We start from the raw sequence: 139,956 nt of genomic DNA, 5'->3' as shown, positions 1-139,956 counted from the left end.
TTTTAAGATATCCCCATCTAAGGTGTTGATTGTCTGCAGAAAGTACTCCAGACATTCCTTCTCCTCTGGGTTTAGCCCATAGAAAAAATCTTCAGAAATCTGTTAGGATGGGTGACAGATAATGTCTCACAGTCCAATGCATGCACATAAGTACTTCTCCAAGGAATTAGCAAGTCCAGAGTTTGAAATAGTGTGTGTTTGTTTTTTTGAGGGGGAGACTATAACATAGGATCTTCATCTTTTGAAAGGGGACTACAACTCAGAACCCAGAATTCCCCATTCACCATGGTCACTGGTTGGGGGATTATGAGAGTTGTAGTCCAAATGTAACTTTTTCCAAGCCCTGAAAAAACAAGACAGTTTTGTATAGGAAAGAAAACATGAGAAATGATGTATCTTGGATTTAACTAACATTAAGTTAATATATACTGTTATGGTATTTTATGTATCAAATGAGAATATCAATGTGATGAGACGAGAAGACTTTGTAAGTGTGTGTGTGTGTGTGTGTGTCTGTGTGTGAATTAACTAATATTGAACCAGAGTTAATTGGTTAGAACAAAGTCCCAATTCAGTACAGGGTGGGTGGTGATGTAGCCTTGTTGTTGTTTCTATTGGCCCTCTGCTAAAATCTAAAGTTCACTAATTTGCTAACTTCAGTGGCACTTTCTTCCAACTAAATGGATTCAGGGTTGCAGCCAGGGCTCACTCAAAACATTTTGCTGCCAGTGGCAAAAAACAACAAAACCAAGATGGTTTTCCCCTCCATTCCATGTACAAAAACTAGACAGGCAAGTTGGATCTTTCCTCAACACTTTCTTCAACACTCTAAAACAGCAACCTCTATGGTACCTGAAAAGTGCTGTCTAGCTTTGGAGAAATGCCTTGGGCAATTGGGCATAGCAGAAGAAAGAGGCTCCTCCCTCCCTAGCTGTCATCTTTCGGCCTCTGAGGGAGAGAGAAGGCTGGCCCAGTTCCATCAGGGGCTAGCCTGAAGAAGGAGGCTCCTCCCTCCCTGTCATCTTTCGGCCTCTGAGGGAGAGAGAAGGCTGGCCCCGTACCATCAGGGGCTAGCCTGAAGAAGAAGAGCCCTCCCTCCGGTCCATCTGCCTTGGTCCAGGCCTCAGAGGGAGAGAAGAATGCTGGACCTGATTCCCTCCCCCCCTCACCATTCCCTTCTCCTTTTGTGTCGTGTCTTTTAGATTGTAAGCCTGTGGGCAGGGAACTGTCTGTTATCCCCTCTATTGTAAACCGCTCGGATTCCCAGTGATTGGGCGGTATATAAATAAAACCTATTATTATTATGGATTGGTAATTGGTTGATTGGCCAAACCCAAAGGGTGCTCAACAATGGCTCCTTTCCTCCTGGAGAGAAGTGACCAGTGGCATCCCATAGGGCTCTGTCCTGGGCCCAGTACTGTTCAACATCTTTATCAATGAGTTGGATGACAGAATTGGGAGCATAATTATCAAATTTGCAGATGACAGCAAATTAGGAGAAATAGCTAATACTCCAGAGGACAGGATCAAAATTCAAAATGACCTTAATAGATTAGAAAGCTGGGCCAAAGCTAACAAAATGAAATTCAACACGGAGAAATGTAAGGTACTGCACTTAAGGTGGAAAAATGAAATGAACAGATATAGGATGGGTGACACCTGGCTGAATGAGACTACATGTGAAAGGGATTTAGGAGTCCAAGTAGACCACAAGTTGAACATGAGTCAACAGTGTGATGCAGCAGCTAACAAGGCCAATGGAATTTAAGATGCATCAATAAATGTATAGTGTCTAGATCAAGAGAAGTTATAGTGCCACTCTATTCTGCTCTGGTCAGGCCCCACCTGGAATATTCTGGGCACCACAATTTAAAAAGAATGTGGAGAAACTGGAGCGTGTCCAAAGGAGGGCGACTAAAATGGTGAAGAGCCTGGAAACCCTGTCCTATGAGGAATGACTCAGGGAGCTGGGGATGTTTAGCCTGGAGAAGAGGAGGTTGAGAGGCCTTGTTTAAATATTTGAAGGGATGTCATATTGGGGAGGGAACAAACTTGTTTTCTGCTGCTCCAGAGACTAGGACCCGGAACAATGGATGGAAGCTACAGGAAAAGAGATTCCAGCTCAACATTAGGAGGAACTTCCTGATAGTAAAGGCTGTTTGACAGTGGAACAAACTCCCTCAGAGTGTAGTGGAGTCTCCTTCCTTAGAGGTCTTCAAACAGAGGCTGGATGGCCATCTGTTGGGGATGCTTTGATTTAGATTTCCTGCATGGCAGAATGGGGTTGGACTGGATGGCCCTTGCGGTCTTTTCCAATTCTATGATTCTATGATTCTGTATAGTGTAGTGATTTGAGTATTGGACTAGGACTTGAGAAGACCAAGGTTCAAATCCCTGCTCAGCCATGGAAACTAACTTTCAGCCTAAGAGAAAGGGAGTAGCAACCCCGTTCTGAATAAACCATATGAAAGGGCCATTATAAGACACTTGGAGGTCCCAGGGTTGTAGTCCAACGCTCAAACTACTACACAACGCTGACATTCACAGTACCTATAGGGAGAGTTAATGCAAGTTTTCGGGTTTTAATGGGTCCTTCTGCCAAGTTGCTGAGTACTGTTTAATACAATACAGCAGTCTGCCCCAGATCCCAAGGTGCTTGTAGTATATACATCTCTCTTTACACTCAGTAGGAGTGGATGATTCATATTGCTTTTGTGACTGTGATACAGAGCTCGACGACTGCTTCTCTCTCTCCACACCTCTTGTGTGATTGTTTGAAATATGATGTTTGCCCACTGAAAGCACTCTCGCACAGATGTTCCTAATATTCAGTCCACGTGGAGCACTAATAAAACAGGGTTTTGATAAATGGAAGGAAAGTAAGAATTTTACTTGCTTCTACCTCAGACAGAGCTTCCTTGTTCACATGCCCATCTTTGAGCTGGTCTCTTGTAACATCCTCAGTGGTCTCCATTTCCAGGCTACACCAAAGATACTTAATTAAATCTACAAGTTAAATGAAATTAATAATTAACAATCATGTAGCTGAGATGAAACTGTACCTGGAACAGAGGATCTTGCTTTTCAGAGTTTTCAAAAATTACTTTTTGGGTTGATTGAACTCCCAGAATCCCCCTGTCAATATGTGGATTTGGGGAGCTTATTACAAAAGGGCAACTTTTTCAAGGATACTGCCACACTGTAGGATTAATACAGTTTGACACCAATTTAACTGTCATCAGTCCATCCTATGGAATCCTGGGATTTGTAATTATTGTGACACCAGATCTCTCTGACAGAGAAGATTAAATATCTCCAAACTACAAATCCCAGAATTCCATAGCAGCGGTGTCAAACTACATTAATTCTGCAGGTGTCAAACTACAGTATATTAATTCTGCAGTGTAGATGCAGCTCAGGCTCTGTCTCTTACAAAGGGGGAAGTGGTGATGAGCTTGGGGAATTATACAGCTGTCATTCTTTTACTTGGGTCCAAGAAAGGTTATGTTTAGCTACTGCATGGAAACCAATGATTTATTTTTTGTTTTAAATCCAAGTCTCACAACAAAGAACTCCAGTTGTTTCTCAGGCAGGAAACTCAGATACCATGACTAAGAGGCATTAGGCAAATTACAGCTGCTATGCAAATCTGTTTGTTTTTGCAAGATTGTAGCTGTAGAATGGGGTGGGAATCTTGTTGCTTTCAAGGGCCTTATTCCATTGGACAACTTTGAGGGGGGGGAATCTAGTTATAAATATCAAACCAATTATAACGATTTCCTTGTTGTCCAGTAAGGAAGCCATCACTATCTTGCATTAGAATTATAACTTCTAGAAGAATAACAAACATAACCAGAGGTAGCGGTTTTGGCCTGGCAGCAAAGTACAATAGGATCGAAAATCCACAAAACAGTGATACCTTTTATCAGGCCAACCAAAATGTATAAAATATATGTTGTAAGCTTTTGCAGCTCCACTGGCTTCTTCATCAGGCAAAGGTTAAAAATCATATAGGAGGAAAAAAACTGATGATGTTAGTCACTAACCTGCATTTGATCATGATCTTGGTGGTTTTGTTCTGAGTATGAAGGGATATCTATGCAGTCTGATCAGAAGGAGGAGTGCCTGAGAAATGGAACTGTAGCAGAAGGGACCTATTGCACAAAGGCAGTAATGGAACGGCAGTGAGACTGGGAGCCTCTTGATGGGTTTTGCTCATTAGTGAAAGGTGCACTACAGTAATGAATGGAATGCAAGGCAGCAGCGAGATGAACACTGCATTCTGTGATAAGTACCAGCAAAAGACACTTTTATCCAGTTAAAACTTTGCTAGTGATAGTCCTATGACTCTGGAGACCATGATTAAAATCCCTGCTTGGCCATGGAAACCTATTAGACGACCTTGGCTTGTCAAATACTCTCAGCCTTAGAAAACCTATTTGTCATACATTGGAAATGACTTGAAGACACACAACAACAAAATGTCTGCAGCTAGACTGTTACCTAAGAACTATGTAAATTGTAATTTTTTTAAAAATGACACTTTCCAAACTCTGTTCTGTGTGGGTATTATGTCAGGAGCTTGCCTGCCTGCCAATAATGGAGAGAACAGAAGCCAAGTGACAGTCATAAGTCACAAGCCATCACTTTTGTTGTTGTTGTCCTTCCTCCATATCCTTTCAGGGAGCATGTGAGTGCTGTTGTCAGAGGTGAGGAGTGATTGCTTGTAGAGCATTTTGGGGGAAAACTAGGTATTTTAACATGGTGGCCCTGATCCATTACTGCAGGCCTCCAGACACACTGAAGGGTCATTCAGACATTGGTGCACTACAGACCGGCAATTTATGCCAGCCTGACCATGTTTAAGGCTGGACATCCCCCTATTTTTAAATTAGGTTCTACCAATTTATTAAGAAAATAGTAAATTGCTATCATTTACTAAGAAACTGCACTATATTCTGACTGGAAGTAGACCCAATGTACATAAACAGGGAGAATTTGTAACTGCCCCATCTATTTTCTCCTCGTTTTCCATTTCTCACACCCCAGAATTTATTTTTTTAAAGGTAGCAATGAGAAATTCACTGGTGCCAACAGACATTCTTATCTTTTTATAGCCTGTAGCGGTCAATAGAAGAAGGCAGTCTGCTGGGTGGGAAGTTTAAACCCCATGGTGGTGGCCCTGATCCATCACTGCAGGCCTTCAGACATACTGAAGGGTCATTCAGACATTGGTGCAGTACAGACCATCAGTTTATGCTGGCCTGACTGCATACTAGGGCTGGGCGTCCACATGCTCCTAGTCCTAGTTCCACCGCCCTGCCACCATCATAGTGTGCACCCGTCCACATGGCATGTGGCATGATGACACATGCCAGGTGCAGTGCCCAAACAGTGCTGGCCGGAAGGGGCGTCATCATGGCGCGCAAGTGAACCTGTGACACCCCTTCCAGGAAGCTGTCCAGAGCTGCTTCTTTTGGGGTGCAGATTGGTGCCACAGCATGCAGCTGCTGTGGCACTGATCCAGGGCTGTACTGCCCCATTGTTTTTTTTAGTGCGACAATGCAAATAATCTCACTCGCGCATTCTTGGTTTGTTGTTCACACTATGGAACTGCATCTGTGCTAGTTCAGGTGCTCACACATGGCAGCACTCAAATAAAGATAGAGTTGACTGTGAAAATGTATTTGAAACATGCTCAAGTCATACAGAGTTTTATCCCAGTTTATCCTAGGTCTATTCACATCAGTTATTCACACTGCCGATGATGTGAATCTTGAAAAAAAAAAACCTCAGGGGGGAAAACCCGATATCGATTATCACGGGGTAAGTGGGTTTTTTGCCAGCTCTCCAAAAAACTTAATCAGATGCATTCAAAATGTATGTGAACAACAAAGATTCAACCCAGATTATTTTTACCTTCAAAATAACCCCTGAGTGGTCATTTCACAGTTTGCAGGGATGACACAGTGAATGGTGAGCTGTTATTTTTCCTTGAGTTTGTTTGTGGGGGACTGCATTGTTTTGGCTGGCCTCTGGAAGTTAGACATTCAGGAGGTTGGGTACTTGCTTTGTGTTTTGTGTGTGTGTCTGTGTGTGGTGGATGTTGAAACTTCAGACTTCACCCAGGTCAGTCAGCAAAGTGAGATCCCTGTTACTCCTCAGGCATTTGGCTGGAGTTCATCTCATACAGTACTTACTTGTGAGTTGTGAATGATCTGCCTTGGCCCTTTGAAATTAGGCTGTGGGCCTCAGGTTGTCTGTTTGTGTTATGGAAGTGTGGTTAATTTTGTGAAACACTACACTATGAAACAGGGTAGGGATTCATGGACAAAACACCTTCCCACTGAAGGTACCTGACATTTGAAGAAGTGAAGCCTTTTGGCTGAAAACGTTTGAAAGGAAAAAAACAGTAAGTTGTGGCTGCAAAATCTAGACATTGAATGATAACATGGATATATTGCCAAAAAATGGTCAAGCAGTGCAGTGCCAGCCCTTCCTTACAAAGATTGTCCTTCTACTAAGATGTTCCATCTCTTCACGCTCCATAAAGACCCTTTCAATCAACCTTTTGTCTCCTGGCTGGGACTTTTTGTTAGGAGAAATACATTCGCATATTCCATCAACTCTTCTAAAACAGACATCCATAATAGCTAATGGAACTCTTCCAAAACTGTTTACAGCTCTCTCTAAGTAAGAGCCAGTGATCTGAGTATTGGACTAAGACTCTGGGGAACAAGTGTTATAAATCCCAAAGGTAAAGGTAGTCTCTTGACATGAATGTCTAGTCGTAACTGAGTGTAAGGGATGGGCTCAATCCTCCGTTACTAAGCCAATAGCCCAGCATTGTCCAAGGACTACCTGGTGGTCATGTGGCCAGCATGACTGCACCGAACGCTATTACCTTTCCCACCGAATGTTGATTAATATCAAACTCATGATTAATTGGGAATCGCTTGACTCAAAGTCAGGCGACTAAAGGCCATGCTGGTTGAGACGATAGGGATTGAACTCCAATAATCAGTAGGCTACTACATATCCTTCAATGGCCCAATTGGAATAGATAAGGTGATTAATCTTCTGTTGTCCCACTTTTGCAGCTTTTAAAAAATGTTTCTGTGTTTCCCTCCTCCTTTCAGTTTTCCTTTTTGTTCCCAACGTACTTCAGTTGCTACAAACTGAGCGGAAAGTGTGAAACGTAGTGTGTGCCTCATTTAAATCAGCAGAAGGAAGAGAAAAACAGGGGAGGATCTTCCCTTCCCACCGACCTCGGCCCAAGCAAACTGCTGCAGCTGCTACTAGCTAGCGTGTTCTTCCTCATTTACCATCCTGACTCTGATGTTGCTTGGCCATACTTGTCCTAGCTTTCATCTATGAAATGCCACAGGGTATGCTGCTGCAGATCAACACAAAGGCACAAGAAGCCTCCCTTTGGCATGTGGCTGATGATGGTGAGGGTCCCTGGGAGAGAAAGAATGAATTGTCTTTGTTGCAGGATAGTTACCTGTGATCTGCTGCCCCACAGAAACCTTTACTCTGCCTCTGTGCCCTCGAACCTTTTCTTGATAGCTGCTGCCTAGTTTAACAGCTCAGGGCCAATCCAGGTCAACTTCAGTTTTTGAGTCTTACCAATCTTGTTCCTGTCAGCTGGTGGCATCTGGTGATAATTTGTTTCCTTCTCACAACACTCCACATGTTTCCCACCTGTTTTCCAAGCAGTCCCAGGATTCCCAACAGATACAATGGGTACATCTACACTGTATTAACAATGCTGTTTGACACCATTTTAAGTGCTGTAGCTCCATCGTATGGGACACTGGGATTGGTGGTTTTACAAGGTCTTTAGCCTTCTCTGTCAAAGAGTGCTAGTGTTACATCAAACTACACATCCCAGGATCCTGTAGGATGGAGCCATGGCAATTAAAGTGGTGTCAAACTGCATTATTTCTACAGTATAGATGCACCCGTTGTATCTGGTGGGTGTTATCTCTAAGGAGTTGGTAAGACTGGAGTATGGAGACAGGTCCTGTTGGGACCAATATTTCTGAAACAATGACAACTATATTTATCTTAGTGGCTTAACATTTCCAACCAATTGTATTTTTAGAAAAGGTAACCACCATACCCCAAAAGTGAAAGCATATATAAAGTAGGAATATTTGAAATAGAAATATAATCAGTACTATAAAATAGGGTAGTGGCCTGGTTATATAAATATTGACCAATTAATCATATGGCTCAGAAACCCTGCTAAGGCAGCAGAATACAAAATAAACAACTGCTGTGAAAAACAGGCAAGAAGAATAACTTCCTATCTATTTCCACAGTTCTCTCTCCATTCTCTTCCTCCCCCACCCTCAAATTCTTTATTATTTCTCCAACGTATTCTAATCTTGTAGCTGTGTGAAGGGGGCCTTCCTTCCCCTGTAGCTCTAAGAGAAATTGGAAGACCAGACCTGGTGAATCAAGGATCAGTTTTTTTAGCGAAAGAATTGCATTTCTGTGTCTCGTCCTGAAACAAGACCAGAATCTGAGGAGTATGAAAGCCCTGAGCCAAGAGCATTTTCATTCTAACCTAGTTTTTCAAGGTTCCCAAGTCATTACTGCGAGGTTCATGAGCTGCAAAAATTCCTAACAAATTTGACAGAGGTCAAGACTTTTAGGTGTCAGTTATGTATAACATCTTATTATGTAGACAACAATTCTCTAGCTGTTGCTACTTAACCCATTCCCCAATTTCTTGGCATCATAAAGAACAAACTATACTATGTAACCTTCACAGCATCAGCTTGTTATTTTGCAAGAATTTCCATAGCACCAGGATACACAAATATCTGGGGGGGGGGGGTTAGCACATGCAAGGCCATTTTTGTTCCTCCTTCATTGCCCCCTGTTTCAGTTCAAAGAACTGAATTCTAGTCTATCCCTGTCTTAACTAATTTATTTCATTCTTAATTTCGTGTGTTTTTGCTACATGTGTTTTTACCACAATTTTCTGCCTTTTTGTAAGCTGCTTTGAGTCCCAGTCTAGGAGAAAGGCTGGATATGAATATAATGGTGAATGGATGGATAGACTGTTTCATTTTGCCCAATGACAGGGCTGGCCCTGGCCAGATTGTGTTGCTTCTTATAGTGTATACCTGTGGCTACCACTTCCCTTTGGTTGCAAAGTCTTTCCTATCCTCGGTAGTTCTTGAACCTTATTCCATATGGTATGCTGTCTACAGATCTCCCAGTCAGAAAGCTTGTTGGAGCTTTTCTTCCTTCTCTTTCTGGAGAGTGATTTAAAGTAGTGGTTGTGAGGAACAGAAGGAAATTCAAACTCCCATGTACAAAGGTGGATGAGGATTGGTGCTGGCAAAGATGTTGATGGGTGAGACACTGGGGCCTAAGGCAATGGGAACACTGTGCCATTGTGCCAACAAAAAAGCTTCCCCCAAGGATTTGCTGCTTGAAACTGCTACTTTACTCTGCTAAATAAATAGGGCTAGCCCTATCATTTCTTCTATGTGAGAGGAAGCAGAAAATACCTTTTCAAATGTGTTACTCATCACTGGTAGGTTAAAAGAGATCTTGTATTATAAATTTAAAAATCTGCTATCCAGTTAAGCAGGGACATATTTTTAGTCAATTATGTATTTGTAAATTGGTTGATTGATTAGACACTGCAGCCCTACTGAAAACCTAATTTCCAAGAGTCCAAGTTATGAAAAGTGAATTGATTAAGAGAGTTTTTAATATTGTTTTTAACAAACTTCAGCAATGTACTGCTGGGGGTAAAGTGAAACATTCCTCAAGAATGTAGCTCAAGCCCTTTTTATAAATCAGGAAGAATCATCCAAGAAGAGGCACTCAATAGGCACAGTCAGATGATATAAGCACCCCAAGATCCCACACATCATGCACATCATTGGTTTGAACAGAAATCTATAGCATAGTAGCACTGTATAGTATAACAGAAATTCAAAGCTAATATTCTCTTCTTGGTTACCTGTCTGATCCTGAAACCCCTGCACCTTTTCATAGATGCTGTCTTCATTAAACTCTGGTGTAAAGAGGTTGTGGGAAGTAGTTTGTTAGGCTATCTCTCGGGAGATAAGCCTGTCAGGGGCTGATCTGGACTGACGTGAGCAATTGGAGGGCACTGTATTGTTTGTTGGGACTGTCACGAAAATGCAAATAAAAATCATTTCCTTATGGCATCCAAGGGCTGTATCAACAACAAATGCAAGTGCCTTGCCCTCCAGTCAAGGTCTTTACTTGAAGGCTAAATGCCCCAGAACAAGCACTTCAGCCAATCTGAAATAGAGTTGTAGTACAGCCTTCCAAAATCTGTTACCCTCATAGGTCAGCAACTCCTATCATCCCCAACTGATCACACCTCTGGCACAGAGCACTGTTATATTTACATAAGCTATAACAGTGCTTTGTGTTTCTTTCTGCATTATGGTATTAGATGTAAGTATGGTTAAGAGTGTGCATTAAGATTGAATGACAGGTGTCAGATGTTGAGTTGAGTGTACAGTGGACCCTTGTTATATGCTGGGGTTTGGTTCCAAGATCCCCCGTGTATAACAAAATCCATCTATGTTCAAGTCCCATTAAATATAATGACATAGCAAAATGGTGTCCCTTATAAAAATGGAAAATCAAGGTTTTATATTTGAAATTTATACTTTTTTTGAACATTTTAAAACCGTGGATGCTTGAATCTGTATAAAAATATTAAAAATCCATATATAAGAAGGGCCGTCTGTATTTCCATATGGATGGTAACTGGCTGAGATACGGATTGTGGGTGTTGGTGTTAGAAGTCAGAATGGAACTATCAGATAGGATTAACATGGTGAAGAGAGCTGTGGAGCATTTCATTCTCAAGTGAGAGGCAAAATCATGATCTAGTTTGCATTGCAGATTTAACGCAGTTCAACACCACTTGAACTGCTAAACGTTCCATCCTATGGAATCCTGCGATTTATCGTTTGTTGTGGTACCAGAGCTCCCTGACAGAGATGACTAAATATCTCACCAAGCTACAAATCCCAGAATCCCATAGCACTGAGCCATGGCACTTAAAGTGGTGTCAAACTTCATTATTTCTGTAGTGCAGATTAGACTCATGTGAAGAAAGATTGTTGTTGTAATCGGCTTGTAGAATAGTAGATATAAAGGGACATTTCATCCAAGTGTTCATATACTAGAGGATAATAAGGACAGAAATATATATTTAGATATTTAAACCATTTATTTATCTCTTCTCAGCCCACCAGGGCCCCTGATGCCACTTAGAGCAGATAAGAATATTTAAAACATTAGATATAAACAGATATAAAACAATTACAGTACTTTAAAAATGAATTTAAAACCATATGATTAAAACATCCAAAGCAGCCATCTGTGGTTTTAAGGACTGAAGGCCATATGAAATAATACAGTGTTAAAAACTCTGAAAGGATGAAGCCAGACTGACTTCCCTGGAGAAGGGATTCCACCATCATGATGTGTCAGGATCTGAGTTCTTCAGTTTGCATGCCAAAGTTAATAGAGATCCACTTTGCTCAGTTTCAACATATTATACAGTATTATAATCATACAGGATGATGATACAGGATGATGTGGTGTGTAGTTATAAGTTAATTGCTAAGGCTGTTGTCCACATTCCTTTGATGGTTAATGAGCAGATGTGAGGAGAGGTTGTGTTGGGATTTTTAAGGTCAGTCTAATGAGAATGGATGATAAGAGTTGGAAAGAAGGGCAACCCTGGAAAAGACAGAAAATGAGTGTGTTCAGTTTCACAGGTGAAAGAGGTGTCTACCTGCTTGAAATCTGAGTTACTGTGTTCTTTAATTATACTATGTTAATGTTGGCTTCTCAGTCCTGACAACATACCTGTATGATGAAAATCTTTAGTTTCTGAATAAAGTGTTCTTGATTGCTACTGAGGCTTGGATTCCTGAACTGAAGTAATCCTGTACATAACAGAGTGGCACTACATAGACAGCTGTATTTTAAGTTGCATTGGGCTAAATGTAAACATTTTCCCTTGACATGAATGTCTAGTCGTAACCGACTGTAGGGGTGGGTGCTCATCTCCGTTACTAAGTCGAAGACCCAGCGTTGTCCGAGGACTACTCTGATGGCCAGCAAGACTGTGGCCATGTGGCCACCAAGACTGCACCGAACGCTGTTACCTTCCCACTGAAGTGGTACCAATTTATCTACTTGTATTTGCATGCTTTTGAACTGCTAGGCTGGCAGAAGCTGGGACTAGTGACAGGAGCTCACCCCATCTTGCAGCACTGTACACTGTGCAACAGATTGCGCTGTGATGCCACCCGCCATGCAGTGGAGCACGCAGCATCATGCCAGTATGGAGGTGGAGTTGGGGTGTGCGTAGTGCAGACACCATGCCGCACTCCGCCCCCATGCTGGCCTTTGATGCTGGTCTGTACAGCATATGTGCATGAACCTGGGTAAAATTAAAAGGAAATTCACTGCTGCTCAACCCAGATAATATTACACAATCAATATACAATAGAAACAAGTACAGAATATAATCCACAGAGGATAAGTGACTAATGAGACTGACAATGCACTTCCACTCAACAGAAGGATTCCAAATACTTTATTTCATAGGCCCATGAAAGGGGTACCGCTCCTGAAGCTGCGAGATAGCTTGTCTCTTGTCTGTTCATTTACTTTGATTTTGCAAAACCAAATAAAATTTGTTCCTGTTTTGAAATCTTCTGGCTTCTTGCTCACTTTTTTGGCTAATACACTGGGCAGGAAGAGATATGTGCTTTTGCAGCCCATTAACACTAACTTTCAGGTCTAAAAGGTCTGACATTCTGAAAGGGACCTTGATGCTTAAGGAACTTGTTCCACACACGTATCATGCCACTCGAAATCCATTATGTTCCAAGATTTACTTTTTTGTTCCTTTCTATTCTTTTATTGTTAGTCTTTTCTTGCTACTGTGAGCTGGACTCAAAAAGTTATCTCTCTCTCCCTTTATCTTTCTTTGCCTGCATCAGCACTACAGAAATAATGCAGTTTGACACCACTTTAACTGCCACGGATCAATGCTATGGAATTCTGGGATTTGTAGTTTGGTGGGGCATCCAAGCTCTCTGATAGGGAAGGCTAAATATCTCACAAAACTACAAAGCTCAAAATTCTATTGCATTGAGTCATGGCAGTTAATGTGGTATCAAATTGCATTATTTCTGCAATTCAGACAATGCCTTTGTTTCACATGCTCTCTCGCTCTTCCCTCTTATCTTCCTATCTAATAACAAAGCCATGTGGCATATTTCCTCCAGCTTTAATCATTCAGAAGGCCTCCTTGTTTGAATCTGGGAAAAGGAGAGGCATCTACCCTACCAAATTCAAACTCGTTCTAATTCACTAAAGCTGTACTACTTGAAGTGGTCCATGGGCTAGTGCCAGTCCATGATTTTTTGTCTGCCAGTCCCTGGAAAGTTTCCAGAATGGAAAAGAAATGGGCACAAAAAGGGTGCCGGTCCCTCATATGTGCCAGTTGTCCCCATCACAAAGTTTAAGAAGAAGTGCACTAAAGACAAGTACATTTTAAGTTCAACATCTACAACAGAATTTAGTGAATTAGAGGAAATGGTTAGAAAAATCCAACAAATTAATAACTTAATGAGGTAATTAGTTAGCTAGTTATTTTCAACCTCTGGAATCCCCTCTGGTTGTAGTTAGTGATATGGTCATCACAATGAGATCATCACAAGCACAATGGGAAGGTTGGTGAGAAGCAGGTGTAATGTCTGGAGCTGCATCATGCATCTTGCCTATCATGGATTTAAGTGTTAATCTAGAATGAAACAGTCGCACTGTGAGATGTAACTGGGGTTTATGTGCTACCATACTGAAGGGAAATGATAGGACCTTTGTGCTGGAAGAGCTGAGAGAAGGGATTTGTGTTTGGATTGAGACTGCCTAAGGTCATTTTCCAGAGAACACAGACAGAAGAAATAAGGGGAGGCAGGGTATGGTAACTGAGAGGAATCATGTTGAAGTCTAAAGCTTTCATGGCCGGCATCCATATTTTTTGTGGGTTTTTTGGGCTATGTGGCCATGTTCTAGAAGAGTTTCTTCCTGACGTTTCACCAGCATCTGTGGCTGGCATCTTCAGAGAGGCCACATAGCCCAAAAAACCCCACAAAAAACTAGGAATCAGGTTGTTTTGCTTTTTTAAAAAACAAATTAGAAAATAACCCACCAAGGATTTGAAATTATGTGTGGTTTAATTATGCTTTTGCTAATGGTTGCTGTTTAGTTCTAACAACAAACATCTCTGGTGTAGATGTCAAGTTACTGAATAAAAGTTTTCTGAGTTTTACTACCAAAGCCTGGATTTCTGAACTAAGAGAGCCACTGTACTTGACACCTACTGATTGCAAATACCAGTACCTTAGGTACCAGATAATGAAAACAGAGGAAATCTTGGTTACTGTGGAAACAACATGATCCTTCATGTCTTTATGGAACAGCTATCTCAGATTAGGATTAATAGTTCAAATATCTTATAAAGACTAAGCCCAAATGTCACAGTTTAGTGAGTGCTGGTAAGGCAGGGAGCACAGTTAATTTTCCTGCCCTGATTCCTCCTTCTTCTCCTCCTCTTCTTCTTCAGTGCAGGAAACAGTACTTTCCACCAAGCAAAAGCAGTCAGACAACCCAAGTTGTTGCTAATGTTGTTGCTTTAGATCCCATATAGCTCCTGAGTACATCCTATGACTTCTGATACATCTTCGGAGACGTGGCTTTCCATTTTCTCTCTTTCTCCAGAATTTGTACCTTTCACAACTGCACATCTGGCTGAACTTTCATAAGTGTAGTTTTTTAAATGTATGTGGATGGCTTAGCCTGGAGAATCAGTATAGAATCATAGAATCATGGAGTCCTGTCCATTACACTGCAAAAGAACCAAAAATGTGGAGGCAAATGCTGTAAGCTCTTCTGACTCATTGCAGGCCTGAAGAAACCTGCCTCCAGATGTTTTGGATCTCAGTTTCTCTCAGCTATGCTAGCATGTCCAGTGATAAGAAGCTGAAATCCAAAACATCTGGATAACCACAACTACTCCATGCCTCATTATCAAGTAGGCTACTTCAAGCTGGCTGAGACTTTTTCAGGGGTGTCACTAGGGGAGTGTAGGCAGTACAAACCACACCTTTCAAAAGCCCAGAACAGGAGTGAACACCTGGTAGGGCGGACATTCGTCATCCATCATCCCACCACCACCAGCAGCAGCAGTCAGGGTGCCTCTGCAAAAAGGGGAGGATGCCCGCATTGCAGAGTGCTGCCCTGTTCTTCCTTCTCTTCTGGGAGGGGAAGGCAGGGCACAGCAGGACTTGCTCATCACCCATCCATCCATCCACATCTTTCTGGGTCTGACCAGCTGGGATAAACAGTGGGAGGAAAGGGAAACAGGGATCTCTGCTGCCTTGCCCACTTGTCCAACTGTCCAGGTCCTTCTGGTTCTGGCTGGGTGGGCAGGCAAGCCAGAGAGAGGGAAGGGGGTTGGGGCTGTCTGCTGCCTTGCCCACCTATCCATCCAGCTACGTGGATCTTTCTGTGGCTGGGCAGACAAGTGGGTGAAGCAGAGAGAGGTAAGGGGGTGAGGTTGCCCACTGCCTCACCAGTTGCCCAGCTGCATAGAGGGAGGAAACAGGGCATTCACTGCTGCCAGCACCACCACACAATGGGTGACACCAACCCTAGCAATGCCACTGGACTTTGCAGCCAGCCTAATTGGCCTCTACTTCTGTCTTCATCTATTGCTCTCAGTGGGTAAACTGTGGACATCAGTAGTTTACCTCCCTTGAACTGTTTAAAAAGAGACTTAAAACCTTTCTCTTTAACCAAGCATTCCCCCATGTACACTGAAGTTATGTTCGATCCCCTTTCTCCCTCTCACTTACCTATGAATTGGATTTTAATTGTATATTGTAATTAATGTAATGTGGTTTTAATTTTATGTTGTTTTAATAATTTTACTATGTACACCACTTTGATCACAGCGGGAAAGCGGTATAGAAATAAATTTTATTATTATCATTATTGTTATTATTATTATTGTGGGTTTTTTGGGCTATGTGGCCATGTTCTACAAGAGTTTATTCCTGATGTTTCACCTGCATCTGTGGCTGACAAAGAAGATAGCCCAAAAAACCCACAAAAAACTATGGATGCCAGCCATGAAAGCCTTTGACTTCACTGTGGACATCAGCTTTTCTCCTGATATTGTAAATGCACACTGTAATAAGGGAATATTGTGAAACATCAGTTGTTAGTAGGAGAGATATGGAACAATTAATGGACAATGAGCTGCCACTGATAGGGATTATGAGTAAGTGCTCCCCTTCCTATTCTTTTGCTTTTTAAAAAACAGTACAGTTTGTTTTATTTTTTGCCTTGTGCAATTAACTTTTTTTCTCACAGACACAAGTGAAATTGGTTTTCTTTGTAAAATATACATGCTTATTAAAAGAACATAAAAGGCAAAAGGTCTTCAGTTAATGGGTGCCATATTGTCTCATAAACTGGGCATTGCTCCAGTTTCCAAGCAAATGAAACTGTTTGCTCCTGTTTATGAAAGTAAAATTTCTTTTATTTTTCTGGCTTTCAGTAAATCATTTAAAGTAGAATAATAAATATAAAGTATTAGTAAAACCATTAACAATCTGTAGAAAATTTAGATTGCAGTTCTATACCCACATACCCAAAAGCATGCATTGCTATGAAATTGGACCTACGCTGAATAAGTTGTCTCATGGTCTGTCCAAAGTATGACAGCTTCAATTTAGCCATCTTCACTTCTAATAAGAGTTCAGACTTGATTTGCTCTGGAACTCATTTATTTGTCTTGTTGGCAGGTCATGGTATCTGTGGAACTCTTCTCCAGCATCATATTTCAAATGAACTGATTTTCTTTCTACCAGAGCTGCATTCACACTGGAGAAATAACCCGGTTTGGCACCGCTTTAACTGCCCTGGCTGAAGGCTATGGAATTCTGGGAGTTGGAGTTTGTTGTGGGCCCAGAGCAGAGCAGAATTCCATAGCCTTCAGAATTCCATAGAATTCTATAGCTTTCTGCCAGGGGAGCTAAAGTGATGCCAAATCAGGTTATTTCTCCAGTGTGGATGCAGCCAAACTTTCTTCACAGTCCAGCATTCACAACTATACATCAAAATTAGTGTGCTCCTCAAAATTGGCTGTAAGGATGGATACCACCCTTCTTCTAAAAGGTAAAGATTTCCTCTTGACATAAATGTCTAGTAACCGATTGTAGGTGGCAGTGCTCATCTCTATTACTAGGCTGAAGAGCAAGCATTGTCAAAGATGGCTTCCTGACAATGGGCTAAGCCACTGCATCCTTTTTCTACACAACTATTAAAAGTTGCACAAACTTTGTGTAGGAGTGGGATGACGTTAGATGTTAATCCCTGAACTATTAATCCCAGATAATAGGGTAAATGTTCTAGGATTTCTGGGAATGAAAGTCCAACTAATGTTGGAGGGACATGGTGGCTTAGCTGTTAAGATGCTGATTGCAGATCGGCAATTCGAGACCCAAGCGCTGCATAACAGAGTGAGTTCCCGTCACTAGTCCCAGCTTCTGCCAGCCTAGCAGTTTGAAAGCATGTTAAAGTGCAAGTAAATAAATAGGTACCACTTTGGTGGTAAGGTAACAGTGTTCCATGCACCTTGGCATTTAGTTATGCTGGCCACATAACCACAGAGTTATCTTAAACAACGCTGGCTACCTCGGGTTAGTAACGGAGTTGAGCACCACCTCCTATAATTGGGCATGACTTGACAATCATGTCAAAGGGGAAACCTTTACCTTTAATGTTTGAGGACCAAAGTTGGGGAGCCATTGCTTTAAATATTTGGCATCTTACTACTGATCCCCATGAGCTGGAGTCATCATATCTAATGCACACCCTCCAGCATTTCACAGATGAAAACCAGGGCATGTGTGGCCAAGCAGCATCAGAGTGTGATCAAATGGGCAAAAAAATATTAATGAGGAAGAACACACAGACTAGGAGGGGTTGCAGTAGTCTGCTTTTGCCTGAGTCTACAAAGGACAAAATTCTGACTCCTTCTCTCCTTTTCCCATGCTGAGTTAACAGTACGTACTGCTTTTGCACTGCAAACTCAGTTTGCAACAATTGGAGCAAGCCAAAGACTAATGGGGACAGTGGGAGGAGGCGGCAGAAACTGGAATATTTTAAAAGCAGCTGCAAAACTGGGACAAGAGAGGATTAATAGGGCTGTCCCTGTCAAAATCAGGACATTTGGAAGGTATGCTATGATTAGTATAGCTTGGGGACATTATTTTTCTGGTCTATAACTTCTTGAATACTCCAGCCAGTATGGCTGCTTTTCCAAGCTGCGAAGTAGCCATTGACAACCTGATCCTCCATTTATTTGGCCAATCTCTGTCTGGGTCGGTGGCTATCATCACAACTGGCAGCAGCAAATTCTATCATTTAATGGTGTTCTACTATGGGCATTCACTACAAAGCCTGTCTCCTTGTGATGGTAGAATACAAAATGTTGGTGGCATTCTTAGTTTACCTCTATCATAGTGAGAACTTCTGGTGCTCTCTCTCTATATATATTAACAATTAATTTTAAAACATAGTTCAGTGACAGAAAGAAATAATGATGCGTGCTGAGCTTATGTTGTGATCAGTGTTTTGCATTTTTCTACTTTTAGATGATAAAACCATTTGTTTATATCTGGAGGATATCAATTAATATGCAAACAGACATACTGAGCATGGGAACCAGCACTGCAGGCACCCAGACAGACAGTGTCCAGTATATTCAAGCTAACAGCACGGACTTCAGAGTACCATCCCCCAGGCATCTTCTACCTACGTGACAAGCTCAGATTTCTTCTTGCTCAGCAACCATAATGCATCTCCTAGCTACTTCTTAAGTCTCCAGCCTCAGCACTGTGGCGATGCCATAGCTTCGCAGTCATCACTGCTCCTTGAAGAACCATGTTCTTGCTCTTAAAAGCCCCTCAGCACCCATCTTCATCCACCTCTAGAAACATCAGGAGACCCTAAGTGCTAATCAGTAAGCAATCCATTGACATAAAACAGTAATAGCATTTACATTTCTATATCATTTATCAGTGAACTCAGCACTCTCTAAGCAGTGTACAATCATTAAACCTGCCCCCAACAAGCTGGATACTCATTTTACTAACCAATGAAAGGATGGAAGGCTGAGTGGACCTTGGAGACCTGGGATTGAACTCTCAACATTGTGACTACATTACAGGCATTTAACCACTGCACCACTGGGGCTCCTAAAATATGATAATTGCTTTATTTCTTATTCTCTATTTAATATCAAGTCTAGTTTGGCCTATACCAACGGCTTCACAAGGGTTGACATCACTTGGTGTGTTAACTTATGACCTCACTGACCTCCTCTCATACACACCATATAGAATCCTTACAGGGACGTAGCCAGGATTTTGGGAAGGGGGGGTCCAGACTAAGTGCCACCACTATATTGGGGCTTTGGTGCGGCAGCGCAGCAGCACACACCATTCATTTTTCTAAAGGAAGGGGGGGTCCGGACCCCAAGAACCCCACCCTTGGCTACGTCCCTGATCCTTAGTAATGTGTTTTGTATTAATGTTACTCATCAATTATAATTTCCCTGTGCCACTGAAGGTAATGGCAATAGATGTGGCATAAATAGCTAGCAAAATTAAAATTATACCTTTATGATACAATATATATACACATACAGCCCTCCATATTCACAGATTTTTATCCATGGATTCAAGCACCCACGGCTTGAAAATATTCCAAGAAGGTATAAATTCCAAAAAGCAAACTCTGACTTTGGTATTTAATATGAGACACATCATTTTACAATGCCATTGTTTTTAGTGGGACTTGAGCATACACAGATTTTGTTACCCATGAGGAGTCTGGGAACCAAACCCCAGCAGATACTGAAGGCCCACTGTACAGCTTAAATGTATTTATGTATACATACTTTCAGATGGTTAAAGTGAAAATTTGGTAAGATGTGATGTTTTTAAAGAAAATTTTAAAAGAATAAAAACCCTGAACCTTCTCCTTTCTCTTCCCACTGAGCCTCGTCCCACTCATGCCATCTCTTCTGCTGAGCTCCAGTATTTTAAAGGGATGCAGACAAACACCTTGGACTGTTTCTGCCAAAAGGAGATGTTTGGGGAGCAGTGGTGTCACCCAATGAAGCCCTCACCCCTTGCATCTCCCTAGTGGACCATACAAAGCCACCTCAGACCCCTGGTTGGTTTTTCTCTATCTTTCTCATAGATAAAGAGTTGTCCATGTTTGATCTACACTGTCTGGCAGTGGTTTCCCATGGTCTCAGGCACAGATCTATGGGATTGGACTTTCTTCACAGAAAGCCCATTTGTACCACCTGAACTGTAACACTGTCATTCTGTGTTAGTTTATGCTGCTATGATCATTGAAGAGGACAGGGAGGACAAAAATTGACAAAATTAATTTAATAAAAAAATAGCAAACATGTTTTATAGCTAGAATGCCTGAAACTGAATTAGGGGAAAGGACTGTTTTTGTAATAGATAACCGAACAGGTCAGAGAGATCTTTTCATGGCTTTTTCAAGACTTTCGGGCTTGTTTATTGACAATTGGTGCCAAGATGTCTGTATTTGCCCAAAATAAGGGATGCTGGAATGCCATGCTGAGACAGTGAATGAAAACAGTCCTGATAAGGAGATTGATGGCGATGCCCCACGTGGGGCTTCAAATGTATATATATTTTTGGTAACCAATGAGTGAATGAGGAGTTCCTATGTTTAGGACCTGAACAGACTAGAAGGCTGGGCCAAAGCTAACAAAATGAAATTCAACATGGAGAAATGAAAGGTATTGCACTTAGCGTGGAAAAATGAAATGCACAGATATAGGATGGGGGACACCTGGCTTAAAGAGACAACATGTGAAAGAGGTGATATGATAGCCCTATTTAAATATTTGAAGGGATGTCATATGGAGGATGAGGGAGTAAGCTTGTTTTCTGCTGCTCCAGAGACTAGGGCCCAGAGCAATGGATGCAAGCTCCAGGAAAAGAGATTCCACCTCAACATTAGGAGGAACTTCCTGACAGTAAGGGCTGTTCAACAGTGGAACACACTCTTTCCTTGGAGTGTAGTGGAGTCTCCTTCTTTGGAGGTCTTTAAGCAGATGGACATCTGTCGGGGATGCTTTGATTGAGAGTTCTTGCATGGCAGAATGGGGTTGGACTGGATGGCCCTTGCAGTCTCTTCCAACTCTATGATTCTATGAAATTCTATGTACCAATCAATGTATCTCTCGGAAGTTCTTTGTTTGAATCCTTACAAAAGGATATGCTGACCTATGGATCAGGGCTTCAGACTTTTGGAAGATATTCCTCTGAAGCCATCTGGCTAATAAAATTTGCTGACTTTCTCGCACTTCTGGGTCTCCTTGACTTAGGGTTGCCATTTGTCAGGACCTCCAAACCAGGACAAATGTAGGACAAAAATTTCAAATGTAGGACACATTTCTTTTGTGTCCTACATTTGAATAGGAGCCTCGCTGAGGGGAGGCTTTCCCTCCTGGCCTGGGCCCCCGCCCTCGGTGGGGGCGGAGCCCAAACGGGGAGGGAATCCTCCCCTCAGCCCAGGGGCGGGGGCAATCCTGGGGGCGGGGGCAAACCAGGGCGGGACTGTGCGGACCCACCCCAAACCAGGAAAGTCCCGCCCCCAGGCAGGATATGGCAAGCCTACCTTGACTGGATTTCTTGGAATAGCTGCAATATCATGACTGATAGATGGCACATATACAGTCTGCCCTCCATATCCGCAGATTCTTTCTCCACGGATTCAAGCATCGACAGTTTGAAAATATTTAAAATATATATTAATTCTAAAAACCAATTCTTCATTTTGGCATTTTACATAAGGGACACCGTTTTAGTATCTATTGTATTTAACGGGTCTTGCGTATCCATGGATTTTGGTATCCACTGGGGATCCCTAAACAAACCCCAGCAGATGCCAAGGGCCCACTGTATAGTCTTTAAAAGAAGAGCTTCAGAGAAGATGGCATGAGTATATTCCTGGGCAGTAGCTTTCCTGATTTCCCTTCACTCTTTCAGCTGATTGGCTGTAGGAGCGCTAGGGATGAAGAATTTGCAAGAAATTATGCAAACGAGGCACACTGCCAAGAAGGTACATTTGATTTGCACAATTACCACTGATTTACCTATTATGCAAATTATGTTGGGCTGATTTTTATTTGCCATAGAGAGAGAGAGAGAGAGACTGTGTGATGTTGCAGCTCCATTCTCTGAAAGTAAGGAAAATGTGGCTATTCCAGACATGTAAAGCAGAATGGGGTACCAAACATGTGAAGAGGCCAGAGGTTGTACAACTTCAGCTTCCAAGGGTGCATCTACACCGTAGAAATAATGCAGTCCAATGCTACTTTAAGTGATGTAGCTCCATCCTATGGAATCCTGGGATTTGTAGGTTGACAAGGTCATTAGCCTTCTCTGCCAAAGAGTCCTGGTGCCTCTTGTTGTTGTGTGCATTCAGGTTGTTTCCAACTTATGGCAACCCTAAGACAAACCTCTCATAGGGTTTTCTTGGCTGAGAGAGAGTGACTTGCCCAAGGTCACCTAGTGGGCATCTATGACTGAACTGGGATTCAAACCTTGGTCTCCCAGTGTCCTAGTCAGTGCTCAAACCATTGCATCATGCTGTTTCCTCAGAAAACTACAAATCCCAGGATTCTGTAGGATGGAGACATGGCATGGTGTCCTCCTGCATTGTAGATGCACCCTTAGTGGGAGACACTTTTTTAAAATGTTACCTTCCTTTAAACAACCTCTGATAACAGATGTGTTGTAAGCCCTATATTCAATTGCTAGTCCCACCTAGGGTATACCTAGGTGGTGGAGTCTCCTTCTTTGGAGGTCTTTAAAAAGAGGATGGATGACCATATGTCAGGGATCATAGGATCGTAGTGTTGGAAGAGACACCAAGGGCCATTCAATCCAGCCCCCTTCTGCCATGCAGGAAATCTTACTCAAAGCATCCCTGACAGATGGCCATCCAGCCTCTGCTTAAAGACCTCCAAGGAAGGAGACTCCACTACACTCCGAGGTAGTTTGTTCCACTGTCCAACAGCCCTTACTGTCAGGAAGTCGCTCCTAATGTTGAGAGGAATCTCTTCTCCTGGAGCTTGCATCCATTGCTCTGGGTCCTAGTCTCTGGAGCAGCAGAAAACAAGCTTGCTCCCTCCTCAATATGACACCCCTTCAAGTATTTAAACAGGGCTATCATATCACCCCTTAACCTTCTGTTCTCCAGGCTAAACATTCCCAGCTCCCTAAGTCTTTCCTCATAGGACATGGTTTCCAGACCCTTCACCATTTTAGTTGCCCTCCTTTGGACACACTCCAGTTTCTCAATGTCCTTTTTAAATTGTGGGGCCCAAAACTGGACACAATATTCCAGGGGAGGCCTGACCAGAGCATACTTTGATTCTGTGTGTTCCTGCATGGCAGAATGGGGTTGGACTGGATGGACCCTCCAACTGCACTATGAATAACCTTGTTGGTTATTCATAGTACAGCCAAAATGCACAATGACATGTTGCAAGCTTTTGAAGTCACACTGGCTTCTTCTTCATGAGGCAAACAGGAGAAAGAAATGGAAGATGTTAGTCCTAGGTCTGCATTTCCTGTTCCTGGTCTTAGTTCAGACAGTACTACTATCTGCAGGCTGCAGAGCCCCCTTTTCTGGCCATGGGTCACTGGGGGATTTTCAAAGTCAAGGAAATGCAATGTCCATTTGGAGATTCCAGGAAGGTGTTGGGAGCAGAGAGGCGCCGCTGCCGCCAGGTGGCGCTGTGGTGGGCGCCGCCGCAGTGTCAAAAGGGAGAAGAAGCCTTCTAGCCGCCTCTGGAGCAGTTTCTCTATGGGCTTCCGGAGAAGGAGCGGAACTTGGAAGCCGGCGGTAACTTCGTAGTCTTAGCTGGTGGTCGGGGGGGGGTCTGGTTATTGGGGGGTCATCGTGGCGTAGTGGTTTGAGCGTTGGACTAGGACTCTGGAGACCAGGGTTCGATTCCCAGCTCAGCCACAAAGACCCTCTGGGTGACCTTTGGCAAGTCACACTCTCTCAGCCTCAGAGGAAGGCAAAGGCAAAAGCCCTCTGAAGAAACCTTGCCAAGAAAGCCCCAGGATAGCAGTCTCTAAGCGGTGTACACTTGTAAGCTAACAGCTGTGAAATGGCAGCTGATGGGGTCACATCTCCTTTCAGTCTGTGAAGGTTGGGTAAAATAGATAGCAGGGAGATAGGGAGAAGCAGAGGTAATGCAGGCCCCTCCTTTAGCCTTCCCTCCTTTCTTCTCCCCATTCTTCTCCCCCTTTGGATCCACACAACAGCCCTGCCAGGTAGGTCAGGTTGAGCAAAAAGGAGAGGGCAAGTGTGAGTGACTGGTCCAAATCCCCATTGGGCTCAGAGTGACCAGACGCGTCCTCCTTTTCCAGGACATGGCCCACATTTGAGCCTTCTGTCCAGGAGGAAGTCCAAAAGGTCATCCGTTAGGAGCAAGACTAGCCAGGAATTTACATTCATCAGAGAACGTTTTTAGTTTTTACTTGATAACGTCCTTTTCCTTGAATGCCCTCCATTTTGTGGTGCCTTGTCCTCCTTTGTGGTGAGGACATCTCTCTTCATGCCGCAGACCTGGGTGCCCCTACACAAGGGATTCCCATCCTCTGGCCTCCCAGATGTTTTGAACTCCAGCTCCCAAAATCCAAGACCGTTGGCCAAGGTGGAGTGGCTTTTGTATGGAGTGTGTATTGTAGTTACGGTTTGCTTTTTAGCGTATGCAGTTTTACATTGAGCCAGCCTGGCATCATGGTTTGAGTGCTGCACTACAACTCTGGAGACCAGGGTTCGATTCCCCCCTCGGACATGAAATGTCCAACACTGAAATGGCTACACCACACAGTCTCTCAAGTGCTGTGGCTCTATCCTATTGCATCCGGGGATTTGTAGTTTGTAGGAGTATAGTGTCTCGATCGAGGGAAGTGATAATGCCACTATATTCTGCTTTGGTCAGGCCTCGCCATGGCAGCTGAAGTGTTGTCAAACTGCCTTATTTTGACAGTGTAGATGCATCCCTCTTAAACACAAATTCCTCCTGGTTCTTTGACTGTCTAATCTGTCTGCTTCCAAACGTTGATGATCAGGGCCTGGGAAAGGGATGAAAAAGAGCATTAGTGTACACAGAAAATGTAGGGAGTTTAAATGCTAAGCCTGGCAACTAAGAATTAAGGGGGAATAAGCTGACAAAATGTTGTGTAGCCAAGATAAGGCTGGAGGAAACAAGATGTTTGAGAAAACTGCTTTTCGTGTAGCTTGTGGCTGACTCCACAGTTTGTGGATTTCTCAGACTCAGGAGTGATAATCTTCAGTAATACAATCATAGGCTTAAGTTAATCTTATGCATGTTTAGTCAGAGGTTTGGGTATTACACAAAACTAAATGTAGACTTTAGCTGGAAATGCAACTGTGTGCTTGCTCCTTTGAAAGTCAGTACTATTAGATATGTTAGAATTAATTTCTAGGAAACTCATGGAGGATCAGGCTATGTTTTCTTTGTTTGTTAACTGAAGGCAAATTTGTTTAAGGCCAGGAGTGTTGGCAGCTATTGAGTAGAATAGTTAGCTTTTTTGCGATTAAAGGGTTTGTTTCTTTAATGTACTATTTGAGATGTTGGTTTTGGTTTTGGTGCAAAAATAGAAGCAGACATATATATTGTTGAAAAACCGCAAATGTTGAGGGGTAGGGTCATGTTAGTTTCTTACATCACAAACAACCTGTGGCACCTAAAAGGCAAACCAATGTTATTTTGGTATAAGCTTTTGGAGGCTTTGGTCACTTGATCAGGTGTGTGGACTGTTGCCTCAGTTAGCAGATGTTTGTATGTTCCAGTGAGTGTGTAGGGCTAAGGAGCTGAAATGCACAAACATCGCTGCATTGATGACCTAGAAATACATTTGCCAGTGATGACAATAAGCACATTAACATTGCTTTTCTGGATCAGATCAAAGGTTCATATAGTCCAGGATTCTGGACACAGTACTATCATGCTGTGACTCAAGCAGTGTGGCTTTGGAAGAATGTGGATTGGGATGTGTGTGAGTAAGCCTCTTCCGCTCTTTGCACCAGCATAACAATCAGTCCTATATGTAGGAAATGCCTCTAAACCTTCCCACATAAAGAAGTTCTATATAGACATGCTGGTTCCACCGCTTACCCTTGTGTGGTCATGACTAATAGTGAGTGGTAGACCCACCTCCAATGTGTTTGACAGTGACTAATCCTTTGAAAGCACATGCCACACATACACAGTGCTCTCTTTGCTAATGCTTATCACTACATCTTGTGGCAGTAACTTGCATAAGTTCAATTATGTAACAAAATGCTTCCTTCTGTTTGTGGCTAGGTGACTGTGAAACGCCTGAGACTGTCACCTGTTATGCTTCACTTGCATGGAATAGAATAAAATCAAGTAGATAAGGAAAAAACAGATGAGAAAGGTATGTGGATTGTGTGGTTCTGAAGAGGAGCAGGATTCTGGGGAAAGGTTCAGGGAGACCTGTTTCATGGACATGCTTCTTTGCCAGCTCTACACCACTAGTTAATTTTTTGGGCCATATGTGTCAGATGAGTTAGACAGTTTTCTAAAGTGGTATCCTGTGAGGGCTGTGCCATGTAGTTTTGCTAAATGTGAATTCTTTCTTACTTGGGGTGGCTTCTGGAAGTTACATTTTTCTGCCTCCATCCTCTATCTGTAAAAAAGAAATAGTACTTTAAATTGGATGATCTCAGAAGATATTAAGGATAAAGATGATTATGTTGATGAACTAGTTACTTTGGTATTCTCCAACTTTCCTTCAAGAAGCATACAGCAGTCCTTTATTCAAACAAGAGCCTCCAGTTATTCATGATGGTTGAGAAGTAGAAATTTGTTGAAATCCATGCCATGGGCTTCACAGCTGAATGAAACTGAACTTCCCAGGTCCAAGCCCAGGATAATAAACCAGTACTATATATCACACTGAGTGTGGTAAAGGATTCACGATCACTGCTTAATTATTATTTTTTCCTCATTCATACAGTTGAGTTTCTTTCTCCTGTTTCATCCAAGCCCACGAATAACCCAACAATGGCTTTGAGAGAGAGGGATCCTACTGACAACTGGACTGTAGGTGATGATATTTCTAGCAGAGATACTGGAACTTTGAAATCCAAGCAGGCACCCTTATGCACTGAAATGGCTGTGGGACTAGTAGATTCAGAATCTGTTAACAGCCATGCCAGTTTGAGGAAAAGCAAAAGCGCTGATTCTGCGACAGATGGCCTTGGGAATGGTGTACAAAATCCTACAGATCAAGACAAAGTTTTCAAGGTCAGCTGTGCTGAAGAGCAACTTGGACAGTCTCCCCAAAGAGAAGATGATGATGTGCCTTGCCAGCATTCAGGATCCAACACCCATTTGGTTCCTCTTTATGAAGCAATCTTAAATCCTAAGAAACGGAAGCTAGTTCTGCACATTGACTTGAACAACACTATCCTAGTCTCTGATGCTGTTACCAATCAGGATCCTAGAGCTGCTTTGAACTGTTACCTGACTACTGTGACTTGGGGAAAGGTTGGTCCTTCAGGTGAGGTCCTAAAGCATTGTGATGTAACCACTGTGATTATATTAGAACAAAATAATTAGATTAAGATACTGACTACTACTAGGTCATTACAGTCACAGATAAACACTTTCAGGACTAGAATACTGAAGTTTAGGGGCTTGATAAAATGGTTTAGTAAAGAGAATTTGCATCCCAGATCTTGCTTGATGGTTTTTCATTTTGAAAAATAGCGATGCATAGCTTCCTGTTTCCGTGAAAAGGAACACTTTATCAAAATAAATGCCTCTTTCAAAACCACATTTAACCATGGTAAAGGGTAAAAGAGAGAGGGTTATGATGGGGCTGGCTGCAAAATGCCAGTGAAGTCCTCTCTTTAAACACAACTCTCCTAAGCCATTTTTCTATAATTGGGTATATTCCTAGCTTTAGCCTAAATTAGTATATTCCTATTGTTAGTCCTAAACAGAGTAGTTCTGTTGAATCAATAACATTTGTCTATATGTTGCCACACCATTCAACAATTGAATGGGAGTAACCAAAAGGATGCTGGCCTTGGAGTCCTACTGGTAGAAGTACAGAATTATTTAAATATGGCCTAAGACAGACAGGGCAGGCATAGTGTGACCCTTCAAATGTTTCTGAACTGTAGATCCCAGCTATGCTAGATAGGCTGGTGGGAGTTGTAGTCCAACATTCAGATGGTCACATTCTTTCTATACCTGGCCTATGTGTGTCTTCACAAGTGTAAATTGACATCCGGTGAAAAGGTTAGGTGCCCATTGTACTAACTATGGTCTAATGCTTACATTAGCAGTATAACACCCTTTTTTCTCATATGTAGTGCTGTCTGTTGTATTTTGTCTCTGTGTCAACAATTTGTATGCTTTTGGCTCTCTCTCAACTGCAAGGCTGGACAATGTACCCATTATTCTTCCCACAATCCAGATTTCTTTATCAATGATGTTCTTTTGTTCTGTGGGTGACTAACATGATCAAAACAGCTGTTGCATAATGTACTTCGCCAATACCTATGCACATTTAAATATTGTTGGTGGTCTCTTCAGAATTGAATAATTCAGCCTGCCAACTTTTTCTCTTTTGTGCTTGTACATAACACATACAGAATATGAATTTATATCTTGCCTTTTCCCCAAAATGGGATTCAGGGCAGCCTGTGGTTCCCCTTTCAGTTCACTGTTGAATATGTGTGGGCAGAAGGCAAGTAAAGAGAACATAGAAAGATCATTGGAATGAAGCAGCAGGGGGCCTTCAATTTAAAAACTAGGAATTTGAAGTTAACACAAAAAGTAAGTATAGTTGTATGTTGACCTGAGACAAGGGATAATGTCTTCACAAGAATGGAAGAGAGATCAGTTTTAAAACAGAGCACCTTGACATTCATGTCCTCCCTTCTTTTCTCTTGCAGGCAAGTGGCAGTGGCTCAGTGAGTCCCCTTCGTTGCTTCCTCCCTGCAAGGGTGCTGTAAGTTTTTACTCTCAGTATGGGCGAAACACCAAATTCACTGACACAGACAAAGGGCAGCAGTTCCGAGACGTTCACCAGCACCACTTGAAGCTGCTGGAATGGCAGGGCCCAGCTCACCCACTGCTCTCTATCCAAGGTGAACAAGGCAGGCACTACCACTTTGTGCTGCCTTCCTTCTTCTATCTCCTGGAGAGTCTGCACCAAGAAGGGAGGCAGTTTGCTGTCATCTTCCGCACCTTTGGCACAGACCTGCCTCGTGTCCTGCGCGTGGTGCGCTGTGCCCTGGAGGGGCAGCACCCCCACTTCCCTTCTCTGCCAGATATCTCGGTGAGTGGGCAGAAAGCATGCTGGATTTCTCTTTGTCGTAGGTTTTTCAGCCCAGCAGGCATTACCATTTGCTGAGTGAAAGACACTGTAGTGCTTTATCAGAAACCGAAACTCTGTTCCTTCCCAGTATGCTTAGTTTTTGCCCATTCTTTCAGTTGATCAGAATGTGAATGAGGCTGTATCTGCACTGCAGAAATAATCCAGTTTGACACCTCTTTGACTGCCAATGGGTCAGTGCTATGGAATTCTGGGATGTGTAGTTTTGTGAGATATTTAGCCTTCCCTGTCAGAGAGCACTGGGGCCAAAACAAACTTCAAATCCCAGGATTCTATAGGAAGGAGCTGTGAAAGTTAAAGCAGTTGTTGTTTTGCCATTTCTTTCCATTTTGGTCAGCTGCAAGACCTGGAGAGATTTCAACTGTAGGAACTTCTCTGATCTATCAGGTACATTTGGGGACCTCCATTGATCAGGGTAGAATATTTGTTGCTGTTGTTGTTGTTGAGTCCCTTCAAGTCATGTCCGACTTATGGTGACCCTATCATAGGGTTTTCTTGGCAAGTTTAATCAGAGGGAACTTGCCATTGCCATCCTCTGAGGCTGAAAGAGTGTGATGTGTCCAAAGTCACCCAGTGGTTTTCCATGGCTGAGCAGCAATTCGTACTCTGGTCTCTCAGTGTCCTAGTCTAATGCTCAAACCACTACACAATGCTGAATGTCTCAATGAGAACATAATGGTAGTGCTCACAGGAGACCATCCCATTTTATCTTACAAATAACTCCATGAGGTAAATTAGGCTAACAGTAGGTGACTAACTGAAGATGAGCTTCGTGGCTAAACCATCATTTGTACCTAGGTTTCTGAAGTCAAAGTCAATGTACTCCATCCATTTTGTTGCACACCTTCTCCATGTTACAGTCCATGCTTTGGCACAGCAGATTCCTGACTGTCAGATTCTGGGTATATACAACACATATAGGCTGGTATCTTCAGTCCTGGCCCATGACCATCCTAAAGGCATCTGGCTAACACCTGTTAGAAATAATGCTGGACTGTATAAGCTTTTGGCCTAATCCAGCAGGGACAAGTCTATGTTGCCAGGCACCCACATAATCAGTTCATATGAGTAGGCCGCTACACAAGAGACAAAAGCAGCAGAAAGTAACTTGGAAGTAGTTCTTGGGCTGGGTGATGCACCAGCAAACACCTTTCTGCTGCTTCCTTGGGGAGTGAGATTTCACATGCTGTGACAACCTTGAGTTTCTGCTCCCATTAGGAAGATCATCTCATGTGTCTGTTTCTTTCCCCTGAATAATCCTGCATCTTAAAGTCTCCTTATCTTAAGCCCCATACAGACTGCCAAAATAAAGCTGCTTTGGGTCACTTTGGAGGTATGCTGTTTAAATGATGCATTGTGTTCTAAGAGGCCAGAAGCTGTGCCAAAGCTGCGCTTCAGTCCTTAGGACTGGATTGTGGCTTTGGCACGGCTTTTGGACTCTTAGGACGCATGCATCATTTAAACAGCATACCTCCAAAATGACCTGAAGCAGCTTTATTTTGGCCTGTCTGTATGGGGCCTTAGATAGATGGTCTCTGGCTTACCGTTTTGGGCTTGTTAGGTCAGTGAAAGGCAATAGAATTTCAACTTATTTCTCTCTCCCCCCCATTTCACAATGGTAGTTGCCTGTAGACCTCAGTCCCGGAATCATACGCTGCAGCAAGCGGAAGGTAGTGTTGACTCACGGAGCAGAACGGCTATCCACTGAAGATGGTGGCAGAAAAATGTATGCCTATTTCAGCTCCAGGGAAGGCCTCTGTGGCTTCCAGGACCACTTTGATTGGTGAGAAACTTAAGAACATGGTCTTCTTCATAGTCCTTGGTGGGTGGTAGGTGCACTTTTATTGATGATGATTTCAGCAGTTTGATTTTATTAGCTGTCAAAAAGCCAATCTGACCAGTTTTATTTTTTAAATTGCCTTATTTTATAAATTGATCTCTTTAGTCTTTCCCTTTTCCTAACAATGTGTTTCAGTATTTTTAAAAAATGCTTTGTGATACTGTGTCTTCTGGTCCAGGTAAATGACCAGGTTTGTAAGAGGATTATCATTCCATTTCCTGACTTCAGCTAGGGATTCCTGTTGAGTCATGTTTACACCTTTCTTACTGAGTCCACTTCTGCTAAAATCCTTGGAAGCTGCTATTTAAAGACATAATCATGAGTTCTCATTTTAATCAGACACCACTGTGTCCTGCTGGGATTGATCCAAAGACTGAGGTTTGTGGGTTCATCTTTTTCTGTTCCCAGCACATGAGCCTTACCAGTAAATAAAAGAAAGTGTGATTTGGTGGAAATGTTGATATTTCTCTTGGGGTATAACTCAGTTGCTTTCTCCTGTTTCACTATGCAGCCTGAGCCCCCAGTAGAGACACAGTGGAGGGAAAATTGCAAGGAAGCAGATTTGGACTAAAGATATAATTAGGATTAACTTCATCATAGTTAGAGCTGTTGGAAGATGGAACAGACTGATTTGGGAAGTGGTGGGCGATCCTTTGTTGAAAGTATTCAAGCAGAGGTGTCTGTTTGCCTGGGATACTTTGGTTGTTTCATTATAGATTCTAGATTGGACAAGGGATTGGACTCAATGACCTGCAAGGTCCTGCCAGCTCTGTGAATTTTATGATTCTGTAGGCGTGTTACAAACCGCCATTTCGGACGTCCTCAGGACGTCCCAGTTTGAAAAAGGGGCGTCTCTTCCAGACGCCCCTACTCCTATTACAGACAGAGTCCGTAACAAATGGCGGCGGCCTTTCCACACGGCCGCCGCTATATTGACATAGCAGATGCTGTGCGTCCACACGTCGCACCCCAGAAGTGACACCGCGGGTGCACAACTACCGCCTCGCTACGTCTTTTCCAGGGCCCAGGAAGGAGCACGATTTCCACGCTCCTTCCTCGGAGCGTCCGGGAGCACGCGGTTTGGCCGCTGTGGCTCCCGGATGCTGCAAGCGGCAGTGGCGGGAGACTGTCGCATTTCAGTGGTCTGTAACCCGCCTATGTCTATGAGTGCTAGAAAGCCTGCTCTGCCTGAAACTTTCAGGAAGGACTGATAGTGCTTTTCTCTGAATCATCAAGAGCTAGGTTCTTTTAAGTTCTGTTTGCACAAATGAACTGGGCATAAACAGCCCCAGTTATATGCATTAATTGCACACTGAGGACAGGATTTAATTCATCCATCTTCACTTTCATTTCTCAAACATGGAATTTAATTTATAGTCATAGTATATTGAGACTCTTACTTTTAATTTTTTTTTAAAAAAAATCTCACCTTTATTATTTGTAAAAAAATGTTTTGAATTAAGTAAGCATACCTGAAAAAGGCTCAAGGATCAGAGGAAAGTTCTGGAGGCCAAGAGTTGGGTCACAAATGCTCAGCACAACATTCCAGCCATTGTGTATTAGATGCTATTTCTTGTCTGCCTGACCTTACTTGCTTTCTGTTTCTAATCTTTATTTTCTTCACTGACCGCCTTCCCCTTTATATTCTTATCCCTTACCTCCTCTCATAAAGACTCTTGAGAGTTTTCAGCTGTGTGTCTTCTTGTGTTCCAGGTGGGCCAAGAATCAGTTCTCTAGCAAGGGTGGGAAGCCCCTTTGGATTGATCCTCATGATGCAAACACCCACCACATCTTTTTTGATGACAACATTCGGCTGAATGATTCTGACACAATTGTTCATCCTCAGGTATAGTTACTGTGAAACTCTTCTATTTGCATTTTTCAAGGTATTTGATAATTTCCCTGTGCTTCTTAGCAGGCAAAACAGGTGCTCTATTTGCATCTCCACAGTACTGCTAGAAGGAAGGCTAGGCTGAGATACTGCACCTCTCCCCAAGGCTTTATGGCTGAGTAAAGTGGAACCTTTAGATTCTGTTTGTCAAACCATATGCCATCCTCAGGTAATGATGCCTGTCTCCTTGACTAAACTCCTCTGTCTAGGTTAGTGAGGGGCGTGTGATGGTACTCTTAGATAGTCCCAAAGGAGAAGAAGAGCAGGGAGTAAGCTGCCTGTCATCACCACAGGTAATTAGAGGAGAATTGTTTGCTGGTATGGAACAGCAGGTGCTTCATGCCTGTTTGGGCTGCACAGCCCCCTCTGTCCTTAGCTAGTGTGAGTCATTCCTGGTCTCCCTGTTGGAGCTCTGAGCAGCCTGAAACTCATTCACAGCACTATGTGCTGAAAGGGCAGCTTTCACACCAGAGCCTCCCCATTCTAAGACGTCAAGGGGAGAAAGAGAGGGAGGGTCTGGCCACTGTGTCAGTTCTTTGTCACTACCTAAAAGCTCTCCTTTTACAAGAGAAGGCAAACACCTGGGAGGTATTGCTTTGGGGTACAGACTGGGCTGATGGATTGAGGAACAGCTGGTCAGGGAGAGTTAATTGGATCCTGCTGGAATCCAGGCACTATAATACCTCATTAGGGTACTTTGCCTCTATGCATATAGGAAGGATTGCTATTGGTCCCAAGAGACTTTCTGGTATGGAGAGCCTGTTTATTGACCCTTAGAGCTGATCAAGCATATGTCAAGCTCTCCAAGGAAGATGCTGAGGCGGGTTACAGACCGCCATGAAAGTACGCGCAGAGCGCGTACTAGGGTTAGGAAGGGGCGGTGCTTCCGCACCCCCCCAACCCTAGTACGCGCTTTGCACATATAAAATGGCGGTGGCCATTCCACACGGCCGCTGCCATGATGGCGTGACGAACGCGCCGCCTCCAAACGAGGTGGTGCAGACATGACGCCATCGCTACTTATCTAAAGAATAAAAAAAATTGGCTCTTCATGATGTCTTTCCATTTTTCTTTTTGGTTTAACTTGGCAGGTGCTCTCAGGGCAAATAAGCTGCAGTCCGCAGACCACTCCCACCTCAGAGCTCTATGATGTTTGCCTGGTTCAAACAGACCTTCTGGAGGCCATTTCTGATGTGAACTATTTCTGCCGCTGCATCAGACGCTGTGAGGAGAATTATGAAAACTACTTGGCTGGGGCTGGGGATTGCATCTAGTGGAACTGAGGCAAGGTCTCTCCAGAGGAGTCTTGGTGGCCTGTTTGTTTTCCTTATGTTTGGTGTGGTGTTTATGCAACAAGAGGGGAGTTGACCCTTCCGGGCTTCTTAGGTGATGGAATTCCCCACTGGACTATTTCCTGTAGACTTCCTAGTTGGAGTTGCTGTCTTTGCTTTAAACTCCCAGCCAGCACTCAGTGCAGGCTATTCCGGGTATTCCTTTAAAAGCCTAATCAGTCTTATGTTCTCTGGTGCTGTCTTAATAATTTCCTTTTACTGAATATTTATTCAGAGCCGGGACATGGGAGAGCAGCCCATGGAGACTTCCTTGCCACAGAGATGGGCAATCATAGAATCATGAAGTTGGAAGAAGCCACAAAGGTCATCCAGTCCAAACTCCAAGGAGTTTGCAACTACCCCAAAGTTCTCCTGCATTGTACTTACTTGTACTTGCTTGCGGTGCAGAGGAAACTGTGTTAGGCAGCCATTTTTCTTAGCAGTACAATGGACTCCATTCAGTGAACATGTTTGTTTACTGACTATGATGGATGCCGCTGATGCCAACATATGGCATTAAGGATGCCCTGTGCTTAGCATACCCTTGTAAGAGATGTTTGAGGAATTAAGGCCTATCTTTGGTACAGCCAAGCAGGTCTGAATAAGGGCCAGTGGTTCATGAACTGATCCAGTTTAAGGAATTGTCGATCTGTTTCTAGCCATCGGCAAGTGTATTGCAAGGTTGCCTTGGAGTCTACTGGCTTCCAGAACCAGTCGGTATCCTTGCTTCAAAATACACTGCAGAAATAATCCAGATTGAGACCACTTTAAATGTCCTGGCTCAATGCTAGGGAATTCTGGGAATTGTAGTTTTGTGAGACATTTAGCCTTCTTTGTCAGAGCGCTCTGGTGTCACAATAAACTACATTTCCCAGGATCCCCTAGCACTGAGCCAGGGCAGTTAAAGTGGTCTCAGACTGGAGTATTTCTGTGGTGTGTTTTGGACCCTTGTCAACTTGTGTACATAAAGGACTCTACTTCCTTTTGCCAGAAGGAAGTGACTTCAGGCAGCTGTGATTACCTAAGGCAGTCTTCTCTTTCTACAAGTCCCATCATAGTCAGGCTGGTTGGAGATGATGAACATTGTACTAATTACACCTTGAGACTTGGCTAAAGTTCTGTTTGCCAACCACCTGCAACTCTGCTGTCCAAAAGAAGGCCTTGCCTTTCTCCCAAGCTTCTTTCCTTCCCCCCCTACCCCCACTTGAAGCACAACTAGAACTAATCAAAGGCTGCTGTTTCTTGTTGTGGAGAGTACTGTCACTCACAGTGTGCCTCCCACCCAGCATGAGGTTCCTTCCACTATTGTGGCTGATGTGAAGCCACAGTTCTGTCTGCTGCTTGAGAGAATAGCTTCACCTCCCCCAGCAGCAGGGGGCTGAGCCTGACTCCTGTACCAGAAGGTGAGCAAAAACCAGAACATAGGTCAGTGTCTGCAAGCCATTGTCTCTCATCACTTCCTTGCCTTTAAAGTTGTGCTTTCCCTTTAGGGAGCTACTGGCAAAATGTGGACAAAATGGGAAGGAGGACTGTGAACCACAGTGTAATTCTAAAATAAATGTGGCTGTGGTGCAAAGAACATTAACACCATGTTTGCTCAAAAGATGCCCTTTTACTGCACAGGGTTGTATCTGTGTCAGTAGCATGGAAAAATAAAGCTATGGCTTTGCATGAATTAATCTATATCACCAGTGCAAACAGATTACTTTTTATTATGTAAATGCAATAACCTGCCCCATCCGTTTAGTTAGGAAGATTATTTGAATTTTTTTTTTTGGGGGGGGGGAGAATATCTCAGGTGTTAGATATGCAACTAAAGCTCTGGTGGGAATCATGTGACTCCCCAGATATTTGAGAGCTCCCGTTTTGCAGCCTGCCACGCAAGACACACAGATTTGGGAGAGATTCCAAGGGCCATGCAGGCCATGCAGAAATACACAGTCAAAGCACTCCCAACAGGGTTGGACTGCAGGTGCCAAGATTCTTTAGCAGTGGTTATGCTGGATAAGAGTACTGGGACTTGCATTTCAAGAACATCTAGAGGGGAACATAGTGCCCTCCTTAAACTTAAAGTAACCCTGCAAGCATTAAATGCCAGCCACATGCATTTACCTCTGGAAACAGTATTGATTAAGGATATTAAAGGAAGAGAGATTGATCAGTGGCTGATACCTGTAACAGAAAAAGGGAGCCTCCATGTTCAAAGATGGTAGATAGAGGCTAAATTTTACAAGAGTCCTCTTGCTTGTTGTATCACCACCAATCCATTTTGTGATGGCATAGTGCATGTCAGTTGAGTGTCAAGCTGGCAGGATGGCAATGTTTTTCCATGACCTACACTATAGAGGTAACATTTGAAATGCAGGAACCCATTGTGGGAGCCTCGGTAGTCATATCCCCCTGGGCAGTGTTAAAAATGCAGCTAGCTGTGTTTATCATTGTGGCCTAAGACATTTTGCTGCCTGAGCCAGAGAAGGAAATGGCAAGCATGTGTGTGCATGCATACACCTTCAAAGTTTACAGTGCCCCAAATTATCCAAACTATTTTGGCTCATGAGCCAGAAAATCCCACAAGGAGTTTTCCCTCTGCCTTGGAATTAAAATAAATAAAGAAGTTTGGTGTTCTTACACGATCTGCTGCCTGAGGTGGCCACTTCTCTCTCCCTAGTGGTAGGGCAATCACACTATGGTGCTCAGTTAAAAAGAGTGCTGGAGTTCTGTTCCCTCATGTTCCTCCTCTGCTAGATCCCTGTCAACAACCTCTTTGCTGCAGCCAAAATCTGCACAGATTTATGCAGGTCCCGTGAATGTTCAACAGAATATCAACTGTAATGGGAATCTATAAACATCTGCTGTTTTAGCTCTCATGTGGGAGACAAGCGGGATATAAATTAATTAAATCTGTCTCACAGGATGGAGATGGTTACAGAGCAAATTTGCACATTCAAAAAGTGTTATGTAAATGATGTTTTTAACGGCTGACTGATTTAAAGATGTTTCAATATTTCTACCCCAAATGGCTCACTGTGTTGATGATTGGCATCAGATACCATATGATCAGTTCTGAAAACAGTCCATATGGCAAAATTGGGAAACTAAAGATTTATTTATTTATTTTATGCACTGCTGTGTCTGTTCATCTGCCAAGGTACCTAATGCAATTTATTGTTTTAATATGTTAAAACATTGCACATACCCCCGATACAGTTTTCTGAGGCTAATGGAAAGTCTTCTTGGGAGTTGATGGCTCAAATTTCCTGTTCTTCTCCCCTGTTGAAAATTGGGGAGACTAAGCTCACTGAAAGGATTTGCAAAAACAGCTGACTGCACACTTCCAGTTGCTTCTTTCATTCTGTGAGGGGAGGCTGAATGAAGATGGGTTTTGTTGGTCTTCACGAAATCCAAAGCCTCTTTTGTGGTGGCAGCCCTCCTCCCATTTTAGTCTCCCTCTTGCCCATTATTTGACAGCATGGACCTGTCCTTCCACCTATTTTTCATCCTGACAAGTGAATGGCAGCTCTCTCCCTGAAGCCTCTCTTCATCAATTATGAATTCAGTTGCCATCGAGACTGAAGGATTAAGGCAGCTGGAAGCTCCCGTTTTGCAGCCTGCCACGCAAGACACCTGTACAGAGCTGGCACTCTACAAGGTTTGTACTGATGCCAGTTCTGCGGTGCCCCGGCATGCAGTCCTAGCAGGTCCGATGCCAAGGTACTCTCTTCTTTTTTTCCTTGAAGGTTAATTAACCTAGAATAAGTACCACTCCTCTGGTTCTATAATCTCAATAGTTATACACCGAACAAGACTGGTTATATTCCTTCACACTTACTCCACCCTTTTATTATCTAAGTCAACACAGCAAGACTTAACTGCTCCCCTTCTCTTTGAATATAACCTCGGTAATAGGGATTTTTAAATGATCTCAGTGATTTGAATAAAGAAATTAATTGTGGGCATTATTCTAGATTATGTTTATCCATCTCTGTTTGATTTGGAGTGAAATACAATGGCGTACATAATGGAACATATTTTTAATTGCTCTCTTAAGCATGAGCATGCTATAAGAGTGCATGATAGAGCGGGGGAGTGAATCTCTTTTTTGCTATCTTGATTATGACCACAAAGGATTGGATAAAATGCATTAAGCGTTAATCCTGGGCCATTGTCATCGTAAGTTGGAGCACTTACTCCCTGTGGCAGGGCTGCAGGAATCTGGCTGTGTTTTCTTTTTTAAAAGTATATTATTCAAGCAGGCACTTGAATTGACTTGAATTGATTGTAGTTTATTTGGACGTTGTTGGTGTGGTGTGACCGCATTACCACTGGTATCAGTGTTTTTCATTGCTGACTTATTATTTGTTGTGTTCATTGTCTCAGATTTCTGTCAATAAAGGGAACCGAGATAAAAGTGTAGTAATGAAACTAATTTCAAGATGTATACACATCATTTGGCTACTTCTTTTTGTATCCCAGCACATTGTTCTCTTTATGCACATCAACTTCTTCCATTTTATAGCATGCAGTGTATTTTTTTTTTTTACTGAAGAACACTGTTCGTTTTTCTCATCAAAGCTCATTGTCCTTAGTGCTCAAACAGTCTCATTTTAGACAGAGGGAACTCAGGCTCCATGCTCAAAGTAAATTATAAGATTATACAGATTATAAATCAACAGTGAGCTATGCAAGACATGAAAGTTCTGTTTCTTTTATATATTGGTTTGCCAACTTTTGCTCCAGGCAAAGTCTTTTGCTTTTTACAGCTTATCCAGTTTGCTGTTGCAGACAGTTAGCAAACTGATATTTTCTTGGCAGGGAAATAGAGTGATGGGCAATGCTTCACCTGTTACACTTTTGCAGATTAAAAGCACAGGAGGCTAGGCAGGGAAAGGATGAGTTCTGTTTCTGTTGGTAAAATGTTGGTTCTTCTGGATTGCAAAGTTATTTTTAAAGGAATAGCTCATAGCAGTTATTTAATATACCATGTAGAATTGATTACAGCAAGATAGGTTTGCCTTTTAGGAAGTATTAGCCAAATTCATGGAGGAGAGGACTCTACTAGGCACAGTAAATAACTGAATAGAATTTACATATGTTGAAGCAATGTCTGTACAAGTACACATATTACGTTGGGGGTATAATAACTGTATAATCCTCAGTCCTGCTTGGGATTAGAACAACTGTGATCCAGGCCCCCATTTTCTGCCCATAGGTTTTACGGGGATCATAAAAACTCTCACACAAAAACACACGCAGAAAGTCTGGACATCTACATCTGGTTTTGAAAAACAGGTGTTTGAGTTGTTTTTTAAATGTTACGTGAGCAAAAAGTGCCACTGCAGTTTATTTTCAAAGGTGAAATGCTGTTCCTGAAGGCTTCCAAGAGGAGACAGACACCCTATTTGAAGGGTAGTTCAGGGTGTCTGGAGATGCTGAAGACTACAAAAGCAGCCTTGGGACTGTTTTTACCCACCCTAACCTAGAAGCATCTGCCTGACAGTCTGCTGCAAACAGAACACTGGGGAAACATAGAGTGTGGTTAACAATTTAAGACTAACATCATATAATTCATTGTATTGTTCATCATGATTGTATGACTGGTTCACAAGATGCTTTCATTACCTAGCCCTAAGTGTACAAATTAGGGATAGTCTTCCAGCTCATTATGAATTTCTAGTGTGACACTTATATCTGAGCTAGTTGCTCACCTCTGGCAAACAGTCAAAACATGACAGATGGACCTAGCCAGCTGCCAGAGAGCTGGACAGCCAGAAAGTAATGGGACATATATTACACTTTCCTTCCTACGTGGAGATAATATTTGTATATTGATCAGGATATAGAAGAAATGTCTCTGCAGCAGCAGCAGCAGCTTGTTCCATGTTGTTCCAGACTGAATAAATAAGTGTGTGATAATGTGTATAAAACAATTTATGTACTTTTTAGGAAAGACGGAAAGTAATTGGTTTGATGGAAGGGCAGCACTACTGTAGTGCAGGTTCTCTTTCAAACATTATTTAAAGGTATAAGGTAATTGCTTACTGATGAAGCACTTTAAACAACAAGGTAACAGATTCAATCTCTTAGCATCTTCAGGAAGGACTAACATCCTATCAGCAACTCTGAAAACCTGATAACAGTTGTCAGAAAATATTACATGTGGATAGGCATCTTGTATTTTTCTTAGATGTGTAGCCCATTTTTCTTCCATCACGGAATTAATTACCAAGAGTATACCATATTTATCAACATGATACAGGAAAAAGCCCATGAGCTGGATGAGGAGGGATCACTGCCAACATGAGCTGGATTCTAAGAAAGAAGCAAAATATTCTCCATCTATAAGGTATATTTTAAGAAGTACTGTATATCTGAGAGGCAGCAAGGTCTTTGTGAAGTTACCAAAGGGGGTGAGGAAGAAAGTTGATAGATAGCCCACAGCAGGTGATCTATTTATCCAGCCCACAGCATTGGACCACTTGAACCATGGCTGTTGCACAAATTAGATTAAGGAGTTTGTCACACAGGGGCAAACTGCAAAAATCATGTGCAGAAACAGGATTCAAAAACCAGGAAAAACCTGCAAAAGTGGGTAGTTTTTCACACCTGACAGGGTTAATGTGACATTAACCCAAACAGGGAGTAGACAAAACCCACCCCTTTTACTTTTGGGAGTTTACGTTCGGGTTAATGTCGCGTTAATTCTCATTAACACTAACGTCTGAAAAACAACCTGCTTTTTAGGTTTTTTTTCTACTTTCTGATTGGGTTAATCCCAAACGTTTGAAAAACTACCCGCTTTTACGGGGTTTTCCCAGTTTAAATCCAGTTTCTGCACAAGATCCATCCCATGTGATAAACTCCACAGAAAATAAATAAATGCCTTCAGTCCCAGTTCTGAGGAGGAAAGCAGGATATTAATAATAAAAAATAGGAAATGTTTCACTTCTGTGTATGTAGCAAACATTTTAGCCTAAAAGAAGATAGCCACCTTGTATTAAAAAAAAATAGACAATTTTAAATTAGTGCCGTTTTCTGCCTGGAGAAGCTTGCCTGGTGATATTGGTGATAATATTGCACTGAAGTAAATTCTGGCTTCTGTTGCCTCTTCTCACCATTGCCTGCTATGAAGAAAAAGCTGCCTCCAGGAAAGCTGACCCTAGGGCTATTAAATGAGCCTCCATTCAGACCATATGCCTAATTGTTGTAGAGAGCTTGTTGAGATTAAATGTTCTTTATGTATATGCACATCAGTCCTATGAATTTGTTATATTAATTTTGCTGGCATACCAGATGTATATGTATTTGTCTGAAGAGCAATATTTTAAAAGCAAAATGTAATTTCAATAAAGCCAGCTACAATAATATAATATTTTGTATTTGTGGGGGAGGCGTTGAGAATCTGGCAAAGGGAATCTCAGACAGTGGATGCCTGTGCTATTCATGGCACACGGTACAAAACACATACATTGTGACCCACTGGGTACAGTCCACCAAAAAGCCTTCCTTGCAAGCCCCCTGAAGAAAATACCAGGAGCTATGCAGCAGTAGTCCTCATGCAACAGTCTTTTCATTTCAACGTGGGATGCAACTTAACTAAATGTTTAATGAATCAATCATATGAGGTCTGGTTGTCTGATCCATTGGTTACATTTGCTGAGAAAAAAACTACCTTCCTTCTGAAACTAGAAATGTATTTTCTTTGTTTTCAGATGAGTCACATGTGTGTCATAGCAGCAGACATTGCCTTGGAAAAGGCATCCTACCTGTATGTCAGGGAGATGTGAGAATGTCTCACAAGTGAGCGCTTGCTATCTGCAGTTTTGATGCAAAGTGAGTGAGGTGACCATCTCTGGGGCAGATGCCAAGTGATGGACAGCAGCAATGAAGTATTAAAAGAAAGCAGTGTAGCCATACAGTCTACCTTCTAAGCTAACCTTCAGGCACACTGGAAGGCAATGTTCTATCTCTAGTATTATTGAAGCAAAATTTAGTTGTCTGTCCTGTTGGTTTCTTTACATGGAGTGCAGTGCAGATGATGCTATCATGTCGCAGTAAAATATAGTTGAGCTTTTGTGTCCCTTTTAAGTTGTTTCCAACACCCTCTGAACAAATCTTGCCAAGAAAACCCTGTGATGGATTTGCTTTAGGATCTCTATAAGTCGGAAACAACTTGAAGGCATGCAACAGCAACAAAGGTGAAGCTATTTTGGAGTTTTCTTGGCAAGACATGTTCAGAGAAAGTTTGCCTTTGCCTTCCTCTGAGGATGAGAGAGAGTGAATTGGCCAAGGTTATGCAGTGGGTTTCCATGACTGAGCAGGAAATTTGAACCCTGGTCTCTGGCATCCCAGTCCAATGCTCAAACCACTAACCACACAGATTACTTACCTTAATTAAAAAAACAACAACCTGCTGTTGCTTTTTAGTAGACTTAATAGAACTTGCCTTTAGGTGTCCACCCAGAAGTAAGCACTATGGAGTTTAATGGAAGCTCTTCCCAGTGGTTTGAGTATTGGGCTATGACTGGAGAGCAGGATTTGAATCCCTTCTCAGCCATGCAAACACACTGGATGACTAGGCTTTTTGTGGGTTTTTTAGGCGATGTGGCCATGTTCTAGAAGTTCTTCTAGAACATGGCCACATAGCTTGAAAAAAACACAAATAATTATGGATGCCGGCCGTGAAAGCCTTTGACTTCACACTGGATGACCTTGGGCAAAGTCACAGTCTCTCAGATGATGGCAGCAGCAAACCCTCCCTGATGAAATCTTTAGGGGCATCATAAGTCAGAAATGACTTGACGGCAAGCAACACCATAAACAAAACATTCCCAGGTTACTTGGTACAGAACTGCAGCCTAGGGGTACAATGCTGTAAGCACACTTTGGGGAAAGTCCTGTTGTACTCAGTACAGTGGTACCCCGGGATACGAATGTGCCGCCTTACGAAATTTCCGGGTTACGAAAAAAATCCATTTAAAAAAACTGTTCCGGGTTACGAAGGTTATTTCGGGTTACGAAAAATTTTTTGGTGCTTTTCGGCGCTATTTCACACGAAATCGCGGCTTTTCCCCATTAGCGCCTATGGCTTTTTCGCCTTACGAAGATTTTCGGGTTACGAAAGCGGCGGCGGAACGAATTAATTTCGTAACCCGGGGTACCCCTGTATGCCTTTTTTCTTCAGAAGACCACATGCAACAGGACTGGACTATTAAGAGTTGTTTTTGTCTAGCCAGTTCCTTGATTCAGTGTTGCAGGCCTTATTATCCCTGAGGCTTGTACAGAATGGGATGATGACTCCAGGCCATATGTGCCGGGATCCAGCACAGGCAGCTGTCCAGTCCATCGTCCTGAACTTCCTTCTGGCTGCCTCTTCCTGTTGCAGAACAGTGTTTTCTCTGCATGCCATCCAACTTGTCCTGGCTGTCCTAAACAGTCCTGTTAGTGGACAAATTGCCAGAGACAAAGAGTCAAGTGGAAGTCCAATTGACTTCTATATGGAAAATGAAGAGGGGGAACCCTTCTTCTTCTTGACCTTGGGTAGCAAAAGGTTTTGGGTGTGGCTAGTGATATTTAAGGCATCTGGCGGCGCAGTGGTTAAATGCCTATACTGCAGCCATTCACTCAAAACCACAAGGTTGCGAGTTCAAGACCAGCAAAAGGGCCCAAGCTCAACTCAGGCTTGCATCCTTCCGAGGTCGCTAAAATGAGTACCCAGACTGTTGGGGGCAAATTAGCTTACATGCTAATTAGCTTATTTGCTGTTCACCGCTATGATCTTTGGCATAGCAGTATATAAATAAAACAAATTATTATTATTAATTATCTTTAAATAGAGGATCTTCTGTACATTACAGGAGCTTCTGAAAAACATGCTTCTCTTGGGTGTGGTAGCTATGGGAAGCTGGGATGGGATGAGGGTATCAAAATAGCTTGGGACCAGAATTCCAACCAAGGCAGTAGGTAGCCTTTATGAATGCTATCATGTCCAATTTGATTTTGCCTACTTTTTGTCAAAGGAAAGGTCACTTTTAGACATGTCTTTTCTCAGCAGCCCACAGTATCTTTTGGACTCTTCTCCAGCACCACATCTCAAATGGGCTGATTTTCTTTCTGTTTTCTGACACAAAAGCTGAAGAGTCAATGGCTAGTCCATCTACCTCCTGTTTTAATGAGTGATGTATTTTAATACTATTCTAGTTTAATTCTGTTTTAATGCCTGCTTTTGTATGTTTTTAATTGCGTTGTTTTTTAATTTGTAAGACGCTTTGTGTCCCTATTGTGGGGGGCAGAGAGCATAACAATAACAACAAAGACCAAATGGAAAATGGCTGCAAAATGTTTGGGGCCAGCCTTGCTCCCTGGAATTGCAACCCCTCTATTTCCCTTCACAAAGATCTGTCTATGCTTGGTTAGCAGAGTCTTTCGTTGTAGCTTTCCCCCCACTCATTTATGTAATGGATTTCTATATATGATCCCCCCCCCTCCTCCATTCAGAAAATACTCCTTTGTTTGGAACTGTTAAAATTCTCAGTGAAGACATTTACTACAACAGTAAAAACCCTGCAGAAACAGTTTTGCAAGGAAGGGCACTGAGGGAGGTGAGAAGTTGTCCTCCTCCTTTTACAAGGAGGCCTACTGCTGCCAGAGGGACTAGATGTCCTCCTTTTCCAGGACACATCCTACATGTCAACCTTCTGTCCAGGAGGAATTCCAAAATGTCCTCCATTTTGAGCATGAGTAAGAAGCACATTGAATAGCACACCACATTTGCTGTTCTCCTTGGGAAAAGGCATCTACCTGGCAGCCTATCCTTACATCAAATTGAGGGATAGGGTGGATCACTGTAAAGTTATTTTTTCCTAGTTGCTGCAGGAGACAAGATTTGCACCCAGTGCTAGGGGGGTCCATTTGTTTCTCAGAGGGGGAGAGGACAACAAATGTAACGGGCAGTTTGAGGACACAATGCAAAAGTAGAATATTTCTTCCCTTAGGAGTTTTTCACACGAAGGAGGCTGGGAGTTTATCCCTTGAATATACCAGAAAAATCACGTAATTACACTTAACAATTTCACATGATGTTGCACAAAACCCGCCATTAAAGTGGTCACAAAGAAGCATTAATGCACATCTTTTTATTTTCGAAATTTCAATGCAAATGCATTTCCGCTATCACTTTATTTGCACAATTGCGTTTGATAATCATTTGAGGAATTACTCACCATTTCTGCTTATTTTGTGAGTTGCTTTAAATGCGCTTTAATCTCTCTTTAATGCTGAAATCAGCCCCAGTGTGATAAACTCCTTAATTTTGGCACAGTGGACAAATGAAAGGAATAATTGAAATGTAGATGTGGCCCAGGGTTTGTTGCTTGTAAAGGACAATTTTAAGCCTTTGTCTTGCTCAGAGTCTATAAGTATCTTGCAAGCCAACAAGGCGTTTTAAGGGAGATAAATTCATCAGAAAAGTACAGTATCATCCAAAATCCACCAAACAGTGGTGCCTTTATTGGGCCAAGCAAAATGCACATTATTATGCCTGTTGCAAGCTTTGGAAGCAAGCTTTTTTGAAGCGCTTTGTCCTCCTTGACGGTTAGGACACTTTGTCATGGAACCCTAAGAAATATACTTCTTTGAGTGTTTTCAAAACTTTTCAGCTTGTATTTGAAAAGCTCCTCCATTTTGAGGTCCCTATGAAATGAATCTCTGTGTTTGTAGCTTTTATTTGGCAGTGTCCTCCATTTTGAGGGGGATGTACTAAAACAAAGGACAGTACTTGCCCATAGGGAAACCATACTTGCCCACAGACAGTCATTGGAGAATATTTGCCCTTAGAGAATCATGAAGATTATTTGGCCATAGGGAACCATGGGGAATACTTGCCCATAGAGGATCATGGAGATTGCTTGACCATGGGCAAGTATTCCCCATGATTTTCTATGGGCAAGTATGGTTTCCCTATGGGCAAGTACTGTCCTTTGTTTTAGTACGTCCCTCTCAAAATGGAGGACACTACCAAATAAAAGCTAGAACAGTGGCATGAATCCATCCCATAGGGTTTATTTACAGCTCTATTGCCAGGGTGACCAATAAGTGTCCTCCTAACCACCAAGGAGAACAAGGGCGCCTCAAAATGGAGGACACAACAAGCAACCCTCAATGCTTCCCTATGGGCAGATATTCCCCAAAAGCATGGCTTCCCTGTGGGCAAATGCTGTCCTTTGTTTTTTGAGGTGCCCCCTTGTCCTCCTCTGGGGCCCCTGAGGGCCCTGGCAAAGCCAACCAGGGCGGTTGTGTGTGTTGTGTACTGTGTGTGTTGTGGGGCGTTTGCCCTTTTCTCCCCTCCATCCTCCTCCTCCTCCTCTCTCTCTCTCTCTCTCTCTCTCTTCCTGAGGGGAGCGTAAAGAAGAGAAGCAGAGGCTGGAGAGAAAAGGGCGGCGATAGATAGGGCTCTCTCCTCCTCCTCCTCCTCCCTCAGCCGCCCATGAGGCAGCGCCAACGGCAGGGGAAGGAGAGTTTGTCCCGGCTGAGAGAGGCTGCTCGAGGTGGAGAGGAAGGTGAGGAGGACGCCTGGAAATGGAGGGAGAAAGGAAGCAGGGGAAGGGGCCAATGGCGGGCTGCCTCACGGGCCGTCCTCCTTTTCCCGGACATGGTCCTCCACTCCAGCCTTCTGTCCGGGAGGAGTTCCAAAATGCCCTCCCTTTTGAGCATGGGTTTATCCATTTGGGAGTGTTTTGAGCTTCTGTGTTGTAATGTCCTCCTTTTCCCCCTTCAGATGCAGGGTGAGCAGTCCTCCCTTTCGAGCAAGACTAGGCAGCATGGATTTAACTTTGTAGGGATGTTTTTTGCTTTTATGTTGTAACGTCCTCCTTTTCCCCCCAGAGTGTCACACTTTCTCAGCCTCAGAGGATGGCCATGATGGCAGATAAACCTTGCCAAGAACAAAGGCATCCCTGCCATGGGGTTTTCTTGGCAAGTTTCTTCAGAGAGGCAAGGTGACCGGAGGTGGTCCTCCTCCTCCAGGACATGTCCTCCATTTCAACCTTCATGTGCAAGAGGCATTTCATGAGGTTTCATGACCAAGAAGCAGGAATGTTATCTTTCTACAGTATTATGTTTCTAGCTTCTGTTTGGGAAGGTCTTCCATTTCTTTCTGGAAGGACCTCCATTCTGTGGTGCCTTGTCCTCCTTTGCGGTGAGGACACCTCTGGTCACCCTGGCTGCCTGGGGCAGAAGAAAAGACAACAACAACAACAACAACAACTCTTCCCCCACCAAAGTTTCTTTCAGTGGGAAGGGAGAAGAGCTTTGGCACCTCAGGGACCAAGTACTGGAGGCTGAGGGTGCATCTGTTATTGTTGTGTGTCTTCAAGTCTTTTCTGATTTATGGCAATCCTAAGGTGGTGAACCTATTGTGGGATTTTAATGGTTTGCCATAGCCTTCATCCGAGGCTGAGAGAGTGTGCTTTGTCCAAAGTCGCCCAGTGGATTTCTATGGCCAAGCTGGAAACACTTCAAGTTGTTTCTTACTTATGACAACCCTAAGGTGATCACGAGTTTTTAATCACTGGGTTTGTTCAGAGGAGGTTTATCACTGCCTTCACCTGAGGCTGAGAGGATGTGACTTGCCGAAGGTCACCCAGTGGGTTTCACAGCCAAGCTGGTATTCGAACCCTGGTCCCCAGAGTCCTAGTCTAGCAGCCCTCAAATCGCTACCCCAGGTGGTCTTTAACCTTTTCTGCCAGTGCCTCCCCCAAACTACAAACCTGTAGGATGGAGCCAGGGAAGTTTAAAGTGTTGTATAAAGATGCATTATTTCTACAGTGTAGATGCAACCTGTGAGTTTCCCAAGGACGCTTCTGGGCTTCTGAGGAATGGGAGGTCCTCATAAGCACAAAAGACACTGCAAAATATAGGACGTACAAGGAAAAATGGAGGACATATCCAAAATGAAAGCAAAAAAAAAAAAACATTCATAAAAATGTAAATGCAATGCTTCTCAGTGGTGTTCAAAATGGAGGGCTTTATGGAATCCCACCTAGACGGAGGTCTGAAATGGACAACATGTCCTGCAAAAGGAGGAGAACGCCTGGTCACCCTGCCTGACAGACTCTCAAGGGCATGTATGGGCTTGGGGGGGGGCAGGTTGACGAGGTCCTAACCACAAAGGAGGACAAGGTACTGCAAGGTGATGGATGTAGAAGAAAGAAAAGTAGGACATGATCAAATCAAAGCTAGAAACACGTAGAAATGTAAATTCATGCTTTTAGTCTTGCTCAAAATGGAGGACTTTTTGGAATTGCTCCTGGACAGAAAGCTGAAATGTAAGGCATGTCCTGGAAAAGGAGGACCTCTGGTCACATTAGGGAGTTGGGAGACTGGGAAGGTGCCACTGTGCCCTGAGAGTGCCTTGCACATCCTCTCTCTTGCTCTCTTTCCAACCTTGAGTGGCAAGGTGGATGAGACACCTGGACAGTAGGAAGCCATTGCCAGTGGTGGAGAAGCTCTGCTGTTTCGTTGGGCCTTTCCAGACTCTTATTATGGGGGGGAAAGGGTCCGAGGAAGGCACCACTGGCTGGTCAAGCAGCCAGGATGAGCTGGAGAGGCTTCCAGGGAGCCTTAAGGTGCCTGGTACTTCCCTCCCGCATTCTCTCTTTCTTCCTCCACTCCTAAGGTAAGATGACACAGCTGAGAAGGGGGACGACAACCACAAATGAAACCATGGGACTAGGACATTGTGCATTCCAAATCCACCCTGTTTGTCATTTAGTTGTTGTTGTTTGCCTTCAAGTTGTATCCAACTTATGGCCCCACTAAGGTGAGCCTATAATGGGATTTTCTTGGCAAGGTTTGTTCAGAGGAGGTTTGCCATTGCCTTCCCCTGAAGCTGAGAGAGTGTGACTTGTCGTGACAAAATCACTTACAAAGAAAACCCCATGATAGGTTCAGTGTGTGTGTGTGTGTGTGCCTGCCTTCAAGTGATTTCTGACTTATGGCAATCCTAAGACAGCCATACCACATGGATTTCTTGGCAAGGTTTGTCCAGAGGAGGTTTGCCTGTGCCATCCTCTGAAGCTGAGAGAGTGTGACTTGCCAAATGTCACCCAGTGGGTTTCATGACCAAGCAGGGATTTTGAACCCTGCTTTCCAGAGTCATAGCCTAGTGCTCAAACCACTATACCAAGGGTCACTATAAGTCTGAAACAACATGAAGACGCACAATTTGAAGGCATAATTATCAAATTTGCAGATGACATCAAATTAGGAGGAGTAGCTAATACCCCAGAGGACAGGATCAAAATTCAAAATGACCTGAATAGACTAGAAAGCTGGGCCAAAGCTAACAAAATGAACTACAGCATAGAGAAATGTAAGGTAGTGCACTTAGGGTGGAAAGATGAAACACACAGATACAGGATGGGGGACACCTGGCTGAACGAGACTACGTGTGAAAGGGATCTGGGAGTCCAAGTAGACCACAAGTTGAACATGAGTCAAGAGTGCGATGCGGCAGCTAAAAAGGCCAATGCTATTTTAGGCTGCATCAATAGAAGTATAGTGTCTAGATCAAGAGAAGTAATAGTGCCACTGTATTCTGCTCTGGTCAGGCCCCACCTGGAATACTGTGTCCAGTTCTGGGCATCACAATTAAAAAAGGATGTTCAGAAATTTGAGTGTGTCCAAAGGGGGGGGGGGTGACTAAAATGGTGAAGTGTCTGGAAACCAAGCTCTATGAGGAATGACTCAGGGAACTGGGGATGTTTAGCCTGGAGAAGAGAAGGTTAAGAGGTGATATGACAGCCCTGTTTAAATTAGGGATGTCATATTGAGGAGGGAGCAAGCTTGTTTTCTGCTGCTTCAGAGAACAGGACCTGGAACAATGAATGCAAGCTCCAGGTAAAGAGATTCCACCTAAACATGAGGAGGAACTTCCTGACAGTAAGGGCTGTTCGACAGTGGAACACACTCCCTAGGAGAGTGGTGGAGTCTCCTTCCTTGGAGGTCTTTAAACAGAGGTTGGATGGCCACCTGTCGGGGATGCTTTGATTGGAAGTTCCTGTATGGCAGGGGGTTGGAATGGATGGCCCTTGTGGTCTCCTCCAACTTTGATATGATAATTTCATTAAGTTTCCGGAATAATGGGTAAAAAGCCATGTATGGGCTTTCTCAGAGGCTTGGGGAGTATCTAGATTGTAGAAATAATGCAGTTTGACACCACTTCTCCTGCCATGTCTCTCCTTCCTACAGAATCCTGGTGTGTCGTGCCTTGTGATGCACTAGCACCTTTTGGCAGAGAAGGCTAACAGCCTTGTAAAACTACAAATCTCAGGAATTCCATAGGATACAACACTTAAAGTAGTGTCAAGCTGCATTATTTCTACAGTGTGTAGATGCACCCTTATATTGGGCAGGAAGCTGGGGAAAGCCTCACAGCCACAGCTTCTTGTTGGCTGCAAGCCTGAGTATAGTGCATTCAGTGATTCCTTGCGTTCGGTTGAAAAAAAAATAAAATAGAGATTTGTAAAATTTAGAAGAAACAATCTGTTTGGCAGAAAAAGCTTGTGGATAACGGGAACCCTATCCTGAAAAGCCCATAACCTGGGAGCCTGTTCTTAATGAAGCAGGTAGGATTTCGAATGAGGAGCATTGAATTGTGTTTGGCTGTAGCTCTGCTTGCACCCAGGCTCATTTTAGAAATCATTAAATGTTGACTCATGCATTTATTGTCTGTTTGAGACTCGCGGCGTATATATGCTGAATATTTGGGAGCAACCAAGGAAAGCTGTGACTTTGGAAGCAGATGTGCATGAGGTTTGTGTGTGCGCCTGCATGTGCACATGTGTGTTTGCTGATGGCTATAGCTTGGAGAGGGACTCTGATAAGGAAGCATCATAGCTGTCAAGAAACAGTCCTCAAGAAAAGGAGCTGATGAGTCTCTGGACTCGTTTCAGCTCTGCCTAACATCCAGGGATTAGCCTAGCTGTTGGCTGTGTGACAGAGCTTGGCCCCCAAGTGCACAGTCAGTAATAAAAGGAGTGATTGCCTTGATCACGCCCGGGGTTTGTCTTTCCCTCATTCTCGTGCAGGCAAAATAAGCACGTATCTGAAGACTGAGGGGAATGGCTTCCAGGAGAAAATGTGTCATGTACCAGGCCATGCCTGACTGTTAGAAATTAAAATCTGGTTGCTCTAATAGCTCCCTACAGCCTGCCAGTTATGAATTCTTAATTGCAAGACTGTTGGCATTTTATCAAAAATGGGTAGATGATAAAGGTCCAGGGAATAGTTAGGTCTTTTGAACCTTGTGTGTTTGAAAGTGGCTTTTATGATCTGGTCTCAGTGATGTTGAACATTTTGAAATGTAGGTGCACATCATGACAGTAGCCACATCTGCAAAAACTACTCAAAAAGTTCCCCTTCTTTTTTTTTTTAATCTTCCATTTTTCCTTTTAAAATCCAATAATGGTTGGAAGTTGTTTGCATTCCCACCAGGAGCAGGCCTTTTGGTAATCTAAGGCTGTATCTGCACGGCAGAAATAATCCAGTTTGACACCACTTCAACTGCCATAGCTCAAGGATATGGAATTCTGGGAATTGTAGTTTTGTGAGACATTTAGGCTTCACAAAATTCCATAGTATTGAGTCATGGCAGTTAAAGTGGCGTCAAACTGCATTATTTTTGCAGTGCAGATGCAGCCTAAGAGGTCTTAATTGCATATTCAAAACCAAACGATCCCAAAATATTTTGTATTGCAGTAGGGATAGCTTACAACAAAATATATTTGGCTGGGACTAATCTTTTCCTCTTTGTACCCCAGATACTGTGAACATTGTAGCTCAATTTAGAGGGAACATGAAAACCTATGGAAACTGGCACATGATAATCATCAGCCCTGCTTCTCAGACACTCGCAGTACTTTGACTCTGTGAGCCCTGAATCCACGACAATACAGCCTGATTGTAAAACAAATGTCTGCTCTAAAATACTTCAGGTTGAAAACAGTGGAATAACTGTCCAAGTTAGTGTTTTTTAAATTAAAGTATCATGTGCTTCTTGCTAGGGAACCACAGACTGGAAGGAATTAGTAATGCAGGGAGATTAAACATTATAATGCTTGTCCTCCCCCCCCCACATGTGCATATCTGTGCATATTTTTATTTCACCAAGATTCATTCTCTCTCTCTCTCTCTTGTCTCAATCTTTCCTTCCCAAGTCTGTATTTAACACTATATTCAGAATGGAGAAAGCTTTTTTCCGTCATCCTTTTTGTTTGTATGTTCTAAATGTGCCCCCATTCCTTGCTTATAAACATTGTTCCTAACACACCCCTTTTTCACCAAACCCTTCCGTTTTTTCTATAAAGAAACAGATGTCTTGTTAACACTTGGTTGGTTTAAAACTTCAGTACAGTTGGCCCTTCTTATACATGAATTTTTTATACACAGATTCAAGCATCCACAGTTTGAAAATGTTAAAAAAAGTATAAATTTCAAATATCAAACCTTGATTTTCCATTTTTATAAGGGACATCATTTTGCTATGTTATATTTAATGGGACTTGAGCATACACGGATTTTGTTATACTGTACACGGGGGATCTTGGAACCAAACCGCAGCGTATAACAAGGGTCCACTGTACATCTCATCCAGTGCCAGCCATTACCTGGGTGAGCTTGGTAGATGAAGGGAATGCTGTAGATACAGCTTGGTAGATGAAGGGAATGCTGTGGATATAGTATATCTTGATTTCAGTAAGGCCTTTGACAAGGTTTCCCATGACATTCTTGCAAATAAGCTTGTAAAATGTGGGCTAGACAAAGGAACTGTTACATGGATCTGTAATTGGTTGACCGGCCGAACCCAAAGGGTGCTCAGCAGTGGCTCTTTTTCAGCCTGGAGAGAAGTGACCAGTGGGGTCCCACAGGGCTCTATCCTGGGCCCAGTGTTATTCAACATCTTTATCAATGACCTGGATGACAGAATTGGGAGCATACTTATCAAATTTGCAGATGACACCAAATTAGGAGGAATAGCTAATACTCCAGAGGACAGGATCAACATTCAAAATGATTTGAATAGACTAGAAAGCTGGGCCAAAGCTAACAAAATGAAATTCAACAGGGAGAAATGTAAGGTACTGCACTTAGGGCAGAAAAATGAAATGCACAGATATAGGATGGGGGACACCTGACTGAATGAAACCGGCAGGTTACAAACTGCCCTCAAGCGAACATTTTCCCACCGCCGCCATTTGCTGCGGCGGGAAGCCCCAGTGGCCAGACCGCGAGGCTTCCCGGCGCAGCGAAAAAGGAGCGCTGAAATGGCGCTCCTTTTCAAAACACGAAAGTGGCGCCACGAGGGGCGAAGCGCGCCCTCGCTGTGTCACTTACGCTGCAACACGTCTGGACGCTATGCGTCCAAGACATCAAAATGGCGGCGCCCATGTGGATGGGCGCTGCCATTAAGGACGCGTTCCGCGCGTACTAGGAAGAAGGGCCGTGAGGAAGGTAAGACCCTTCCTAACACTAATACGGCCCTTCCTAACCCTAGTACGCGCAGAGCGCGTACTTTATGGCCGTCTGTAACCCGCCTACATGTGAAAGGGATCTGGGAGTCCAAGTAGACCACAAGTTGAACATGAGTCAACAGTGCGATGCGGCAACTAAAAAGGCCAATTCAATTTTAGGCTGCATCAATAAAAGTATAGTGTCTAGATCAAGAGAAGTAATAGTGCCACTGTATTCTGCTCTGGTCAGGCCCCACCTGGAATATTGGGTCCAGTTCTGGGCACCACAATTCAAAAAGGACATTGAGAAACTGGTGCGTGTCCAAAGGAGGGCAACAAAAATGGTGAAAGGTCTGGAAACCTTGCCCTATGAGGAACGACTGAGGGAGCTAGGGATGTTTAGCCTGGAGAAGAGAAGGTTAAGAGGTGATATGATAGCCCTGTTTAAATATTTCAAAGGATGTCATATTGAGGGAGCAAGCTTGTTTTCTGCTGCTCCAGGGAACAGGACCCGGAACAATGGATACAGGAAAAGAGATTCCACCTCAACATTAGGAAGAACTTCCTGACAGTAAGGGCTGTTCGACAGTGGAACACACTCCTTCCTCGGAGTGTAGTGGAGTCTCCTTCCTTGGAGGCCTTTAAGCAGAAGCTAGATGGCCATCTGCTGGGGATGCTTTGATTTGGATTTCCTGCATGGCAGGGGGTTGGACTGGAAGGCCCGTGCGGTCTCTTCCAACTCTATGATTCTGTGAGCTCCCTTTGCTGTATCTGAAGAGTACTTATATCTGTAAAGCCTTTTGCTGCTACTCTTCTCATCCCCTTGGTCTCTATCTTCCTCTTTCTGTTTTTAAGGACTCTTCACCTCCTATACAAATGAGAACAAAACCATGTGCTTTCCTAGCAAAGGAGCATATTTGCTAAATTTGCAAGGAGGGAATTTTACAGTAGAGAGTCATGCAGTGGGAAGGGAGAGATATTTAACTCCTTCTGTGCTCACCAGTTCATGGTTCCTCCATGCCATCTTTAACAGCTCTAGAAATTTAGCGGGGTGTAAATTTTGTATGGATTTTCTCAATCAAGGAAGCAATGAATCCGAGTCTGTAAGACCTGAATAGGGCTGTTAATAACAGGGCCTTTTGAAAGATACTCATTCATAGGGTCACCATAAGCCCAAGCCAACTTGACAGCACATAACAGCAACATAAATTGTGATAATGAATAAGTTTAGCCCTGTGAGGGAGTCATCAAGTTGAGCCATCTGGGCTAATTGGGAAATAGATGGCAAAAGCACCTTATTCGTTGCTGTTGTAAAGTTACTGAGCTAATCAATGTGATGCAAGGTGTTTTTACTTGCAGCAGTTAAGTCCTATATCCAGAAAAGCACTGCACTCTCTCCCTGGTCCCTTTCAAAACAGACATCAATGGAGAAGAAAGTTACAGAACTTCTTTCTTTTTGTTGGATATATTGCTGAAATGTCTCAGGTTATGAACATGCAGGAATCTTTCTTGGTGGAAGAGTTCTGATAACCTTTGCCAGCCTCTTTTCCTATCTTGGTGCTTCCCAGATGTTCCTGGACAACAGCTCACATTATTGGATATTATCGCATACCGATGGGATAGGGACAATATCGCTCCCCCGTCTTTATCCCATCATTCAGCAGTCAGTGACTGCAATAGCATGAACCAATCTCACCGTTAGCCTGTCATTAATGTGGCACTGCAATAATATGAACTTCTGTTAATACAAAATGCTGGCCAGTGTCGCTTTAATGATGGGTTAATGACAGGACCTGTGTGACATCATCTGAAAGTCTTTTGCGTGATCGTTGTCAATCATGCTTTTAAGACCAGTTAATGATGGGATCTGTGCGACGTCATCTGAAAGTCCTTCCTACAATCACATGGGAAGGACAGGACAGGAACAGGACAAGGACAGGATAAACTCTGTGTGATAATCTCCATTATCTTCAGCTAGCATGGGAAAGGGAGTTGTAGTTTAATGCATCTTGAGGGTACCAGGTTGAGGAAGTCTGATGTACCCCTTGACCATGCATGCTTGGAACCAAGGAGGAAATTCCAAGCATACGTGACAAAATCAAGAAGATGTGGCTTTCTCTCAAATAAATTAAGAACTGGGAATTTTGAAAATCTTCACTCTTTTAGTCCTCATAGATATGAAGAGTAACTTGGAAACCTATGGGCAGTATTTGGCATGGTTTCAAAGATGTATGTGGAAGATAGAGGGCGGGCAAGAAGGAATTAAGGGTGTTAATATGCTAGTGAATTTCTTAGCTTCTGGATCTACTAAACTGTATCTTTTCCCTGATTCCCTTCTTCTGTTCCTTATAGTGTTCTTCCTCTTGCTGTTCACTTTCTCCTTCTTGCCTTAAAATGCTAACCTAAATCTCAGAAGCAGAATACATTAGGCAAAGTAAGTACTGTACTGACTTAGTTTGCATAATTATTGTTGACTTTCTCTGGGTGCAGAGCAGGGGCTGTTTCTTTTTCGTGTGCATGCTTGTGTGTGTGTGTCTCAGTAGCCCTCTAACCTTCCTTTACTTGTAGTAAGCATGATCCTTTAAATCAGCTTGGGCTTATCAGGCTCAGGTTAATAAAAAAGGAATTTTCAGTTAGCTTAAAAATGAATCTCAAAAGTCTTTCTTTGAGGTATGAGAGGGTTAAGGTGCCAGTAGCAGAATAAACTTGCTCCGCCTGCACATCCTGTCTTGTGAGAGCACCAGTGGGATTTTTTTTCCTTAAGATATACATTTTAAACTCTTTGGCTGCTTGTATTGAACTGCAGGGGTGGCCAGAGCTGGAGATGCTGAGTAAGCAATGCTTAGCAATGCAGTCAAAGCATCTGCATTCGATCAAAGCAAAATGTGATCTATCCCTTTGTCCAGTAGTTGCTTCCTCTGCAGCTCCACAACAGCTTTTGTGAGCTTGCTTTGGTGAAGCCGACTGCTTAGAGGGCATGATCCAAGGTAGTCCCAGGTTGCTGTTTCTCCTAGCAAGAACAACCACAAGCTGAAGGGATTCTTTTCCTCCCACCCCCACTGATCTATATTGCAGGACTGGAAGCTGCCAAGTGCAGGTGGAGGGTGCAGCATATCTTGTAGCAAGTTGCTGGAAGAGTGTTTTCCCTTTCAAACAAGGTAGGCTATATCAAATAAAAAGCAGAATGGTTGAATACATGTTGCAAGGTTTCAGCTTGGAAAGGGCCACCCATGGATGTATTTCTTTCACCAGGTTTTGTTGTTTCAGGATTAAATCTCGGCATCTAAACAAACTTAATATGAGGAAAAGCTGACCCCACTTTCTTCTAAATAACTGAGAGAATGCTTGGGTGAGGCAGGACATAGTTGTTTACTAAAGCCTTTGGTGCTTAATAGGTTTTATACACAAATCTACATGGTATTAAATCATTTTAATCTGGCTTCTTTGAACTTGTTTAATTGTTTAATATATTTGTAGCCTTTTTCAATTGTTTTATTATTTATCTTGTTTTTAAGTTGGTTAAGTTGATATTAATGCACACTACCTGAGATCTTTAGACGGAGGACACGATAGAGATATTTTAATACATAAAAAAGAGGACCAGGCTGGGGGGGGGCAAGGGCTCTTTCAGACCAAGGACTGAATTTGATGGTGGATAAGGGGCAGGGACTCCAGTGACAGATGGGGCTGAAGGCAAAAGAGGGGGCCAAAAATACCAGTATATTTTTAGCTTAAAACTCTTACTGCCAACAGTGAAGCCTTAGAGATATTTCAGACTTTTGGAATTGGGGAGCAGGGGCAGGGGGAAGCATGCAAAAGTTCCTGGTGTCCAAACCGACAGAAGAAACTGGATGCACATCTCAAGATGCTCTGAAAATGGTGGTTATTTTAGTCAAAAAGACAAGAGGATTTCATTGGATGTTTCCCAATTTCTGGTTCTTTTGGTTTCCAAACCAAGCCTTGGGGAAGGATGTGTGGCCATCTGTAAGCTATCTTGAGGTCTTTGGATATAGGGCAGGATTTAAATATTTTAATAAATAAATAATATCTGGAAAATACCATAGGGTCTGATATGACTTCTGGGTCTCAGTTTCCTCAATCCTAAAATAGCAACTTACACATACAAAGCATTACCTGTCCTTCCCTATCTTTCCTGCACCACAATCAGAAATTGTTTCCTTGTATACCCATTTCCAAATGATACTTAAGAAATTATAACTACTATTTTTTTCTTCTTACAAGGGTAATGTCATTTCAACCTACAGTCATCTTTCTCAGGAGAGTCCAAAGCACACATTCTTTCCAGTCAGGACACATCCAGGTGAGCTCCTCTAACTTAGAGGTTTTCTATTTATTCCTGGCTACAGAAATATGCATAAGAACTCTTCAGGAGTGGATCAGTGCTCCATCTAATAAAACAGTTTAACATCCTTTTTCCTGCACTGAGCCATCCCAACCCACTGGGCTCTTTGTACTGGCTGCTGTACTGGTTGGCTGCTGTAAAATAAAAAAAGGATGCTGGACTTTATCAGCCTTTGGTTTGATCCAACAGGATTGTTCTTCTATGGGAATATCATTTGCCTGTGTGTTTCATGATAGGTTTCTAGCCTCATAACTGGAGAAGCAAATTATATCCATACCATTGAAAGTGCAAGTTATTGCTGGGTTCTGGAGCAGCTGTAACCTTTCATCTTTGTAGCCAAATCCAGTAGGTGCAAGTTATAATAATGAATGCTCCATATATAACTGGCTGTAGTTTTAATCCTTTATTATTTTCCTCAGTTATTACAGATGTTGGTCAAGACTCCTTTAACTAGTTTTCTAGCATTTTTCTAAGGAAGGTCCTTTTCATTCATATCCCTCGCAGTGTATGTTCTGTTTCCTCACAGTTTCATACTGCAGCCACAGTACATTTGAGAACAAACTCGAGGGTCTGATGGCATTGTGGATCACTGAGTTTAGAAGTAGCATGTTACAAATGATTGCATCTGCGACATCATGTATAACGTGTTATTTCTGGGAATGATAGGGACATAACTTTTCTTTTGACTGGTAATGTCATTACATCATCCCTGTATAATTAGCAGTGAGTTATCTAAATAAAACAAGAAAAAAGTAACATAATGAATTACTTGCCTCCTCACAGTGGATTACACTGCAAACTACTTTTGACTAGTGCTTTCCTAAGCTTTGTCCAGTTCTTATGTATTGGGAGCATTACCTTGCTTTCCGATTAAATTTACATGTTTCTGGCAAACCTCAGGAGCCAGCATATTCCCAGTTCCCTTGAGCTCTGAAGATGGAAAAAAAGTGCCTTTTACAAAGCTCCTCCTTGCCCCAGAGGCAAACCGCTATTCCTGATCTGGGAACTTGTTATCAATATTTCATGCCTCCGTTTCTAAATTATGCAGCTCTCAGCTATTAAACTACTAAAGCACCTAATTTTGAGAGGAAGAAGATAAATGAGCTGTGAAGTGCTCCTAGTAGACAAGATTTAAGATGGGGATTTATCATAGGGAGGACTAGCTACCAATTAAAAACTTCAGGTGGAGCACAGAGCAGAGGAGAAGGGCTCAGGTAGCAAAGCAGAGGCAGGAGGGCTAGCCTGATATTCAGTCGCAAACAGAAAGCTATTGCTTCCCTGCTCTCATTCTTCATTCCACGATGATGTAATGAACAGTGACTGTAAAAGTGGCTTCACTTCAGCCTCATTGATATTTTCAGCCAAAATGATGTCAGAAAGGAATGCTATGTGGGACTGACCCTTAAACTGTGCAAACAGGGTTGCTAGTTGACATGAGGGGAAAGGAGAAATCTGCTCTGCCTCTGGTTTAAACTGTTTGTTTGTTTGGTTGGTTGTTTAAATCAATTTTTTAAAAATTACAGTCAGCCATCCACATTTGCGGCTTTGACTTTTGCGGATTTGCTTATTCACAGATCTGATTAATATGTTCTCTAGGAATGTCTAGATTCTCCAGCATGACTCTATGGGTCAGCTTCCACCAAAAATCACACTGCAAGGCCTAGAGATTCCTAGAGGGAACAATTCTCTAGGCATTTGTAGAGGAGCCCCCACCCCCTTATCCACCACCAAATTTCAGTCCTTGGTCTGAAAGTGCCCCTACCCTACCTAGTCATCTTTATTTATAGGTCCTCCAGCACAATTCTATGGTTGACCTCCAGCAAATGTTAACCAGAGAGATGCCCTAGAGGCCCCAGGTAGAAAGGTGCTCTCTCAGGTAAAAAAAGGATTATTTTTATTTGTGGATTTTCTACTTTCACCGGGGGTCCTGTGCCCCTAACCCCAGTGAATGTGGAGGGTCCACTGTAAGACTACAACAATATAGGGCTAAATCAGAAAATTAAGCAGCAAAGTGCAGTTCAGAGGTTATAGCCACTAATTTAAATAATAATCTAGACACAATACTTTTATTGATGCAGCCTAAAATTCCATTGGCCTTTAGATTTGGGGTTTCATATTTTTAACCCCTCCCCCAATAGAATGAATGTCCCCAAGTCTCTTGGTGGGGGCTGCTAGTCATTTTACTGCATTCCAGTGCCTCTTCCCCCATCATCTTTCAGGTTTTGTTTAGCCTTTTTTCCAAACAGGAAGTCATTATAGAGTCACTTCCTGGTTGGAAAAAGACCAGGATAATGGTGTTATCCTATATGTCTGAAATAAAACAAAATGACCAATAGTGTCCTACAGTGGCTTTGGGGGGGGACACTGTTGATCGTTTTGGTGGAGGAAAATATTTGAGTTTCAGTGGGGGGGGGCATGAGGGATCTTTGGGAGCTGGAAAAGCTGCCTTGGGGCCATATGTGGCCCACGCAGCACATTTCCCCACCCCTAATATTTATTGTATAGTTATTTCTGAGCTGTCAGGAGATGGTGCTGTTTCTTTTCCTTAAGAAAAGAAAAGGCACACTCTTGTTAAAAGAAAGGACTTCTTAAATGTGGGATCAGTAGCATTTGCCTTCAGCACTTGCCTCTGGTCACTTCCAACTGGTTACTGTGGTAAGTGAAGCACTGCTAACACTTGGATACACGAAAGGGTCACACATCACATATGCTGCTATAGCTATAGTTAGAGCTGCAGTGATAGGTGGTGGTAACCCCTGATGGGTGGAGAGCTCTGTCTTGTATACCTGATAATTAACCATTTGTCAGGCTATGGCTTTATCAGACATATTCCTGGGAACGGTGCAGGGGCCCTTGGCTATGTTATACTCTCTCCAAACTCTTACTACTGTTCTTTCCATATCCTGTATCACTTTCTTATCCTCTGGTGACCCTCCTCAGTCCTATAGTTTTGCAGAAAATGTGTTTTGAAGCTAGTTACATCCCAGCAGGCACCTTTCACATTTACTTAAGTCTCTTTTGTCTCTCTCTCCCACTAAATGTTTGTTGTCCTTCCACCAAAGTGTGAATGCACCAGACAGGATTGTTGTGTCCTCTTGCGGTGTCTATGATTTGTTTGACAAGGGCCATTCTGACACTGAGTGATACTGACCTCAGGACACTAGTGCTTCTCTTCTCTGGAAGCAATAGACTGGGCTAATTCCACTACCACTATTAAGATCACTGAGAGCTTTGCAGAATAATAATACACAGTCCCCCAGTCCCAAACCCATCTGTTTTCCCTTTTACTTTCTATTGCCTAATGCTCTTCTGAAGAAGTACAGTATTAGTTAATTTAAAATAACAGCTAGCTGATAATTCTGAACCCACAAACGTATATTAATGGGTTCATTCTACATATCTTTACAGATTCTGGCAACTGGTTGGCCATTGTGTAACTACAGTTCTACCCTACATAGGCCTTTAGTCTGATCCAGCATGAGAGGATAGACAACTACTACTTTGACAATCCTGATAACTAAGGAACCTTTGGCTTTCCAGGTATTATGGATTATGTGAATGTGTGTGACTTCAAGTTGCCTGTTGACTTATGGTGCCTTCATGAATTTTATAAGCCAAGGAATACTTCTCTAAAATATAGCCCACAGCACCTGGAATTCGATGGTGATCTCCCATCCAAGTGCTAACCAAGGCTGAGTCTACTTAAGTTCCAAGATCAGATGGGATCTTGTGCCTTTACAACTCCCATAATACTTTACCATTAGCCGTATTGGCTGGATATTCTGAGAGTTGAAGTTCAAAACATCTGGAGTTCAAAGGTTCTTCATCCCTGAGAATGAGAAAGTGGCAAGTAGTCTGGGTTCCTTGACCATCAGGAGGAAGCAGCAATGAGCTAGAAACAAACTTCCCACTGGGCATCTTTGGGAAAGTTTACAGATCCACTTATTTTGGACATTAAAAGAGAAGCAAGATTTTCTATGAGAAAGGGCTTTGGCAGACCATGTGAAGCCTATTGGTTGCACATTTCTGCCTCACTCTTTAGGAAGAACAGAACTGGTATGGGGATGTTAAATTCGAACTAAAGCCCAGGCAGCCTAAAGTCATCTCTATCTGGGTATAAAATGACTGGTGCCAAACCATGAAGTGAACTTGAGTGTGACTGTTGAGAGGCTTCCTGTAGTACAGCATGGCTTGTTTTCACTGTGTCCAAATTTCTTAAAATGCTTCCCATAAGAGAAATAAATAACCTCATACCTTCCTCTTCTTCTCCCCTGCTCTCTCTTTCCCTCATGGAGGCTGCATCGGGATGCATCATCAGTACAAAGACAGGAGAGGCACAAATGTCAGAAGAGAACTTTTTCGGAGAGTTGTGCTTTCCAAGACTGGCAGATCTACTGCTGTTTATGGCCAGTTTCCAGCATTCTAGGCCAGGCCAAGGTGTACAGAGTGTCTTTTCAGGATCTCCCTAGCTCTTCTAGAAGAGAATGTTTTCCCTTCTTCTGGAGACAGCATTCCCAGTGCATCACAGCGCTCCTTGCCAACTCCCTCAGGAGACCATGGACACTCCGTGCAGCCGTATTTGCTTCCCAGTCTACTCATGCCTTGTGGATGTGCAATTCCAGTGGAGCAGGAGGTAAGGCCTTCACTCTGCCTCAGGCCAATCCATATAGATCTCTGGAGTGCTGTGTGGAAAGCTGCCACATTAAGACTTCTGGTCAGCACAGGGGCTGTTGCCATGTCTGTCTCCTAAGATGCCAGGCCTTCAAGCAAAATGGAAGCAGCCAATGCCAAATCCTTCTTTTGGGAGGTTTTCCCCCCAATGCCTACCTGCCGGGTATACTGCAGCCCAACCTACCAGGATGGACATCTTTTTGTGGTGGGTGGTTGCAGCCAACAGGGTCAACCCTTGGACACTGTGGAAATGTTGGATATTGTTTCCCACAAGTGGACAGCATTGCCTCCTATGCCCACTGCAAGGGCAGGAGCTGCAGCAGCCATGCTTGGCAAGGATGTGCTGGTGATTGGAGGAGTGGACTCCACCCAGAGCCCCCTGGCCTCAGTCGAAGTCTACCACATGGATGAGGGCAAATGGGAGAAGAAAGGAGACTTGGCCCAGCCTTCCATGGGTGTTTCAGCTGTTGAAAAAGGTAGGTGTAACTGGCATTGTGGTGCAAGTGGGATGAAAATATCTCAGTATTTTTGCTGACATCTTTAGGAAGGGTAGGCTCTGGAAACCATATCATGAGGAACAGCTGCAGGAATAGGTGCATTTAGCCCGAGGAAGAGAAAGTTAAGGGTTACATGATAACCCTGTTCAAGTATTTGAAGAATGTCATCTTGAGGATGGAGCAAGCTTGTTTTCTGCGGCTCTAGAGATCAGGACCCAGAGCACTGATTTCATAAAAAGAGATTCCACCACAACATTAGGAAGAACTTCCTGGTAATAAGAACTGTTCAGCAGTGGAACACACTTCCTCAGAATCTCTTTCCCTGGATATAATATTCTCATTTATATTTCCCTGGATTTAATATTCCCTGGATGCAATATTCTCATTTATAATTACATCTGGATTTAATATTCCCTGGATGTAATATTCTCATTTATAATTCCATCTGGATTTAATATTTCCTGGATATAATATTCTCATTTATATTTCCCTGGATTTAATATTCCCATGTATATTTCCACACACACTTCCAAACACACATATGCCCACCCTCAGAAGAAAAGGCTAGATAGATGTGTGTGTGTGTGTGTGTGTGTGTGTGTGTGTGTGTATATATACACACACACATATATACACATACATTGGCCTTTCTTCGGAGGGGGGTGGACATCTCCATAGCACTGAACAGGGGCCGTTACAGCAGTCCTGGATTATTTGTGCAGTGTGTTTTGGGCACTGATGCTGTAACTGCAAAGACATGACAAAATTTAGTAAACCTGAGCAAAATTCAAGACATTACCAAACAAAACCTTACAACACAATTATTTCCTTACCTTCAGAACACAATCTCCGCAGTCAAAGGGGGCGATGAGGAAAATGGCGACGGCCACGACGGATGGGGACAAGGCAAGGAGCCAGCCCCCCTCGCGCTTGACTCCTCCCATACTGGTAACCCGAATCACGGATTATCGTTCCCATTTAAAATACATCGATTCCTATCCCGGAGTAATGGAAAATAGAAGGGTTGACCCTTCTATTTTTTTAACGCGGGTTATACGCCTTTAACACGGTTTATAAAAAGAACGAAAAAAAGAATCGATTTCAAATGGGAACGCATGCGGGGTGATCTAGAACCGTTCTAGGTTTAAATCGGGTTCAAATGGGCACGCCTCTCTCTGAATTCGATTCGTAACCCGCGTTAAACCCCAGTGGAAACGGCCCCTATGTGTTCCTGAATGGCAGGGGCTTGGACTGGATGGCCCTTGTGGTCTGTTCTATCTCTCTGAGTCTATAATTCTGTCCTTACAGGAACAAAAAGTATCTGCTACAAAATGCTTCTGTTAAGATTTCTAGCCAAGCCCAGCCCACTCATCCTGGTTTTGCATTTTTTGCTCTCAAGAGCCAGTCAATATTCCCTGCTGCTGACCATGTTTATTCTTCGGCTGTTTGGAGATGCCCCCCCCCCCCCCAAAAAACTATGTCTGGTACTTCTGCACATCTTGGGTTTCCCCTAAGCCTGCTGACATCTCTTCTGTGTGGATTGTGCTGTATCACAGCCACATTTTGACAATGAGTTCACTGGTAATGTATATGATGCCTTGTAAAGAAGTGCACGTAGCGTGCTGATGGAAGCTTGGTTTTAATGCACTCAGGAAGGCTCAAATCTGCTCAAGTGGCACAGACTGATGTTTAATTTCAAAGCAGCTTACTCTGCTTTTAAAGAAAAGTCTTGGTGTTTTTAATGTTTATTTTGTTTTTTGTAATTTTTTTTGTTTATAGGCTCCCTTGAAATTAATTGTTAAATATAGCATGAAAACATAGTTAATATATTTAAATAAACAGGTTTATTTAATTTCTTGCATTCAGGTAGTTGTAGTATTTTCTAATGAAAAATCCCAAACTTTATTATTGTTGTGCACCTTGAAGTCTTTTCTAATTTATGGTGTACCTAGGGCGAATCTATCATGGGATTTTCTTGGCGAGATATGTTCAGAGTGGTTTTGCCTTTGCCAACCTTTGAAGATGAGAGACTTGCCTAGGGTCACCCAATGGAGTTCCATGGGTGAGTGGAATTTTGGTCCCCAGCGTTTAGGGCTCAAACCACTACAAAACTATTAAGAGTAAAAGTCAGTGTTAGGATTGTATTTAGGGTTAGGGTTATATGTACAGTTAATAAATTTCTTGATCACAGTTTCAGTGTCCTGCTACTGAGAACCTCCTGACAATCATAGCATGTCACTGTGAAGTCGAAGGCTTTCATGGCCGGCATCCATAGTTTTTTGTGGGTTTTTCGGGCTATGTGGCCATGTTCTAGAACAGTGGTTCCCAACCTGTGGGTCGGGACCCCTTTGGGGGTCGAATGACCCTTTCTCAGGGGTCATTTAAGACCATTGTAAAACACATACAGTGGAGCCTCCGCATACGATGCCTTTTTATAGGCGGCTTTGAGCATAGGTGCTCCAAGCCGCCGGCGCGCGCGGGGCGGAAGGGGCGGCGCGTCCCATTCAATTGAATGGGCGTGCGCACCCGTTGCGCCTTGTGCGCCGCCGCGCACGAGCCCCATTGGAAACAATGGGGCTCGAGCATAGGCGGATTTTTTTATACACGGAGGGATCCGGAACGGATCCCCCGTGTATAATAAGGTTCCACTGTATTTGCATGTAGCAATTAAAATAATGTTATGGTTGGGGGTCACCACAACATGAGAAACTGTATTAAAGGGTCGCGGCATTAGGAAGGTTGGGAACCACTGTTCTAGAAGATTTTCTTCCTGACGTTTCGCCAGCATCTGTGGCTGGCATCTTCAGAAAACGCTTGCCTGGAAAAAAGTGGGTCTATATATACTGTGTGAGCCTGGGAATGCAGAAGTGATTTGCATGTGTATTGTTCTGTTGCTGATGGCAGGCCTCAGGCTTGGAGGCTAATGCAAAAGAGGATTAGTGTCTGCTAATTGGTGATCATTATCTGCTTGGAAAGCCCCTGACTCTGAGTGGTTTCCTATTTGCATTTGCTGAGTCCTTATTTTGCTATTCCTCAGGACTGGTAGCCAAATTTCATTCACTTTAAGGGTTTCTTCTTTCCGGTTGAAATTATCCAGATGTTTGTGGATTTCAATGGCTTCCCTGTGCATCCTGACATGCTAGTGGTTGGCTTGGTCCAGAATTTCAGTGTTTTCAAACAGCATTTTATGCCCAGGATGGTTTGTGGCATGTTCTGCTACTGCTGATTTTTCTGGCTGGCCCAGTCTGCAGTGTCTCTCGTGTTCCTTGATTCTTGTTTGCACAGATGCTGGTGAAACGTCAGGAAGAAAATCTTCTAGAACATGGCCACATAGCCTGAAAAACCCACAAAAAACTATAGCATGTCACTTCTGCTTTTCTGTGTCTTGGAAGCCTGAAAAATGGCATTTTTGTCACAATATCTTACAAAGATTGGGACCAAAAGAAAGTACCCTATGACAAACATAAATAGATCTCGTAGAACATGTTTGGTCCCTGACATTTTGTTTGTTTGAATGTAGAAAATATATATATATATAAAATGGCTGAAATGTAGGTTAATTGTTTACAACTGTGTGGGTGACAGTGCCACAGAATACCTAGATTGTAGGTCTAATTCCACATGGATTGTACAATAAAATGTGATTCAGAGTTCCATTGTGGTGGAACATCCAGATTGGCTCTTCTGCTGCTGTGTGCAGTGTTATTGTGCCAGCATTATGCCTGCCTGGGCTATGGATCCCTGATGGGCTGATGCTGGATGTGCAGGTGACCTGATTTAATGAGACACTGGTAAATTCTTTTTCGTCCAGCATTCAAATCAGACCTGAATTTTTGACCTGCTGAGGTGACCGGGAGAACCTTGCAGCGAAGCTTTACAAGCACTGTTTTCTTTTTGTCTTTCTTCATCCCTCTGGTAATTGACACGGGTGTGCATAGGCACATGCTGTGAACTTATTTGTGAGACTGTACCGTGGCCTCGGAAAGTAATCAAGCTGAAGGGTTCATCTGTATTCTGTCTATCTTCCAGTGAGCTCAGGGTGACACACATGGCAGTCTTTGGGCACATCCAGACAGATTGAAAAGTTCCAGATTTTTTTGTTGTGCTTTCCAATTTTGTTGTTGCTGTGTGCCTTCAAGTTGTTTCTGAGAGGATGGAGTATAACGTGAATGTATCATGGGGTTTTCTTGGCAAGTTTCTTCAGAAGTGGGGGGATGCCATTGTCATCTTCTGAGGCTGAGAGAGCATGGCTTGCCCAAGGTCACCCAGTGGGTTTATATGGCCAAGCTGGCATTCAAACTCTGGTCTCCAGAGTCATAGTCCAACACTCAATCCACTACACCACACTGACTTTCTAATTATATATTGGGTTAAAACAAACCAATCCAGGGAGCTGGCATTAAAAGTCTGATTATACCAGGAGATGACAGAAAATATTCTGGTGTACAATGGCATTACTAAGGTTGGTGTCACCTGGTGACACCAGAAAGGGCTGTGGAGGGTGGGCTGGGTGGACTGCCATACGAGTCCATCCAGGTGTGCCACCCCCCTAGCTGCACACTGCCCAGGGGTATTGCCTTGTGTGGCCCCTCTGCTGGAGTGAACAAAATGTGTGTGTATCTCTTAAAATAAAATTGGAGAAATGAAATCGGGAACTTGCTTGTCTTTTTAATCAGTCTGTGCTCTTCCCCTCTACTTTATCCTTAAAATAACCCTGTAAGGTAGGCCAGGCTGAGAGAGATCTACGATTGAGTTTCATGGCTTTGTGAAAACTAGAACTCAGGTCCTTGAAATCCTGGTCAGACACACTGTTCACAACCCTGTACTGGCTTTTATTAATTATGTGGGAAGTCTGTTCTCTGCTCTCCCATCATCCTTGTTTTCAATTTAAAGCAGTCCAGGAGGGGGACAGTTCAATCAAAGAAATGTTGTTGTCAGACTTCTCTCTATTCTTGCACCATTGTGTCACTGTATATCATTCTCTGAGTGATGTTGCTAACCCCATGCAGGAATTTAGTATCCCCGTTCTGCTGCTTGGCTTTATAGCAGTTTTGTGGAGGGATTTAGATCAGAAAAATCAAATGAGAATGTAGAATGGTTTAATGGGTACCTCTTTCCCCACGCTTTGTACTCTGATAAAACGTGGACCTGAGCATAGTTATAATATAAAAAATGCTTTATGAATGGAAGATCCAATCATAGATGGTCCATGGAATATGTAATCTGCAGATCTCAGTTTCTGCAGATAAATGTATTATGTTGTTTTTTAAAAGTGACATGCTTGGAATTTTTGTGGGTATCTTTTCTCCATTTTTGGTATGTTTACTATATATAGTCATGTATAAGTGTAGAAATTTTAGTCAAAAAAATTGACCCAAAAAATCTGAGTTGACTTATCCATGGGTCAATGTAAGTACTATACTTTAACTCTTACATCAAAAAGGAACCATCTCCTTTTTGTATATTTTAACCTTGTAAGCTGCCCCAATTGCATTCTGTATAGAGGCGGGATATAAATAAATTTTATTATTATTTTATTACTAGTAAAAAGCAAGAGTGTAATCTATCCTGGAAGCACTGACCCTCCTCTATTCTCTAATATTCCATCCAGCCTTTAGAGTGAGCACAAACAGTGATGCCTGCTGGAATTTTGTAAATTCTTTGTTGTTGTTTTCCTTTGCTTCATCCTTTAGCTTCTTTATTACATACCCCTGGGTTTCACTTTCAACTTATCCACGGGTCATATCAAAATCAATAATTTTGGCCCCAAAATCTGCCCTCGACTTATACATGAGATAACTTATAGTCAATGACAGTCCTCCCTTCTCTTATGTGGGGGATCCGTTCTGGACCCCCCCCCCCCCCCAAGAGAAAAAAAGTGGATGCTCAAGCCCCATTCAAACGAATGGGACTTGTGCCCACGATGGCGTGGTGGCAGCATGTGCAGCGCACGCCACAGGAGCGCACCCCATTCATGTGAATGGGACCCGCTTCCCCTTGCACCCTGTGTGCTTCCCACGGCTTCAGCGCATATGTTCAAGTCCGCATATGGCGCGCCCACGTATAAAGCGAGCGCACTGTATTAACGGTAATCTCTGTTCCCTTTGAAACTGGCCACTCTCTTTTAGTTCAAGGCTAATCTCCTCTTTTTTCCCTCCCTCCTCTCCCTTTTCTTATGTACAGTGGAACCTCGCCATACGTGCGCCCGCCATACGCGGCCTTGAGCATACACGCTCAAGCGGCGGCGGCGTGCGCGTGGGGTGGAAGGGGCAGCGCGTCCCATTCAATTGAATGAGCGCGTGCGCCCATTGCGCCCCCCACGCGCCTGCGCCGCCACGCACGAGCCCCATTGTTTACAATGGGGCTCAAGCTTAGGCGGAAATCGCCATACGCGGCGGGATCCGGAACGGATCCCCCGCATATGGCGAGGTTCCACTGTAATTTCATTTTTTCAAACCATTGGGAGTAGATTCAAGATCCTTGTGTGATGGACATGAATATAGTAGTTTGCCGATGAAGAATTTAAGTATAAATATTATCAGTCTTTCTTTATTTTTTCATTTTACTTGTCTGCCAATTTTTACACATTTTATGCTATCAAATCTAGCCAGTAGTTCATTTGATGTAATAAATGAAAGTTATCAGGTTTTTAAAAACCAAATCTTTGCTTTGTTCTCTTTCCTAGGAATCAGATGTACTATCGTTCCATTTACACTTTAACCGATCAGTGCTTTTGTTAGCCTTACTAAGATTTCACATGTTGTTTCTCTTTTTCTTTGTGAAAGTGTTCTCAAAGGACACATTTTTAGGCACTGAGGTCTAATCTACACTGCAGAAATAAAGCAGCGTGATATCACTTTAACTACCTTGGCTCAATCTGATGGAATTCTGGAAAGTGTAGTTTTGTGAAATATTCAGCCTTCTCTGTCAGAGAGCTCTGGTGCCACAACAAACTACAAATCCTTGAATTCCATAGCATTGAGCCATAGCAGTTAAAGTGGTGTCAAACTGCATTATTGTTGCAGTGCAGATTAGACCTAAATGTTTTTAAAATCTGTTGTTTGATAACCTAAGTCCATGGGGTTTGGAATTTTGACTTTAATTGCAGTGTCTCTAAACTCAGATTTTGTGATTGTAAGTGATTGATAGTTTTTTGTGTTTGTTTGTTTTGGCTATTTCTTTATTCCTGATGTTTTTTGCCTGTATCTGTGGCTGACATTTTCAGAGGTTGGTGGCATGGAAATGAGTGGAGTACATATACTGGGTGACCCTTGATTGGGAGTAAGTGTTAATCTGTGTTTATCACATGTTAATCTGTATGTTGGTCTGTTGGTGACTGGCAAGGCCTCAGGGTGGAAGGCTATGAAAGGAAGATTTGTGTCTATCTAAGTAGTGATCCATTGCCTGCTGAGAAACCCCCTGACCCTGGGTGATGTTCATTTGCATGTGCTGAGTCTTGATTTTGGTGTATTTTGACTGGTAGTCAAACTTTGGCCCAGTACAGACTGCCCCTTTGGGGTGGCCTGCACCCACCCCTTTTCGCTCCAGGTTGGGGGCAGGGCAGCTTCACCGGCAGCCCAGAGGCCCCAATCCAGCGCTTTTCGAGACTACAGAGGAGCATCAAAATGCCACTTCCCTGTGGTCCCGAAAAGGGGTGTACTTGGGGCTTCATGCCCCAGGACACCCCAACAAGCGCAGCCATGGGAGAAAGGGGCCACCTGGTTGCAGTGCGGGAATGAAGCTTGCAGTGCTGCAATGAAAAGGAGCTGCCTAGAGCAGCTCCTTTGTTGTGGCGCCGCAACCAGGAAGTGGTGCCATCATGATGCCACTTCCTGTGCACCACTTTGGGTGCTCAGCGGCGGCGCTAGCATCATGGCCCGTGTAGATGGGAGGCCGCCATGATGACACTGCTGCCACGTAGTGGGGTTGCGGGGCATATGGACACTCTGCCCCTGGTCATCCCTACTATGTGTCCCTAGACACCCCTCGCATGTGATGAGGGCGTCAAAATGATGGCGCCCTGTACAGACAGGTGCCGCCATTATGATGTACCAGACACATAGTGTCAGCATGTCACTGCGCCATTACGATGTTGTGAGTGCGCCATTGGTGCACTACGATGTCGTAATGGCATCACAAGAAGAACCTGCTTTTCGTGGGTTCTTTTTGGTCCGCGGGAAAGCCCTGCAGCCTGGAGGCTGCAGCTTCCCTACAGACCAAAACTAGGTGCTGGGAGACTGTCCTTTTTGGACGGTCTGTCCCGTGCTGAAGTTGTCCAGGTGTTTATGGATTTCAATGGCCTCCCTGTGCATTCTGACCTAATAGTTGTTGGCATGGTCCAGAATTTCAGTGTTTTCAAATAGCATTTAATGCCCAGATTGTTTTATAACATGTTCTGCTACAGCTAATTTTTCTGGCTGGCTCAGTCTGCAGTTTCTCTGGTGTTCCTTGATTCATGTTTGACCACTGCATTTTGTGGTCCCTATGTAGACTTGTCTGCAGCTGCACAGTATGTGGGAAACTCATGTCTTTCACTGAGCGCAGCATTTGCTGGATTTTTTTGATCGGTCTGTAGATCATTTGGAAGCTGTGTTTCCTTACCAGTTTCCCTATTCTGTCTGTGACTCCTTTGATGTATGGTAAAAATACATTTCTTTTGGGTAGTTGTTTGTCTTCACTCCTGTGTTTTTTCTGAGTCTGTCAGCTCTTCTGATGTCTGAGCTAAAGTAACCATTAACCTGTAGAGTTCAGTTTATGTGTTTCAGTTCATCTTCCAGGAAGCAGGATTCACAGATCCTTTTTGCGCTGTCTACCAGCTTCTTTTTTGTCCGCTTGATGGTTGGAGTTCTTATGTAGATATCTGTGAGTGTAGGTTTTCTGTATACCATGTGGCCCAATAGTCGGTTCGGTTTGCAGATGACCAGGACATCCAAGAATGGCAATGGTCCTTCCTTTTCTTGTTCCATCATGAAGCAGGGGCCATTCAACAACAGACCAACACACAGATTAACATATAAATCACTTCCTTCCAACCAAGGGTCATACAGTATATATACCCCACTCACTTCCATGCCACTAACTCCTGAAGAAACCCAAGAAACTATGGCTGCCAGCTGTGAAAGCCTCCGACTTCACATCAAAAGGAAATGAATTCCACATAAAATTCTACAGTTTACACATACACACAGTTTGCATGGTTGTGTCATACAGATGATTGGGGGCTGTGTTTTGGTTTGGACTGTTTTTCTTTATGATTGATTTTGAAGAACTGGCTGCATTTCTGATAAGTGATTTCAAAAGAAGTAAAAAGTAATGGGTGGGAGAAAAAAAGGATTCTAGAGGCAGGATCCCAAGAGAATAGTTATGCTGAGGGAATGAATCTGATATCTGATTGTTAAATCTCCTACCTGTTTCCAGGGGTGGAATGAATTGTAGCACATTTGTTCATGTTTCCATCTGCTCTTATGTAGGCTAAAAATAGCTTAAATTGAAGTAGAAACTGAAATAACTAGATTTACAATTTGATTCTGTATTCCCCATGTTTTGATCTCTCTCTCTCTCTCTCTCTCTCTCTCTCTCTCTGGCTTTTCTTTGTGAACGAAGATTCAGGAAGGACTCATCCCACGCTTTCTATAAGCGCGTTGATGACTAAAAAGGCCGTTCCGAGATAAACAAGTCCATTTATCACAGCTGTGTACATTAATGGTATCTCAGTTCTGTGCCAAAAGGAGGGTGCATGACTGCATAACTCCACTCTCATTTTTTGGCTGACTTTCCATACATTTCCCCTGACTTTTCAAATGGAAAGCGGTGTTTTGCTGAGGCAGCAAAATGGCCCAGCCTGGTTGACTTTCTGTGTGGTGCAGAAAAGATAGAGAGAAACAACTTGGATAAGCCATTTTGTTAATCTTGAGGTGATGTTGGTTAACAGCAGCCACCTCATCAACCAATGAATTGAAGTTCTTGTAGGCAAGAGATATCCACTGAAATGGGTGCCAGCTCTTACTTTGGAAAGGGACATGATGGCTCAGCAGTTAAGATGCTGATTTGACGATTGTAAGATCAGCAGATCAGTAGTTCGAGGCCCAGGCATGACAGAGTGAGCTCCTGTCACTAGTCCCAGCTTCTGCCAGTCTAGCAGTTTAAAAGCATGCAAATGCAAGTAGATGAATAGGTACAACTTTCGTGGGAAGATAAGTGTTCTGTGCAGTCACGCTGGGCACATGATCATGGAGTTGTCTTTGACAACACTGGCTCTTTGGCTTAGTAACGGAGATGAGCATCGCTCCATACAATCAGTCATGACTACAACTCTTAGAAACTGCCTACAGCTGGATCAGATGATTGGGCCCTCTGGCCTGGTAGTATCTGTAATGCAACAGTATTTGCAGAGATATTTGCAATACTATTCAGCAGCAATCCAGGGTTTGAGGGCAGAATTGTTTCATGACCCACTCTGGGAAAGCAAGGGATTGAACTAAGTACCCTCTCCATCTGCAGTGTGTGTTCTGCTACTGAACTATTGTGGCTTTTCTCTTTATAGAAGAAAAGCAGAAAAATGTTCCAAAATTAAGGATTACTAAACCCAATACATTTCTTCACTGCTAGTTTTGTATGTAATTATCAGGTAGAGCTTAAAACCTGTTGGCTCTTCTTACAGACGTTTGTTCAAAGCACATCAAAGGAGTTCAAAATGGCACTGCCTGAATAGTTTTTGTATCAGTCACAGTCAGGAACAGCTCCTGCTGAGCCAAGGATCTATTGCAGAGATATTGTAAGATATGATCCTGAAGGGGAAGGAGAGGGGGGTATCTGATTCTTCTAAAAATCTTCAAGAGGGGGCAGGATCCACCACTTACCCTTTATAATTGGGTGGCTTTATAAGGCATGGAGAGCCGACATAGTTTAGTGGTTAGGTTCTGAATACAACCCAGGTTCAAATACCTATCCAACCAAATGAAATGTATCATTTGATTCTGAGCTAGCCAACTCTTCAGTTATTTTGTTAGCAAAATAGTGGGGACAATTATGCTATGGATACAATAAATAGTAACTACAACTCCCCAGTTGTGAGTGACTCTTTATTCGTGCCCTTATTTAAAGTAGTGGGCGTACTGCATTTGAATGTCACAATGCAAAACCTGTACCCAGGACAAAAGGCCAGTATTAGTACAGAATATGGAGAAACATCATGGTTTCCAATTGGCAAGGGGGTCAAACAAGGCTGAATTTTATCACCCTGTCTGTTTAGCATGTATGATGAACATATGCAAAGCTGGCTTAGACTTGTTGTAGTGAGGTGTTGTGAAAATTGAAGGAATATGAACAATTTAAGATATGCAGATGATACCATACTACCAGCAAAAAATAGCAAAGACATGGGATGCCTATTGGAGAAAGTCATGGAAGAAAGTGCAAAGACAGGTTTACAGTTGAACATAAAGAAAACTAAAATAGTGACCAGAGATGATTTACATAACTTTAAAGCAGATGCTGAAGACATTGAAATAGTTCAAGGGCTCATTCACGCTACAAAATAACCCAGTGTGGAAACCGGATTAATTCTGTCACGTTGCACTAAGTGCACTCGGTGCAGTTTGGGGGGGGGCTGTTCAAAACCCATGTACCCTGGTATATTCAATACTGGGGGGGTTTCCGTGTCTTTTGAAAAGATGTGGATTGCCACAAATGAAAACTTGCTGCCGATTTGATTTGGAGCATTCTGAACAGATTCTTCCAAAACAGGAAGGAGGGGTGGAACATACACATCCCACCTGGTCTTGCCAGTGAAGACACCGGCTCCATAAATCCAGCCAGTATTTCTACCACTGCCTCCATTTCCCTCGCCTTAGCATCGCAAGGCTTATTTACAGATTTATACACTTTTTGTGTTCAGATTCAAACTGCTTGCAACAAGGGAAGCAGTGTCACATCACCGACAGTAAAAGTGGAAGCAGAATGACGAAGATGCGCATCACTTGATCGACTTTTTAAAAAACCACCTGAGAACAATCGAACATGTTCAAAATGGAGGCTCCGTTTTAAATCAATATGACAGCAGTGTGAACTGCAGTAAGGCTAAAATGCCACAGAGAGATTCGATTACAGTAAATGTAGTGGGAGTTTTGATACGGTATTGCTTCATTGGGGAGATTCGGGTCTCCTTGGTACAAAAATGTAAGTGTGAATGAGACCCAAGATTTTATATGTATTACCCTATTATTTCTTAGATTGTACGCCATAGGCAGGTTTACCCTTTTATATTTATTGTTTTTATGTACAGCGCTGTGCAAATCTACAGCGCTATATAAATAAAAAAGAATAATAATAATAATTTCCATACTTTGGCTCAGCCATTTTCCATACTTTGGTTCTTTTTTTCCCTCCCATTATACTACATCTTTATCTTTTACTCTACCTGGACTCCGCTTGAAAATTTTTTATTTCATTTTAATTTTTATTGTACACTAATTTTTAAAAACTTTTTGTCTTGGTTTAATCTCTTTTAGTATTTAATTATGTTTTTATGACGGGGGAGGGATGGGGATCTTGGAATTTTTAATGCAGTGCATTTCTCCTTTAACTGTACCTTGATTTACTGCTGTAATCTGCTTGGATTCCTTGAGATTAAGCGGAATACAAATTATTATTATTATTATTATTATTATTATTATTAGTCATTAATCAGGATGGAGACTGTGGTTAAGCAATCAGAAGAAGATTAGGACTTGGAAGGGCAGCTATGAAAAAACTAGGGACGATCCTCAGCTGTAAAGATAAATTGAAACTAAAGTAACAATTTAAAGTCAAAGGCTTTCATGGCCAGCACCATAGTTTTTGTGGTTTTCCGGGTATGTGACCATGTTCTAGAAGAGTTTTTTCCTGACGTTTCGCCAGCACTTTGCCGAACAGATGCTGGCGAACGTCAAGAAGAAACTCTTTTAGAACCTGGCCACCAAGCCGGAAAACCCACAAAAAACTAAGATAACAATGATCCATGTCATTATATTTCCAATCTATATATGCTTATTAAGCTGACACGTGAAGAAAGCTGACAGGAAGGAAACCATTCAATTGATATGCATGCTGGAGAAGAGTTTTGCAGATACCATGAACAGACAGACCAGACAGGAACTAGAGCAAATCAAGCCTGAATTTTCCCTAAATGCCCAGATGACTAAACTGATGGTCAGATGGTCTTAGTGCCTAACTATGCACCGATGTGTATTTCACAAATGCCAACTTCAGTATATTCATTTTGGAGGGGAAAGACTGTGCTTAGCTTGTATTAATCCATATTCCAAGTCCCTGGCATATCTTTAAGCACTTTTTTCCTTGTCCTCTTTTCCTTTTCCTTTTTCCTTTTCCTCTTCTTCTGTCTTTCAAATAATAATAATAATAATAATAATAATAATAATAATATATTATTTTATTATTTTATTATTATTTCTATGCCACTTTTCCACATTGATCAAAGCGGTGTACAGAACAAAAGAATACAACTACAACAGTACTATAAAATTAGTATATACCTACGATTAAACTGTGTAGAAAATTTCAAGTACAATTTAAAAACTTTAACCCAAGTCCAAGCCAGCTGGCTGATGATCCATGATGCAAATACTATGGGGGGAACCACCTGATATCAGCGCATAGGGGGAAAGCTAGATGGAGAAGAAAAAGGTCTTAAGTTTCTTTTTAAAGAGATCCAGGGAGGTGTGAAATGGAGCTCATCAGGAAGGGTGTTCCAAATTTTGAGGCTGGTAGAAAAGGCCCTTGCGAGGTTGACGCCTATTTCGCGTCGGAACCCTCAACAGATTCCTCCCAGCTGACCTGAGTGTGCGGGGGGTTATATGGAGAGGCGGTCCTCCAAGTAACCTGGGCCCAAGCATTAGGGCTTTATAGGTATTACCAACACCTTGTATTGCACCTGGAGCGAATTGGCAGCCAATGGAGATCTTGTAAGATGGGTGATGTGGTCAGCCCTGGAACAACCAACGACCAATCTCACAGCCCTATTCTGTACTATTGAAGCTTCTGGATTTGTTACAAGGGTTGCCCCATGAGACGCATCGCAGAAATCCATCGAGAGGTACCAGGCATGTACCACAGTTTCAAGGTCCCCCAGCCCGGTGAGGGTCGTAGCTGGCGTATCAGCCGAAGCTGATAACAGGTGCTTCTGACTGTCGCATCCACTTAGGATGTCAATTGGAACAGATTCCAGAGCACTCCCGGACGCAATAGAGTCCTTCGGGGGAGCGTGACCCCATTTAGGACCGGTGGAAAAATTTCACTACCCGGGCCCGGGGAGCCTATTACTGTACTTCCGTTTTCTCTGGATTCAGATGAGTTTGTTTTCCCTCATCCCGCCCATTACCGACTCCAAGCCGGCATTTAGAGGAGGATGCCATCCCTAGTCACTGCATCAGTCGGAGCACACGAGAAGCATATCTGGGTGTCATCAGCATATTGATAACACCACACCCCGTGTCTCCGGAGATCTCGCCAGCGGTTTTATGTAATATGTTAAATAGCATGGGGGACAAAATAGCTCCGGAGGACACCAGATGTAAGTTCCCTCTTGTCGGAGCAAGAGTCCCCCAGCTGCACCATCTGGAATCTACCTGAGAGATAGGAACGGAACCACTGGAGCGCAGTGCCCCTAATACCCAACTCTCTCAGGCATTCCAGAAGGATACCATGGTCGATGGTATCGAAAGCCGCTGAGATGTCCAAAAGCACTAACAGGGACACGCTTCCCCTGTCCATGCCCAGATGGAGATCATCGACTAAGGCGACCATGGCAGTCTCAACTCCATAGCCCGCCGTGAAGCCAGTTTGAAATGGGTCCAGAAAATCCATTTCATCCAAGATCGCTCGGAGTTGGAAGGCAACCGCTCTCTCGATCACCTTCCCCAAGAAAGGCAGCAGCGACACAGGTCGATAATTATTTCATATCAGGGGGTCTAAGGAGGGCTTTTTTTAGCAGAGGTCTAACTATAGCTAATTTCAAGCTGGATTGAAATCGCCCCTCACTAAAGGATGAATTAATTATGCTGCACAGCATAGATGTTACCGCAGTTCCCCCCTGGGCCGTCAACCATGAAGGGCAGGGATCGAGAGAGCATGTCGTCTTCCTAACACTTCCAAGAATCTTGTCCACTTCCTCGGTATTCACAAACTCAAAGTGATCCAGGTTAATAGAGTCCACGGAAGCTCTGGATGCCTCTCTTATAGGTTCTGAAGAAATACCGGTGTTGAGATCAGCCCTCATTCGAGAAATTTTATCCGCGAAGAAGTTGTTAAATTCATCACAACGGGCTTTTGATGGTTCTAAAATAGGGTTCAGGGAGGGGGGCAGTTGTGTTAGCTCCCTCACAACCCTGAACAGCTCTTCCAGACGCGACTCCGCGGACGCAATACGTGCAGCATAAAACGAGTGTTTTGCTGAACTTATTGCCACTCCGTAAACCTTCAAAAGAGACTCAAGGAGTGTCTTGTCGGATAAGTGCTGGTGTCTTCGCCAATTGCGCTCTAGTCATTGCACGGCCCGTTTCATTTCCCTGAGATCTTCCGTGTACCAGGGTTGTTTATTGGAAGTGGGCCAGAAAGGACGCTTAGGAGCGATACTGTGTATAGCTCTGGAGAGATCTTTGTCCCAGGTGTTAGTCAGGGCATCAACAGAATCGCCATCAGTTCCAACCATATAGCCCTCTAGGGCTTCTTGGAACCTTTTGGGTTCCATTACCTTTGAGGGTGGACCATCCTAATAGGTACTCCACCCCCGGGAGGGATTTGGGTAGAAGCCTTGAGTCGAGCCTCGACCAGGAAATGATCCGTCCATGATAGGGCAGAGATATTGCATACCTCTGCCCACGGAGTATCCATGTCCGTGCTAAAGACGACATCGAGTGTGTTACCAGCACAGTCTGTAGGCCCTGAGACCAATTGGGACAGGCCCATGGCAGTCATGGTAGCCATGAACTCCCGAGCCGCACCCATTGGACCTTGTGAACTGGCCTCGAAAGGAATGTTGAGGTCCCCCAGGACAAGAAGCCTAAGGGACTCCAACATCAGTTCCGAGACCAGTTGTGTCAGCTCAGTAGGGAGTCTGTTAGCGCATGGGGTGGACGGTAGACCAACAGAATCCCCAGTCTGTCCCTGGCCCTCAGGGTCAGGTAAATACACTCGATGAAGTCAGTTTTCCAGACATGGTTTCTGGTTAAGGGAAGGGTGTTCTTATAGACCAAGGCAACACCACCACCCTGCCCACCTAACCTGATCTGGTCCTTAACTGAGTACCCGGCTGGAAGAGCCTGTGCCCACACTGCATCACTCTCGGGCCCCAGCCAAGTCTCAATAATGCAAGCCAGGTCGCAGTTCTTATCCTGTATAAGATCATAGATAATGTGGGTCTTATTTCTAACAAACCTGGCATTGCACAGGAGCAGAGACAGGGTTTGTGGTACAGTTGGACTGACCCTCAGTTCTCTTTGGTTAGGAGGGTGGATGGAAGGAGGGATAGATATTAAGCATCGATCTCGCCTTCCTTTCCGTAGTGGTTCCACACTCCTACCGCTATATCTCCCCTTGCCCCACACTACTCCAATAGAAGCTCCGTTTACACCGTCAATACCACCAATTTTAAATTCAATTACAGATTTTAAATTCAATTACAGATTGTTCTGCTTTTTCTGTGTCTTAGTGAATCCACTAAAGGTTATCTCATAGAGCTGTCTTACCTACTTAGACCTAGAATCATAGGATCGTAGAGTTGGAAGAGACCATCCAGTCCAATCCTCTGCCATGCAGGAAATCTCAATCAAAGCATCCCTGACAGATGGCCATGCAGCCTCTGCTTAAAGACCTCCAAAGAAGGAGACTCCACTACACTCCAAGGGAGTTTGTTCCACTGTCGAACAGACCTTACTGTCAGGAAGTTCCTCCTAATGTTGAGGTGGAATCTCTTTTCCTGCAGCTTGCATCCATTGCTCCGGGTCCTGTTCTCTGGCGCAGCAGAAAACAAGCTTGCTCCCTCCTCAATATGACATCCCTTCAAATATTTAAATAGGGCTATCATATCACCTCTTAATCTTCTCTTCTCCAGGCTAAACATCCCCAGCTCCCTGAGTTGTTCCTCATAGCACGTGGTTTCCAGACCCTTCACCATTTTAGTCGCCCTCCTTTGGACATGCTTGAAATGTTTGAATTATCTGCCCTGCCTTTCTCTTTTTCCACTATGGGATTAATCTGTCTCCCTCAGATTCAAATTTCTATTTATTTTATTTTATTTTATTGGCTCTTGCTCCCAAGATCACACATACTGCTCAGTTTCTGCTTCATTGCTTAGAAAAATACAGTACAAGTTTGCCTTCCATCTGGAAAAACAGGTGATGGTTTCCCCCCAGATTTGAATGGTTCCGCTTCGCCGAAAATGGAATACATTTATTTAATGGAGATTCTGCCTGGATAGGTGCCAGATAGTAGTGAAGACTCTTCAAAAGGAGAGATGTTTCATTCTCAATTAAAAACAAAACAAAACAAAAAAAACCCACCCTCATATCTACAATCTGTATGCAGAGTGAAATTGTAACAAAAGAAAAGAAAATTAAGGAAGCTGTACTTATACTGTATATTTCCATTTCTGTGTATAGTTGTGGGAGCTGGACAGTGAAGAAAGCTGATAGGGAGAAAATCAACTCACTTGAGATATAGTGCTGGAGAAGAATTCTGTAGCTACCACAGATTCTAAAAATAAATGGGTCCTAGAGCAAATCAGGCTCAAACTCTCCCTAGAAGCAAAGTTGACTAAAATGAGGTTGTCATATTTTGGCTATACTGTGAGAAGAAAGCATGTGCTAGAAAAGATAATGTTTGTTAAAGTTGAGGACAATAGAAAAAGAGGAAGACTGCATACCAGGTGGATAGACTCAACCAGAGAAGCCATGGCCATGAATCTGCCAGAGCTGAGCAGGGCGGTTGAGGTTACAGTACCTTGGAGGTCTCTCATTCATAGGGTCACCACAGGTTGAAGTCAACTTGAAGGGAGTTAACAACAACAACGAACTATACTGTGTCAAGATTATTTTTTCTTCCAAGCAGTCTTCCAGGTTATCAAGCAAACATCTTTCTCATTATTTGCCACTAGATGCTTTTAAATCAGAGGCAGGCAACTTCAGAGGGTCTGGAAACTGCCCTTGTCCTATTGTCAACTCCATCCTTCTCGATCTGTGGAGACTGCAGCAGCCGCTTATTCTGAAACCAAAAATAAGTAGAAATAATTTTTAGTGATTCCAGTTGGACAATTGTGTCCCCTAAATCAGTGGTTCTCAAACTCCAATTCTCCAGATTTTGGGGCTTCAAGCTTCCAGAATTCCTGAGCGTTGGCCATGCTGGCTGAGCTGATGTGCAGAACACCCTGGAGACTAGAATTTGTGTACTACTGCCCTAAAAACTGTTGGTTAGATGCATTTGTCTATTTTTAGGTTGATTTTTTTTCTAGCAATTAAAGTGAGGGGGGATGGGGGGTCACACTGGGGGGAACTTGTGAGCTGTGTCCAGCCCACAAGCAACAACATTTGCAGACAGTTTAAAAGGGGCTGCTAGGGATTGAGCCCAGGACATTTGGTGTGAAAAACATAATCTGAAACCTGAAGGAGAGCTGGTATGGTATTGCAGTTATAATAAGATACAGCAAGAGGTTTTTGTGTGTGTGCTGTTGGATACAAAAAGTGCAGTTATGGGAAAGTTGGGCAGTTTGAAAGCTGACAGAAATGGGAGAAATTCAATACACACTTTGAATTGGAAATAAGCCATTGGGATGGAAATTTACAATAGCATAAGCAGAAACTGCAGAATCGTTTATGAAAGAAACTTTAAAATTATTCAAGGATTCATGTTAATAGGAGGGACAGTATTTGAGATGTACCAGTTTTGGCGGCACAGGTTTGATGAGGCTGCAGGAATAGATAAGTTCCTATATTGGGACAGAGAGTGAACCTATCAAGTAAATGAAGAATTAAATAAATGGAAAAATAGTGGTAGTGAACTAAAGTGGTCACTAAATAGTAGATATTAGCTATAGCTCCAGAGGAGAAGGTCCCAGTGATATAAGCAAGATGGGAAGAACATTTTGTGTTGGGGTTTTTTAAAAAAAATTTTTTAGCATGGACTGTCTGACAGGTAATCTGTGTTGTTGGAAAATCTTTTTAAAACCCCATCAGACTAGGGCCATATGCTTATTCAGCCATGAAGCTCTTTGTGTTACCCCGGGCCTGTTACTTTTTCCCTGTGAAGGTATTCCTTTAGGACTTTTGTGCAGAGAAAGCAATGGATTAAGACTGGGATAAAAAGAAGAAGAATAATAGTCAAAGCCTTCCCCCCAAAAAAGTGAGAAATTGGATTCTTTAAAAATGAAAGACTGCTTGGCCTTTAATGCACCACTCAAACCAAGCCTGGCCAAGTGCACTCAGTAGACTCCTTTGAAGAGAATAGGCATTTGTATGGATACCTGTTTGCTTACTGCTGGTTTGCATGTGGTTTCAGAGGACCTTATCACACTTTGTTATGCCGGGTTAAACCATTCCAGACATTCATGGTAGGGATACTGAATTGTACTGCACCTTGTTGCTTTTCTGTAGTAATCTCGTCATTAGCATGCTCCACACACAGATTTCTTTTCCGCAGTACCCTCATCATACCCTCCTCCGCATCCCTCCCCTAGCTTCACAATGGGGCCTTTTGTTTGTTTGTTTGGCCGCTGTAGCATTGTGGCAGAAATATGTCATATTTCCTCCTGGTGCTGAGTGAGACCTTTTCTCATGAGTGATTGAACAGGAAAAGAAATTAGCCACTCCACCCCCACCATTTTTCCCCATCATGTGTAGATGAAACTGTTGGCAAGGGGAAAAGCCAACTACTGGTGCAGTCTGGGGATGAACCAACCCAGGTGCAGCCAAACATTATTGTAGCAGTGGAAAAACAGAAAACACAAAAGGAAAACGCCAGCTGTTAGTATTGGCTATGCCCTGTCACCCCTTTCACACACAAAGACTCACAGATGTACTGGTTCATCCAAAGTTCTGGAGGCTTTATCTTCAGTTACAATGTGTACATTACAGCATACGCACACACACCCCATCAACTTCCAACCAACTTCTATACACTGTTAATCCAACCACAACTCCAACTATAACTCCATTCTAACCCACATATGGCCAATCTCTTGGCCCACTTATATGAAGGTGGTTCTGGGTCATTACTCTGCATCACATAGCATGAAGCAAACTTGCTGCAACTTTGCTTCATGCCATGTGCCCATGATTCACTGCCTGTATCTGTCACATAGAATACATGTCACTCCATGTCACCTGTTACTCCAAATCTTTTTCCTTTTGTTTAAGACACAATTGCTCATAGAATTATAGAACCATAGAGTTGGAAGAGACCACAAGGGTCACCCAGTCCAACCCCCTGTCATACAGGAACTCACAATTAAAGCACCCCTCACAGATGGCCATCTAGCCTCTGTTTAAAGACCTCCAAAGAAGGAAACTCCACTACACTCTGAGGAAGGAGTGTGTTCCACTGTCAAACAGCCCTTACTGTCAGGAGGTAATCTCTTTTCCTGTATGTTGCATCCATTGTTCCATGTCCGGTTCTCTGGAGCAGCAGAAAACAACATTGCTCCATCAGAAACTGCCTATCTTTGAATATTTAATTTGGACTAATAAACAAAACCAAAAAACAAATAGCTTTATTTATATACTGATTCATACTGAAATAACAGTGTCTAAGCAGTTTCCAACTGTAAGCAAATAGCCTCCAACAATCTGGGTACTCATTTTAGCGACCTTGGAAGGATGCAAGCCTGAGTTGAGCTTGAGCCCTTTTGCTGGACTCTCAACCTTATGGTTTTGAGTGAGTGGTTGCAGTATAGACATTTAGCCACTGCGCCACCAGTGCTCCTAATGTAGTGGGAGAGTGGAGACGCGGTGGCTGAGCAGTTGAGACTTTGATGATTGCAAAGCTGGTAGTTTGAGGCCCAAGTGCAGCGTGATAGAGTGAGCTCCTGTCATTGCCAGCCTAGCACTTTGAAAGCATGTAAAAGTGCAAGTTGGGAAGGTAAGTGTTCTGTGCAGTCATGCTTGGCCACATGATCACAGAATCGTTTTTGAAAACACTGGCCCTTCAGCTTAGTAACGGAGATGGTCACCACCCCCTGCAGTCAGACACTACTTGACAACCTTGTCAAAGGGGTATACTTTGGCATTTTAGCCATTTCCATACCATTGTAGCATCATAGCATCACTGCATTTTAATGGATTATTTTAATGCTTTATATGTTTAATTGATGTTTTATGGGAGAGAGGGAATATTGGGACATTTGTAAGGTATGGATTTCTTTTAATTGAAAGCCACCTCGATTGTCTTTTGACAGAGAGGTGGGATAAAAATAAAGTTTTATTAATATTATTATTATTTATTATTATTGTGGTGACAGTCCAGTAGGGTGCAGCAGCAGAGCATGATCATCTCAGACCAAGCACAGACATAGTCCGTGGATTCCCTACACAAATCTTCTGGGGAATTTTGAAAGAGGAACTAGCTGCTCACATCCCCAACCTCTCCCATCCTACCCAGTAATGGATTCTCACGGAAGGAAACAGGATTGGAGTTCCACAGCAGAAAAGCTACTTTGGTAGCTTGAAAGGTGGTCATTAATGGATTCTTTCCAGCATTAAAAAATGCACATTTGTGATGGCACTGTGATGGGATGTTGTCAGGTGATCAGTGACATCAAGCAGTAGCGCATGATCGCTGGCAGTGTTGCTATGTCACTATGTCACCAAAGCACCATGGTGCAATAAGGCCCAGAGACAACACAAGTGATTGCAAACAGTAAGTGCCATTATGGAAGCCATTGTGACAATTGCTCCTAGATTTTACTTTGCTAGAGTATTTGATGGTGGAGGAATACTTTTAAAATAATGCATGGGGTGCTGGAGCAGAGTGGTGAGGATATCGTGGCCAGCCAAAAAGACAAACAAGTGGGTCCTTGAACAGATCGAGCCTGAAATCTCCATGGAAGCCAAGATGATCAAACTGAGGTGGTTGTACTTTGGCCACGTCATGAGAAGACACAACTCACTAGGAAAAAACAATAATGGCAGGAAAAGTGGAGGGCAGTAAAAAGAGAGGAAAACTGCACGCTTGATGAATAGATTCAGTTAAGGAGTCTGAATTTGCAGGACCTAAGCACAGCAGTGGAGGACAGTTGGGATTGACAATGTTTCAACCACAGGGTCAATAACAACAAAAACAACAGAGGGGCTTGTACCTAAGGTGACTAGGAGAAAAAGAAGAAACGGGGGAGTTATGTATTTTTGAAAACTAACACAATCTGTATGGATGATATCCAAAGCATGTATCTGCTATTTAAATATCACAAAACAAAATCCAGTAGCATAAAAATTACAACATCCATAAAAGAAACAGAGATCCTGTGATCTTTAAGAAATGATAATCAGTAGCTGTAATTATAAAAGTCCTTGAAGAACCAAGCCTGTATCCAGAGACCTGACTGACCTGTGATTACACTCGAGTACAGTTTTCAGGCAGAATGTTCTGTGATTCTACTCCAGTATAGTCACCAGCCAAACACTTTTCAACATAGGACCTTATCACACTAAACAAATCCTGTTCAGCAAAGGGATTTAAACTAGATTTAAATCTTTAAAAACCCGCAAATGCGGGAAGTTTATCACATGATGTTACTGTTAAAATGAAATAATGCAAAAATAAACCAAAGGTAAAACAGAAATTCTGAATGGGATTTCGCTAGTGTGATAAAGTCCATAAAGTCTCCATCAGTTGCCTCATCAGAGTAGTCAGTGATTTCCTTGTACTTTTATTATTCCACACATTGTTTTGTGATATTAGTGACACTGCAGCCACTGATGAATAGGTCGAAATGCATTTGGCTGGTGACTGTACTGGAGTAGAATCACAAAACATTCTGCCTGAAAGCTAGATTGGAGTGTAACTACAGAACAGTTAAGTCTCTGAATACAGAGAATCAAGGACTTCTATATTTACAGCTACTGATGATCATTTCTTAAAGATCACAGGACCTCTGTCCTTATTTTATGCATTCAATGTTTCTTTTATGGATGTTGTAATTTTTATGCTACTTGATTTTGTTTTGTGATATTTAAATACTGTAGTAGATAAATACTTCGGATATCATCCATACAGATTGTGATAGTTTTCAAAAATACCTCACTCCCCCTCCCCCTTTTTTTCTTTTTCTTTTTTTCAACAACAGAGTTATCATGAGTCAGAGTCATCTCGAGGGCAGCTAACAACAATAATATTTAAAAGCAGATATAAAACTAGTTGCAACCAAGAAAACACAGGATAAATGTACCTACTTATGTGAATTACCTGCCCTCTGCTCTCCATGGTTCAACCCCTGCAACCCCTGGTAGTAGCTTGGAATTTCTCAGACAGATTTTTGCTTCACCTAGTCCTTAGATGGAACATTGTAAGCAACTGAACCTGGGAGCTTTACACATGCCAAGCAGATAGTCTGCCATTGATCTGTGGATTTCTTACATGGCTGGAGGCATTGATCTTGTTTTACCCCATTTAACAATTTTTTACATTACAATCAGGCAGGGCGTATCTGTGGATCCATAGAATGCACAATTTAAAAAAATTGTAGCTGCCTAAATGGACAGTTCAAACAATCTGTATATAACTGAACTGTTTCATCTGTTCATGTACCTTAATTATCCTGAACTTAATTGCACTTCACATGTTTCTAATGTTTGCTGCAGTGACTTTTTCGCCCTCAGTGGGTTTAACATTTTCATGTATCTTGAAATCCCATTTTCTCTCCCTTATATTAGTTTCTGAAATAAAATCGGTTGCTTGAGCAACTGTATTCATTGCCTGGTTTGTAATTTACTCAAGAAATCAGGGATTTTCTTTCAGGCAAAGCTTATTGGTGCTGGCAAGAGGTTACTGACAAAATTCCACTCAGCTTGGCAGGGTTCCTCCTTATGCTGGCTGACCCAAAAGAGCTATTTATGTACAAGAAATGGTCAGTACCCTAAGGGTTTAGTTGCTGTGATAGATGATGGTCTTGGGTACCCATGGGGATCTCCCATCAATAATAGAAGCCCTGCTGCATAGTTCTTGATCTCATTTCTTTGAGCCTGATCAGCCTGCATAATGGGGAAACAAAGGGCAGGACAAAAAGAGTGTGTGGGTTCATGGACTAGGAATCTTCTCTATATATAATGAGTATGGCAACAGCTCCCCATCTCAAATGGTGGGGAGCCTCTGTGTTTCTCCCTGCTTTTAACTATTTGCAAAGTGGTGGGCAGGCTGCGCTGGAAGTAGAACTTGGCAGCATGGCTGAGTTGCCATGGTGTCTCCAGGGATACAACACAGCAAATATAATTAGATGTGATTGTCTGGTATCTCTGTGTTGTTCATTGTTCATTATGTTCGAAAGAGGGGATGGGTACCACCTGACAAAATGAGGTGGGGTCTGTCAGCCATTGAAATTTCCCAGAGAGCAGTAGCTCCTGTGGCCATGGAACAAGTTCGGATTCAATGAAATGGAGGGATTAGGATTCTCATTTAGATGTGAGGAATGGTCAAGGTGCAGGAGATATATTTAAATGTTGCCATATCTCATGGCTAGAGTGGGGACCCTAGCTGAATCCCATCATCAATGTTATTTAAAGCAGTACAGTGGGCCCTTGGTATCTGCTGGGGTTTGGTTCCAGGATCCCTTGTGGATACCAAAATCCATGGATGCTCAAGTCCCATTAAAATACAATGGCAGAGTAAAATGATATCCCTTACAGAAAATGGCAAATTCTCAAGGTTCGCCTTTTGGAATTTATATGTCTTTAAAATATTTTCAAGAAGTGAATGGTTGAATCTGTGGATAAAGGATCTGCGGCAGATATGGAGGGCCAACTATATTACTCAAAGTGGTGGTCTGTGAACTTGGTGCTGGTCTGTGAGCCATTAGCTGTTGGTCCACAGCAAACAAAGAATCCGTTATAACCAATGGGTACATAAATGGTACTGATCCCTGGCACATTTGGGACAAAACAAACAAACAAACCCTTCTAGCCCTGCACATCATATAGCTTAAAACAGTGGTTCTCAACCTGTGGGTCGCAACACCTTCGGGGGTTGAAAGATCCTTTCACAGGGGTCACCTAAAATCATTCGAAAACACATATTTCTGATGGTCTTAGGAACTGAGACGAAAATAATTTTATGGTTGGGGTCACCACAACATGAGGAATTGTACTAAAGGGTCGCAGCATTAGGAGGGCTGAGAACCACTCGCTTAGAAGAAGCCCTGGTGGTGTAGTGGTTAAATGCTGTATTCAGCCACAACATTGTAAATTCGATGCTAGAGGAGGGCTCCAAGGTCCACTCAACATCCATCCTTTCACAGCTTGGTAAAGTGAGTATCCAGCTTGTTGGGGGCAATTGTTTTACACATTGGGCTCATTCCCACTGGAGGAATAACCCGTGTCCTGATTGTTTTCTTGGTAATCTTTATTGAAAGAAGGTTAGCCATTGCCTTTCTTTTAGGCTGAATGTCTGCCCAAAGTGAGTTTTCATGGCTGAGCAGGGATTTGAATCCTGGTCTCCTGAAGTCCTAGTTCAACACTCAAATTACTTATACCCCACCAGCTGCCATGCATCTTGTGTTACCCAACACTTAAAGTATTTTTGTTGTTGTTGCTGCTGCTGCTGCTGTTACATACTTCCACTGGCCAACCCTTTTAACCTATGCATGTGTCTCCTCTCTTCCAGATGGTACCGTTTATGCTTTAGGTGGGATGGGTACAGACACTTCTCCACAAGCTGTGGTGCGGATGTACGAGCCATCCAAGGATCATTGGCAGCCCCTTCCATCTATGCCTACACCCTGCTATGGAGCCTCTACTTTTATACATGGGAACAAGATTTTTGTGATGGGTAAGGAACAGGGTATCCATGTTTAGTTGGTTAATCACCTACATCAACCAACTGAAAACACTGGGTGGTTTTTTTTTTTTTTTGGTAAATCATTATTTGCCATAAAACATAAATATACTCACAAATGTATGTGTAAAACAAACGTAATACACAAAACAACTATTAAACAAACTAAAAAACATAATTATATACTATACAACTGACTTCCTACCCCTTATAAAATTAGATTATATGGATATACTCTAACTTTACTTCCTTTATATGATAATAAATTATACTTCTACTAAAATTATATTTTCAAATTCTATTTCTCTGATTAAGTCTAAATTTGATGTATATCCTTAATACTGTTACAAAAGAGTAATAAACAAATCCGATTTTTGCAAAAAAAGAAACAAATCCCATTCTTTCTAAAAAAAAATTCAAAACCTTATCTTTAATCAACACTGAAAATGTGTCAATTTCAGCAAGTTTGTATGTCATGTGTGTCTATATTTCTTCTCACACTATTTCTCTTACTTCCCCAGCAAATTAGTCTTGTAATTCCATTTTATTTAAACTTTGAATATGTCCTCTAACATCAAATAAATTGAATCCAGATTTCTGTGCTTCATTACAAGTTCACACATGTGGTAAAAGTTCCCTATCTTCTGTTTACATTTCCAATCATCTTTTGCTGTCTAGCAAAATAAGTAGTCCTTTCCCTGGGCCACATTCTTTGTCCAGTCACAAAGGAATCCACTCTATACACTTTTTCATTGTCCTATCTGAAATTGTTTTTCAGGATATCAAAGAAGTCAGGCAGTATTTCAGTCTTTATTATATGTGTATTTTTATTGTGTTGTTCCAACAAATCTCTCATTCTTACAGATTTCTCACTTTCTTTGAAATTGAGGAGAATGAAACATCCAATTCCTCTTCTTTATCCTGCTTCATATCTTCTATAGTCTCCTCCAACTTCTGTGTTTTTCCTGTAATATCTCTAGCTTCTAGTTCACTTGTTTACTCCAGAGAGTTTCTTATATCTTTAAGGTCTACTAAAACCTACTTCCACATTTGTTTCAAGACTTCAACTACTTGTGCAATTAGATTAATTTTCTTGTAGGTTGGCCTCTCAAAGTTCTTCTAATTCTCATAGCATCCATGGTTCTAGTTTGCATTAAAATTCTCACCAGTTATGAAATTGGAATTTGCTTGCCCTGTAGGAAATAGTTAATAAATGCTTTAATCCAGCTTGCTTTCTTTTTTAGATTTTGAGTCTTAATGTTCTTAAAGTTCTGAATATTTAAAGAGGGATGGGGTGGGTTCAACATTTCCTTAACCACTATTTATATTGGCTTTAACCTGTTCTTCTTCATCGCTGTTTTAACCCCTTCATCCCAAAAGTTCTCACTTTTTCCATTTGCATAAGCATAGGTGAATAGGAAGATACATGCATCCATCAGTTAGTTGGTTTCTTTCTCAGACAGTGAATTTTCCTAGGCATTAAAAAAGTTGATGGCAGCACTTGTGCTGATTCATCATGGCTGTCAGCACTGGATCTTCTGCCTCTGCCTCCTCTACCCGATCATGTCTCAATGGAATCTTCCCAACAAAGTGCCAAGGACAGACCCTGCGTGCTCCCTCTGAGTTACAGGGAGACAATTTCTGTTAGTTTGAGTGTTGCTAGACTGGTGATCTCCATAGATGATTGGTGTAGTCTCAGCTCCTTCACTAAGGATACATGCAGCACGATGCCATTCTAACCGAAAGTGCCCCAATCAACTGAAAACATTATGGTTGACTGTAGTAGTGCCCCTCCCGCTCCTAGTTAATCAGGTGGCAGATTTTTAAATTGGTTTTAAATACCAATACTTATAAAACCTGTAGGTTCTAAGTGTCATCTTTATTATTCTTTCATAAGAGCGTAGTGTCAAGTCAAGGAGGGCAGAGCATGAAGTACAGTGGACCCTTGGTGGGGTTTGGTTCAAGGAACCCCTATGAATAACAAAATCCATGTATGTTCAAGTCCCATTAAATACAATGGCATAGCAAAATGGTATCCCTTATATAAAATGGGACAATCAAGGTTTGATATTTGAAAATTATATATTTTTTTAATATTTTCAAGCCGTGGATGCTTGAATCCGTGTATAAAAAAATCAGCGCATAAGGAGGGCCAGCTGCGTTTGGTGGTCCCCTACACAGTATGCAAACAAGAATCAAGGAACACGAGAGACACTGCAGACTGGGTCAGCCAGAAAAATCAGCAGTAGCAGAACATGTTACAAATCATCCTGGACATAAAATACTGTTTGAAAACACTGAAATTCTGGACCATGCCAACAACTACCATGTCAGGATGTACAGGGAAGCCATTAAAATCCACAGACACCTGGACAATTTCAACAGGAAAGAGGAAACCCTTAAAGTAAATAAGGTTTGGCTACCAGTCCTGAAAAATAGCAAGATGAAGACTCAACAAATACAAATGAGAAATCTCCCAGGGCCAGGGGTTAATAATAATAATAAAATAAATAATACAATATTTATTTATAGCCCGCCTTTCCACAGATCAAGGCGGGTTACAGAAGGTGCCATTACAAGATAAAAACACAATAATACGGCAAATATACAATTAAAATAACAAAACATCAAATACGCTCAAACAATGTAACAATATCCAGCTAGCTTAGGATGTACAACAACAATAACAGTGAGGGGGAAGAAGGGAGAAGAGGATTCCCAGCAGACAATGAGCTCTAATAAAGCAGACACTAATCCTCTTTTGCGGACCCTCCCACCCCGAGGCCTGCCATTAGCAACAGAACAATCCACATGCAAATCCCTTCTGCCTTCCCAGGTCACACAAAATATATATACCCAACTCCTTTTCAGGGAAGCATTTTCTGAAGATGCCAGCCACAGATGCTGGCGAAACATCAGGAAGAAACTCTTCTCAAACATGGCCACATAGCCTGAAAAACCCACAAAAAACTATGAATGCCGGCCATGAAAGCATTCGATGCTCTCAGAGCAGCTTACAGATTCCTAATTTGACAGTTCCCCTGCCCTCAGGTTTACAACTGAAAAAGCCATTACACAAAAGAAGGGAATGAGGAAGGGAATCAAGTCCAATAGATACTGCCTGCTCTTCTCTTCCTTCAAGGCCAGGGCAAAAGCTTATGCTACAATTTCTTTCTCTGGGTTATTCTCAAAGATGGTACAACATCCCTTTCCATATTGATATTCCAGACTAATACTGCTAAGTTTTTGAATATTAACCTCTGGATAAGTCCTGTCTCTGCATGGCAGAATTGGGGAGGAGGTGTCTACGCTGTAAGTTCTTTCTTGCTTCTGAATCTTTGGACGGTCTGCCTCATTTTATGACAGACCAAGAAAAGTGTGTGAGTTTTTTCTGCCTCCTCTTTTCACAGGAGGGCGACAAGGCAAGTTGCCTGTCACAGCCTTCGAAGCCTTTGATCTGGAAGTGAAGAGCTGGACACGCTACCCCAGTGTGCCCAGTCGGCGTGCCTTTGCCAGCTGTGCCATGGTGGATGGCTGCTTCTTTAGCCTGGGAGGACTGCAGCAGCCAGGCCCCCACAACTTTTATTCCCGGCCCCACTTTGTCAACACCATGGAGATGTTTGACTTGGAAGAGGGTAAGATGGAGTTGTGTGTTGCAGTCAGGAGAGAGAGTCAAGACTCCTGAGCTTAAAGAATGATTGTTCCTCTGTAACAAAAGGGATGAAGTCAAGATAACCCTGTTACCTTATATGCATTCAGCTTCTTCATGGGTGGGTGGGGATTTAACTATAATGAGGATGAGAGTGCATGTACAAGTGCTCCTAAAACTTCTCCAGCTCCCTCTTCCCCTTTCTGGATCTTTGCCTAAAGGGAAGGTTCTACCTACAGTATGTGAACCTAGGCAGCTCAGGCACAAGGAGGGCAGGGCAAGCATGTGTGGTAATACTAGTGGTGGGACCAGGCTGTTGTCTACACTGCATAGATTTTTATTTTTAAGGCCTTATTAGAAATATATCCTGATCGTAATACCAGAGTCTGGGGCATTATGAGTACTCAGTCCTTTAACCTAACATGTCCAGATCAGGATTGTCAATCACATAAGGTTTTTGGGTAATCCCCAGGCCAGATTCATCACAGGGGACACCAGCTACTTTCTTAAACATTGGTTTAAGGCAGTGCTTTCCATGCTATCTAATGTGAGGAAACTGTCATGTTTTTTTCCAGTGCATGAGGGACCAGTATCATATTTGTGCTTATTGACTACAGTGGTGTCTTTCTTTCCTGAAAAACTCACCAGGGACTGTCACTGGTCCAAGAACCATGACTTTGAGTAACACTGATTTAGGGGATATCTGAGAATTTCATTTCATTGAAGCTTCTAAAGTTGTGAATCTCTTTTTTTTAAAGAGGGAAATTTTGGGGAAAAGCAAGAGATGTTGGTAGAGATGTTGGTGGCTGCCAAAAAAAAAGAGGGTGACTAAAATGGTGAAGAGTCTGGAAACCATGCCCTGTGAGGAACAACTTAGGGAGCTGGGGATGTTTAGCCTGGAGAAGAGAAAGTTAAGAGGTGATATGATAGCCCTGTTTAAATACTTGAAGGGATGTCACATTGAGGAGGGAGCAAGCTTGTTTTCTGCTGCTCGAGAGACTAGGACCCAGAACAATGGATGCAAGCTGCAGGAAAAGAGATTCCACCTCAATATCAGGAGGAACCTCCTGACAGTAAGGGCTGTTCAACAGTGGAACAAACCCCCTCGGAGTGTAGTGGAGTCTCCTTGGAAGTCTTTAAACAGAGTCTGGATGGCCATCTGTCGGGGGTGCTTTGATTGAGATTTCCTGCATGGCAGGGGGTTGGACTGGGTGACCCTTGTGGTCTCTTCCAACTCTGATTCTATGGTTCTAAGGGGGAGGGGGCTTGGAGAATCAAATGTGCCTCATTTGGCTGCACAATTCCTTCCCTTGCTACACAGAGATGCCTATTTCAAAATGGAGGTACAGATCCCCCATCTTTGCATTCAGAGCTTTTTGATCACTCTAAATCTTCCTTTATTACCTTCCCTAAGCCTTTACAAGAACTTAATTCTCCCTTTCCTTCAATCTTCCATTTAGGATCTTGGAGTCGGCTGAACCGTACTCTCCGCATGAGGGACAAGAGGGCTGACTTTGTAGCTGGTCACCTGGGTGGACGTGTGGTGGCAGCTGGTGGTCTGGGTAAGTGCTGCAGATCTGGGGTTTCTGGTTCTAGAGGCATGGGGTGGAGAGAGATGCCAAAGAACTGCTTCCAAAAAGGAGAATGTTTTACAGCCAGACCCTGACATGTTGTTGCCTAAAACATAGCCCCTTAAAACAAAGAGCCCCACAGTATTTTCTTCCAAGTGAGTCACTTTCCTTATATCTGTTGGAGGCATTCTTGGCTAAATCTGAATTTTTAAAAATTAAGTATTGCTTTTTTACTTCATTTGAAAGTACATCACCTAGTAAACATGGGATCATCTCTGGATATAAACACTTTTGAAAGGACGGGGAAAGCTTGTGGGGCTGGCTGTTGCAGGGGAGAAGTGGTCTTTTGTTTGTCCACCACTTTTCCTCTACTGATCACCATTCTTGCAGCTGGGAAACCCTAAGGAAGAGCCAATTATCTGGGGAGGAAGGGTTGTAAGAAAACATGGCAGATGGAAGTAAACCCACTACATCGCCTCTGCAAACCTCCACTGCCCTGTTTGTGTTAGGCACCAAATACTGTTGCATAAATTGCTGTTTTAGACTTTAATACAGATTTGACAGTTGTCATCATTATCTCACACTTGTATTTAAGATAGTGGAGAGTTAGGTCCAGAGCATTTTTTCTTATCCATGCTGGTAACTGAGTGAAGATCCAGGAGCATAACATTGTCCAAAGTTACTTTGTCAGGGGCGGTGGGTGGTATATACATCCTGCAGCAATGAGCCTGAATTAGTGGCAGAACTCGCATGGCAGAAGGTCCAGGACTTAACTCCTGGCATCTCTCTAACGGATGTTCACCATCAGGACTGCAAAGGACCTCTAGCCAGGATCTTGGAGAGCTTCTTCCATTTGAAGTAGGGAGCAATGGGCAAGATGGATTAGTAGTCTAATTCTTTCTATACAAAAAAACTTATCCAGGGTATCTGTGTTGGCCACATATTAAAGTACAGTCCACCCTTGGCTTACATGGGGGGGTCCGTTCCAGACCCCCCCCCCCCCCCTAAGCCAAAACCATGTGTGCTCAAGCCCCATTCAAGTGAATGGGGCTCATGCATTCAGCGTCGTGGTAACGCATGCACGCCATGTGTGCACGCCCCATTCATCCATATAGCACGCGCCACCCCTTGCACCCCGTGAGCTCCCGTATGGCTTTCAGTATATGGTGAAAGCTGCGTATAACACGCCCGCGTATGACGCAGGCGCACTGTACAATAACATCCAAAATCCTCAAAACAGTGATTCCTTTATGGGGCCAGCCAAAATGCACACAAGCTTTTGAAGCTCCACTGGCTTTTTCATCAGGCAAGGTGTTAAAAATAATGCAGGATAAAAAATTATGACGATGTTAGTCAGAGGCCTGAATATTGTCAAAATGAAGCTGTTGTCCGTTCAGGTGGTGTTGGAGAGACATTCATGCAGGGCAGCTCCTCCTCCTTTTGGCCATGTGGGTACTATAGGAAATAAAATGTTAAGTTCCATTAGCAAGACAAGGACAGAGGCAATTTGGATCTCAATAGGAGCAACTCTGTCGGTCTTGCTAATGGAACTTTTTTTTTCTCTAGAGTACTCACATGTCCAGAAGGAAGAAGGACTGGCCTACATGAATGTCCCTCCAACACTACCTGAACTGCGAACAGCAACATCTTGACAAAATGCAGGCTTGTGACTAACATAATTTTTTAACAACTTTCCCTGATGAAGTGGAGGTTTGAAAGCTTGCAACATGTATATTGTGCATTTTGGTTGGCCAATGAAGTTTTCACTGTTCTGTGTCTTTCAATGCAAGACAACTTCATATTTGTGGGAAGTCATGAATTTATATAAGATTGCCAAAGCAAGCCCATAAATACATGAAAGATAGGGGAAAGATACAATTTCTTTACCATACTTTTATCTTTCAGGCAATGGAAAAAAAATCAGTGTAATACCATATTTTCCGGCGTATAAGACAACCGGGCGTATAAGACAACCCCCAACTTTTAAAATAAAAATCTAGGGTTTAGCCTATACTCACCATATAAGGCTACCCTTCTCCTAAGTAGTGTGGCAGCCGTCCGTGCACGCGTGCACTGGCTTCTGAGGGGCCTCCAAAGGCCCCTTAGAAGCCAGCGCGAGGCTGCCGGCTTGGCTTCCCAGTCCTCCGGAGGCCTGAGAAGCCGGCGGCCCCAGAGCACATGCACTGGCTTCTGAGGGGCTCCGGAGGCCCCTCAGAAGCTGGTGCAAGGCTGCCGGCTCTCCAGGCCTCCAGAGGCCTGAGAGGGTCTGTCAATCAAATGATTTGCATATTCACTTCCGCTGTCATCAATGGTGGCCTGTCATGCAATCATTAGCCAATGGCATGGGTGCTTTCCACCTTCTTTTTTTTTTTTTTTTTTAAATCTAGCGGCATTGTTCGCATATTCTATCAACTTATGAAAATTTTTAAAACTCCCAATCAAAGAACTATTAAAAAGAACTCCTAATCAAAGCATCTAGCCTCTCTATTAAAATCCTCCAAAGAAGGAGGTCCTCTCTGGATCTCCAAAAGCACTGAAGCCCAAAGGGGGCTCTGAATGGAAGGTGCCCACTTTCGCAAGGGATCCTTCAGAGAGAAGCCCTTTCTCCCCATCATCCTCCAGTCCCCCTGGGCTTAGGGCTGAGGCAGAAGGTGCCCTTCATTCCTACCTCACTGCTGCCTTTTCCCAAAGGAACACCCCACAGACAAGGCCCATTGCCACGCACCCCTACCCAGAAGCCCTCTCTGGAGGTGGCCAAGGCCCTGAGACCTCCACGGAATCCAAAGTCCATCCCACCGGCCCCCTTCACTTCTTCCACTTTTGTGCCACCAGGGAGGAAGCCCAGGTGTTGCTCCATTCTCTTCGCAACTGGTGTTCGGCAATTCTGGCTGCCTTCTGGCCTTCGGGCTCCCTCCCAAGGCAGCCCTCGACCCCTGAGGGGCAGCTGGGTTCTTTGCCCCGGACAATGAGGGGCCCTCCGCTGGCCTGCTGCCTGAGGTGAAGAGGGGGCCAGCTTCCCTGAGGAGCCCCACGGTCAGGGTCCAACAGCCAAGAGCCCTGGAGTGAGACGGCGCCTCCTTCCTTCTCACTATCAGGGGCCTCCAGAGGAAGGGAGGCAGTACCATTGTCCTCAATGGTGGACACCCAACACCTGAGTGCTATGGGACTTGAGCATATGCAGATTTTATCTGGGATGTGTGTTCTGGAACGGATCCCCTGCGTATGGCCCACTGTATGTAGCACAAGCATGCACACATTAGGGAAACATATGTAGCACAAGCATTTGCATAATCTGTCACAAAATAAAAGTTCCAATCATGACCGGGGACAAGTTCACATTTGCTGACCTCATTTCCCAAAAAGAAATGGGGAAAAAAATGCTTTCGGAAGACCTGTGCTGATGGGGATCAGGTGTGCAAAACCCTGATCTGGGTGTGAAAAAAACAGCGGCAGTGGGAATAACCCACTTTTAATCCAAATTGCAATTCAGTCTAAAAGGTAGTCCGAATTCCCATTAGGGACCCCTTAAGGAAAGTTGCATCTTATTTAAGAAATCCATTCTAAAGACAGTTTAATAGATACACATTTTCTTGTTGTCCTTTCTTACTGTATTCATGGCTTTGTTGTCATGGTTTTCTTCTGTTTTCTACCATCTCACATGACCAGTTGCGTGTGGTATAGTTCTGGCCAGCCTTATGGATTGTAAGGGCGGAACCACTTGGCAATACTTCTGCATGCATTGTGCAGATTTTCTTTTTTAAAAAACTGATCTTTGTCATATTTTAAACTATTAATAGTTTTAATAACTGACTGTAAACACAATAACAAGTTCAGCCTCCCTGGCCTCCTAGGGAAAATGTTGCAGGTCCCATCATTCATTATCTTTGGCTGTGCTAACTATATAATGATGGGTGTTGTAGTCCAACAATGCTAGGAAGTGGTACCTATTATCCTACCCTGGTTCAGTTTCTCAAGCTGTTAATTTTGCCTGCTCCTCTTTTTGCTAGTGCCTTCAATCAGGTTCTGCTCCTTTGTCAAGGCTGTCAAATAGGCTTCTGCTCCAGGGGTTGTCCAGGTTACATCCTGCCAGCTGTTACATTTATACATGTACCAGTGCCTTAGTTTTACATTGAGTCCAAAGCTCTTTCCTCTGCCCTTTCAAGTACTAATATTGGAGACCCTTCTATTCTACCTCCTATTTCTGAGTACTACAAGGTCAACCATTGCTCAGGTCACCCAGGTATAGGTAGAATGCCTGCTGGTATGGGATACACAAAAGTTTCATTTTGTTGCTAAATGCATGGTAGCAGAATTATTCCTACTGATTTCTGCCCCACCCCCATTTTGTCTGTCTTTCCAACTTCAGTGTATCTACACTGAAGAAATAATGCAGTTTAACACCACTTTAAGTTCTCTAGCTCCATCCTATGGAATCCTGGGATTTGTAGTTTTACAAGATCTTCAACCTTCTCTGCCAAAACATTTGGGTGCTCACAAAGCTTCAAATCCCAGAATTTTATAGGATGGAGCCATGGCAATTAAAGTGGTGTCAAACTGCATTATTTTTTATAGTGTAGATGCACTCTTGGTGCCTTAAAAACAGCACTAGATATCTTAGCAATATATAGACATAAAAGTACAAAGAATAAAAATTAAAATCCATAAATGCAGACAGCTCAACTTTGAAATGGGAGTCGGTATCAGGGATTTTCTAAAAATATGCAAGCACACTTGTTGACACTGGGTCACCCATTTTTATAAAGATCTTATTGTAGCTGGCAGTGTCAAAGGTGATAGCAAAATAGTCTGCTGTGAGTGTAAGTGTACTAGGATCTGCCTGAACTGTTTGTGGCTTAAGTTTGAGCTCCAAGCTTTTTGGTTTTAGTAAGGGTCACATTGGCCTGTAAATTGAGCTCTTAATTAACTGCAGCAAGACATCTGTACAGTAATTCTTGGGAGATATTTGGCTTGCCGTATGGCTCACAGATGCCATGCTGTTGTAATGGACACAGCATGCATTCCCAGATCCTCTGCCATGTGGTATTTCAGTTGCTGACAGTCAACAGCAGAGTCTGGCTCTTGCTGGGGAAACTGCTATTTGGTTCATAGATCTCTCTCTCTTCTTCTTTCCCTTCCAGGGAACCAATCTTGTCCTCTGGCATCTGTTGAAGGCTTTAACCTGGCAAGAAAAAAATGGGAGCCCTTGCCCTCTATGCCCACAGGGCGCTGTTCCTGCTCAAGTCTGGAGACACCCAACCTGCTCTTTGTGATTGGTGGGGTGGCCCAGGGACCCAGCAGTGCTGTGGAGGCTTTGAGTGTCCAGCAGGGGATCTGAATGATGCTTCCTGGTGGAATGTTTTCCGCCAACACAACTCAAGAAGAATGAAGTGCCTGACCATGGTGGTAGGATGGATGCGTGTCTGAGGAAGCCAGGAGGAGAACACATGCTTCATTGCTGATGTGGCAGCCTGTGGAAGTATCTTTTCCTCTTGCTGTTCTCCAAGAAACTCATTTAACCGTTGCAAAGTACAGTATAGTACAGAGTAGCCCAGAGACTGGTGCAATCTGCTCCTTTGCCCCCTGCCATAGGCATGACGGGAATCAAGCATGTGAACACGCTCTCTACCTGGTTGAGCAAGGGGAAGGGCTTAAGGAAGCTGGCTTTCTTGTTGCCACAGGCAGGAGCAGAAGGCCTTGCTGCACAGCCATGGATCCTTCATTGCATGCAACCTTCTGGCTCCAAGTTGACATGGTGAGAATGTGGGCGGGGCTGGACAAGGCTGGGCTCACCATTTAAGTGATTGCTTTCACCAAACTAAAACTTTAAGCAATTCAGCTCCCTTCCCTTTTGTTATCACTGTTGAATTTTAGGTTGTAATCTCTTCAGACCACAGCTCTCTTGTCAATCTTTCTTCCTTGCTTATGCTACTCTGCAAGCTGCCCATGTATACTGGTGATGCTGTGTTAATAACAACTCAGATGAATGCAAAGCCTTCAGGAAACAACTGGGTTATGGTGTGGCAAGCATGAGTGAGTTTTGGAGATTAATTCATGGTTAAGCAATCACACAGCCCAGGACACAATTCTGCCCTCGTTCTTCCCATGCTTGTTTGGCAGCACGGAGTGGCCCTTAAAATTTTGAAAAGTTCATTTTTGGACTGCACCTTCCACTGAACAGTGGTTGGCAGGGGAATTGTGAGCACTGTAGTCCAAAAAAGTACCTTCTCTCACCTCTGGCCCTCAGTTGCAAAGGGCAGTGCAGAGGGGATGTTTCCTCAGCAGGCTCTGAGGAAAAATGAATGAACGTGTTTTCCTAGTAGAGCAGATAATCTGTTTCTGCTTTCAGCTGCCCTTGCTATTCTTGTGCTGATGTCTCATATGCTGTTCAGCTGTCAACTCTAGGAAGGCTGGGTGTAGCCGTGACGCCCTGTGGTGTGTTCCTAACCCAGTTTCCTGTCTCATGTAGCACATAAGGTGCCCTCTAGCTCAGTGCCTAGGAGGTGGTTTAGCACCTCACGCCAATAAAACCAGTGGGATTTTTTTTCCTGGCTTTGTGTTCTCATTCAAGGTTAGGTCCTATGTGCTGATCCATTCTTTGTCTTGGCTGGTATCACATCCTGACTGTTTCTCTGCATTTTACCTTCAGAAGAGAGGTGACACCCAGTTGCGCCCTCCTCCCACTACGAGGTGAGAAGGGGCAAACATGTGAGAAGAGCTTTCACTGTGGTGATAGCCTCCTCCTGAGGAGGAGGCTGGCACTGCAGTGAACAAGAAAGACAGGTGCATCCCTCCAGGCTTTGCAACAACAGTGGCTCCCTCCTCAGCAGAAGGATGCCATCATGGTGATACAAATGGAAGAGCATGCCCTTCTGGCCGCTGCCGCCCTCCTGGCAGCCCCTCCGCACCGAGTGACCCCAGGGGTGGGGACACCAATGACTTCTCCTTGGCCAAATAATCAATCTGCCCTCATGAAGTGCTTTCATAAATGGTTGCCTCGGCTTCAGTCAAAAGCCCTGTCCATAAAAAAGAAGTGAATGCATTTGGATGTTGAATCAGGAAGAAAGCACACATGTGAGCCCCATTTCCAGTGTTTCAACACTCACAAACTCCACTTCTTTCATGTATACATTCAATGTCAAGGGCTAAAGGGGGCTTTGAAGCACATTCAGCTGAATGTGCTTAAGACATCTGCATTCCCGCATCCTGCTTATCAGGGTTCTCAGGCACAAGGAGGACTCTAGGCACGTTCAGTCAAATGCATTCGGAATCTCTTATCAGACCTTCCTGTTGAAAACAAGAAGATTGCAAAAGGGGCAGATGTGTACTGGGATGCTGTGCGGAGGCCGGAAAAATTCTAAATCCACTTTTGCCAGATTTAGCTAGGCTGAACATGCGAGTCAGCAAGTGGCCTCCTTTGGGAAACAGGAAAAGAGGCCGAAACAGAGCAGTAATGGAGGGTAACCCGAGAAGAAAGCAATGCCGGACCAATACAGGGCAGCCTATTGCTCAACTAAGAGCTAGATGATGACTTGCAGCTCTTTATAGGTTGACTTCTGGGCCAACTGAGCAGGCCTAGCATCACCACCTGGCTACTGGGATCCATGGCCAGCATTGCTACCTATTGGGCCCCACAACTGATAGTGATAACTGCTGGGACAATTGATCTTTGCTACCTCAGGTTGCAGCCATCATCTTAGATTTCCTAGTACGCACTACCCTGAAAACTGCAAGATTCTGTGTTTTTGTTTTTTAAAAACCTTATCATTACAAAATGATAAAAGTTCCCAGACCCCATACTTTTGTGCTGGTGTCACTTTTTTTAAAATGTACAGGACTGTAGCCTGGATATTGCATTTTCAGGAAACCTAATATGATAACCTCAAAGTCTGCAAACGAGAAATATCTTTTTGGGCCTCTTTACCTGTTTTGGCTTCCATGTGATCCCATTCTGGGCCACAGCATGGTGTTTGCACTGGAATAATATTTGGGAGGGGATCCCTGAGGGCTTTCTCAATGTTCTGGAGAGCTTAAATAGCCACAAAAATGGGATTGGGCCAGTGCAGTCTACAGGACACAATGATTTAAATCCTAGTGTGATAATCTTTGAGACAGGCTCTTGGTGAATTAAAATCAGGTTTCTTGGATATGAAAACTACAGTCATAAGCAAGGCTAAAAGTTGATCTTACAGCCACTTATGACAAAATCCAAAGGCTTTGAAAACTAAAATAGGCTTCAGAACAGAGGCGGATTAACCTAACCTGCCAGTTCACCTAAATACTTCCCTTACCCTTTTCCTCCACCAACCCTTACTTTAAAAATTATTATTATTATTTTATTTACATATATCCCACCTTTTTCTCAATACAGGGACTCAAGACAAGTTAATAGCTACCTTTAAAGTAAATCATTAAACATAAATTGACTGTTAATGCAAGTATGCTATTTACAGGTTAAATTAAGTAAGTGGAATCCAGATATACATTCCTCCTTACTGACAAAGCCCTTATGGGGAGGCCTGTAGAAAAGTCACAGCAGCACAGCCCCTTCATTTCTCACACAAGACAGAAGTTATGCAGTCCAGCAAGATTTTAAGTTTCTCCCATTCTTAACCTTGTACAAAGGGGCATTTAACTTCCTGTAGACAAAAACAGAGGAAACATCAGGTGTCCAGTCAGCAAGTGTGCCACTGCAAACAGTCAGAGACCGTCCATCGGGGTAGCTTGGAAGACATTGGACGCCTGTAGATGGGTTTTCCCTCTGGAGCAAGGGTTTCTGCCACTGCCACCGGGTTGGCTTCTGTTGCAGTGTGCTCACTGGGTGCAGGAATGGTGGGCTCACCAGAGGTGGGAGCAGCAGTTGATTCACCAGAGACAGGAGCAGTGGTCTCACTAGAAGCAGAAGCAGTGGTCTCGTCGGAGGCAGGAGCAGTTGTCCCTTGCTCCTTAAATTCCATCTCTTTTGCGTGCGGCTTGAGTACCCTGGGGTAGGGTTCCCTCAAAGAATAGCTCCGGAACGTGTGCTGGTAGGTGGTGCTAGGGGTGCGTAGGAGGGGCTGTCTTTCCAGGTAAGCGTGACGGACTAGCAACTGGGGGATCTTCTCTCTGGAGCGGAAGTCAGCCTGGTAACTTGAGATAAGGGGTCTCTCACGTTGTAACTCTTCCTTCAGGGGGATCCAGTCGATTAGGTTGTGTGTGCTGGGAAGGCTCCCCTCTATTCTCTTCCTTCCTAAGCCCTGCCATGAAGCAAAGAGAAGATTCTTCACAGGTAAAGACAAATGTTAAAAGCATTTAGAGGAGTGAAAGTTACTGGAAAATGCTCTTATCCTCTTTTAGTAGGAACTAGTGATGAGTTAACGACTCTGGGCTCAATTTGGCTTTGGATCTCACCTTGGAAAAAATACATTTTTGACTACTATTCCTCAATTCTGTCTAGCCAGGATGGCAACATCCCATGCTTTCCGTGGGATTCTGTTTTTTGTTTTGTTTTTTAAATACAGCTTTTTCAAACTCTGAATTGGACTCAGCTGTGCCCACCTGCTCAATCTGGAAAACCTATATTCCTATAGGCCACTGGTTCTCAAACTTTTTACTGTTGTGACCCTCTTTACATCTACATGTGGATGTCACACACCCCCTCACTGGTTGCAGTATATGAAAACAATTATTTTGTTTGTTTAGTGTGTGTATTTTCATTTGCACATTCATGTTATGTTCATATTTTTTACATTTTATAAGGGAATAACATTGTTCAAATTAGAACAGTTTTATTTAAGCAAATTCAATATTTAACACGTGTTGAGAAGTAGAGGAGGAGGAGGAGAGATCAGGGTTTCCAAGTCTCTCCCCCCCCACACACAGCTGGGGGAACCTGCCCCCCACAGTTTGAGAACCACTGCTCTAGGCCCAATTCTGTATTGAAAAACTGTTCTCGCCTCTATGATAGTAATAATACTATGGTTTTTAAACCTCTCTCCACCCTTACCCCCATCAGCCTTCTGCTTCTGCCCATCTGTATAACATGATGGCAACAATATCAGCAACAAAACTGAAAGGGAGGAATGATTATGGTGGAGAGCCAGTGTGGTCTGAGAACTGGACTATGACTCTGGACATCAGGGTTCAAATCCCCACTCAGCCATAGAAACCCACTAGGTGACCTTGGGCAGGGGGGGGTCAGTGGGGTCTGGACCCTCCCCCTTCCATTAGATACAATGAATGGTGCATGATGCTGCGCCCAAGCCCCATTATAATGGTGGCACTTAGTCTGGACCCCCCTTCCCAAAATCCTGGCTACGTCCCTGCCTTGGGCAAGTCACAGGAGTCATACCATTCACTGTGACTGTTCTAGTAGTTAAATTTGCCATCACTCTAGAGTGAATCTCTTGCCATCAGCACCTGATTATGTATCAGTTCTCCAAATAGTAATCAAAAGATCATTTCATGCCACAATCCTATGATTCATTACCATCTTCTGTCAGTTTTATATTGTAAATAGTGGTTTGAATGTTGGACTATAACTCTTGGAGACCATGGTTCAAATCTTTACTCATCTATAGGAACCCACTGGGTGACCTTGGACAAGTCAGAGAAGGGCAAAGGCAAACCCCATCTGAACAAATCTTGCCAGGAAAACCCAGGGGTAGGGTTGCTTTAGAGTTGCTATAGGTTTATATAGCCATCACTGTCTTAAAAAAACTCTGGAGACTGATAGGGCTATCTTGCATGACATACCTAATATAGTACCAAGAATATATGTCTATTCCTATCTTTTAAAACCAGCATTTTTTTTAAAAAAAAATCTGCATTTGGAAAACGGTTCTGTAGTGTGTATTAGCCAGGCAAAGATTTTTTTTAATGCAATCTTTTCCTAATTTTTGCAATGCTTTCTGGTGAGAATAGCTATAAAGGACTGTGTAGATCCATGTGTTGATCAATGGAAATCTGACCGAAGCTCTGTACTATGGCTTCTGCAAATTCACCTTCCATTTAACTAATATTTCCCAAGTAGGGATGCAAAGAATATTTGTTATTGTTCATGCCTAGATCAAGAAAATGGGAGGAATAATAGAGCAGTGAGAATCTTGCACAATTTTCTCCCACTTCTTAAGTGTCGTGGTGGAATTATTCTACATAGAAAACATAGCAAGAGGCCAGTGGACAACAATCTATTTTCTCAGTTGAAAATAAGTTTCTTGTGCAACACCCCCACCCTTTTTTTTCTGCACAGAAAACAATTTTTGCACAAAAAAGCCCACATGACTTTCTGTACAGAATAATTCCTCCAAAAGATTGAGGCATTTTGAGTATGAGGATAATACAACAAAGGAATAATCATTTTCTACCACAGCAGGAAGAAAACCAATTATTTATCCTTGCACACACAGAATGAAAGAGTTGAGGATTTTCATCCCTATTTCCAACCTTGTCTTTGCAGCCATAATGACTAGAAAAATATTTTAAATGCTGAAAATTTCAGGATGCCAATTTCTTGCACTAAATCACATAATTTATGTGGTCCTGACCTCCTAAACTTAGCCATCTACTGCTACATTACTGACCAGAACTTGCCTCTATTCTGGGATAGGAAATACACAGCTCACTAGATATTGTTGGACTTCAACTCCTGTCAGCTCTGCCAACATGTCCAGTGATGGAGCATGATAAGAACTGTAGCTGAACAACATCCAGATTGCCACAGGTTCTCCAACCCTGGTGTAAAGGGTATAGTGTAAAGGAAATCATGAAGGACCCAATAACACTGCCTCTTCCTTTCTGCCTGATTCTTTCCTTAGTGGTGCATCTGGACACCTGTGTTCAGCTGTGGAAGGATTCTTACAAAACAAATCTGTATTAACAATTCATGATGTGGCAAGAGATGACCAAATGCAAAAAACCCTCCCTCCCAGCTCTGCCACTGTTTGGAGTACATCAGGCACTTATTGGATGTGAGACTGTCAGCTACCAAGAGCGGAGGTACAACCTTAGGCTACCCGTGGAGCACACAGTCCTTTCTTAAATAGTGCTTCATCAAATGTAGCCAGTTGATGTCATCCCAGTTCCTGGCAGCTGCCAAGGGAAGCTAATCACATTAGGAATGAAAATAATGGCCCTAATCAACCACTCCTTTGATTAACTTCTCTGCCTATTCTTTTGCTATGTCGGGTGGGGAGACAAGGAGCTGACAGAAATCCACAGGCATATCCTGCCAGCATACTCACACTCTCAAAATACGTTGCTGATCCTGGGAAGGCATGCCTGTTGTCGTGCTTGGAGAATATGTGCTTTGAAGGGGTTTCCTTGAAAAGAACACAAACCAAGGTTAGATCCATGCAAAAGGTACAGCCTGCAGCTGGGCCAACAAGGAACAGAAAATGAGATTTGCTGATCTTAATCTTGTTGAGGACTAGCACAACGCACAGATCAGAGATTCTACAAACTGAGGAGCTATGGAGGAATATGTACCATCTTTCTGGCCTTAAATCTCAGCCTCAGGTTCTCCACCTGTGAAATGAAACGACTATGATCTTGGAAGTGATGTGATAATGGACACAACTCCAAAGCAGTCCAAAGCAACTCCAAAGGACTGCTTCTTTGAATAACAACATTTCTTTATAACACCCACTCTACCAAAGAGTGGTACATTAGAACATATACAATAAAAAGTGAATGATAAAACACCACACCAAAAAATACTAAAATAATATGCTAAAAACAAACAAAATCCTCCATCACTACCCATTTCAGCCACCTTAGGTATGCTCAGCAACTTAATGTGTCAAATCAAAGAGGAAAGTTTTCAACCCTTTATGAAAGTGGATCAGATCCTCCTCAAACATGGAGCCAGATCCTCACAGCCTTGACAGAGCTATACGCATGGGTAAAACTGCCAATAATACTTTGCAGATCTTAAATTTCTAGATGGTACATACCATGCTAGCCAAGCTGCCAAATATGGGGGAGATTAAACCACAGGGGCCTAAATACTAGGACCAAAAACATATAAGGAGCCCTGACCCAAACTGGAAGTCACAGGAAAGATCTATGAGAGGAAGAAACATGGGAGTATTTGGGGAGATTTAAGACAACCAAGACAGCACTGTTCTGGATTAAAACCAGAGGAGTAAGAGAGCAAAAAGACAATCCTACCAGTAGGCTATTGCAATAGTCCAGGCCTGAAATAACCAAGGCCTGGACAAGCAAATGGGCAGTCTTAACAATCACAAACCTATGGATCCTGCAGATGTTTAGAAGGTGGACATGCCATAGCTGTTGCCCCATAAAGAGGCATAGGGACAAATGATGATCCAGCAGACTCCCATGAAGGTCATGAAAGTGGGGCTTTAGAAAGATCACTGGAAGCTTATGGTGCTTTTGTAATGAACTGATTACTTACAAAACCAGTCCATGTATCACCTTTGGTTGTAGGCTATGCAGCTCCCACCCATTTTGTCCCAGAATCCAGTTGATGGGTTGGGCTACACAAAAAGTACAATTGCTATAGTAATCCAGATCAGGGGCATCAAGGGTACATTCTTGACAGCTAACCAGGAAAAGCTATGACCAGAGATAAGAATGATTTAAAATCCACAAAACTGATACATTTATTGAGAAAACTAAGAAGCACAAAATAACATCATGCAAGTTATTGATGCCATACTGGCTTCTTCATGAGACAAAGATATTAAAAATCACACAGGAGAAGAAAACTTATGATGTTAGGTTTACAGGCCTACATTTTACAATAACATCCAAAAACCACAAAACAGTGATACTATTATCGGGCCAAATGCTCAAAATACATGTTGCAAACTTTCAAAGCTCCACTGGCTTCTTCATCAAGCAAAGGTGTTAAAAATCATACAGGAGAAAGGGAAAAAGTGATGATGTTAGTCATAGGCCTGCATTTTGTCAAAATGTTATTGCTGCTGTTCTCAGTTCAGACTGTATGGAGGGGTATTCATGCAGGCAGGCAGGCAGGCCCCTTTTTCTGGCCATACATACATTCTTGCTAACTAGAATTGTGTTGGCTTTTCCTTTTCCTGCTGCATCACGCTAGTAACTCATGTTCAGCTTGTGCTCTACTAAAACCCCCAAATCCTTTTCATATATAATGTTATAAAGCTAGATGCCACCCATCCTATGTTTCTGCCTTTCATTTTTCCTGTGGCAATGAAAGTATCTCATCCGTAAACAATAGATTGTTTAGATCTCCAAGTAACATACTGTATATCTAAACTCTCAGAGCTGTTGGTGACTAGTAAGCTTTTCCTTGAGCTATTTCACATTTCATGATCACACAAGCCCACTAATAATCAATGAATTTTACTAGCCCCTCTTAATGAGTGGTTGTCTAGAAGTGTGGCACAGTGATTTGAGTGTTGGACTACAACTCGAGACCAGGGTTCAGTTCCCAGCTCAGCCATGAAACCCACTGGGTGGCCTTGGATAAGTCACATGCTCTCAGCATCAGGGGAAGGCTATGGCAAATCTCTGAACAAATCTTGCCAAGAAAACCCTGTGATAGGGACACCATAAGTCAGAAACGACTTGAAGGCACACACCAACAGCATCAACGAGTGGTTATGTTGTCACTGTTTTTCCTTCTTATTTGGTCATATGTGCTGCTTTTCCCAGAGAATGAACTCAAGTTAAAAAAAACATATAAACATATATACAAAAACATAAAGAAAAACATTCACAAATGGATGGTGCATTAAAACCATTTATAAAAATCCATTAAAAATACAGTGAATAAATTTACAAAACAGCACACTACTAAAAGCTCCTGCAGAGAGTTCCTAAAAGCCTGTTGTAACAAGGCTGTATTGTTAAGTGATATGTCATCTTTTTATTGAAATAACATTTAATGTCAACAAAAAGAAAACAAATTCAATTCTCAGGCAAACAAAACTTATTGTTAGTCATCACTTACAGGGCCTTATCCTGCGCAGTGTTGGACGGCTGGGCCCTTTCCTCCCTGTTGAAGAAGCTGCTCAGCACTGCTGTGTGGAAATGCAGACTGTTCAATATGCAGCTGTCAACTTCAAGAAATACTCTCTTGGCAGACAAATTGAATCAATATGCCACCAGGAGTGACCATTTTAAGGGATTCTTTATTGTGCCTTTCATTGATGCCTGCCAAATGCTTGCAAGCTGGCAACTGAAGACCAGCTTTGCTTTCTTTCAGAGGTATCCCCCCCCCCAGTTCCTGGCTATGGGCTGTCAGCACATGCATGGCCTCTCAGCATAGGGCACACCTGAATATCCATCATGGTGTAGTGGTCTGAGAATTGGTCTATGGACCTTTCCACACAGGGCACAGAAGTAGGGTCAGTTCGCATTGGTCGATGCGTACTCGCGTTATATCGCATTGTTCATTCACACCCGCGCTCTCTGAATACGCTTTGCCGATTCGTATTTGCGTCATATCGCATTGTTGTTTCACACCTGGGCAGCCTTCCAAATCGAGGTTTTGCGAATCGGCCAATGCGTATTCAGGCAAAGTGAGGCAAGTGCAGATTGGATAACCACACCAGCCCAATACAATGTGTATTGGCCGGTGCGCATCGGCAGCCTTGCGCATGCTCTGTGGGGTTCTGAATGGGGGCAACATTTTTAACTTCCGGGGTGATGAATGAGGTCACTGTTTAGCGTGTAATATTGCAAGAATTGCTGCCTTTAGCCACTTATGAAAGGGGTATGCACCATCTGTATATGTTTGTGTGTATGTATGTATGTGTGTGTATATATATATATATATATACACACACAGTCGGCCCTTCTTATACACGGATTTTTTATACACGGATTTAAGCATACACGGTTTGAAAATGTTCCAAAAAAGTATAAATTTACCTTGATTTCCCATTTTTTATTAGGGACACCATTTTGCTATGTCATTATACTTAATGGGACTTGAGCATATACAGATTTTGTTATACACAGGGGATCTTGGAACCAAACCCCAGCGTATAACAAGGGTCCACTGTATATGCACACACATAAATACATACATACATACTTATATATATACACATAGTGGTACAGCAAAAAGTGAGATGCCTTTTTTATGTGTACACACACATTTGTCTGAATGAGCGTATACACACATACACACACACATATACATATATAGATATACACACATATACACACAGTGGTACAGCCAAAAGTGTGATGCCTTTTTTATGTGTACACACACATTTGTTTGTATGAGTGTTAATACACACACACACACACATACATATATATATATATACACACACAAACACACACATATATACAAAAACACACTGTGCCACAGCCAAAAGTGTGATGCCGTATTTATATGTGTACACACACATCTGTCTGCTTGAGTGTTTGTATATATGTGTGTGTGTGTGTGGGTGTGTATATATATATATACATATACACACACACATATACACATATATACACACATATACATATATATATATATATATATACACACACACACACACACAAACTGTAGAGCAGCCGAAAGTGTAATGCTGCATGTATATGCTTACACACACATCTTTGTGTGTGTATGTGTGTGTGTGTGTATGTGTGTGTATGTACACACACACATACACACACACACATATACATAAAATCTATACACACATAGTACATACTATACATACACACACACACACACGCAAACTGTGGAGCAGCCGAAAGTGTAATGCTGCATGTATATGCTTACACACACATCTTTGTGTGTGTGTGTGTGTGTGTGTGTGTGTGTGTGTGTATGTATATACACACACACACACACATACATACATACATATATATATATATATACACACATATACAGATACATCCCCCCCCCGACACAAAAGTTTTCTGCTTTATCTCGGTCAGTGGAAAAATCGCTCCCCAGCCCCAGCGGTTGTCCTGAAAGGGGAAAGGGCCAACGGAAGGAGATGGGGAAAATTCCAGTGCAGCATCATGGGAAATTTGTAACCCGGTGGTCTTCAGGAGAACCAGCGGATTGGATGTACACACCAGCCAAAGCAGCAGAGGTTTCACACTGGCCATCAATATGGATCCTGTGAATCTACTAATTTTGCGGACTCGCAAAACGGAGGAGCCGGCTGTCTTCAGTTCGGAACCCCGCCGTGAATGGTCTCCAGAGTCATAGGACCTTACCACACAGGACACAGAAGTAGGGTCAGTTCGCATTGGTCGATGCGTATTCACGTTATATTGCATTGCTCAATACATATTCTGAGCTCACAGGTGTGAAACACCAATGCGATATAACGCGAATACACCAATGCGAACTGACCCTACTTCTGTGCCCTGTGTGGTAAGGTCCTATGACTCTGGAGACCAGGGTGTGAATCCTAGCTAGGCTGCATAAACCTACCTTTGGCTACACTCTCTCAGCCTCAGAGGATGACAATGGCACCCCACCCAGAAGAAGCCTGCTAAGAAAACCCCAGTGTTCCAATAACAACCCACAGAAAGATAGTAACCAATCCATGTGTAACTGAAATACTCCCTCATTCTTCCTCTTTTAATCCCAGCCTTCATGCCCCACTCTTTCTTCTCATTTCCCTCTTCTGATTTCAGACTGTCAGTCCCCTTGAGGAAGGGGCCTATCAAGCCTGATAGGTGGTTCAATACTGTACTCACATTTGTAAAGTACCCTGTAAACAGATGGTGTACATAATATATACATAATAAAAGTTCACAATTCATCTATATGCCATATGAACACTGCTTACAAGAAACACTGCCCCTCTAGCTTATCCCATCTGGATGAGGGAAAACAGACTCAGTTTGAATCCAGAGAAAACGGAAGTGCTCGTGATAGGTTCCCCAGGCCCGGGGAAGGATATTTGTCCACCTGTCCTGAACGGGGTCACGCTCCCCTTGAAGGACTCCGTTCGCAGTCTGGGGGTGATTCTGGACTCGTCGCTCCGCCTTACATCTCAGGTGGATGTGACGGTCAGGAGCACCTGTTATCAGCTTCGGCTGATATGCCAGCTGCGACCCTACCTGGGCCGGGGGGGGACCTTGAAATGGTGGTACATGCTCTGGTGACCTCACAGTTGGATTTCTGTAATGCGCTCTACATGGGGCAACCCTTGTACCATACTCGGAAGCTACAACTGGTTCAGAACATGGCAGCAAGACTGGTCACTGGATCCTCCAGGACCAGCCACATAACACCTGTCTTGAAAGATCTACATTGGCTGCCTATTCGCTTCTGGGCGCAATACAAGGTGTTGGTTATAACCTATAAAGCCCTAAATGGCTTGGGCCCAGGGTACTTGGAGGACCACCTCTCCCCATACAATCCGCCCCGCACTCTCAGATCAGCCGGGAAGCAACTGTTGAGGGTTCTAGTCACAAAATATGCTGCAACTGCTCAGAGGGCATATTCTATCTCGGCCCCGCAGCTCTGGAACTCTCTTCCCGGCGAGCTCCGCTCAGTCACCTCCCTTGACCAATTTAGGAAGAGGTTAAAAACCTTCCTCTTCGAACAAGCCTTTCCCCAGACATTGTAACATCTGTTATCTCCCCACTGCACACCACACATGCACTTTTGAGTCAGCTAGTCTGTATGTTTTAGCTTGTATTTTTAACCTTGTTTTAATTGTTTTATATTGATGTACTGATTGATTGTTTTTACAATTTGTATATTGTATACAACCATGTTACCCGCTTTGATCTACCCAGGAAAAGCGGGCTACAAATAAATGATTTATTTATTTATTATTATCTATAATCTACTCTAGCTGGTAGTAATTCTCAAGACCTCATGCAAATCCTTCCTGACATCTGACATCCTTCAAGCTTGTAACCTCCTGCGTCCAAGCCACATGTTCTGTGACAGAACTATGGCCCTTCTTATTTTTCAATTCGTCCTCAAATACTCTGCTTATGAGGTCATTTACCTCCATCCCACATTCAATATATGCAGAAAAGCATGTCCCATTGAGTGACTTCACAAGTGAGCTATGATTGAAAACCTAGCAGCAAGCACTGACAACCCAATCCCAGTGCAAGGGCAAATGGCATACAACAAGGCTGACTTCCAAGTATATATAACTTTCCTATATCGAGTCAGATCATACATAGATCCTTCCATCTATCTCTGCAGCTCCCTACAGTTTCAGGCAGAGGTCTGAGCTCCTTTAACTGGAGATATTGAGAACTGATTGAACTAGGGGCTATCTGTATGCTAAACATGTCCTCTGACACTGAACTATTGCCCTTTTCTTCTGTATTCTTGGAAACCATTTGGTTCCCCAGATACCTATTTCAGTCACAGGTGAGAGAGGTATATTTGTCATCCTTTCATTTGTGCCCAAGCTTCATAATGAAGTCAGCACCATCAACTAACATGGGCTCCATCATTCAAAGAGAGATGGAACCATCTCCTTTACAGTGTTTGAAAACCAAAATTTTAGTACAAGTTAAGCTGCTAGCTTTTATTATAGTATCATTAAAAATACAATTGTGTCTAGGGGCAAGATAAAGTGCTTTGGGGCACTCAGACTGTAAAGGCTTTTGTACCATTATTAAGTTTCTGAAGAGCAAATATCAACAGTGCAGCTTGTCATGTTAACATGCTGCGAATGGGAAAAGTAGCAGCTGCTCAAATGGATAGCAAAATTCATGGAGAGAAGACCAGTTGGTTGTTTCTGATCTCCCTACTCTAGAGTCACACTAGATATGTTTCCTACAGATCTATATTGAGTGCTATTGTTTATCTGGTGATTAAGATGTAGTCAGGAATCAGCAGCGGGAGATTCCTTCTTGCAAAGGGAAAAAATCAGTCCAAGAGATGATCTGAGCAGAACAAATGTGACACATGATATATGCCCATTATCACAACACAGTACTCTGCTACTTGCCTCTATGATGCTGGGATGTGACAGGACCTCAGGCATAGAAGGGGCTGATGTACAGCAAAACAAGAGTCCTGACAACAGGTAAATACTGCTGTAGGTTCCTGGCAGAGATTTAAAAGTCAGCTCTGTTTATCAGCTAATAGGGACAGATGCCAAGCCTCTTACTGTCACTGCCAGGATGTGGTGGTGGCAGGAGTCTAATCCACAACATGCTGCTCTCGATATTGCCAAGGCAATTAAATAGAGCTTAGCTACTACCCCAAATCCCAGCAGGTAGAATTCATAAAAGGAGCACTCGTACTTCCCTATCACAGCAACAGGAGACAACCAGGCTCTCCCAGAAGCAGAAAAGAGTGGCCTGCAATGGACTTGGGTATTCTTCCCACCAGCAGCTAACAAATGAGAATAACTTTCACAGGTGTTAGCCTCAGATCCTTAGAATTTGCTGTATCTTTTTAAAAATCAATTTTTTTTATTTGAGAAATGTATATTCACATTTCCAATATAAAAGCCCTCCAAGCAGTTATTTGAAACAGCAGGAGGATAATTAAGATGCAGTTAACAACATTCTGGGCTATTAGAAGTTGTTAGGTTCTATGAGTGTGGTTTTCACATCTTGATAAAACTGATCATAAATACAAAGCCATTAACATAGCTTCCCCCAAAGCTCTTTTTATTCGAAAACCATTTTATATTACAATGTGTTATATTATGTCATAATTTGTACAGTTCCCAGAACCTTGAACTACTTTGTTCCCATGCAAAGGGGCTGGGAATAATGAGAACAGTTGGAAGATGTGCAGAGAAGTCAAACGGGGTAAAATAATCAGTTTTTGAGAAGCAGCGTTATCCAGACTGAATTCAGATGTTTATCCTGGGCATCATGCACATAGAAATGTACACACTGCCTAAACTCAAGTTAAGCAGCTGGCTGCCTCCTTTCCAAACTTCTCCTCTTTCCTGGCTGTAGAGAGGCCTGTTGGCAACACGTCTATGTCTGCATTCGCATGGCAGAAATAATCCAGTTTAACACCACTTTAATTGCCATGGCTCAGTGCTATTGAATTCTGGGAACTGTAGTTTTGTGAGGATTTAGCCTTCTCTACCAGAGAGTTCTGGTGTCACAACAAACTACAATTCCCAAAATTCAATAGCACTGAGCCATGGCAGTTAAAGTGTTATCAAACTGGTTTATTTCTGCAGTGTGGATGCAGCCTCTGTTTGGATCCTCCCCAGCCTCTGATTTTCCCAGTTCTAAAGGAAGAATGGAATTAGCACCACATTTATGAATGCTTTGGGAAAGCACTCATCAGCCATTTCAGTCCTCAGAACTGGGGAACATTAAGATTGGCACCCCCAAAGAAATTGTCCCTTCTCCTAAAAAGTAGCTGAAGTGAGACACAAGATGAAGGTCTACTTTCCAAGACAGATCTTCAAGATGGTGTTGCAGTCCTGTAACAGAAGTTAAGTAGGTCCAAGCCTAGTAATTCTGTGATGGGAGGCCATCTGCAAACTCATATTTTGCTGCTCTGAGCCAGTGGTGTAACTACTCTATGGTGTCACCCAGTGGCATCACTGCCCTCATAAGGAGAATGGGGCCGTAGCTAGGGAGTGTGGGGGGTGGGTGGGTGACCAGGTGTCACCCATCTTGTGGGATGTCACCCAGTATGGGCTGCATCCCCTGCACCCCTTAGTGATACCACTGGTGTCATCTGGTGTGGAGGGCTGCTGGGGGAGTTTAAAAGGCTTGCTCACCTGCACCCCCCTCCCTGGCCAGCAGACCCCCTCCCTGCAGGTTGTCAGGTTGCAGTGGACTCCCTTGCCTCTCCTCCCCAGCCACTGCCTCACCCAGCTGCAGGAAGAAAGCCCAATGTCAGAGCAGCCAGGAAAGGTGCACATTCGCCCCTCCATCTTGTCCTGTCATCAGGCTTTCCTTCTCCTCCATCGATGGCCTTCCTCCCCAGGGAGAAAGGCCCATGGTAGAGCTACCGGGAAACATGCAGATTGACCCCTCTTGCTCCAAAGAGAGAAGAGGGCCCAACCAGGTGTCATTCCTCCTCTGGAGTGTCATCCAGTGCAGTCTGCACCCCCTGCACACACATGCTCCAGTGATGCCACTGCTCTAAACTCTTTGGAAAGGAGCAATAATACAATTGCAAAAGGGTAGAGAGTATATCATCAATCAGTGGTTTGAACCACTTAAACTGAATTGCTGAAGCAATTCCGAGAGGGGGGGCCATACACTAGACCCATTTAATCCACATCTTTTTGACACTGATGTTTTCCACGTCTTTTTCAATAAATGGATTCTGCGCAAGTGTGAACCAGATGTGGATTAGAATCAATTTAAATTTGTCCTTCAGCCAACTGGAGTGGACCCATTTTGAATTGATTCATGCATGAATGGGAACCACAAATGGATTATTTTAGAGGGGGAAAATGCGATTGGGGCAAATGCAGTGGGACCCACGCTCTGTTGTCAAATTGATCTATCGATTCAAATCGCACACCAATTTATCTGTAAGTGGGAATGAGGTCTAGATTATTTCTGTACTGTGTTTTGGACCTTAGTTAGCAGCATGATCATGACTTGCAATTGGATTACAGCCTAACTCCAAATATGCCACCAGCACCTCTACTGTTTTCTTCTCTCATTTCAAGTTTTTGATGACTGAGAGAGAGCACGCAGGAAAGATACAAGGAAAACTAAAACAGACTCAAAGGAAAAAAAAGTACAGTGGGCCCTTGGTATCCTCTGGGGTTTGGTTTCAGGACCCTCTGTGGACACCAAAATCTGTGGATGTTCAAGTCCCATTAAATACAGTGGATAGTAAAATGGTGTCTCTGATACAAAATTGCAATATCAAGCTTTACCTCTTGGAATTTATATATTTCTAAGCCATGGATACTTGAATCTATGGATAAAGAATCTGTGGACATGGAGGGCCAACTGTAGATATAGACTCCAGAAAATGGTTAAAATGTTTCCCATGGAAGTTGGTTACAAGATGTGTATCAGTCAGAAAAGGATGAAGATGTAAAGATTGGAACTGATGAGGTGAATTCCTGCATGGCAGAATGGGGCTGGACTGGATGGCCCTTGTGGTCTCTTCCAACTCTATGATTCTATGACTCCCCCCTCAGTCACTCACCTTCATCCTCTTCAGGAAGATCTCAGGAGGTTGTGGTTGGGCTGCTTTCCGATACTCCTGAGTGTAGTCACTCCTGCATTTGCTTCTGACATTGCCATAGAAACCGTTAGCATGCTGGAGGAAGACAGGCAACAGGGAGCCCCTAATTAGCAATTGAGCACTATAATCTGGCCGCCTCTCCAAACTTGCTGGTTAGCTTGATGGGGCCAGGGAAGGTCACACTTTGCCTCTGACAATGAAGGAAGGGGTGGTATAGGGATGCATTATTATTTTCATTACTGACAAGGAAAGCAGTTCTTCAAGTAGGGCCAAGCAGACAGGCAGATCTCTGAAGAAGTTCACCTGCTACCCACCGGGAACAAGAAGGCTTCATTTGTGGAAATCAGGAGAACTCTTTCAACACACCATGGATCAACACAGTCCTCCAGACCCACAGAGTCCTTCTGTCTCAGTTTGTTCCTGCTATGGCTGAAAGGACCGTTCAGCCGGCCAGCCTGCAACCCTTTCAAAACTGCCATCTTGTGCTCCCAGAACTTGGAAAATCTATCAGTGATACCTTTATTGGCCAACCAAAATGCACAGTATACTTGATTTTTGTTTGCATTTCTTCAATTTGTTAAATATTTGTTAAATAGATTTTTGTTTGGATTTGTTAAATGGCCAACCAAGCTACCCCTGCATATTTTTAGAACTTGGAAAAGTTACTGTTCTGTACTACAGCTCCCAGAATCCCCCAGCCAGGGTGGCCATAGACATAAGTCATGGTGGGTGGTGTATTCTGGGTGCTGTAGTGGTGTAGCGGTTTGAGTATTGGACTGCAACTCTGGAGACCAGAATTTGATTCCCTGCTCGGCCATGAAACCCATTGGGTGACCTTGGACAAGTCACACAGTCCCAGCCTCAAGAGAAGTCAATGGCAAATCTCCTCTGAACAAATCTTACCAAGAAAACCCCATGATAGTGTTGCCTTAGGGTCTTCATAAATTGGAAATGACTTGAAGGCACAGAGCAACAGCAACAGCCCCCCCTCCCCCCCGCCAAAGTAAGTTTTCCAAATCCTGCTGGAAATGGTACTGCCCACCTTAATGCATCCTTACATTTATTTGTTGGTGGATTATATATCCAATCATCAGTAAAAGCTACAGTTTACCTAAACCATGTTATGACATAAAGCTATACAGAGGACAGGACTGAGCGCACACTGATACTTTTAAAGTTCAAAATTCTGTAATAACTGTAATTTGGAACTGACAGAAAAAGAACCATAATTTTATACTGGAAAAACACTTTTCTGCAACAATTGTACATAAGCAGGTTTGCATAATGTATCCTCCTACATTTGGCAATTAAAATAAAACCATGCGTAGAACACTCCAGCTCTCCAGCCAATCAACTGGTGAGCCCCTCATCCCCCAAATGTTATGCCCTGTTTAAAGTTTCTCCATGTCTGCGGTACATTATGTTGATTTACTTTCAATTAGCTTGTTCTGCAATGATTTCAAGTGAAGAGGGCAATTCGTCTTTCTGTTAAAGATGTGCTTGCAAAAGAGAAGTGTCATGCTATTGGTTATCAACTATTCAAAATATAGTCCAGAAGCTACTCTGTGTGAACTGTCAGGTTGTGCACTGCATGGAGCCTTAACATTAATGCACAGACATTTTTATCTGCGTTGGGAACTAGAGGCCAGTTGCCTCGAACCCCAAAGGGATTTAACTTGTCTGGGGTGAAAGCTAAACCATAAGCAGCAACAACTCAAAACGTTTGTCATGCTATACATTTTAACAAAGCAATCAAAGAAAATATAAGGGCAAAGGTTTACCAGGAACAAAGATCAGAAAACAGAAGACAAAGGTCTGCCTTGAATCCTGTTGTTTGTCGTAGTTAAAGAAGACCCATTCATTCAATGGTATTTACCAACATGTTGACTACACACCATGGCACTACCTTTCCATGACGGTGGGACTAGGTGCTCTTGCAAGGGAAGAGATAGCATTGCTGTGAGTAGGGTGTCCCACACCAGACAACTCTTCTCCTGAGGCAAGATTTTGCCTATTTAAGGTTCCTCAAAGCTTTTGTCATTGTTCTATATTAGAATCCAGACAGGCTTCATGTCTGTCAGATTCTGATATAGTTTCACTTCGCTTCCCCTTTCTTCCTTCCCCTCCGTGTTGCTGAGTCTTCATCAATCTGGACCCAGAGCACCTCCAAAGCAGGTGAATATTGCCATTAGAAAGCCTCATGTTATCTATCCAACGCTAACTTACTATATTCCAGAGTTCTTGGGTGATTGTGTGAGTGTATGATTGTCTTATGGGTGTATGAATAATAAACAGTATTCAGTTTTCATAAAACTTGTTTCTGTTGACCTATTACCTTGGCTATCTTCGTATACATAGGATAGAGACCGCTCCTCTATTTGAGCTAATGATAAATTCCCCAGACCAAGGTCTCCTTATTACACCTTGTTAGCATTTCACAAATAGAAGGACTAGTAAACCAGTTCTGAATGTCTTTTACCTCAAATACACTATGGACATTATCACATGAGATAGATCCCGTGCAAAACTGGATTTAAAGTGAAACAACCCACGAACGTGGGTTGTTTTTTACATGACATTTGGGGTTAACTCGAACAGAAAGTAAAAATAACCCACAAAAGCAGGTAGTTTTTCAAACAACGTTGGCATCAATGAGAAATAATGCTACATTAATCCAAACGGAAAGTCAACAAAACCCACTTCTTTTAACTTTCAGGGAACTTCACACTATGGCCCATCCACACCACAGAAATAACTGGGTCATTTTCGCAATATTCTCACTGACCCTGAATGCACCCAGCGCCATTTGTGAGTGTGTGGGGGGGGGGGGAGTGCGGAAAAACCTGCTTAATCTGGTGTATTTGGCACTGGGTCCTTAAGTGCATCTTTTTTTAAAGGTCCAGAGCGATCCAGAGCTCCTGTAGTGTGAATACACTACCGAATAGATCCAGATTGTGGGGACCGTTCCCAGATATGGAGGCACCTCCATATGGAAGTGAAGTGGCGCATGTGTGAACGCCGGAGAAGATTTAAATGCCTCGGAGAGATTCAGTCACATTAATCATAATGGGTACATCGATCCTGTATTGTGTCACCACGGAAATCCAGATCTCTGCGGGACAAAAACATAAGCGTGAATGCCCTCTGAGAGACAAAGGATCAAATTCCACTCAGCCACAGAAACTCACTGGGTGGCTTTGGGGAAGTGACATTCTCTCTGCCTTACAGGAATGGAATAGCAAACAAATCTTGCCAAGAAAACCTTATGTTAAGTGTGGCTTAGGATCACCCTTAGCTAAAAAAAAAAAAAAACAACGACTTGAAGGCACACAATAGCAATACAACTGCAAGAAGTCATATTCAGTACCTTGCCTTTTGAGCTTTCACTAGACTTTTCCTGTACAATTTCTAATCTTCCTGGCTGAAAATCTGATTTTTTAAAAAAAGAAAGGTAATAGTTGTGAATAGATTGGGGGGTTCTGGCTGTGCCACACTTGTAGGGTGAGAATGGAATACACATTGTCCTGATTATGGCAGAATATGTACTGAATTTGTTTGTACTGTTGGCAAGAATTTAAAGGAAGGACTGAGCTTGAACAGCAGGAGCCTATCGAAGACTACTTTTCTGTTTACATTGCATGGTCTGTGTGCGATGTTTAAGGTCTCACAGGTGCAAAATAATGCCCAGCTCCATCTTTCATCAGCAGGTTGTAGACCACTGTATCTCAGCAATTTGTCTCATTCAATAGATGACAAACTAAGCCACCCCACAGAGAGTGCGAGGGAAAAGCTGAATAAAATGGGTATATTACAGCACAAAAGAAAGAAGGAAAAGATTGAGAAGAGGCATTTTGAAGGTGTGTGTTTATATTTTGAAGTCTGTCAAAAGAAAAGGCAGAACATAGGAAGAAACAGACAAGAAAAGATGGAAAATAAGTGAGTTCAGAGAAACATTAGAACAATGCTGTTTACGCTGGGGGAAATGAATTGCCTGTCTGGGAGGTTTTCCCAAAGTGACTGACCCATCGTTGTCATGGAACATTTTCAGAAAACATCCATCAGGGAGATGGTTTAGACCAGACAGCCTATAGGTTTATTTATTTTTAAATGATTCTGTTTGCCTTAAATTCAGAATAATAAAATTCAGAACAACGGGGTGGGCTAGTTTCCAGAGGCACAGCTGACAAGCGTAAAATGTGACTGTGTCGGCCCCTTTGGGATGCATATGTTATATCTAGTCAATATACTGTATTTCTTACTAATAACAGCCATTTGGTATGTGGAACAAGTGGGTTGGCCAGAAATGTGGGTGTTTCTGAAGGAAAACAATATGAAATACAGCCTCTCTAAATTGTGCCACTGAATTAAGTGATCAGGGCTGAATCTTGGATACGGTGAAGCATCTATGATTTTGCTTCCCGGAGTGCCCAGTTTGCAATTCACTTTGTAGATATATAATCTGCCTTCATGGTAGGTGATGTCAGATGTGAGGTGTGAGAATGAATTTTATACTTCTAATTTTAATTACTTTTAACTACTGTATATACTCTTGTATAAGTCTAGAAATTTTAGTCAAAAAATCGACTCCAAAAAACGAGGTCTACTTATTCATATGTCAGTGTAAGTTCTATATCTTAACTCTTATATAAATATGAACCATCTCCTTCTCTGAGTAGAATGGCAAAAGGCAAGAGCGTAGTCCAAACTAAAAGAAGCATCAACCCCCTCTCCTTTGGCATCATTTTCCTTTCCTTCATCCTTTCCTTTCCTTCAAGCTTTACATCCTTTGTTAAATACTCCAAAGTTTTACCCTCGACTTATACATGGGTCATATAAAAATCCATAATTTTGGTCCCCAAACCTGCCCACGCCATTGATTTATAGTTGAGTATATAATGTAGATGACTTTAATTGTTTTTTAAAAATTATTTCAAAGTTTGTTTGTTTTTTTAAATTCTGTTGTGAGCTGCCTTGGGTCCATTTCTGGGGAAAAGGTGGCATAAAAATGAACGAAATAACAGCCTGGCATCTAAAAGACAGAGCTATCTTGGAGGCAAGGAGGGTAGAAAGAAAGCTGAACTCCACCTCTCCTTCCTCCAACAAGGAGCTCAGTGAAAGAAATTGAGAATTTTACAATCAGAAAGACTGAACAAATCTTGCCAAGAAAACCCTGTGATAGGTTTGCCTTAGAGTTGCCATAAGTTGGAAATGACTTGAAGGAACACAATGCACACACGCGCACACACAACCTGATCTCAAAAGATTTCTCGATGCTTATCCCTTCAAGCTGGAAAGCCTCGTTTAATGACATGGTCCAGATGTAAGTCGTGCCAGAACCTGTGAATGCTTGATCCTGGTAGATACCAAGTATTGGCAAAAATGAAAAGAGCAGTGAAGGATGCATTCTCTCACCACTAAATAAACGCAGAGATTTTACTACACCCAGAGATTATGGAGAACATCCAGATCATAAAAAGGGGTTTACACTGAGATGTGAGCCCTGCACTCTTTTTCGAGCAAAAAAAAGCACTACTCAGGGGGCCATATAAACAGCCACGGATAGTATTTATCACAGGTTTGAGAGCCAGGATGGCATAGTGGTTTGGATGTTGGACTACAGCTCTGGGGACCAGGGTTCAATTCCCATCTTGGCCATGAAACCCACTGGGTGGCCTTGGGCAAGTCACACACTCTCAGCCTCAGGGGAAGGCAATGGCAAACCTCCTCTGGACAAATCTTACCAAGAAAACTCCATGATAAGGCCATCACAGGGAACCACTTGAATGCACATAACACAGAGACACATACAGTATTGAGCTTACCCACGTTCCTACAATAGAGCTAGGCATCCCCTCAGAGTTTGAGGGGAGCCACGTAGAAGCAGCCAGTCCCCACAGCTATCAGAGAAACCACCTGAAGCTGGCTGCGACCTGGGCTTAGAACTTGACACTCATGTTTACACAGTTACTTAGCAACTCTTTTCTTAGAAAGGCACTGATTGTTAGATCAGGGACAAGATGCCTACCTATTCTATGTGACATTTGGAGCTCATTCTCTTCCTCTGGGATGGGGGGAAAGCCTACACTGAAATGTGGAAATTTGTTGATGATGAGTTGTTTGGGTTTTTTACAAACTCTAGGAAAGTTGATTAGAATGGAGACTGCCATCAAAAAAATCAGAAGAAGAAGGAATGGGAAGGGCAGCAATGAAAAAACTACACAACATCGTAAAGGGTAAAGATATACAACTGAGCGATAAAGTTAGAATTATCCAAGCCATAGTATTTCTCATCACCATGTATGGATATGAAAGCTGGACAGTGAAGAAAGTGGATAGGAAGAGCATCAATTCATTTGAGATGTGATGGAGAAGAGCGCTGAAGATACTGTGGATGGCCAAAAGGACACACAAATTGTATCCTTGAACAGATCAAGCCTGAAATCTTCTTGGAAGTCAAGATGATCAAACTATGGCGCGTTACAGACTGCCCAGAAGGGGCAGTCTGCCGCCACTACCATTTGCAGCGCGGAGGAGCCCCAGCATCCAAACCGCAAGGCTCCTCCGCGCTGCAAATAAGAAGCGCCAAAATGGCGCTTCTCTTTGCAGCGTGGATATGACGACGCGAGGTGCCAATGTACTTGCTATTGCTATAACTACTGAGACCAGTTCAAAACACCAATTCTGTCCCTTTGAAAAACAGCATGTGAGACTCGATCTCAACAGGTTAAGAGGCATCTACCATATCTGTAGCACTAAGGCTGCATCTGCACTGTAGAAATAATCCAGTTTGATACCACTTTAACTGCCCCTGGCTCAATGATGCGTAATATTGGGTTTTGTAGTTTTGTGAGATATTTAGCCTTCTCTGTAAGAGAGAGCTCTGGTACCATGACAAACTACAAATCTCAGAATTCCATAGCATTAAGCCATGGCAGTTAAAGTGGTGCCAAACTGGATTGTTTCTGCAGTACAGAAGATGGATATGTTAAACCTGAACCTGACTCTTGGCTCTTAAAACATCAAAAGGTGTCAGGAGTTAGTAATGCATACATATTCAGAGCCAACCAATTCCATTAAATGTTCAAACATGTTAAATTTTATTTTGTCATGGCAGCGAGACTTGAACCTCAACATACCTTGTAAAATTCACACCTCTTTATATACTGTGTATGTGTGTGTGTGTGTGTGTGTGTGTGTGTGTATGTGTATATATATATATATATATATATAAATATTTTATAATTATTTTAAAAGTGATAATTCTATAAAAAAAAAGAAAAGAAAGAAGCCTAACATTTCCAGGAAATTATCTGGAGGAGGGGGGAATACCATACTGCTTGTAGAGTTTGCAGTTTTGGGCACAGATTCAATTACTAGTCCCAGCTAGAGCATAGTTATTGACTCAGTGGGATTTGTGTAAATGTAGATTTTATGACTAAGCAAATTGATTCATTGGGTCTACTGTAGCTTGGAACATACAGACCTTTTGAGATGGACTAGGACTGTGATGTTTCTGACAATAAAATCTATCCCAATAAATAGATTTTATATGAGCATAATTGTCTGCAAGACTATTGCCTTAGAATGATATCTCTTAGATGGAGATGACTAAGGGAATTTGGGAGGAAATAGCTATCCATTAACATTTATATATTCAAGATAAGTGCAATGTTCAGCAACAGCTCTAAGCAATATGCTGTAGAGAGAGGAGAAAATCTGCAATGGAGGAGTTAGCTGTCACAGACAGCAATGAAAGAAAAGGTCCTCCTTTAATGAAATCTTGTACATAAATCCTCTGAAAATATAAAATCTCATTTCTGAGCCCCAGAAATAAGTTGACTCTCCCCAATTGCCTCTCAAGCAGGGAAGGAAGTGTTATGGGTAATAACAGAAAATAACAAGACAAACCAGTGTCACATTTTATCACAATTGTACAGTGTCAACGCAAGTAGTTATTTCTTAGCACGTCTGGAAAAAGTTGTAAATGAAATCCAATGGAGATTTAGAAGATCTTTGAAGAAAAAGAGTGAAATTGCATAGGTTTTTATAATGGTCTGTGAGAAGGTGGTGAAATAATTTAATATTACCAATAAGGTTCTTAATAAAACTTTTGTTGCACTCATGACCAAATCCTGCATGTATGCAAGACCAATTGCCTACATATGCTCTGAGACTGAGAACAGCATGAAATCCATTATCTGGCACAGATTCTGACTTTTCAAGACTCTAAATCACATTTTAAAAAACCACCTTTAATGGTTGCAAAGGAAGATTTAATTGTATAGAAGATGAAATCGAAAATGCGGCTTTCCAAAGCAGAACTATTAGTGATGAGAGGGACAGGTTTTATGCTTCAAATGCTGCTTGATCTATCTCAAAATCTTCCAGATCCTACTATTTCAACTTGTCGCTCATCCACAGATACCTAGCCTGTGTCAAATATTATCTAGGTGGCATTTGTTGACATGTAGGCAATTTACATCTGTTACTGGAATATGGCAGTCAAATATTATGCAAATGCTCCCTCCCTCGCCTTCCCCCTTCCTCACTCCTGTCTTGGCTTAAAATCTCATCACTGGCTTGCAAATGCTCTCTTCATCTCCTTCCACCCCCTTCACTTCAGTCCCTCAATTCTCAAACCCACACGGCTTACGAACTGAATCGCTGAGGAGCTTATCACATGAGGAAAGAAAGTGGAGGTTAAGCTGGATAGCAACACCTTTCTATTGCTTTACTGCATGACATTGTAGTTCTTCACTTCTCTGTGTCTAGACTTTTCTTTTCTGTTTGTTTGCTTCCTTTGTCAGCCACATACCTCAAATCATTGTGGGCAGATTACATCCCCTGGTTCAGTGAGGGTTTCTTAAGTGGCTGCCCACTTTTCTAAAGAAAAGGAACTAACCCAGGCTGAACTCTCTGCACCTTGTTTTTCTGGCCTATGCTGTCTGTTTTCTCTCTCTTCATGAAAGCGGGCATGTTATAACTTGTCTGCCTGTTATTCCCATCTCTTCTGGAAAAGACCAGGTGGTTTCTATCCAAATAATGTATTTCTTTTTTTTTTTTAGTGTATTACTATACTATCCAGTGTTGCCAATTTCTGGGGAATTCCCTGGAATCCGGAGAATTTAATTAATTTCTTTCCGGGGATTTTGACTGAATATTCCGGCAAATATTGGGGAATTCCGGGGATTTGGGATTTTGGTAAAACATTCCCGGGAATATCTTCGAGGCTTGTTGGCAACACTGATACTATCATAATTGGTTATGTTAATAGCTATATCATAATACATCATACTATTATCATATCTTCCCCATCTCTTCCCCTTCCCCTTAGTCCCTTGTCTTGAGTTGATCTTTAATTATATTAATTATTTACTTCTTGCTTACTTCTTGTTCATTGTAGTCAGATTTTCCTTTCCCTGTTCGGTGCAAGACTCCCCCCCCTTTTCATTCTGCTGTAATGTCAATGTCACTTCAGTCTTGTTTTAGTTACCTGTTGTTCACCTCAGAAATTATTCCCTATTTATTTATTGTGTCTTATTTGAATTTCAAGTATATTGCGTGTTCTAACAACTCCACCTCTCTTTACAATATTTTAAAGGAATATTCCATTCTTTTTCAGTTTCTTCAGAGTCCATCTGAACTTCTGTCAGTTTATCCATTTCTGTGGCTTCCATTATTTTAAAATGAATGAGTTGTCCCTCCATATTCGCTAGGGTTAGGGGAACAAATTCCCCGTGAATATGGAAAAAACACAAATAACAAAAACACTGTTTTTACCTGAGAGGACACCTCTCTAGGAATCTCTAGGTCCTCCAATGCAACTCTGTGGTCAATGTCCAACATACACTGACCATTGAATGGCACTGGAGTAGCTACAAATGGTCTTTGGGTGCAACTTTTAAAGTTGACCACAGAGTTGCACTGGAGGACCTAGACAGTCCTAGAAAGAACATATTAATGAAATCCGTGAATAATCAAATCTGCAAATATCAAAGCCGCAAATATGGAGGGATGACTGTGTTTCTTTAATAAATATGCTTCCTGTTGAGGATTCTGCCTACATTTGGTTTTTGTAAATTTATCCTCTTAGGGTGGGCACTTCCACTGGAGTAAAGGCCTTGCTTTCCGGTAAGAATCTCTCTTCTTGTTGTCTTCTATTTCTCTGCATTGGTCATTGTAGTATGTCTCCTTATTTCTGGGTGTCAGACGTTGGACAGTTGTGTCCATACTTCTGGCTTTGTTCCTATCTCCCTTTGCTTTTGCTTTTCTTCTTTTTTTTATTGCAAGAAGTGTTTCATCTGTCATCCATTGTTTCTTATTTTTCTTTTTGGCCACTGTTGTTGTTTTCTTGCATTCGTCCTTAATTATGTCTTTGAAGCTTACTGCACAGGTCTTCAGAGCCGTTCTCAGAACGGCCCGGCAGGAAACGGAACGAGTGGGGGACGGATTTTACCGCACACTCCAGTCCCTCACTCGTTCCCCCTCTCTTCTGTTCCCATTCTGTTCCAGAGGGAACACTTTTTGAGAACTGTTCTGAACAGTTCTCAAAAATTGCCCCCTCTGGAACGGATTGAGAACAGAAGAGAGGGGGAACGGAACGAATGAGGGACTGGTGTGAGCGGTAAAATCCGTCCCCCACTCGTTCTGCACTCGTTCCTGCTCCTTCCGTTCCGTTCTCAGAACGGACCAAGAGGAATAGTGCAGTAAGCTTCCATGACTTCTGTCCGCAGTTCTTCAAATTCCCGGTCAATTATACTCAGTAGTTCAAATATGTTTCTTACAATGTCCTTGAATTCATCTGAAATATTATTCAAGTCATATTTTGGTATAATGATGGTTTTTGCTTTCTTTTTCAGCTTAACTATGACTTTTGTTATGAGCACTTCATGGTCTGTGCCACAATCAGCTCCTGGTCTGGTTTTGGCCACAAGGATAGAGCTTCTCCATCTTCTACTTCCGATTATGTAGTCTATCTGGTTTTTGTGTTTATCATCTAGTGATGTCCAACTGTATAGTCTCCTATCCGGTTGTATGAAGCAGGTATTTGCAATGAATAGATTATTGGCCTCACAGAATTCTATCAGAGGCTCTCCTGTTTTATTTCTTGTTTCTAATCCAAATCTTCCTACTATTTTTTATTCTTCTTTGTTGCCAACTTTAGCATTCAAGTCTCCAATTTTTAGTATGAAATCTTGTGATGGTATATTGTCAGTTTCTTCCTCGACTGCATCATAGAATCTCTCAATTTCCTCTTCACTAACTAATTAGCTATTATTTAATTGGCCATTCTGCTGCTTAGCTTCCTCTGCCTCAGATCTCCACGCAGAAGTCTCATGCATATTTACTTGTTATGGATTTAATTATGTATTGCAGGTAATTGTTAAATGAAAAAAATCTATTGAAAAAAACCTACCGGTGGGTGCAGAGTTCATGAATCAACCCTCAAACGTTTTCCCACATCTTTCTCCCCCACGCTGTTCTTCTTTGCCATCTCACCAGATGCAGAGTTCTGGCAATCTTTGAGCAGACGTAATGTATATGTTTTATTTATTTACAAGTAGGTTTCATAGCTGCGCAGTGTAATAAAATCTCCAAGAGGCTTATCCTAGATATATACTGTACACTTAGTATGATATTAACACTGCTTAAAAAATTAAGACTTTCTAATGACAACAGTGTAAAACATAATGCAAAACAGAGGACGCCTAATCAGCTGGGAAATGCCTGTGTACACAGGTATGTTTTCAGAATACATTTAAAGTTGAGCACAAGCTCCACTTTGCAGACTCTATAGGGAAAAGGCTATTTCAGAGGATGGGTACCAGCACTGTTACACAATAGCATCCCACTGCTTGCAGAATAGCCTATAAAGCCTCTCTTGATGATCTCAGGTATGACCATTAAATGGATTTTGGATTTTTTAAATGCAGAAATTACATTCGCTTGTGTTCAAACTGATTTAAAATGGGAATGCAAAACCCTCATTGCAAATCTGTATATTCAGATGTATGCATTCAGTTTCATTCATTAACAAGATTCAAATTCACCCGTGGCACAGTTAGCACTAAACCCCTCAAACATACTTTTCAGTGTTAAATATGAAAACTGTCAAAAAAAACAAAGGAGAAGCAGCTGCTCAGTCTTCGTAGCCTAGTATTACAGTACACTGTTCATAGCGTCACACTCAAGAAATTACAATATCCATCCGCTTTAAGTTCAATGTTTAATTCCGAGGAGGGAAATTGATAATTATGAAGTAAAATGTTAAGAAATGTAATTCTTCCCCCCCACCTCAGCTTTTTCAATTCTCAAGCAGCATATTGAAACAATGAATAGTTAATAAATTGTTATAGCTGTATAACGAAGGTTGAAAACCTTCCCTTGGAGAATATGTAGCTCATGGATTATTTACCTAGCAGTTGTGATTGGAAAATTTACCTCCCTCTAATTTCTCCAGTAAATGAAATTCCCATGGTGTTTATTATATTACAAACATTGGTTTTCCTTGCACATTAGCATCCCCTTCTGACATGAGACAAATGCAGAAAGTCTTAACACCCAAGGCTAAAGTAAACAGTAAAATTACAATGGGTAGAGCCTCCTGTACTACACTCTCTTATGGACTTCATCACATGGGGGGAAATCGGGGAGAATTCAGGGGCTTAAAGAGCCATCACGGGATTTCCCCATGAATGATTTATTGCTGGTTATTCCTAGGATAAATTGCGACATTATATGAAATTCTTCACTGCGATCGCACAATTTTTTGGGGATACTGACTTTTTAAACTCCCGATTCCCCCTTGTGATAGTCCTCTGACTGTCAGGCCAACTGTACGGTGTGAAATGCAAAACGTTCCCCACTGGGATGAGTTGGAGACCATACATCCCCATGCTGCAATCCTAAATACACCTTTTTATTCAAAGATAGGCAAAATATTTTTACAGCCCCTGACCCACCTCAAGACTATCCCTTTTCTCACAACTGCTTGACCTGTAAGCTTCCAGGAGTGATGATTCACATTTTTAAACAGCTTGTAGAGTATTCTAGCACAGTTAAATATTTAAAAATAGCAACGAGGTGACTTCTAGACCCTTCTGGTTTTGTTTTATTTATACTTTCCCCCACATTTTTGGCAATCCATATATCCCCCAGATCATCCCAGTAGCCGGGGGGGGGGGAAGTCCCCAGGACACACCAAGGTTGCCCACCCCTGTTCTGGTAGGTAAATTCATTTTCTGAACAAGCACATACTGGATCAGATTGCATGTATAAGCTTTAGAAGCTATAGAATCGTGGATACTGCACAGCTTCAAGTTTGATTTGGAACTTTAATTCTTCTGATCCACAAAGAAAATTGGGAGTTCGTTTATTTATTTGATTTATATTCAGATTTTCTCCCAAAGACAGAACTCAAGCCAGGTCATGTTGTCGTTGTGTGCCTTCCTGTTGTTGCCAATTTAAGATGAGCCTAAGCTGAACCTATCATGGGTTTTTCTTGGCAAGATTTGTTCAGAGGAGGTTTGCCAATGGGTTTCTATGGCTGAGCAGAAAAATAAACGATACCCGCCAGAGTCCAACATGACACCATGCTGGCTTTCATAGGAGTCTATCACATAGGGGAAATCCCATGCAAAAACGGGATTTAAAAGCTGGAAAAAATCCACAAAAGTGGGTTGATTTTCCCACATGCTGTTATTAAAATGTGGTTAACCCAAACAGAAAGTAGACAAGCCACTCCTTTTTACTTTTGGGATTTTCTCTTGTCTACTTTCCGTTCGGATTAACACTTTAACAATGAAAATGTGAAAATTTTGTGGGGTTTTTCCGCTTTAAACCCCTGTTTCTGCACAGGATTTCCCCCATGTGATAAACTCCATAGTAACATTAAATAAAAGTGTTTAAAATACAATATGAGATCAGCTACTAAAAAAGAAATCAATTAAGAGCCTGTTTTAGCACAATTTGAAACGCAACAGAACATATCCATAAGAAAAGTATAACACCCACTTGTTAAAGAGCCCACAGCTGAACAAATCTCAGCCTTTCATCTGAGCATAAGAAGAGCCATGTTGGACTGGACAAAAGGCTTATCTTGTACAACTGTTCTCACAATAGCCCATTAGTTGTTAGTAAGAAGCTGATCAGGAGCAGGTACTGTCCTCCAAGGTATCATAGGGGGCTAATGTGGCCCCCTAGCCCTTCACTGGTGCCCACTCCTGGTTTAGCCACTCTTGCCTACTCTGATAGTGACTGAGTCGTGTATACCAGCACAATGCCTGGTTCAGTATGAGCCAGAATTATCAAGAATTCTGGCTTATCATTGCAAGAGAATGCAGTCTGCAGGGAAATCCAATTGTGTGAAAATATTCATTTCTTTCATCGCCTTAACTTCTGACAAAGATTTCCTGCTTTGAATTTAACCTCTCTGGAATGAAAAGACTGCAGGTATAGATTTCTTTGCTGGAACGTCACCTGGAAAAGCGACCGGCTCAAAGCCTTGTCTGCATTTTCAAAGGACGAGGGGCTGACAGCCAACATTAAATGTCCTTTGCACAGTTTTGTTCTGCCCTTTGTCAGGACCTACTACAAAGAGCTTTGTGCACATAATAGAAAAACGAACTAGAAACCTGAACTGCAGGAGCTACGATTAATGCCATGGCTCATTAGGAACCGAACAGTGCAATCCTATCTCCAATGAATGTTTGCTGGCTGAGATGGGTTTGCTCCCAATTCCCTGTTCACTGGTGAGCAATCTACTATATTGGTGAGGTTAGGTGGAAGTTCACTGATGCAATCCTTGCACTAGGGCCAGTCCAAGACATCTTGTCCAAAACAGAGCAGCAAATGGTGCCACACACCTACCTGTCAAGACACATAGAATTCACCCACCATTATTTTGCTATATAAAGCTGAAAATCCCATAAATACCTCTCCTAATCCGTAGCAGTAAAAAAAATACAGTAACAAAGTTTTTTTGTTTCAGTGATGTCCACAATGTGCCTGAGGGGGACTACCTGACTGCTTAATGCATTATTATCAGGAAACAGCTAGTGCAAGGTGGAAAAAATGAGTTGGAGGAATATAAACTAGGATCCTATAAGGATAAAACCTGTTCCCTGTTCTCACATAGCATACTATTTTGCCTGGGACAATTAGAAACACAGCATTAAAAGCTAGAATGCAAAATTAGTGCCTCCTAGCCTCTCTCTTTCTGTCATCTTTACGGCCATTACAGCAGGTAGGATTTTATTTTTATTTTTTTAATTAATTTTTATTTGGTTTTAAAAATACACAAATATAAAATATCATACATTCCTTTCCATACATACGCTGACAACAATAACAGTAAATACAATTACATCGATCATCCATACATTATTACTTCCTTCCTGCTGGCTTGGACATAGTACCTTCTTGATTTATGGTTATCTTTACTATAACAAAATAAGTCTTCTTTCCTCCATGTTGTCCATTACTTCCAACAGAAATAAACTTTGGATTTTATATAGCAGCCAATCACAGGATGTTGCCAGTGCACATGTAAACTCCAACTAGGAATGTACAGATGAAGCCACATGAAACCACACACCATGAGCCTACATTACTGTGCTAGAAAAAAAGAAAGGGGATAAATCTCTTAAGGTGCCAAAATTAAAGGGGTTTGTTGTTGCTGTTGTTTGCCTTCAAGTTATTTCCGATTTATGGCAACCCTAAGGCGAACCTAAAATGGGGTTTTCTTGACAAGTCTCTTCAGAGAGGGTTTGCCATTGCAAGGTAATCTATTCCACAGGTTGAGAGAGTGTGACTTGCTCAAAGGTCACCCAGTCGGTTTCCATGTCTGAACCAGGATTTGAACCCTGGTCTCCAGAGTCATAATCCAATGCCCAAAGCACACCACCACTCTGGCTCTAATGAACGGAGTATTCTAATTTAATTACCAAAACACTTCAGTATTCTATTGTTCTAGTGCATGCTGTTGTGTGTCTTCAATAATTTTTGACTTATGGCGATCCTAAGGCAAATCTATCATGGGATTTTCTTGGCAAGATTTGATCAGAGGAGGGTTTGCCTTTGCAAACACTTTGCTGAGATAGCCCAAGGTCATGTACTGGGTTTCCACGCCTGAGTGGAGGATTCAAATCATGGTCTCCATAGTCCAACGTTCAAACCACTACGGCACACTGGTTCTTCCTAGTGCATTTGCACCATAGTATTTGCAAGAGGCAAGAGTTGCTTCTGACATAAAGCTCTTTTGCTGTCTCCCTTTTTCTTTTTGTCTGTTGGGAATGCATACTGCTTACACCATTCTCTTCCCATGTCTAGAATTAGGAGTCCACAGAATCATAGACCTATACAGTTAGTAGGTCACCACCTTCTGCCAAAATGGAAAATCTACAGCTGAAGCATCCCTGATAAGTGGCCATCCAGCCTCTGTTTAAAAACTTCCAATGAAGGAAAGCCCACTACAGTCAGCCACCCATATCCACTGATTTTGTTTATCCACGGATTCAAGCATCCACAGATTGAAAATATTTCAACAAAATATAAACTCCCCAAAGCAAACCCTGATTTTGCCATTTTAGATAAAGAGACAGTATTTTACTATGCCATTGTATTTCATGGGACTTGAGCTTCCACAGATTTTAGTATCTATGGGGGTGGGGGGTGTCCTGAAACCAAACCCCAGTGGATAGCAAAGGTCCACTCAACTTTCCAAGGTAATCTATTCCACTGTGAAATAGCTCTTGCTGTCAGGAAGTTCTTCCTTCCTGTTGTTGTGTGCCTTCAATCATTTCTGATTTATGGTGACCAAACAAGGTTGCTCTAGCCTAGTCTGAACACTCACCCATAGTCGTGCTGGCCCAAGCAAGTGACAGGGGTGGAAACAGGCCAGATCCATGAGCAGGACACTATGGGATTAGCCCGTGGTATCCTGCCATGCATTCAGTGCCATAGACAGAGGTTCCCTTCTTCAGAAACTAATTTTTTTCAGCAGTAGCGGGCATTAGAAATATCTAAAGAGCAGAGTGGGACTAATGTACCCTCCTCTCTACGTGTGCTAGATGCTGAACCCCTGAATAATGTGGCAATGAACTATAATTCCCACTATTCCCCATTGAGAGTGATTTAAGTATTAAATCACTCTTGAAGCCTATGAAGGATTCCCAGCCTTTGACTTTAAACCATATTAACTTTTTTTTTTTTCCTTTTTGGAGGGAAGATATACAGTAGGCCCTTGGGGTCTGGTTCCAGGTCCTCCCGTCACGGATATCAAAATCCATGGATGTTCAAGTCCCATTAAACACAATGGAACAGTAAAATGGCATCCCTTATATAAAATGGCAAAATCAAGCTTTGCCTTTTGAAATTTATTCATTTTAAAAATATTTTCAAATTGTGGATGGTTGAATCTGTGGATAATGAATCTATGGATACAAAGTATGAATGTTTTGAGCTTGGAGGTCAATGTCAAGCAACAGTCATGCTTAACATCTGCTAGACGTACACAAACTCACTTATTAAATAACATACAGTACATAGTAAATAGCACAGTTACTAGGCAACAATTGTATGTGCGTGTTTTCTTTCTCTTGTGAAGTGGCTAGTACAGAACTGGCTCTATGATAAGACAGAGTAAGGCAGCAGATAATACACTCGGTCCTTCATAGTCACAGATTCTTTATCCACAGATTCAGCCAGCCACGGCTTGAAAAAATATGTATAATAAAATAGATTCCAAAAAGCAAAGCTTGATTTTGCCATTTTAAATAAGGGAAACCATTTCACTACGACATCTTATATAATGGGACCTCAGCATTCACAGATTTTGGTATCCACTGGGGGTCCTGGAACCAAACCCCAGTGGATAATAAGGCCCCGCAGCAACACATAGTCACCCATTATTAAATAATATAGAAAAATCTCAAGATGAACCAGACATCTCTGGGTGAAACTGTTGAAGAAAAATCCAGCCAACCAAATTTTGATATGTCATTACCTTTGTGATCGTGAAGGAACCAGGAAAAGCCCAAGTTTGCCAATTTTGAGTGAACAGTTGATGTGCTTATCCAGTTCAACAAACTGGAAAATACCATCATGGATCAGTAACACCAGTAATAGTAGCTGAAACAAGAGTGCAGAGAAGAGGTTTGTGATCTCCAAATAGAAATAAGCTGTTGTTAGGAAGATCTCCTTAGTGAATTACCTGTGAGGGATTTGTCACTGAAGTTGTTGTTCAAATTTAATTCCAATATTTCCCTGAAACTTAACCATATAAAGCTAATTAATATATCAGTGACCAAGTAGGCTCTTGTTTCAAGACACACAGTACAAGAAAACGGGGCCTCAAAATAGAAATTCTCTTTACCCCGTATGTATTTTATTAATTTAACATTTAAAAACTACCCCTCGTGTTTACAGACTCCAGGCTGGTGTACAGATACAATTAGCACTGTATACTATAATTAAAACAATAAAAAGCCTTAGTATGCTACAAAAACAAATTGAAACTGTAAAATAATTATAATAATCAGATAAAACCAGCCACTTAAAATGCTTGTTGTATTGGTGGGAGAAATCATGGTTTTATTTTACATTGTTATATTGTTGTATTTTTACCCTTATTGTAAGCCGCCTCGATCCTGACAGAGAGATTTGATATAAAATAATAATAATAATAATAATGAATGCCAAGTTTAGACATGAGTCCCATCTCCAAGATATCTCATTATGTATACCCAAATATTCCAAAATCAGAAAAGCTTTGAAATCCCAAACACATCTGGCCCCATGCATTTCGGATAAGGGAGACTCATCCTCTACTACAAAATGAACTCATATGATATTTTCCAAATAAAGAGATATATAAATAAGGTTGTTGTTGTTGTTGTTGTGTGTCTGCAAATCATTTTTTATTTATGGCAACCCTAAGAGGGCCAGTGAGGTGTAGTGGTTTGAGCGTTGCACTAGAACACTGAGAGACCAGGGTTTAAATCCTGCGTCTGTCATGGAAATCCACTGGCAGACCTTGAGCAAGTCACACTCTCTCAGTCTCAGAGGATGGACATGGCAAACCCCCTCTGAAGAAACTTGCCAGGAAAACCTGTGACAGGTTTGCCTCAGGGTCACCATAAGTTGGAAACAACTTGAAGGCACACAACAACAAACAACAAAGGCAACCCTATCCTGGGTTTTTTTTGGTAGGTTTCTTCAGAGACAGTGTGACTAGATTTCCTCCTTTTCGAGGACATACCTTACATTTCAACCTTCTGTCCAGGAGGAATTTCAAAATGTCCTCCATTCTGAGCATGGCTGAGCATGAATTTATATTTCTGTATGAGTATTTTTTGCTTTTATTTGGCGGTGTCCTCCATTTTTTTGAATTGCCTACATTTTTGCAGTGCCTTATCCTCTTTCGTGGTTAGGACCTCTGATCACCCTGTCTGCACAGGACTACCAGAGGTCCTCCTTTTTCAGGGCGTGTCCTACATTTCAGCCTTCTGTCCAGGAGGAATTGCAAAATGTCCTCCATTTTGGCATGGTGTGTGTGTGTGTGTATAGTAATGTTTTTGGCTTTTATTTGGCATTTGAATGCCCTGCATTTTGAGGTGCCTTGTCCTTTTTTGTGATTAGGACCTCTGGTCAGCCCGTTCAGACAGGATGACAAGAGGTCCTCCTTTTCTAGGACATGTCCTACATTTCAACCTTTTGTCGAGGAGGAATCGCAAAATGTCTTCCATTTTGGCACAATTAAGAAGCATGAATGTGTATGTATGTGTGTGTGTGTATACACGCATGCATACACACATATACATATAGTGTGTGTGTGTGTGTGTGTGTGTATTTGGTAATGTCCCACATTTCCCTCGAATGGCCTACGTTTTGAGGTGCCTTGTCCTCCTTTGTGCTAACGACAACTGGTCACCCTGTTGTGTTCAGAGGGGCGTTTGTCGTTTGCCATCCTCTTGAGGCTGAGAGAGTGTGACTTTCCCCATTAAGAAAAGGAAGTTTCTGAGCCATGGAAAAGGGGATGAAAACATCTCTGTGAGGGAAAGGAGTCAGAGACACAGACAAGGGAGTGAATGACTGTGGGATGCGAGTGTGGAGTTCAACAAAGGAGTCATTTTCCTGTGAGGAAGGAGATATAAGTAAATCAGTGGTTCCCAAACGTTGGGCCTTCAAGTGTTTTGGACTTCAGCTCCCAGAATTCCTGACTGTTGGCCAAGTTGGCTGGGGCTTCTGGGAGTTGAAGTCCCAAAAACACCTGGAAGTTTGGGTACCACCAAATAAAGCTTTTTAAAAAAAATTCCTGAGGGGTTGCCTAAAAAGGGGAAGGTGAGGAGCCTGGGGAAGGGATTGCCTTGTGTGTGTGTGTGTGTGTGTGTTGTACACTATTAATAGCGTATTATATATTACAATATTATAATAGTGCTGCTATTCCACTTTTACTGCTCTAGCTGCCTCCTGTTGCATTCTGGGGTTTGTAGTCCAGTGAGGCCTAAGCTCTCTGGCTGAATATTCTCTAAATGCCCTTCCTTAAACTACAAATCCCAGAAGGCAACAAGAGGCAGCCAGAGCAGTTAAAGTGGAATAGCAACGGTTTTTAGAGTGTAGTGCAGTTATACTTTCAGTTTTTGAGCGTGTGGAAAAAAACAACGACTCCTAAATTTTGCTAGTTATCCTTTAAACCCTGAAGGTCCACCTTTAAAAGTCCTTTAAAAGGAAAAAAAAAACAACCCTTTTTAATTGTGGGGGAAAGACAGCCAGTTGCAGGAAACCAAAGGCGAGCAAAAAGGTGAGCTCCACTCACAGTGACCAGAGGTCTCAATAACTACAAAGGAGGACAAGGCACCACAAAATGCAGGGTGTTCAAGTCAAAAATGGAGGACACGACCAAACAAAAGTTTTAAAATGTGAAGTCGAAGGCTTTCACGGCTGGCATTGTCAGAAAAATGCTGGCATGGAAGAGTGCGGTATATACACACACACACACTTTTGGTTGAGAGGAAGCGTTTTACATGTTAATCTGTGTATCGTTCTGCTGTTGAATGGCAAAGCTGCAGAGTGTTTATTTAATGTATATACTTGACTATGAGTTGACCTCATGTATAAATCGAGGGCAAGTTTTGGGTCCAACGTTATGAATTTTGCTATGACCCGTGGATAAGTCGAGGGTAAAACCTAGGGGTATGTTGTAGCAAAGGATATAAAGGATGAAGCAAAGCAAAACAATTTCAAAGAACTTACAAAATTCCAGCAGACATTATAGCTCTTTGTGCTCACTCCTAAGGCCAGATGATAATAAAATGATTTATTTATATTCTGCTTTTTTCCTTGCGGAATCAAAGCAAATTACAAAAGAAAGGTATCAAACACAAAAATATATAGCCTCCCCACCAATTGTAGCACAACAAACATAATAGCAATAAAATAATTATACAAAAGCAGAAATAAATAATAAAGAATACAACAAGCATAATCCAAAGTACATGGCATAGCATAATGAATGGATGGATGGATGAGAGAGTAGAGGGGATCAATGTTTTCAGGACAGATTACCGTATACTCTTGCTTTTCACCAGGGGATTTACACACTATACAGTGGAATAATAGCACTTTTATAGCACTATTTTTCTGCTATAATGGTATATCTGCCTCCTGTGGGATTCTGGGGTTTATAGTTTAGTGAGGCCTAATAGTTTTCTGGCTGAGATTTCTAAATGCCTTTTCCTAAACTGCAAATCCCACGATTCCACTGGAGGCAGACATAACAGTTAAAGTGGAATTATATTACTATGAATGAATGAATGAAAGTTTATTTCTAGAGCTCTATTCCTTAGAGATCATAGCGGTTTACAAAATTTAACATCAAAAGACAATACAAAGTGAAAGCCCATAACC

At 42.6% G+C, this 139,956-nt stretch overlaps 3 protein-coding genes across 14 annotated transcripts; 2 read left to right on the top strand and 1 right to left on the bottom strand.

Annotated features, from left to right (window-relative positions):
* Positions 1–24,037: 24,037 nt before the first annotated feature.
* Positions 24,038–41,556, top strand: LOC121922829. Its single transcript, XM_042452680.1, has 6 exons — positions 24,038–24,072; positions 27,249–27,794; positions 29,200–29,585; positions 31,265–31,425; positions 33,196–33,328; positions 34,465–41,556. Exons 2-6 carry the CDS (start codon positions 27,296–27,298, stop codon positions 34,645–34,647), a joined length of 1,362 nt encoding a protein of 453 aa, XP_042308614.1. The 5' UTR covers positions 24,038–24,072; positions 27,249–27,295; the 3' UTR covers positions 34,648–41,556.
* Positions 41,557–47,123: 5,567 nt separating this feature from the next.
* Positions 47,124–101,525, top strand: KLHDC8B (kelch domain containing 8B). 7 transcript variants are annotated; one of them, XM_042452685.1, is made up of 9 exons: positions 47,124–47,258; positions 58,452–58,530; positions 58,809–58,917; positions 61,981–62,112; positions 62,868–63,719; positions 89,595–89,759; positions 93,176–93,400; positions 94,875–94,976; positions 100,124–101,525. In XM_042452685.1, exons 5-9 carry the CDS (start codon positions 63,344–63,346, stop codon positions 100,318–100,320), a joined length of 1,065 nt encoding a protein of 354 aa, XP_042308619.1. In that variant the 5' UTR covers positions 47,124–47,258; positions 58,452–58,530; positions 58,809–58,917; positions 61,981–62,112; positions 62,868–63,343; the 3' UTR covers positions 100,321–101,525. The 7 variants fall into 7 exon arrangements, with proteins under 7 accessions (XP_042308619.1, XP_042308615.1, XP_042308620.1 ...); XM_042452682.1 differs by lacking the exon at positions 58,809–58,917 and adding an exon at positions 57,285–57,367 and having other exon boundaries at positions 47,180–47,258; XM_042452683.1 differs by lacking the exon at positions 47,124–47,258 and adding an exon at positions 56,856–57,367.
* Positions 101,526–103,339: 1,814 nt separating this feature from the next.
* On the bottom strand, positions 103,340–138,094 carry C2H3orf84 (chromosome 2 C3orf84 homolog). 6 transcript variants are annotated; one of them, XM_042454040.1, is made up of 5 exons: positions 137,447–137,517; positions 136,055–136,179; positions 118,012–118,125; positions 107,204–107,281; positions 103,340–104,218 (listed from the first exon to the last, which is right to left on the bottom strand). In XM_042454040.1, the coding sequence occupies exons 3-5, from the start codon at positions 118,015–118,017 to the stop codon at positions 103,658–103,660; spliced, it is 645 nt and encodes a 214-aa protein (XP_042309974.1). In that variant the 5' UTR covers positions 118,018–118,125; positions 136,055–136,179; positions 137,447–137,517; the 3' UTR covers positions 103,340–103,657. The 6 variants fall into 6 exon arrangements, with proteins under 6 accessions (XP_042309974.1, XP_042309975.1, XP_042309972.1 ...); XM_042454041.1 differs by lacking the exon at positions 137,447–137,517 and adding an exon at positions 136,262–136,297; XM_042454038.1 differs by lacking the exons at positions 136,055–136,179; positions 137,447–137,517 and adding an exon at positions 137,935–138,094.
* Between the last annotated feature and the right edge of the window lie 1,862 nt (positions 138,095–139,956).

Source organism: Sceloporus undulatus, chromosome 2 (assembly GCF_019175285.1).
Source record: "Sceloporus undulatus isolate JIND9_A2432 ecotype Alabama chromosome 2, SceUnd_v1.1, whole genome shotgun sequence".
NCBI lineage: Eukaryota > Metazoa > Chordata > Lepidosauria > Squamata > Phrynosomatidae > Sceloporus > Sceloporus undulatus.
This window is presented reverse-complemented; position numbering and strand designations above follow the sequence as displayed.

Excerpts from the sequence above, each read along its gene's own strand:
- LOC121922829 (XM_042452680.1), top strand. The coding sequence starts at position 27,296 with ATGGCTTTGAGAGAGAGGGATCCTACTGACAACTGGACTGTAGGTGAT. Across the intron at positions 31,426-33,195 it reads TTCCAGGACCACTTTGATTG|GTGGGCCAAGAATCAGTTCT; the intron begins GTGAGAAACTTA and ends CTTGTGTTCCAG. Across the intron at positions 33,329-34,464 it reads ACACAATTGTTCATCCTCAG|GTGCTCTCAGGGCAAATAAG; the intron begins GTATAGTTACTG and ends TTAACTTGGCAG.
- C2H3orf84 (XM_042454035.1), bottom strand. The coding sequence starts at position 123,899 with ATGCCTAGCTCTATTGTAGGAACGTGG. Across the intron at positions 118,126-123,872 it reads GCTCTATTGTAGGAACGTGG|CATGCTAACGGTTTCTATGG; the intron begins GTAAGCTCAATA and ends GTCTTCCTCCAG. Across the intron at positions 107,282-118,011 it reads TCTTCCTGAAGAGGATGAAG|GAAACCCCTTCAAAGCACAT; the intron begins GTGAGTGACTGA and ends GTTCTTTTCAAG.
- KLHDC8B (XM_042452681.1), top strand. The coding sequence starts at position 63,344 with ATGGAAGCAGCCAATGCCAAATCCTTCTTTTGGGAGGTTTTCCCCCCA. Across the intron at positions 93,401-94,874 it reads GATGTTTGACTTGGAAGAGG|GATCTTGGAGTCGGCTGAAC; the intron begins GTAAGATGGAGT and ends TCTTCCATTTAG. Across the intron at positions 94,977-100,123 it reads GGTGGCAGCTGGTGGTCTGG|GGAACCAATCTTGTCCTCTG; the intron begins GTAAGTGCTGCA and ends TTTCCCTTCCAG.